The sequence below is a fragment of the Sylvia atricapilla genome, chromosome Z (assembly GCF_009819655.1).
Source record: "Sylvia atricapilla isolate bSylAtr1 chromosome Z, bSylAtr1.pri, whole genome shotgun sequence".
In the NCBI taxonomy this organism is placed as follows: Eukaryota; Metazoa; Chordata; class Aves; order Passeriformes; family Sylviidae; genus Sylvia; species Sylvia atricapilla.
In genome coordinates, this window is record NC_089174.1 from 36148293 (window position 1) to 36252475 (window position 104183).

The 104183-nt window shown below is 40.2% G+C and overlaps 2 protein-coding genes across 7 annotated transcripts; one reads left to right on the forward strand and one right to left on the reverse strand.

The window, feature by feature from the left end:
• The first annotated feature begins 15095 nt into the window (after positions 1-15095).
• On the forward strand, positions 15096-43128 carry NAA35 (N-alpha-acetyltransferase 35, NatC auxiliary subunit). 5 transcript variants are annotated; one of them, XM_066338774.1, is made up of 23 exons: positions 15096-15113; positions 16510-16653; positions 19473-19506; positions 20913-21027; positions 22131-22205; positions 23350-23517; positions 24966-25032; positions 25759-25802; positions 26373-26423; positions 27179-27262; positions 28126-28240; positions 28738-28916; positions 29945-30004; positions 31056-31162; positions 31392-31458; positions 32731-32829; positions 34114-34292; positions 35909-36045; positions 37025-37092; positions 37332-37472; positions 39074-39196; positions 40261-40341; positions 40839-43128. In XM_066338774.1, the coding sequence occupies exons 2-23, from the start codon at positions 16530-16532 to the stop codon at positions 40896-40898; spliced, it is 2178 nt and encodes a 725-aa protein (XP_066194871.1). In that variant the 5' UTR covers positions 15096-15113; positions 16510-16529; the 3' UTR covers positions 40899-43128. The 5 variants fall into 5 exon arrangements, with proteins under 5 accessions (XP_066194871.1, XP_066194869.1, XP_066194873.1 ...); XM_066338772.1 differs by lacking the exon at positions 15096-15113 and adding an exon at positions 15121-15300; XM_066338773.1 differs by lacking the exon at positions 15096-15113 and adding an exon at positions 15648-15721.
• Positions 43129-44296: 1168 nt separating this feature from the next.
• Positions 44297-80756, reverse strand: GOLM1 (golgi membrane protein 1). Of its 2 annotated transcripts, XM_066338778.1 has the most exons (10): positions 80699-80756; positions 74968-75089; positions 71102-71281; positions 61057-61111; positions 59965-60067; positions 54547-54673; positions 48996-49119; positions 47452-47739; positions 45328-45441; positions 44297-44996 (listed from the first exon to the last, which is right to left on the reverse strand). In XM_066338778.1, the coding sequence occupies exons 2-10, from the start codon at positions 75064-75066 to the stop codon at positions 44932-44934; spliced, it is 1155 nt and encodes a 384-aa protein (XP_066194875.1). In that variant the 5' UTR covers positions 75067-75089; positions 80699-80756; the 3' UTR covers positions 44297-44931. The 2 variants fall into 2 exon arrangements, with proteins under 2 accessions (XP_066194875.1, XP_066194874.1); XM_066338777.1 differs by lacking the exon at positions 80699-80756 and having other exon boundaries at positions 74968-76098.
• Between the last annotated feature and the right edge of the window lie 23427 nt (positions 80757-104183).

Consider the following 104183-nt stretch of genomic DNA (forward strand, 5'->3'; position numbering starts at 1 on the left):
GGGAATACACTCATTGAAGTGCTAATTTTCTAATGCCAGAAAAACTAATACACAAAAATCAACATTCGCACCAAGCTACAGAAAAGTTTCGTGGTGCTTTTGCACCGTACAGGTACAAAGGAATTCACTTTCCGCCTATACATCCTATAGAAAGCTTACTGCTCTAAGTAACCACAACGGTTCGTCCAGCTGAGGATTTCTAAACATCTCACACAAAGCTCAGTGCCTGAAACCAGTTTACAGTGAAGAAAAACACCACCCTACCCCGATGCACGACCTATTTCTCAAATCTCCGTCGAGCATTTGAACCAATATCTACAAAGAAATAGTTGCTGTGCTAGATTTCCACCACTGCAAGAAAACACAGGAAAGGGGAAAAAAATAAAAAAGAAAAGAAAGGAATGGAAGAAAAAGGAAAACCAAACCCCAAACGTTAACAAACTCCTACCCACGGATCGTTAAGTGTAACAGACGCTGGGCAGGCCAAGCCGCACAGCACATGAGGCAAATGTCACCCCAACCGCCGTACTTCCCACCCCATGCCCACGCCGCGCTACCCCTCGGGCGGGGCCGCGGGGGCCCGCAGCGCTCGGGCCGGCAGGGCAGGGCTCACCGCAGGGCAGGGCTCACCGCAGCCCCGGCCGCTGCAGGGCGGCCCGGCGGAGCGGGAACCGCGCACGGGCCGGCTGCGCGCCGCGCGGAGCGCCAGGACAAGATCGTCCCGCGCCCGGCGCGGGGCTCCGTGCCGCCGGCGGCCCCACCCCGTGCCGCGGGCTGACCGGACCGCCGACAGGCCCGGAAAACAGGCACCGCTCCTACCGTAGGGCCTGCGACCATATCCGCGGGAGAGAGCGCGCAGGGCGCGGCTCCCGCAGAGACCCGCCGTGTCGGAGCGGCCCCGCACGCATCCACCGGCGCGCACAGAGACGCGCTCGGCAGCCCCGGAGAGCCCGGCACACGGAAACCCCGCCCAGCCCCTCCCCGCCCCAGTCCCGACCGCGGCCCTGCGCCGGGCGCGGCCCGCTCCGGCCGGCCCGAGGCGATGCCCGCTGGCGGGGCTTCACCTTGGCGGCAGGCGGGGAGCCCTCCACTCACCCCGCGGCGCTCAGGCGGGGGTGCCGGGCGCCGACTCCGCGCTGCGCCCCCGCCGTGCTCATGCGGCGTCGGCAGGACCTGCCCGCACCGCAGCGCGTCACCGGCCCCGCCGCGCCCCGCCCGCGCGCAAGCGCCGCCGCCGCCGGGGCCGCGGTGCCCGTCCCGGCCCGCCGTGCGAACCGCACCGATGGAGCAGCAGCCGCAGCGGTCGAGTGGCTCTCCCTGGCTCGGCACCCCCCGCGCCAGCCACTCGCGCCTAAGCAGTCCATACTTCGGTGAGATACACAAGTATCTCTAATAGGGAGACGGCGGGGAGGAAGAGGATGGAAGCAAGCTTTTCTCCGTGGTTCGGGAGCAGGTGGTTCGGGAGGACAAGAGGCAGCGGGCACAAACGGATGCACAGGATGTTCCACCTGAACACGGGAACTAACTTTTTGCTGTGCAGGTGACCAAGGACTGGCACAGACTGTTCAGAGAGGTTGTGGAGTCTCCCTCACTGGAGATACTCAAGAACCCTCTGGACACTATCCTGTGCCGTGTGCTCTGGGATAACCTGGCTTGAGCAGGGAGGTTGGACCAGATAACCCACTGTCGTCCCTTCCAACCTGACCGATTCTGTGATTCTGCAATACCTTCGTGAGGTGCTTCCCCCCAGTCCGACCTTTATACACAGTTGGTTGTGGCAGGTAAGTACATGAACCCAAAGAATCCTACTGCCCCGGGCACTGAGGTACCACAGAAGCAAGTAAGAAAATTCATAGTGATTCATTAGTCAAAGACTTTGTATGCCTCCTTACAGGCCTCCCACCCCTTTCCTCCGAGGATCTTTGCAAAAGAAAATTATTACCTCATACGCTTCACAAAACATTTTATGGCAAATTAACCTCCATGTGCCTAGCACCATGTTTTGAACCACGCATCAGTATTGCTGATGACTTGTATTAGTGTAAAAGTATTTAATTTCCTTCTCTGACACTTGTTAAAATGGACAGCGAGGTATTTCCTTTTTAATGAAGTTCCTCAAATGCAGAAACTACTAAGAATCTGTGGCCAAATCTTTACACTGTATTTACAAATCCGACATGGGAAAAGCAGCCCTTTCAGTTGAAGTCCAGCAAACTGAAATCAAGTTCAAATCCCGCTTACTCCTGCAATAAAGGCACAATCCTTACTAGAACTATACGAAGTTAATTTCCCAATAACACTCTGTATACATGGAGTTACCCATTCTAATTCTTGTTCAGTAAAAAACAGATTTCAGATCCTTTAAATTTACACTTTTATTCATCTTTCCTTTCAAAGTACAGATATCTGGCTACAGCACTTGCAACTCCTGCCCTACACACATCATTCAATCTATTCACAAAGGGAAGAGCAGAGATAGCCAAGACTTTTCTATTGTCTAGGAGGTAGCTGTGCATTTTGTGTGACAGTTTGCAGCTCTTCTATAGGGTTGATTTACAGTTGCTGTTTGTTAGTCCTTTAGCTCAGGTTACAGTGTTAGAAAGGTAAATTCTGCTTATTATCCATGCAATGGTACATAGATGATCTGCACAGTGAGCATACACATCCATCATACCTTATGGACACTGAACAAAGCTGTTTTACCGGCAAGTCAGCAGAAACAATCCAAGTGAGGAGCATTGAACTAATTTTGTCAAGGTATGATAGGTGGGAGATCCTCATCCTCCTATCTCCTATTTATGAATAACTGCTTATATATATTTTAAGTCCTCAACCCACCATGTTAACAGAAATGGATAGTCGGATGTCCATTTATTCAGTTACTCACATGGTCTTTTCCCCAGCAAATAATTCAACATTAATTACAGTTCCTAGAACTTGTAAACCCATGGGCTATGACCACAACACATACATGTATTGTGAAGGAACTTCCTCCCTCTCTTACAAGTTTCTCCAGTTATCTAACATGAATGAGAAGAGCATGTTGAGAGAATGCAGAACTTTGCCAGTGCATTGGCAACAGAGAGGAAGAGTCTCACTTGTTCTGTAACAGTGGTCACATTGGGAAATGGGTAAGAGAACACTTAAAACAGAATTCAGTACAGCTACAAGTTGTCTGTGAATTCTATTAATGGAATTATTTTAAATGCATAGCTCTGTCTAAAGCAAAGCAGAAGACATGGAATAAACTCAAGTATGACTCAGACAAAGACAAAAATAGTATCAGGCAGGCTCTGGCAAGTAAAGGACAAATAAAGGGGGTGTAGATAATCTCTCAAATATTTTGAAGTTGAAGTCAGAGTCAGTATTTAATTTAGTTATGAAAATAGTGCTTTAAAACAGCTCTGTATGTGTCCTGGCACATGATAAAAATAAATAAATTAAATATATGAGAATTTTCTATGGAAGAAAGAGAACCCAACAGTAGCTCCAATTAATTTAAGACTGGCAAAAAGTGTGATTTCATTTAAGAAAAAAATGATTTATGGTAATGGGCCTAATTAAAATACTCGTATCAGTTATGAAATCTATTAATACTTTTCACTCAGTGTAAACAAAAAATGCAGAACATAATTGAATATTCCTCTTGATTATTTCACCCAAAAGGCTGTTCTCTGCAGAACTCGTATTTTTACTAGCTAAACATTTTTTATGGAAAGTTAAAAGATCACTGAATGATTGAACCTGGAATTGGTTTTTTGGCAGGTAAACTGGTTCCAGGTTTAGGATTTATTTCTGGAGAACAACTTTGCCTTTAGAAAACATGACTCTGGTGTACAAAGGGAGTTAGACCATTGTTGATCTTATTTACATAACAATTCTCACCAGTTCAGATGCATTTTACTTACATTTAATTTAACCAGAGCAAATAATAAATTTGAAAATAGGGTGATGGCAAATTATAGAGCCATCAAGTAAAAGTTTGATGGGGAGCCAAGCACACATCTCTGAAAACTGCAGCAACAATAATATTGTCTTGTGGAACAGAATGGCTTCCACCAAAATTAAGTCTCTAGGTTTGACTGAGTGACCCACCTAGAAGATGACAGAAAGGCTGTGGATGTTGTCTACCTGGACTTCAGTAAAGCCTTTGATTCAAACAGCTTCTTCCTGGAGAAACCTCTCCCTCTTCTGTTTGCACCAAAAAGACCTCTTTAGCAGCTTTGTTAATGAGCCGTCGCATAAACTGAAACAAACACAGCACAGCCATGAGAAGAATTACAAACCCCAACAAGATACATAAACCTGTTTTTAAAATTTTCTTCCACAATGGTGAAAGGTCAAAAAAATTTAACATGCTATCCAGCCATGACCCGGTTATTTCTCCAAGTTTGTTCACACTCTCTCGCAATTGTTTGAGGTTTTCATGAATTGATTTAGAATGATCTGACAAGTTCATGCAGCACATTCCTTCAAATTCTTCACACCCATGCCCATGTGACAGCAAAAGATAATCAATTCCTGCCCTGTTTTGGACAGTTGCTCGTCTTACACTGTCAATGTCTATTAATATATCACCCAGTGTAAGAGAAATGGCTCAGGCATGCTTGCTCAGCCAGCAAGCCATGTGGTCCAATTGTGTCAAGGCTGCTCCTGATGCTGCCTGTGGTGAAAAAACTGCAACCACAATTCTCTGCGCCTTGGTCCATGTGTGAACATTGTCATCACATTTTGAATCATATTGTTGGATAGATCTTTTATCTTTTTGTTTTTGTTCTCTCAGCAATGTTATGTTGGGTGTTAACAATGAGAGTCTTCCAATGCTGCATGGACAGCCTTTGACATTTGCGGGCCAAACTCTATCCCCACAGGTAAAAAAGATTCCTCTTGGCAATTGCACTGGAATATGGTTGGATGGTCTGTTTGCCATCTTAGTGTAATTACACCAAGACGATGCTTTTCTGTAAATTATGTGATTAGAAGCGACATCTATTGTTTTGTTTCCCACCACTCCAGAGTGATTAAATCTCACACAAAATTTCATTCTGACCAATCCAAGAATTTCCAATTCCTGAGGTTCAAAAGGAAGGAAGGGACAGGAAGGAACTTTGTCCAAACATCCCATTTGTCCACTGGATTTAAAATTACCTTTGAGATTGCTGGAGGGATGATTTCTGGAATCAGCCATTTGCTGACTGGCAACCCCACTAAACCTGTTGAAAAAGGCTTCCCTGGTCTTGAGTGTGTCAAACAAATGGTGTTCAGCCCTGACGCATTGGCCAGAATTTCCCAAACATTTTCCTTCGGCTGAGCCATGGGCCAAACTTCCACATTGCTCAAAGCAACCATCTTGAAGTGCCCCTGTTTGCTGCACTTGTAACATTGTGCTTTTGTATGTTTTGCTGTCATTGCTGTTGTGGAGTCATTTTGTCGAAGAGCTGCAAAAGCTTCTTTGAGGTCTTCAGTCTGGGGTTTGATAATTCTTTCTATATGTTCTCCCCAGATGTCTGCTTGAATGGATGTCACATGCTGTGGTGTTCCTACTTTGCTGCATGGTTCTAACATTTCTGCCATGGAAGGCTGACCTGGCATTGCACTGATGATGCGTTTGCATTCTGTGTTGGCATTTTCAAATGCAAGACTTCAAAGCAGATGTGGCTTCGCTGCCTCATTATTGACTTGCCTGTCTATTGCTTGTGTGAGACAATCAATGAATGAGGAGAATGATTCTGATGAGCTTTGCTTTCTTTCTGTATAAATACTTTCTGGAACTCCTGCTGGTGGAATTTACACAACTGCTTTTCTTGCTGCTGCTTTTATATCTGCTAACACCTCTCGTGGTAGAGCTCTCTCTTGACAACGTGGCTCATCATCTGGTGGATCACCTACCGTTTGCGCTACAGTGATGCCTGCATTTGGTCCTCCTTGATACTTTCTCCTGAGGTCTTCAAGATCTCTTCCCCATTTCACTTCCCAGGTAAGGACTTGCGAATCTGTAAGAATCATTGAAGCGATAGATCTGAGATCAAAAGGCGTTAGGTCATACATATTAAGTGTTGCCTTCAAAAGCTGCTTGAAGTATGGGGATCCCAGTCCATTATCACGGATGGCTTTCACCAACTCTTTGATCATATCATGATCCAGTCGCTCCCATCTTGCGTTTTGGCCTTGTGCATCATATGTCACTGGCCATACTAAACTTCTTGTGCCTGTTAAATTGAATTCTTTTAATGCTTTTTTCTTTATCTCAGTCCAGTCTGTTGCACTGGATACATGTGCATCAGATATCTGTCTGGAATTTATTGCTGTGATTTCCATGCTGATGCTGCTCCTCCTATTCCATAGTCTGCTTGTATTTGTTGTTTGTCCACATCTTCTTGAGATGTGATCCCTTCATCCCTGAGGGATATTTCTCTTTTTGACATTTCTCTACCTCCTAGTTGATGAGTAGGAAGCTGGGATTTTTGTGCAGCACGTGATCCCTGTGCAGCACTACCAAAGGAGAGGGTTGATCCATCGGGTAGCTGGAGGTAAACAAAGAAGGCATCCGTGCAGTTGACTGAAGAGAAGCTTGATTGCCTTTTGATGAAAGCAGCACTTGAGGGAATTGAGTGTTTGAATCTGGGTTGAGTTCCAAAGCTGTTTCTTTAAATTGTAGAAGAAATTGTTTCATAAAATCTTTGGATAATAAAATTGAAAGAGCTGAAGGACATGCAGTTGTTGTTGTTGATCTGAAAGGAATGCCTTGTAAAGCAGTAATATGAATCATGCTGTCATCTGTAGTAAATGCTAGTTGTTGCGGTTGAGTTGCTGCGTGGTCTTCTAAAGTTGACAAAGGCTCCATTTGTTCTTGTTGAAATCGCTGCTTTGGGGAATAAACCTGGTTTTTATATTTAACGGAAAAAATGATGCAATGTGGGTGTTCCGCCACTAGGCGGCGCTGTTGCTCTCATGGCCGGGTATGGAAGGCGCTGCGGCTGCTGGAATTGTGCAGTCCCGCCACTAGGTGGCGCGGGCATTGCGACAACTGGACCCTGTCGACCGGCAGGTATTATGTCCGGGATCTCTTATATTATTTCTGACAAAAGACGCTGTGCTTGTAAAAATTTTTACGTTTCTGGATCTTTGGGAAACACTGCAGTGATGTTTGGATGGGCGCCCATGTGCCTGAACAAGCTAGCTGATTCTGAATCACCGAGTGGCCGCCGTGTTGGTATCAAGTCGCCGCTCGTTGGCGGGGTCCTGCTCTGCGACCTCTGCTGTGAGGAGAGAGAGAGAAATTTCACCTTGGAGAAATTCCTCGCCCTGGCCACACACCCCCACTGCTTGCTCCGCCCCCGCCTGCTCCGATCCTGCTTGCATCGTCCCGCACCGCCCTGGGAGGCGTTCCCCCTCGACCCGCCCCCGGGGGCCGCCCCGTCCCGCTCGCCATCGGGGTTTACCCCGCCCGCAGCGAGACTGCGGTTTGGGATACATCCCATCCCCACTGCGCCTGCGCCAACGTGAGCCGCGGGCGTCTCTGGGGTTTGCAGTGCACGGCTCTGCGCCTGCGTCTGCGCCGCACCTCCTGGCTCTCTGCCCACGCTTTGCGATGCGGACACAATTTAGTCTACTTCACTTCCCGTAGCTTACATCATCACCCTGCGCCGAGCTACCGGTGTGGGCTTTTCCTCCCCTTTTGTCCCGGTTTCGCGGTCCGCGAAATCCCGACGGTCGCCCGCGAGTTGTTTTTCCCCGCGATCCGCGCCCCCCTGACATGATGTGTCTTCCCGCCGCCCCCCCGTGTGATTGTTCCCGGCGCAATTGACTCGCATCGCCTTGGCGTCCTTGCGCCGCCGTGTTATCTCCCGGCGCTGACGCGATTTGGCGTTAGTTTTCCCTGCTGCTCTGGTGTTTGGCACACTCCCCCTCCCCCCTGTTGTGTCTGTCCTTGCTCGAGTGGAGGAAGGAGGTGGCGAAGGGGTTTGACGCGGTGGACAAAGGGAGGTGAGGGAGAGAGGTGAACGGACTTCTAGGTGGAATCTGTTCTAAATCTCCCTGTTCTCCCCTCTGGGGCAATTGTCCCATGTCCAGGGGACATGCTTCAAAAGAAAGCATGTCTCTATCCTGATCGCTGGGAAGTACAAGGTTTTTTTCTTTCTCGGGACCGGTATCGGGGAATCTGGTTTCGGAATTTGAGGCACCGAGACAAGCTGTTGCGGTTCATGTGCCTCATCTCGGGGAAGCTGCTGGCTCTCCCCTGCTGCTATAACCTGGGGCAGCTGCTGGCTCTCCCCTCCCACATCCCCACTAGGAGGTACGGGACGTGCCTGCTGCTGGGAAGCAGCTGGCTGCTGTCCAACAGACGAAACCTTGCTCTGTCTCCTGCGCAGCCCTCCGTTGCTGTAAGGAAGGAGGAACCGCATTACGTGAAATGGCCTCTAGCATGTTTCTCCCTGCGAACAACAGCCTTGCAGCCGTTTTGTCCTTTTTAGTTGCCCTGGGGTACAGTTCCCTATTTGCCTCTTGCCAAAATGCCGGCTCAAATAGGACGTGGGATTCGCAATGTGGAAAATTACACCCAACCCACGAAAGAAGAGCTTGAAGCTCCTTCTCAGAAAGGCCTGGAGGATGTGCAGAGATAACTACTCGTAAAGCAGATAGGATCCTGAGTTGTTCCTGGGAGACTCCCACCCCCATGTGTTCTGGATTCGACCGACCAAAACTGAAGAACAGGGTGCAGATGTTCTCAAATTCGTCACAGGGCTGCTCTGATCACCGACCAGCAGATCTCAGGGTGATGAGTCCAGGGCCCTTGGAGTTTGTCTGTCTCAGGCGAAGTTGAAGTCAGCTGCTTTGGCCAAAAATCTTCCCCTGTCTTCTCTGGCTGTTTTCCTGGCTTTAGAGGGTTTTGTGTGTCCACTGGAAAGCACCCAGGGACACCAGTTCTGGGGGAGGGTTTCCTCACCTGAGATTTAGATTGTTTAAAGTCCTTGGCCCTCTAAAAGCCCCAAGTCATGTTGGTATAAAAGAGCAGAGTCTCAAGGTTTGTTTTCAGGTTTCTTGTGATGTTTATTATACGATATCTCAGAATTTCCACTGCTCCCAGCCGAGGTCCGGACAGCGGCGGGGACATGAGGTGATGGGATGTTTCCTTACATTTATACAGATAACTACAGGTCGGTTATTTGCTATTTTGTACCAATACCTAGTGCCCACACTAAAAGTGTCATTTCTACTTTGACCCAATCCACTCTAACTACTTTGTGCCATCACCACCCCAAAAGATGAAGGATGAGGAAGAAGGAGAAGTACATGAGGAACCACCCTAAATCCTCCATCTTGTCCCCATTTACCTCTGTTCCATGAACTGTAAAATTACTGTATTTTTTATTTTCTACTGTGCTAAACTACTGTTTTCACATCCTGGTGGTTTGCAATTCCTCTCTCTGTGTCGGAAGCCCCTCCCACGGACTAAAATCAAACCCAGTGTTTTCCTGGGCTCTGTGCCAAGGTCTCCGAGCCCCCTGGACTGGCTCCACACCCCCCTGTCCAGGGCTCAAATTCCCTTCCTCAGATCCCAGTCATCCAAGGGGATGTCCTGGACTCCAACAAAACCGGCTGCTAATGACTTACACAGGAGCAGTTTGCTGGGTTAAAAACTGGATGGATGGTTGGGGGTGTTGGTGAATTAAGTTATCTGGTTGACAATACACAGTCAGTCACTACTGCATTTTGCTAAGGCGCACTGCTGGGGCTGGTCGTGTTTGATGTCTTTGTCAATTATTTGGATAAGGGGATCGAGCAGCAGCTCAGTTTGCAGACCACACCAAGTCAGGTGAGAGAGTTGGTCTGCTGGAAGGCAGGAAGGCTCTGCAGAGGGATCTGGACAGGCTGGATCAATGAGCTGAGGCCAGTGGTATGAGGTTCAATAAGGTGCTGAGTCCTGCCCTTGGGTCACAACAACCCCGTTCACTCCTACAGGCTTGGGGCAGAGAGACTGGAAAGCCAAAAAAGACCTAGGAGTCAACAGCAGATCCTGACCTGAAACATTGAGGAGTGTGGAGTGTGTCCACAGAAGGGCAGTGTAGTTGATGAAAAGCCTGGAGCACAAGTCATGAGAAGCAGCTGAGGGAGCTGGAGGTGTTTAGCCTGGAGAAAAAGGAGAAAAGAGTGTTCAGGAATGACCTTTCTTACAACTACCTGAGAGTGTAGCAGGCAGGGGTCAGCCTCTTCTCCCAGGCAACTAGCAACTGAAGAAGAACACGTAGTGTTCCTCAAGATGTGCTAGGGCAGGTTCAGGTTGGACATGAGAAAAAAATTGTCACTGAAAGAGTGGTTAAGCATTGGAACAAGCTAACCAGAGAGGTGGTGGTGTCACCATCCCAGAAAGTGTTCAGTAAACTACTAGACATTCAACTTAGAGCTATGGTTTAGTTGACGTGATGGTGTTTAGTCAAAGGTTGGACTTTGAGGTCTTTTCCCTTCGCTGTGGGAATGAATCACTGTGCAGATCATCTGTGTACCGTTGCATGGATAATAAGCAGAATTTACCTAACACTGTAACCTAAGTTAAAGGACTAACAAACTGTAAATCATTCTTCAGGTGAATCAACCCTATAGTAGAGCTGCAAACTGTCACACAAAATGCACAGCTGCCTTCTAGATAGTAGAAAAGTCTTGGTTATCTCTGCTCTTGCCTTTGTGAATAGATTGAATGATGTGTGTAGGGCAGGAGTTGCAAGTGCTGTAGCCAGATATCTGTACTTTGATAACTTTATGATTTGTAGGAAATTCAATCTTAGGAATAAGCCTTTTAATGGGACAATCCATGGACTTAGAGAAGGTAACAAATATATACCAAAGTACACACTGTGTGGAAAGGCAAGGACATCAAAGGTGTCGTAAGTTAAATAAAGAAGCTTTTAAGTTTACATAAATCATGTTGTGTTCATTTAGTTTTGTTGACAAGGCAATACAAGCAATGAATTGAGTCACAGATTACTGACATTTATACAGAGACACAAGTCTTCAAAGATAGGCTCCTCAGTCCTGCATTTTTACAGGCTACTAAAGAAGCATTTACTGCTAAGTAAGCTGTACAGCATGACTTCCAGGATCAGATCATACAGCTAAAATAATCACAGAAAAATTTAAAAGGTAATGGTTAGCCCTCTAAAGGCAGGTAACGGTTGTAAAGCATTAAAACAGACTGCCCAAGAAACTGGTAGAGTCACCCTCTCTGGAAGTGTTTATAAAAGTGTGTGGGTATGGCACTTGAGGATGTGGTGTAATGGTGAACATGGTGGTGCTGAGCTGATGGCTGGACTTGAAGGACTTTTCCAATCTTAAAAATTCTCTGATTCTATAATAAAAGCAATGAGAATAAGAAAAAGCTCTTCAAAATAACTTAGTGGGTAGCAATGTGTAAGCATGTCTAGATCGTATCCTGTTCCCTGTAATTATCAACCAGATAATCATTGTTACCTGTTAAAATTGAACCTCTACTAGTTAGATCTGCTTTGCTATACTCTATTACTGAACAGATCCAGTCAGTTCCAGATAACAAACAGTTCCAGATAATGAAGCTTACAGCTCTCCAACACTTTAAAAAACAATCACTCCTACATTTGGAAGCCAATGCTTGCCTACACACATGTTGGAGAATTTGACTCTAATGTATCTTATCAGAGCACTTGGGTACTTCACCAATGTTGCCCTTCTGTGGTCTGTATGCATGTATTTCATTGCATAAAAAAGCATTTTAGTTCAACTTCACATCTGTGCTTCCTTTAAGCTACTTTAGCCTTTGTAATACTACAATGTAATAACTTATCAATATTCTTCACAGAATTCAGAATGTATAGATTTTGGTGGATATTTTCATCTGAGTTTCTGGGGACTGAGGGCGGGAAGGAGTGGGCACTGTTTTTCAGAGCAGGAAGAGGACAAGTTTCTAAAGTGATACACTGTTTCACAGGTTCACACCAAGTCAGCCACTTTTTTTCATATGCTTACTGACAATCACATTTAATTTAGACATACGGAATATTAACATAATCCCCCCTCCATGCCCCAGTCAAAACCAAGAGTGAATCTCATTTGTCTCAGTCTAACAAGAACCTCCATACCTACAATGTAAAAAAAAAAAAAAAAAAAAAAAAAAATCTACCTGAAGGTCATCTTCTTTCTATTTATGAGGGTATTTGCATACTTTGAGATCTCTCACTTTCCCTTTTCTCCCTACACCAATTACTTCCATTAAAAAGGACATCCAAAGCAATGGTAAGTTCTTGAAAATTCAGCAGTACTTTAAGCAAGGTAAAAGGTAAAGAATAATCTTCAGAAACAAATATGAGATACCTCCTTCTTGGGGCTATGAAGATATCCTGCAGCAGATGACCATTTCCACAATGAACTTTAGGACACCTTTTGAGTGAGAGGACAAATCTCTGTTATTTAAATGATAAAAAATTGTAATTTTGTACAAACAGGTCAATAAGTACTTCTATACACTTCAAATTCTTTAGAGCAAACAAAACAGACTTTATTTTTTTAATTTGATTTTTATTTCACACAGTACTTGAAAGACTGGAGATGCCTTTTTGTTAATGCCAGTCAAAATTTATTTTACAGGATATTTTAAGCCAAATAGTAGGCAACAAGTTTACTTACTTCTTTATAAAGTATTGCTAAAAATTCATAATGCTTTAATATGAGTTTCTGCAGTGTAAAAATAGACATCCTGTATTACAAACTCATACAAAATACATCAGTACTTTCAAAATTAATGTAGCATCATTTTGGAAAGACAAAAATAGCAGTCAATCAAATGACTAAACCCTAAACTGTCACATGGTTAGCTGAAGTTTTCTTAAACAAAGCAGCCTATTTAAGTCAAGATTATGATGACATGTTCTAACTGTATTGCAGGAACAAAGGTACTCCATAATTAATACTGAAGCAAGTTCCTCATAAGCCTTCCCACTACTTAGTGGGATCTGCTCCCACTTCACCAAGACAGATGCACAAAACATGCATAGGACATAACCAGAAAATATTATATAAAGGTTGCTATTTTCTTTTGTCTTGCTTAACATTGAGGACTATTACTTTGTGGTGTACTAGACTAAGGAAACAAGGGATAGTTTTGTAATAAACTCCAAAGCATTTTAAATACTAGTGATTTTTGTAAACTATCCGATCAAAAAAATAATAATTGTGTGCACAATCTAAAAATAAATTAAACCCAATTTAATTCTCTGGATTTTTCCATGTGCACATGACATATACCAGAAGTCAGATCATTCCTTTACAGCATTTTGTCAAGGCACTTCATTGTCTCATTTCAGGTTGAAGTGCTTTGATGTTCGCAAGCATCTTGTCTTTAGAGGTTATTGCAGTGAACATGTATTTTTAAACTGCTATGGTTATTTCACACACACATAACCTTCATTTTTGATGCTTGGTATTTTTTGTGAAGGGAAGTGGTTACATTTATTTAGGATGAATCCATTGCCATGATTACTTTGTAAAAGTCAGCTTAAAATTGCAACCATAAATTCTGCGCAAAACCACAAACAGGTATTTGCTCATGGAACAGTCTGTGACAAACTTAAAACCTTTCAGAAAATAATTTTTGTTAAATATTGCAGTTTTTAAAAAAGAATTTTTTGTGAAATTATTATATGGACTACAGCCCTTCTGTCCTGACTAAAAATAGAATTCCCCTGAAAATTAGCAACAGAAGAGAGTGCTGGTCAAGCTGTCACTGTCTTCTGTATTAAAGACAGCTAGGTTTCATATAGAGATGTTTTAACCACCATCAGGTTCAACAATAATGATCTCTGCACCGTAACACTGGGATCATTACAAGATGTCTGCTATATTGTTGTACGTCAGCCCTGGAATTCTGTGTAAGTACAGCACAGCTGTGAGTCATCGGACATTTCAACAGCCATTAAACTAAAGATAATTTATTCTTTCAGATAAAGTACGTTGCTGACATTGGTTTAACAGGAGCTCTCACTGAAATTTCTCTTCTTGCTTCCCACCAAGCACAAATGCTCTGTACTTTGCACGTTGAATAGAAAGGATAATGGATAGAGTTAGTGCTTTTGTTTTAATCTCTAACTTGCTTCCCAAAACCTTGGCGACAAGAATCTACTTAAGATAGCCTCTACCACGTCAGTAAAGCACATTAGCCACCGTCTTTTACACTGGTGATCTTGGCCTGAAACTGAAAGTATTCAGTCTGTGCTCTAAAACCGTAGTTCCCCAAGACATCATCTCACGTCACCTGGCTTCCCTCTCATCAGAAACAATCAGCACATCTCCGTAGACCCTATACAGAACACGGAGTTACGTAAGCTCTAGCTCATGACGTTCATTAAAACGGAGTGCAAAAGGAAAAAAAAAAAAAAAAAAAGGCAAGCCTGCTTCGAATTGGTTTTCAGTTGAGCCGCTCCCCGCTCAGCCCACGGTGCCAGCGCCGCCCCTGCACCGCGCCCCGGACAGGCAGCGGCAGCACCGGCCTGCGGGCTGCGCTGGGGACCCAAGGCCGCGCCGGGACCTCGCTGGCAGCGATTCAGAGGGTCACAGAATGGGTCAGGCTAGAAGACACGAGGTCATTTGTTCCAACCTGTCCGCTCAAGCAGAATCATCCAGGAGGACGTGGCACAGCTTGTGCCTGGACAGTTCTTAGGTATCTCCGTGAGGGAGACTGTACAACCTCTCAGGGCAGTCTGTTCCAGTGCCCGGTCACCTGCACGGTTAAGAAGTTCTTCCTCGTGTTCAGGTGGAACTTCCTGTGCATCCGTTTGCCCCCTCTGCCTTTTGCCTTTTGTTGCTCGGCACCACTAACAAAAATCCACCTCCGTCCTGTTGACACACGCTTTTTAGACATTTACACAGCCTTCGCCACAGACCCGAAGCCAGAGTCTGTTCCCGTGTGCAGCACCTCCCCGCCGCCCGCGGCTCCCGCATTGTCCGCCCGCGCAGCCCCCACCAGGCTCGAGGGCCTCACGGTGCCCGGGCCCGCACCGCGCTGGGCGGAGCCGCCGCAGCCCCGCCCCGCCCAGCTCCATGTTCCTCGCGGCCGCGGCGGCCGCGCTCGCCCTGCCTCGCCTCTCTCGGTAAGCGGCGGCCGCGCAGGGGCGACCGGGGACAGGGCGGGGCGGCGGAGCGCCGCGTGTGCGGTAGGGCTGGGGCGCTCCGGCCGGGACCGCGGGCTGGTGACCGCGGCAGCAGCAGTGCGTCTGCGCCTGTGCGGCGGGGGCCCAGCCAGGAGCGACGAGCGGGCGGCGGCGTGGGACGTAGCCGGTGAGGCCCGAGGAGGGCGAGGGGCGCAGGGGCACCCAGGAAGGGATGGAGGAAGGGGGAGCCCGCGGTGGCGGTGCCGTTGCCCGCGGCGGGGCGGGCGGCGCGGTGGCCCCTCCTCTGCGGTGCGGCGGAGGAGCCGTGCGGGCCGGTGGGCGCCGCCGGGGGGCTGCGCGAGGCCTCGGCAGCGCCGGCGTTGAAGTGACCTGTGGGGTGAGGAGGAGAACCCGAGGGGCCTGATTGTCCCGAATGCAAGAGGGAATATAATTTATTTCAGTTGATTTCCCACGTATTTCCTTATCCCAGCCCGCTGAGCCTACCAGTCCCTGCGGTTCTCTCCCTTGAGAACTGGTGACAGCCTGACGGCCCTGACGGGGACCGAGCCTGGCTGAGACGAGGGCACCCCGGGGCTGCTGTTCAAAAGGTTTTTGATCCTCCCTTTTGCTTTTGGTAATTCCTGATGCCTGGGAGGTCTTCTGCCGCTGGGGCCTTTGTTTGAAGCTTCCTTGGCGGCTGTGGTTAAGCCGCTCAGAGCTTGCCGAGCTCGCAGCTGTCTCTTGCGAGAGCTCCGTCAGCATAAGCGGGGTTCAGCACTGCTCATACCTCACAGGCAGGCTGACGGGGAAAGAGCGTGGAAGTCCTCAGGGCTGCCCGCGTTGGGTGGTTGCGAAAGAACAAAACCAGTTCGAAATAACTGGTCGGTGGAGTTTAAAACTTATATTCCAGTCTGAACTTGCTTAACTTCTGTGCCGCAATCTTGATACTGCTTTCTGCTGAAGAAATCAGAAGAAATAAGCCCGTTTTTCAGTTTTACATTGCCCTCTTTTTATGTTTCAGAGCAGTAGGAGGACGAATAGTCTAATAGTATAAAAGAACAAAAAATTGCGATGTCTGCATCTGTTCTTATGCTTCTGTTTTTATTTTTTATTTGACAGTAGACGCTTTAGTTTGGGCCTGAACAGCTGATGTTTTGATGTCCTTAGTTTTTGAGGTTTCACAGCCTACAAGCTACTTGTAAAGAAATTACACATAAGAAAAGCTTTTTCTTTAAGAGTTTTTATTAATAAGAGTTTTTCTCTTGGTCCTAAGTACCAGTAGGTGTTTAAATAAAATGTCAGTTCATTTCCCATTCTCACCTGATTCTTGAAAAGAAAAGAAAGATTCCCATGAAGCACTTTCTCTGATTTGTCAAATATATGGTGTCTCTGACAGGAATCTAAAGGCGCAGCATCATGGTTATGAAAGCTACACTAGAAGATGATGATTCAGGATGGGAACTTGGTATGCCTGACAAGATGGAAAAGAGTAATACCAGTTGGATAGATATAACTCAGGATTTTGAAGAAGCTTGTAGAGGTGAGTTGTTGTCCTTTCATTCTGAGAAAACTTGGAATCCTTTGGAAGCCTAAACATAGTTCTTTAAGCTCTTTTGAGCTATAGTTTGACCCAGGTTCAAGCTTCAGATGGATGACCACTGATGGATGACCTACAGAGTGTTAACTCTGAGGTTAGAATTATCATGAATTACCTCACTTTGCTTCGTCTTCTAAATTACATAAGTACCTCTTTAATTAAAGTTTTTCCGTCTTAGGCATTTTCTTATCTGCCTTTTTTTTCCTTTGCAAAGATTTCTTCCTGTCTCTTCTGCCAAGTGGAAATGTCATTGCTGCATGCAGGGTCAATGCTCTGTTTCCTTCTTGTATATTTTTTTTGGATTCTCAGGGTCCAGTAATTCATTTAATTCATTAGTGCATCATTTTGTGTTGAAGCATGTCTAAGTTTTTGAACTGATGCAACAAATGGGGAAGCACTTGCTTCCATTTAATCAGTGCCTTTATTATTGTTATATGCTACTGCTAGTTTACAGTTTTTTCACTGGTTTTATGATGACACTAGGAAAAATAAATATAAAAACTGCATCTTACCACACAGAATATTACATAATGATAAACACAATTTCTGTACATTATTTCTCTGTATTACTGTAAATTACTTACGCATAATTATCGCTGTATTACTTACACCTGTGTGCTGAACATACCTAAAGACTCCTTTAAAAGTTATGAGGAAAAGCAAGCCTTTCAGTAGTCTCCCCTAGAAAAGACTAAGGCACCTGAGGAAGGGAGCAGAGGAAACAGCTATATTCCAGGCTATTCACATGCTACTATTTCACAGAATAATCATCACAGAATGATTTGGGTTGGAAGGGACATTAAAGACCATCTCATTCCAACTCTCTTGCTGTGAACAGGGGCCCCTTTCACTAGACTGTGTTGCTCAAAGCCCCATCCAGCCTGGCCTTGAGCAGTGCCAGGAATGGGAGATCCACAACTTCTCTGGGCAGTCTGTTCCAGTGACTCACCACCCTCACAGTAAAGAATTTCCCAATATCAAATCTAAATCTCTCTTCTAGTTAGTTTAACAGCATTTCCCCTTGTACTGAATATGCCCTTGTAAGAAGTCCCTCTCCAGCTCTTTTGTAGCCTTCCTTTATGAACTGGAAGGATGCTCGATGGTCTCCACACACCCTCCTTTTCTTCTCCAGGCTGAGCAGCCCCCACTCTTTCAGCCTGTCTTTGTAGGAAAGGTACTTTAGAATTTTTCCTTTTTTTTTTTTTTTTTTTTTTTCTTTTCTTTTTTTTTTTTAGCCTCTTTTGAACTTGGACCAACAGATCCATGTCCTTCCTGTGCTGGGACCCCAGAGCTGGATGCAGGGTTCCAGGTGGGGTCTCACCAGGGCAGGGCAGAAGGGCAGAATCCGCTCCCTTCACCTGCTGTCTAAGCTGCTTTGGATGCAGCCCAGGCCATCAGCTTTTAGGGCTGGGAGTGCACCGTGTGCTTACTAATTCTAAAACTTCTTTAACTACTAGAATAACAGAGGGAGGAGGGCACACTGTGAATCACTGTTTTTTTAGTGTTTCAGTCTTGAAAGTGCTTTGTAAGTAAAAGCAGTAGTGTCATGGGATGACCTGGGCCAGATGTCAGGCACCCACCAAAGCTACTCACTCCCCTCCTTCTGCAGGTGGACAGAGGAGAGAAGATCTAATGAAATTTCATGGGTTGCAAAAAGGACTGGGAGAGATCACTCACCAAATACTGTTAGGGGAAATCAGGCTCAGCTTAGAGATACAAAGTGAAATTACTACTGGCAAAATCAGAGCAGGATAATGAGAAGTAAAAGAATCCCTTAAAAACAGCTTCCTGCCACCCCTGTCTCCTTCCAGCTCTGCCTCCTACCCCAGCAGCACAGGGAGACAGGCAGTGGGGTAATGGTCAGCTCATCAACCAAGGCTTCTCCCACTGCTCAGGGAGGGTGCGTTTCCCTGCTGCACTGTGGGGTCCCTCCCACAGGAGAAAGTTCTCCATGAACTTCTCCAGTGTGGGTCCATCTCACTGGAACAGCTCTCAGTGACCTGCTGCAGTGTGAGTCCATCCCACAGGCAGCAGTCCTCCCAAAACTGCTGCAGCCTGGGTCACTGCTCCACAGGGTGCAGTCCTTCAAGGACAGGCTGCTCCAGCATGGGAGCAGGGCCCCTCTCTCCCCAGCTCTCGTATAGATTCACAACCCTTCCTCAGGCATCTACCTTCTGTGGTGTGAGCCTCCTCCATGGGTTGCAGGTGGATCTCTGCATCTCTGTGATCCTCCAGGGTCTGCAGGGGCACAGCTGCCTCACCATGGTTTGTACCATGGGCTGCAGGGGAATCTCAGCTCCAGTGCCTGGAGCATCTCCTTTCCTCTCCTTCTGCACTGACCTTGATGTCTGCAGGGCTCTTCTTCTCCTGTGTGCCCACTTGGCAAGTAAAGCTGTTGTTCATCTGCAAGTAAAACTCTGCAACTTTTTTTGTTGTTTTTATTTCTTCTTAAATCTGTTACCAAGAGGTATTAGTGTTTCTAATTGGCCAGCAGCACATCCATCTCTAGAACCAGGGATTGGCTCTGCTGGACATGGAAGAAGCTTCTGGCAGCTTCTCACAAAAGCCATCCCTGATAGCCACCCCCCCACAAGCTACCAAACCCAGGACATGCAAACACAATGCAAATAGAAATGCCTGATCTGCTTCCTGCAGCTTGTTCTCTCTTGGCATGAAGCAGTTTCATGTGTGACAAAATTACCCTGGAAAAGGTGTGCATGTAGGATGATAGTAATTGTTTGTTTTGTCCTGTTCCTTTGTAGAACTGAAGTTAGGAGAACTGCTTCATGACAAGCTGTAAGTATGTGTTTGGGATGATTCTGGCTTTTAGATATTACTGCAAACATGTTAATGTTACCTAATAACTAAGCTTTTTTTAGACTTTTATTTTAAATAATATTCTACATCTTAGCGCTGCATATATGCTGCACATGTATGAATGCTGAACATACCTGATGTTCTAAGTGTAACATGACATTTTTCAGTGTGATTGAAATTGTATTTCAGAAGTTCATAGCACATCTTCTGGTCTGTGGTAATTACACTGCTATTTTATGGTACATGCTTTTATGAAAAAAGGCCAGAAAGATTTTAAACTTGGTTGCCTGAAATGTCATAATCAAGTATTTTTAAAACAATTGGTATGATTTAATGCAACTTCAATAACATGTTAAAGCACAAAGTGAGAAGTCAACATTGAAAGAATATTTCAAAGAGAAGGATGTGGTAAAGACTTGCTGAATTTATTAAAGAATGATGAATTTAAATAATTTAAATATTTTAACGAATAAATTCTTTTTAGTGAAGGTGTTCACTTGAGTAAAGAAAAGTTATATTTGTAACTAATAGTTCAGAAAACAGGAGCACAGTATGAAATGAAAACTTGCTTAAAAGTGTGTGCAAGGATGTGCAGCTAGTTACTTAGTTGAGTCAAAGCACATTTTCAGCTGTAGTTTTAACATAAGAGCATTTCAGAGCATATACAGCAAATTCACTTTTCAGAATTTAAATATGCCACGTGCAATAAACTTTTTGTGTTACAAAGACTGTTGCAGGAGTTCTGATGAATGTCGTGGTAAAGTGAAGCACTGTATCTCTTCATATGTAGGCAAGTCTTCTTTTGATGTGGCTCTTCTGCAAGCTTTTATGCCCTGACTACAAGTGATAGGTTGTCACATGCTGAGGGAGTTTTTTCAGTATCAGTTTTCTTAACATGCCCATTTTAAACAAAGCCATTATATTCAGTATGTATTAGTCTATGTCATGTATATTGTCATTAGTGTGGAAGAGGGGGACATATCTTCCTTGGTTTTTTGGGTGTGGTGTAATAGCGAGCAGCTTGTTCAGTTAATATCAATTTATGATTTTACATGATGTTTATGAAGATGCTGTGAAGTTCATAGAAACAAGTGCAAAGAGATAGTAGTGGATTATTTCATTCAGGAGTGTTCTTCGTCCTTAGAGAAAGGCTAATGATTTTATTTTACTTTTAGCCATCTCTTTTCCTATGAACTTGAGAGATCCTTGACTTCCTGAAAACCATGAACTCTGAAGATCAGTACTAATGTTTACATATCTTATTGTCTGTGGTCAGAATACAGTGTACTTGGTTTGTCTTTCTGTGTTCTTTTTCATTAGTTTGTGAAGACTGTTTTGTATAAAATAACTATATTCAGCACCTTTTTTTTAATTTGTGTTCTTAGTTTTGGTCTTTTTGAAGCCATGTCGGCCATTGAAATGATGGATCCCAAGATGGATGCTGGTATGATTGGAAATCAAGTTAACAGGAAGGTTCTTAACTTCGAGCAAGCTATTAAGGTTTGTGTGAATTTACTGGGTTTATCTATACTGTAGAAATACACAGTTTTGTCAAATTACAGTTAAGCACAATACACCATAATTAGTATTTTCAGTCTTCTCTTGAAATTTATGTTTTTCCTTTTTTCTTTTGGATAAGTAAAAAATAACTTGTGATGTTTACCTTTCTTCTTAACTGCATTATCATAATGATGCTGACTCTTCCAGTGAAAAGTACTGTGAAATTATTTGGTATTGCTACCTCAAGTTAATATATTTCCAACATTGTTTTCCAAGTCAGTCTGTGCTTCCCCTAAATGTGTCTTTTATATGAAGATGTATTGGTTAGCTTCTGTTTAACCTGAATGGAAACCAGCTTCCTTAAACAAACTGGAAATTAACATTTTATCATTCTTTGAGTTTATCAGCATTGAACAGAAGCTGGATAATTTACTAACAGTGACAGAAATGATTAACTTTTGTTTTATGATCAAGGTAGATTTGAGGACAGAGGTTGAAAGATTTGCTGTTGTTTTGGAAAAAAAGTAATGCACTCAGAGAGAAGAGTCTTTTTTTTATGGTGAACACTTGAAATACAGTCAGAGAACTCTGTAAAACACTGGCTAAGTCATGTAAAATGTATGCAGGATTGCATATATTGGGCAAATTAAATAGTCAAAGTTGCAACCTTTTGCGTGTTGACCTCTAAGGCAGTAAAACACTACAAGTATTTCCAGTTTAAAAAGCATTCTTCAAAGAATTGGTCCTGCATGTTATTCCTTGTTCAATCTTTATTATGATTATACTGTCTTGTGATTTTAATGTTAGCAGTTAACTGTTTTTTAACTTTTCTTGGCTAGTAGTAACTAGGAATTGTTACTTTAGCATTCTCTTTGGGTAGTTTTACATTTGGTCAGTGTTAACTGATGGGAATGCAAAGTTCTTAAGAACTGAGACATGTTGTGAAGCTGGTCAGTAAAGCTAGTGGTGTACAATTACTCTGAACTGTCAAACGAATTTTAATTTCCTTTTTGGCTTTGGTATAAATAAGTTGTATTTTGTCTGTGTTCTTCCATAGTATTTAGCGTTTTGGTTGGGGTTTTTCTGTTTGTTTCTTTTCTAAGGATGGCACCATTAAAATAAAGGATCTCACTTCACCTGAGCTAGTAGGAATAATGGACACGTGTTTTTGTTGTTTGGTAAGCATTTTTCTATTCTTTAGGTGGGATGTTTTTTCTTTCAAAATATAATCCTTTAATCCATCTTAAAAAAAAAAAAAAGTGTAAAAAACCCAGCAGAACTGAGATAATGATTGACCAAGCAGAAAATACATACCTATATTTTAATTTCCATTTAGTTATTTGCATCGTCTGTTATGAAAGGCTTAATTTTGATTTTTAATTTTTTTTTCTATAAGAAATATGGAAGATTGCTGTTAACACCTTAAAACCTTTAAAAGGTGTTACAGTTTCTGGTTTTATAAATGTATGTTATCTGATTACCTGCTATGTATTGATATTTGACGGTGTTGGAAGCTGAGTATGTAGTAAGTGGTAGCACTGTGTTGCTCCTTTCTGTACAGCCAGAATTGACTGAGTGTACAGAAGCATTTTGAAGAAGGAAAATAAATATATTTAGGGAAAAAAAAAAGTCGAATATCAGTTGCTTATTAATTGCAGAGTTTTTTTGTGTATATGCTTCAATTTCCTTAGTAAATTATACTCATTATTTTCAGTTAATGTTTAAAATTACATCAATAATACTATTTTTTAAAACATTTGCAATCAGTTTAGTCAGAAAGACATAAAGATCTTAGTATATCTGATACAGTGTAACATCATTTGTTTTCTACTCCTGGTCCCCAAAAGGGACAGTGCTGATATTAAAAATACGGTTCTAGTTTAGTTTTTGGCTATTTCAAGATAGAAATGTGAGTTACTGAATCTTTCCTTGTAGCTTAAAGAAACATGGAAGTGGTGGAGGGGATTGTGACAAGAAGCTCTATGTTGTAAAAAGAGAGAACATGAAGAACATTAGTGACTTGTCTCATAGTCATTTTCCATTCACTCTTTATGCAGAAGAAGTTTATAAAGATGAAGGTCTCATAACGTAATGTCATGTCCAACTCACAGTATTTGACCTGAACTTTATAGAAGAGGCTTATCAACACCAGAATTCTAGGCTTGAAACACCTTCACCAAGTACCTTTTTGGTACTTGGAAGGTTGCCTTGGTAAGGAGTTTCTTAATGAGTGTTTGAAGCACAATAAAATGGAAAAAAATGCATCTATAAAAATGAGGACTTGGCTGTCATGAGTAAAATACTTACTTTCCTTTTTTCTAGATAACATGGTTAGAAGGACATTCCTTGGCACAGACAGTATTCACTTGCCTTTATATTCATAATCCAGACTTCATAGAAGATCCTGCTATGAAGGCTTTTGCTCTTGGAATCCTAAAAATCTGTGATATTGCCAGAGAAAAGGTTAACAAAGCAGCTGTTTTTGAGGAGGTATGTGTTTCCCATCTCCTGTGGAGTTAAATATACATTATACCATAATGCAAGTAAAACAAGGTATTAGTGACATTTATTAGTGTTTGATTTGAGAATACAGTGGGAATAGGAGTTCATCATCCTCAAAGTATTAAACTGGGTGTCTTTAAAATGCTTTTTTTTCCAATTTTTTGAACCCTGGAGGCTGAAATTTTCAGGCTTTTTGCGCTAAAAGGTGCTGACCCTCAAGCAAGCACCATATTTGACATGAGGCCTTGGAACAGGCTTCTGAGATTGAGTGATAGCACTGGGGTTGTGGATGTGTATTTCAAATAGTATTGTGTCATCTCACAGGGGGAAAAGCTTGAATTTCGGATTTTAATATATAGCAATACATGTGAGTCAAGAAAGAGGACTTTGGGCCTTGTCTGAGTCCTTCTTCTTCAATATCTTCTTCCTTCTTCTTCATGGGTTTAGGTGGTTTTCTGTAATTGGTGGATGGAGTCCGCGTTGCAGACTTCAAGTAGTTAGTTACTGGGGTTAAAATAAAAATAATTAAGGTGATATTTCATAATTGGACAGATTGTCCTTGAAAAGACCTGGTAGAGATAGAGAAGTACTCCGTTTTACCTCATTTCTTTAACTTGCTAGGTAGAGCTCATGGCTCGTGAGTCTGTAAATAGGTAAAAAATAATAAGCAACCAAGTCCAAACACAAACTGCGACTCCTGTGTATTAATCGTGATCCTGGCAGAGAAAGAGAAGCCAGAACCATCGCACCCAATGAAGGCGTTTCATTCTCTCTTCTGTATTTTCCTTGAATACTGGAGCCACATAAATATTTTACTGAAGAAGAAGTGCAAGTCTTGTGGTTAACCATTTGAAATCCATTTCGGTTGTGGTTTTCTTCCAATTTAATTTTTTTCATTTTTCTGTGTTAGATAGTCATGATTGTCTCTTGTCTAAAATATCCATCTGGCAATGGGCTCAGAACAATCTCTATTTCCTTTGAGCTTGAACAAGTCACTCTTGCTGACCATATCTAAAATGGATCAAATACTACTTTGCAGCTATACCTCTTGTAACAGTTTGGTAGGGTGTCACTTGATGAAAATAGGAAGGGCATATTGGTATTAAGGATTTATGCAGAAAATAATTACCTCAAGCTGGATTTGGGTGGGAAAGTCATTCGGTGTATTCATTCTTAGTGTCTTTAGCTATGTAGAATAAATCTGTACTTTTATGCTTGATGGAATTAAACAAAAGCACACCTGATGCACACCCACAACCACTCCACTAAAAGAGAAAAACCAAAAAGACCTATTAAGAAAACAAAACCTATTAAGAAAACAACTCCCAAAAAACCCAAACCAAAAAGAAAACTCAGACCCCAATCTGAAAATGTAACTAGAGCTTTTATATTTCACTACATATTGCTCCCTTGATTATTTTTTATTCTTTTTTTAGGAAGATTTTCAGTCAATGACTTACGGTTTTAAAATGGCCAACAGTGTGACAGACCTTAGAGTTACAGGTACAGTTTGTTCTTTCTTGGTATCTGTCCAGCAGCCTCTTTATCTTTTGAGTGTGTGATTACTTTCAGACAGATTTGATTAACTGCTAGGAGTCTCAGCTGTTAAGTTTTTGGGTTTTTTTTTGTCTTGTGAAAATTACTGACTTGGTAAAAAGAGAGATCAAATTACTTTTCCTTGAAGAAAAGGTTTAGTTGTCTTGTTAAGTCCCTGAGAAGCAGAAGTGCTTTTAGATGTGCCAACAAAATGGCTAGGCATGAGTTCATCATGGTATAGATACAAAACCACTGGAAAATGCATTGCTTGAATTCTGCTTTCTTGCCTCACAGTTTGATGTCCTCTTAATAGGCTGCTTTAGGGAGAAAAACAATCTAATAGTTCTATAGCTGTGAATACATATGTTATTAGGTACATACAAGTACATTTGTTAATCTTTTGATGCCCGATTTTTTAGTATGTATTTGAGCTTTCCATTGATTGATTTCTGAAAAGTTTGTGCACACTTCAACTTTGCATCAGTTGGTCTATATTCTGATTTTTGATTGTTCCAAGACATCTCCACCATTCCTCACAAGTTTATTTTTTGTCTAGTATTTGGCTAATGGGTATGTAAAGCACTTACAGGTTTGATTTTTTTCGCCCCCCAAAACTTCTTTTCCCCTGAGTGGTGTGGGTGTGTGTGCCTAGGAATGCTTCTCAGCTTTTAGCCATGCTGTGATTTTTTCCAGGTATGCTGAAAGATGTAGAAGATGACATGCAAAGACGAGTGAAGGTATTTTTTTCATGTTTGTCTTGTCAATTATATTTCAGGTGTACTTAACATAGGTTTGGGGAAGGGAGTTGGAGAAACGAAGGAGGTTTGTGTCATTATAGTGGGGTTTTTGAAGAACTGCCATAATGGTTTCTGTAACATGCTTTTAGTTTGCCTTCTAGCTAAATTTTCAGACTTTATTTGTAAACTCTTTAGTAGTTGCTTCACTGGTAGTAGTAGCTGGAATCATGATATACAAGATAACACTGGGCTGGGACACAGAAAGTAGGTATATAACTTTCAGGTTTTAGGCAGAGATAGTATCTAACATTAAAGAAGTTACTTAATTTTCCTTTACCACAGCTTACAATGTGTAAAGTGTTTGTGCTTTGCCCATTTGCGGAATTTACTGACATAGATCTTATAGGAGAATCACTCAAATACCTGGATTATATATTAAGAAATTTTGAATTTGAAAACTGACTTTTTGGGTTATTTAACAGGTGGATATTTTAGAGAAGGCAAAGAGATTTTATCAGTAGCTTTCTTTGCAATTTTTAGGAAATTATTTGACATTTCTTCACGTTGCAGAGCACTCGAAGTCGTCAAGGAGAAGAGAGGGATCCAGAAGTTGAACTCGAAGTAATGAATTGTTTGCTTTTTTCCTGGATTTTGTGGGTGTAAATGGGAGATTTAAATACGGTATAACAACGCCCATGCATATAAGAAGCAGCCAGAAAGTGTAACCACCCAGGTGCATGGGGAAGAGCTGGCAAACAGCAAGACAGGCTAGTTAGGGCATACTGAGGCATTTTGTGTGGCAGTTTGGTGCAGGGAGGGCAGGAGTCCTGTGCAGGCACCACAATACAAGAAAGCCATTAAGGTATTAGAGAGTGTCCAAAGAAGGGCCATGAAGATGATGAAGGGCCTTGAGGGGAAGTTGTATGAGGAGCAGGTGAGGTCACTTGGGTCTGTTCAGGCTGCAGATGAGGAGACTGAGGGGATATCCCATTGCAGTTACAACTTCCTCATGAGAGGAAGAGGAGGGACAGGCACCAATGATTCTTCGTTGGTGGTGACCAGGGACAAGACTTGAGGGAAAGACCTGAAGTTGTGTTGGGGAGGTTTAGGTTGGATGTTAGAAAAAGGGTTTTACCCAGAGAGTGGTTGGGCACTACAGCAGGCTCCCCAGGGAGGTGGTCACAGCACCAAAACACGCTTGAGTCCAGGAAAATGTGGACAACACTCAAGCACGTGGTGTGACACTTGGGGTGGTCCTGTTCAAGGCCAGGAGTTGGGCTGGCTGTTCCTTCTGTGTCCCTTCCAACACAGGATGTTCTGTGATTCCATGATCTAATATCTATTGCTTAGTAATTAGCAGTATAATTTTATTACAGCATCAACAATGTTTAGCTGTCTTCAGCAGAGTCAAGTTTACCCGCATCTTACTAACTGTCCTAATAGCATTTACAAAAAAAGAGGTACGTTCATTTGTCGTCTCTATGTTTGCGTTGGAATCCTTGAAATGCCCATTTTTTTGTTCTTTAAGATCAGGCACAGTAATCTCTGTAGATTTCAGGAGATTTGAATTGGTGTGGATGCAGGTAAATCTTTGAATACAGCCTTACAGTGGCAAATACTCAGTTTTTGTTCAGTGGGAAACACAGGAAAGACTAGTAGCTGACATTATTATGGTCTTGCAGGAGGACAGAATATTCATTACAAAACATTTAAAAATATTTCACACACATGAGCAAAATGTCTTGTTTGAATTTGTTCCCTCCTGTCGAGTTACCTGACACTGGGCAGCGTTTTGTCTCTATCAGAAGTGCTAGGTTTTCCTTCCACATGATACTGAATGTATATCTAGACATCTTTGGTCTGAGAAGAGGAATTTAATAGCATTCCGTACTATTTACCTGTTTTTTGAATATAAGATTTCCTAATTGCTGAGAGAGAAAGGAATGTCGCGTTTTAAGGCAAAGAAATAGAAGTGCCCCCAAGCAGATTCTTACATATTGTATACAAGACTTTCAGTTGTAATTATCATAAAGTCTTACATAGCAAAATGTACAGCACTGAATTTTTGTACAGATACATAAAATACAAAGAGTGCTACCACACAAAAATGTTGGATTGTTTGGTTTTCTTATCAGAACTGGTTGTGTAAGAATATCAGAATATTAATGCTATTTTTTTTCATAAACTAACATTAATTAGATAGTCAAAATGTATAGGTTTGTAATAGTTATTAATAATTAATAATAGTTAAGACCACATTCTTAATTATTGATAATTTATAATAATTGTAATTAACAATTAGTAATTGTTTCCTGCCCTTCAGACGAGTGCAGTTGCAGAAGCTCAAAAACAAATGACTCAGGCAGCTGACTTGCTCTCTGCTATACACAATTCACTGCATCACGGTATGCAGGCACAGAATGATACCACTAAAGGAGGTATGTATCAAATTGCACCATTTCTTTCTTTCCTGGATATGGTCCCTTCATAAATGTAAATATCTTTGTATATTTAAAGAAAAGTTTAAATCACTACTTACTTTGAAATAAAATACTTGTTATGCAAGTTGTTACAGATTTGCATAGTTTGATTTGATTTTACCAGGTGGTGATTCTCCAGAAAGCAATACTGTTATTTTAAAGGCAGAGATAATGTGAACTTTTGATTAGATGCATTGCACTTATAATCTGTGTATATGCCATTTTTACATAGGGAACAGTACTTCACTGTTTGTACAGGTGTATGTTGAGGTGTTGAGGACTCAGGTTTTTTGAAGAGTAATCATTGTCTTAGTTGGGTTGTTGGAGTCTCAGGAAGTTAACTGTCACTTAAAGAATTCATTTTGGCTAATAGAATAATTTCTATTATTGAAGAGGGTTCTGAAAACAACTTACATGCAACTTCTCTCTGTCTCTCTCACTTCCTCCTTCTTTAGATCATCCTATTATGATGGGGTTTGAGCCACTTGTTAATCAGAGATTGCTGCCACCAACTTTCCCTCGATACGCAAAAATTATTAAAAGGGAAGAAATGGTCAATTATTTTTCCAAACTAATAGACCGAATAAAAACTGTATGTGAAGTAGTCAACTTAACTAATTTGCACTGTATACTGGTAAGCATGATGAATATTTCTTATTTATTGCCAAAAATAAGATCTGAAAATGTGACTTGCAAAAAAAATCATTCCATATGTGCATGCTGTTGCATGTATTTGGTGTTATTCACTGTTAGGTACAATTTCAAAGTTTACTAGCCTTCCTGATAATTACTACTTTTTTTCTTTTGACAAATGACCTTTCCTCTTCTCAAACCTCTCACTTTTCCCGTAATTCATTAAATAATTACGCATCTTAGTGGCAAAGGCCAAGCAAATTTCTTTGTTTGAAGAGCTGTGTCTACAGCATCAGAACATAATTCTTTGCTATATGCCTGACTTTTTACAAAATTCATTAAGCAGCATTCTGCACGTGCGTCTAAAACACAAGAGAGCACGAAAATAGGTGTTTAAACATGCAGTTCCCTAAATAGGCATAAAGTTAAGCACCTGCCTATATTCTTTCCTGAGTAACTGATGTTACTCTTAGTTACTGCCTGCATTTATTAGAAGACATTTAAATGTTTGAAATATTTCTAGGTATCCATGCATTCACTGACTGGTAAAAGAGATACAGTTACATCAAATTTCTTGTCTTCCTATTTCCTATTGTTTGCGTGAAGAATCTGGCACCAGTTAAACCTTACCTGGTTTCAGTCAATTTCTTTAAATAAATTCTCAGTTTTGTTCAATACCTGGTGTAGTTACATCATGATCTTAACAATCTCATAGTATTTTTTTCCATACTATCATCTTTCTAGTTGTTGTATTTGAAAGTTCAGAAACATTTTGTTAGGTAATGAGTAATTGCAGAAAATCTTCGTAATATATTCTGTTCTGTTCAAGCTATTCATGGTCTTACAAGTTGTATAAGATATGCTATGTTTGTGTGTGCTTCTAAACAAAATATAGGTGTATTTACACAGTTGTAGGTATTTGTTTAGAAAAGAGTGTGTGTGTAAATATGATTTGGTGTATATTTATACCTACCTAAATTAGCATATTAAGCTGATTTGTCTTTTTTTCTTTTCCTACATATACGTTAGGACTTTTTCTGTGAGTTTAGTGAGCAATCACCATGTGTTCTTTCAAGATCTCTGTTACAGGCAAGTCCTGATTATGTCTATTAATAAAATACTTCAGTATTCTTTATACATTTCAGTTATTGTTTTAAATATTTCAGTAATTTGCATATGAATTAATAATATTTAAGTGGTAAACATGTTTTGGTTGATATTTAAGTATTATGGAAGAAATGTTTTGCTGTGTGGATGATGAAGCATTGAACAAGTTTCCCAGAGAAGTTGTAGATGCTCCATCAAATGTTCAAGCCAGGACAGAACTGTTCTCCCTGTTTGGACAGAACTTAATGTATAGACTGCTCCTATTGTTACAACTGTAAAACTGATGGTTGGTGCAGAACAGGCTATTTCTTCTCACAGCTTCTCTTACCTCTTACCTTGAAAGTGCATTATACATTCCTTAATTCTGAATGAATAATTCCTTCTAGGAGTTTTTGATTTTAATAGTGTTCCCCTAGATGTCAGAACTTCTTTATATTTGATCCCTATTAAACCATGTGTAGAGCCGATGGACTATAACTATGGGAAAGAAAAATGTGTTCATAGAGTGTGTTTTCTCACTTTCTGCTGCATGTGTTTGTGTAATCCCTGGGTGCCTGACAGCTGAGTTTTTTCTTCAACTGCTGAAGAACTGTGTAAGAAAGAGACACATCACTCATGTAGGGAAGTTAAATGAGCATCAGACATGAACTCATGTAAGCAGTAACATCAGAGGGATTGAAAAACATTGGCAGTAATCTGGAGATACACCCTTACTACCTCCAGAGAAGGCACATATTTTACACTAATCTTCAGAAATGTCTGATTTATCATCTTCAAAGTCCAAGAAATAAAGTTTTGCATGCACTCTATTATGTAAGTAATAGAGCTGTATTTGGTGTCCTGGGAATACCACAGAAGTGTCAGATCTCAGTATTTGAGTCTTTAACCTCAGACTCAGTTGAACCATTTTAATTCTTAAAGTAATTTTACAAGTTTCTTATATATAAAAGGTACTGCCAGAGCTTTCTATTAGTAATCTAAAGCGTTACTTTTAACTTAAACCATGCTTCTAAAAACACATCTTTACTTTTAGACAACTTTCCTAGTAGATAACAAGAAGGTGTTTGGCACTCACCTCATGCAAGACATGGTGAAAGACGCCTTAAGGTCTTTCGTCAGTCCTCCAGTACTTTCTCCAAAGTAAGTGAATCTTGAGTATACTTGTATGTGTTTACATGCCTAATGAAAAAAATATTTCTGCTCACAAAAGCAATGACAAATGTACAAAAAAACATACATTTTGTACTTACTACTTATGTATGAAGGAGTCAGTTGCTGTTGCTCCACTCATGTTTCTTTTTTTGTTTTGTGCTGCATGGACCGTGGCATTTATAAAAAATACATAAGTATATGGATATTTCCGTTTTAGGTGTTGTCTTTACAATAACCACCAGGCGAAAGACTACATTGATTCCTTTGTCACACATTGTGTTCGGGTAAGTGTTCACTCTAATTACAACATGTATGTGTGTGTGAGCACGTGGCAGATTTGCATACATTTGAAAATTAGACCAGTTACTTTACACGCTTGACATGAAGGCAAAATTGAAGTTGGCCGTCTTAAATTGGTATTGCCTTTTAAAAGGCTGGTGTAATTATTGCCGATTTTCTCTTGCTTCCGGAGTTTTATTTAGCAATTCATTTTATAAGAAATCTGCATCTACTACCTCTTTACAGAGTAGTTTCATGTCACAAATGCATAGCACTAATCAAAACAAAATTATTTACATTCTGTCCAGTTTCATTTTTTAAAAATTGATTTAGAAGATTCTGTTGTTGAATGTGGCACAGTGAAAATCTTAAGAAAATCAGAATTATTTAGGTTGGAAAAGACCTGCAAGCTCATTGAGTCCAAACCAGCACTGCCAAGTCCATCACAAATACCCCTAAGTGCCATGATTACACATCTTCTAACTACTTCCAGAGATGTTGACTCAACCACTTTCCTAAGAAGCTGGTTCCAATGCTTGACAAGCTTCTTTGTGAAGAAATTTTTCTTAATATTCAGTAGAAACCTCCCCTGGCACAACTTCAGGCCATTTCCTCTTGTCCTGTCATTTGACAGAAGAGATGACCCCCACCTGGCTGCACGCTCCTTTCAAGTGATTGTGGAGATAAGGTCTCCCCAGGGCTCCTTTTTTCTCTCCAGGCTAAACACCTCCAGCTCCCTCAGCTGCTCCTCACGGGACTTACACTCCAGACCCTTCACCAGCTCCATTGCTCTCCTGTGGACATGTCCAGCCCCTCAATGTCTTTCTGGTTGTGAGAGGCCCAGAAATGAAGACAATATTTGAGGCAAGGCCTCACCAGTATTGAGTACAGAGGGACACCACTGCCCTGGTCCTGCTGGACAGTGTTTCTGATAACAGACCAGAATGCTACTGGCCAGCTTAACCACTTGGGCTCATGGATTTAGGCATAAGAAAATGCCCAAAGCTTTTTCCCTCTTTTGCCCCAGGCATTTTGCTCTGGTAACCTTCCCAAAGCATGCTGACCTAATCTCACATCCACTTGTGGTGTATGGAGGAATTGCCTCTTGTATCATTCCAGAGTTTGCTTTCCTGCTGATTGGCACTTCGTAGGGAGTATTAAGGAACCCACATCCTAATACAGGTGTATAAATCAGGTGCCTAAATAGACATCATAGTATTTCTCCTCAAGTTTCAAAGTTGTACTGATAATTCAAAATTACACTTAACTTCTTTCAGCCATTCTGTAGTCTGATTCAAATCCATGGACACAACAGAGCTCGCCAGAGAGATAAACTGGGTCACATCCTTGAGGAATTTGCTACACTACAGGATGAGGTAATGTCCTAGGCAGCAAGCCAGCAAAGTTTTCCTGGTATATTTCTGCCAGAGTGAAGCATGGTACTAAATTCTAAATGAATGACACAAAATCCTTAAGACAAGTATACCTAAAATTTAGAACAAGAAGTTGTTAGGATGCATCCAAAAACTTTGTGCCCAGTGTGTTGAACCTTGTTACATACTACATTTTTTAAGATGAACTTTGTCTAATAAGTGTAATTCAGGAAAACCTGTTGTGATGTAATTTAATGGTAACTGCACAGCTTTTAGTCTCTGTTGTGCTTGATTGTCAGTCTGCAAGAGGTGGCCAGGGGGTGATAGACAAGGCATGCTTACAAGACATCTTTGAAAATTCAGCCTTATACCTACATAAGGTGTAAACTGCAAAATTTTATAATAATTAAAATGAAAGTAGAAAAACAACTCTTGAAAAAATATGCTTCAACTGACTTTGGACATCTCTTAAGAATGGGGAGAGATGAGAAGAAAAAATATATTTTCTCTTGCTGGAAATACATTTCTTCAGCAGTGAGAGTCATATAATGAACAAAATATTACCCAAAATGGATATAGCAAGGAGAACAACTGAGGGAGGGAAATTTTGCATGCTCCAGCTTTTTCCAAGATGGTTTGAGTTTGTTGGAGTATTGTATTTGAGGCATTGTTTTTTTCATTTTGTAGCAGGTTAAATGGGTTGTTCTGTTTAGGATTATTGATGATATTCCAACTGTGAGAGACTTTGTCTTCCATACAACTGGCTTCTTAAGACAAAATTTGTCTTAGCAATATTTTAATTACTCTTGTGGAACACAGTGTGTTTCTTGCATATAAAGCTTATAAATTTATTTTTTCAATGCAGTTAGTTTTTTTGTTTTAAAAAGAGAAGTAATTATTGCAAATACAAAACAGTGAACAACAGCATGTAATGAGTTCTGAGTTTGTGCTCATGTGACTGCTCATGTTTTATATACAAATACATTTAAAAATTACAAATTTTACCTATCTAATGTTCTTGATATATTATTTTATGGAATATTTTAATTCTGTGCAGCATAATTTACTTAGGTGAATATCTTTCCAGTTTTCTGACAGTTCTACACATACTTCCAATCTTGCAATCTGGAGCATAAATTTACCAACCCAATCTGTTAAGATGTGATTAAGATTTTATTTCTGGTGTGGGATGCTGTTTCAGTCATATTTTTCCTCCTCTGTCTTTGAGGTGTTTTGTTTTGGGTTGTTGTGTTTTGTTTTTGTTTTTATTTTTTTTTTCCTCCACAGGCAGAGAAAGTAGATGCAGCACTTCATAGCATGTTACTGAAGCAGGAACCACAAAGGCAACATTTGGCTTGCTTGGGCACCTGGGTCTTGTATCATAACCTCCGCATTATGATACAGTATCTTCTAAGTGGCTTCGAGTTAGAACTTTACAGTATGCATGAATATTACTACATCTATTGGTAAGAAGATGCTTTATTGACATCTCTTTGAGAAGGGATACTCTAATTATAGAGAGCTATAACTAGACATATTTGAAGGGAGGACCGCAAATATGATTTTAAGATCTCAAGCTTGATCAACACTGTTTGGTTTACCTATTTATAATATTAGAGCTGGAGAAAAAACTCCATTGGTCTCCAGTTTTTTATACTTACTAAACGGTGTACTTTTTTTTTTCTTGAAATAGCAGGTCTTACTCTGTTTAGCTTTTCGGCATAGGGTCTTCTATTGACAGTGAATGGAAAATGCGCTGATTTTGGTGGACAAGAGCATGCAGGAGAAAAGCAATTTCATTTATTCTTTTCTGCTTTTGTAGTATCAGAATGAATAGTTTTATTGATCTCTACTATTCTGGAAAAGCTCTGTGACTTTTTAAGTTCCTTAACTGCAATCTGAAAGTTGTCTAGCTAGTATTAACTTTTTATCTGGGGTATATTTGAAGAGACATCTTCCACTTTCACTGAAAATGATCACATTATTTGGAGACAGAATACTTCTATTTTTCCACTTTCATTCACATTAATTACTTTTCATCGTTAATGGCTTGTGCCAAAAGATAATTTTAAAAAACTCCAAACTATCAAGAGATTCCTATGTAAGCCATAAACCTTCCTACTGAAAGATTAAAACAATTCAAATGACACAAAGCTCAGTGCATTTCATTTCTATGTTTCAACTGTGGGTTTAGTATTAAATGAGGAAATTAACATTCCAGAAGTTATCAGAAGATGGCAATATTCTTGAAGTAGAAACTCAATAAGTAATACCAACTTTTCTAGGTATTTTTGGTTTTTTTACCTGCCCATATTTACCTCCACCATTTGTATAAAACCACCCTTAGTTTAAATTGTCATGTCAACTGCTTTCTTACTTAAGGAAAAAAAAAAAGCAGTTTCTGAGAGGTAATGTGCAAATGAAAGTCAAAATTCTCTGTCACTTTTCTTCTGATTACAGCTTTTTATAACTATTGCTACATTTTTATTGTTCTCCAGATCTGTATTGTTTTCTATTTTTCCCCTATTCCTTTTGATTTTAAGTCAGTTAAAGTATTTATTGGACTTGCATCCACTTTCTAAAAAATGTCCTTAGAGTTGTCTGTTTAACTCTGAAAAAACTGCATATGGATGTTATGTGTTTGTGGGCTTGGCCCCTTTAGGTAATAATTCAGTTTTTTAGTTGTTGAGAAGGCCAGTAGTTATCTTGTTTCTCAGAATAACAATTCATAACAAAAGTAGAAAAGGTACTAACATAGTATCTTTTCAAAAAACCCACTTCATTTGCTGGGGCAAGAGTTCTAGAAAAATTTGATCTTACAGGAGTTTTGAAATAAGAAGCTTAGACTTCACTTAATCAGTGTAAGAAGCTTGCATACCTTGAGCTATTTGTGGTTGAATGTGTACCAGAACATAAACACAGACCACTGTGTTGATTCCAGCCATGCAAAACAAGAGTTTTCATGGCCCATACACATTGCCCTTTACTAGGACATGTCCTTTACCTCTTGGAGCAGGTGCCTTGACGCTCCAAGTGCGCGGTGCGCCTTAGCCTCTAACAGCTCTGTACCCCTTGTGTACAGGTATCTCTCTGAGTTTCTCTATGCCTGGCTGATGTCTACGCTGAGCCGCGCTGACAGCTCTCAGATGGCAGAGGAGAGGATCATGGAGGAACAACAGAAAGGCCGCAGTAGTAAGAAAACGAAGAAAAAGAAGAAAGGTACCTCGGTGTAGTGTTAATTCAAGACTTCTTTTTTTTCCCTTTCATGCTGCCATGTAGAATTATAATTAAAAATTTAAAGAACCAACACAGATATGGGTAGGAGGAATATCCTAATGTTTATGAAGGCTGAATTTGAAACTTTTAAAGAATTTTCTGTTTATTTATTTAGCTTTTTACTTTCATACAGGTCTTGTTGAAAAACACAAACTCATTTATATTCAGTTTCATCAGTTGTGTTGTGTGTCGGACCTGCTCCGATTTTGTAATTCATGTAGAATTATGCTTGTAGTGACTGTAACTAGATGGAAACACTAGACTTTCATCATATTTGTGTAATTTCTATTTGGCTTTAGAAGTTCTTAAAGCATGTTTCTTAATTTTACAATGGTGAGTTTGCCTTTCTTTTCCTTGCCACCTTTTCAAGCGTAACAAACAATTGCATATGAACAGCTCAGGATCACATCAACTAAACTCCCCTGTCTTTAGAAGTTCAGAAAATTATTAATGTACTTAAGGTGCCAAGAGTTGCGCAATTTAGCACTAATTAAACACTGGAAGCTAAAGGAAATCTTACAAAAATGCTGTTAGGAATATTAGGATAAAAATAACTTTTTAGCTTTAACTTTTTAGCCCTAGAAGTCAAAAAGGTCCCTAAAGTAGGCCCCTTGCATGCAGACTGTAAGTTAGAGGCTGTTGTTCAGTGGTTTATAATGTCATGGGAATACAACTGACCAGTTCATCCCATTGAGAGCAGAATTGTGTTCATGTGACCGGTAAGTATGTCCTGAGGTATTTTATCTAACCAGGAGCCAGGTGAGCAGAAATGCATGTTTAGGCTTTGTATACTTCAGTTATTTTTAAACTATAATTGAGAGTTATGTGACTTCGTGGGAATTTGGAAGAACTCCTTTGTTCTGAAATTAATACATGCATTTACACAGAATTAAAAAAATGTATTTTTATGTAAAATTTGCAGTTCGCCCTCTTAGCAGAGAGATCACCATGAGTCAAGCATACCAAAATATGTGCGCTGGGATGTACAAGGTAATTCATTTGTGTTCTATTCGTTTCAATTTTTTTTGTAACATATATATCCTGCATACATTGCATGCCTTCTTTCTTTGTAGTGGTGTTGGAAGTTAAGTTCGAATTTATAGTTTTCTGTGGTAAATTCTCTAGTTTTTTCTGTCCTTCCAGTTATAGCTAAATCACAATTCTGATCTTCTCACAACAAAATATGACATAAAGTAATACTTTTAAATATATTTATTCTTTTCTTTTAGACAATGATCGCATTTGACATGGATGGCAAAGTAAGAAAACCTAAGTTTGAACTTGACAGTGAACAAGTTCGATATGAGCACAGATTTGCTCCATTCAACAGTGTTATAACACCACCTCCAGTGCACTATTTGCAATTTAAAGTGAGTAATCTTCAACTGTGGTGCAGCCCATGCTTTTATAGAAGTAATTTACTTTCCTGCTTTAAATATCATTGTTACAGTAAAAAGAGCCTTGAAGTTCACATTGAAGCTACATCACAATGGCAAGGACTTCTAATTTTATTTTTGTGGGAGAAAGATAAATTGCACTGATGCCTTTATAAACTTGGATGCTTAGATGTTTAGAAATTGGTCTGATATGGCAGTTTAAGATGCTTCTGTTGATTTGCATGAAAATAAAATGTTTTGGAAATCTATCAACAGAATTCTTGGCTGTGGTTAATTACAGCAGCATGTTTTTATTAGTGCAGCAAGCAAATGGAAAAGTAAAGTAAATTTAGAGTGGTCTTTAGAAGGGACCAGTGGAGGCTTGTCCCGTCCAGTCTCCTTCTTGAAGCATCATTATAAATCAGATTGCCTGTGTCTTTGGCCAAATCTGAAAAAATCAAGGTTGGAGATTTTCCAACCTCTTTGGTTAAACCTGAACCAGTTACTTTTTTTCCGGTCCTTTAAGTCATAGGATAACTGATTGAGGGCTGCACTACTCTTTTTTCCCTAATGTCCAGTCTGAATTACCAAGCCACAACCTGTGGCTTCTCACGTTTGCCATTATGAACAAGGAGTATTTCTGACAGCTTTGCAACTGTCTTTCAAGTAGTTGTATGCTGCTGTTAAAATTACCCACTAGCATCCTTCCTGTCTAACTGAAAATTTCAGGTCCACTGACCTCTTCTTGTGGCTTATATGCTCTAGGGCCCATTTCCATCAGCCATTTCCACATCTCACCATTTTTCTTGAACTGAGTGGTTCCAGCCCTGGATGCAGTATTTCAGATAAGAAATACTAAGTTCAGGATGATAACCTTCATTGATATGCTGACCATACTCGTGCTTGTGCAGTCTTGTATGAGGCTTGTCTGATTCATAGTAAGAGTACCTTGTTGGCTTATATTCAGCCAGATGTTTGCAGTACCCCTGGCTACTCACCCATCTGGTTATTAGTCTCACATGTGGGGTTAGTCTGAACTGAAACAGTGCTATTTTCTATTCTAGTTACTCTTCCTAGTTTAATGTTATGAACTGTTGTAGTGGAAATTAAGAAGTTGTCATGGTTTTTTCCTTGTCATTAACGGGTTATTTTTAAATCTCTAATCAAGAACAAAAAAGTTGGAAGAATCAAAGTATATAAAATGAAGTTGTGTAGTTTCACCATCTGACTTGCTGTAGCTTTGAGTAAACAATATACCTACTTTTTTCTATTTTCTTTTTCTGTAATTTCATTCCCTGTTGCGTGCCACTATTAAAGCAAATGAAGGGCAACATGTTCAAGAGAGACCGTTTTATAAAGATTATGAGAATTTCATTATGTTTTGTGGCACTGTAATGGTTGTGCATCGTGTTGTTGCTTGGGATTTGCCATTTTAAAGAAATATTTTCAGCTTCAATTTTGATTTTTGAAATAGTATCTAGCTGACATAACTCTTCTCTTGAATATAGAAATGTGATAAAAACAATCTCCTGGCAATTTTTAATTTCAGTTTTATATATTGTAACATGAATTTATGTATTCCTGTATCACACTAGGAAATGTCTGATTTAAATAAGTACAGCCCACCTCCTCAGTCATCAGATCTCTACATGGCAGCTAGCAAGCACTATCAGCAAGCTAAAATGATTCTTGAGAATATTCCTAATCCAGACAATGAGGTAAGACTGAAATACTAGGAAAAAGAGTATTTGCTTAAAACATTGTTTCTTTTCAGCTGGATCTCCTTGAGATCCAAAATGTACTTCATCAAAATGCTGAGCAAAGCTGATTAATTTGACTAAGAAGTAGACAGTGGAGGGTGGTGGCATCTTGCACAGCAAGATGTTTCAGTACAGCAGCCAGCATAAAGTTGTGCTGTTTAAAAAAAGCTCTCTCTGCTGAGGACCCCAGATTCTGGATAGCAGCTTATCTCCTTGCATGTTGCCATCTAGTCCTTCTAAAAGCACAGCACTTTAAACCAGACATGCCTGCTGCACTTAGCATCTTGTAACTCAGGTGCACTCCTGAGAGGCGGGGAAAATAGGTTTGAATATCGTTAGGATGAAACATGCATTGAGTCTTGCACTTTTTCCCTGCAGCAGTTTTCTCAGCACTGACTTGTAAACATTTCTCCCTCTTTGTCCATAGCCTAAAACCTTAAGTGTCTGTATTTTGGAGCAAGGAGGATGCTTTTTCTGTCACATCTACACCTGTTAAGAATAGTTACATGATTAGGTCCTCCTGAGAATTTAGGAATCACTTTCTCCTCTCTGGATCCTGGTGATACTCACATGAGCTATCTATTTAGGTCAAGATAGTTAAGAGGTAGTTTTGAGCACAGCTAAAGCACTTCATGCAAAAAAGCCACCAGTTTCATACATGGGTTCCTCTTACCATTGTGTTGCAGTGTTGAAGATTAGACACCCATAGTCTATCTATACCTTCATTTGCATGAGCGCCACAGAACTTGCCATGGTTCCCATGTCTTTGTTCAAGAATTGTTATAGCTGTGGTTTCTATGAACTGTTGAATTTTTTTAAAAAATTACTATTAAAATAAATGCACCCTTCATGAAATTTAATTCATCTGTTGTACTTAAAAGCTAATCCAAAACAGTCTGATCTCTGTTAAACTGATCTTGTAAGAAAACTTCTGTATTGCTCATATGTCAACAGTACAGTATTTGAAATAATTGCGAAGTCAAATGCTTTGACGTGAAGACTTCTTTCTGTTTTGTGTTTAGGTCAATCGAATTCTAAAAGTTGCAAAACCCAATATTGTGGTCATGAAGCTGCTGGCAGGAGGCCACAAGAAAGACTCTAAGGTAATAGAAATGCCAGCCCAACTGAACATAAAATGTAGTAATACATACATTAAGGTTGGATTCAATGATGTGGAGATTTCCCAACATGAATGGTCTATGTAATTCTATGTAAAGCCACCACAGATCTCTTAAGAGACAAATGAGCACATTCAAGCCATAGTTACTCTTAAGAACAGGGAGAGTAACTGAATTTATTTTTCCCCTTGAAATAGTTTGCTGTAGTTACCTAAATATGGAAAATTCTAGCCTATAGATGTTTTGAGGAAAAAAAAGTGGGAAATGCATCTGGGACAACATAGACTTATAAGGGTATTCTTGAACAACAGCAAGTGTTACAGGAGCTTGTGTGAACGAAGTCATGAGAGTGCTGGCTGCCACAAGGGCTATTGGTTTTCAGTTGTTGCTGTGTAATTTTTTTTCTGTCTGCAGGTTGTTCTCATTATGAGTATTAAATGCAGCAGTACTGTTGTCTAATGTTTTAAATCTTTCCTTTATAGGTTCCTCCAGAATTTGACTTCTCTCCTCATAAATACTTCCCAGTTGTGAAGCTTGTTTGAAGGACAAGAGATTTTTTTTACAATACCTGAAGAATATCTGTGTAGGGAGATACCAGCTCTAGGAGTGAATGACTAGTGCTGCACTTGGACTACAGGGGATGTCCAGGATAAAAGTACTGTTATGTGAAGTATCTGTAGTCCGCTGCCTTTATGTGATTTGAATGACAACTGCTGTTTTAAAGTGGTTTGTAGAAATTTTATTGGATTCAATGCATGAAGCAGATATTAATTTTCATTTTAATTTTGATTTTAATTTTGTATTATTAAAATGCAGTAGAGCCTCATATCTGACATGCACAGGTGACCTACTGCAATTTGGCATTTAACAAAGTCACTTGAAGAGATTTTGGGTTTCTGTATTTTTGCTTAATTGTATGAGAATTACTTTGCAAGTAGAGAAATCTTGGGGGTTTTTTCTGACCACATCCTCCAAGCTAAAACAGTCTTTATTGAGATCAAGAGCAGATAAAAATTAGTCATTTAACTATTGAGTGAGTAATTCCTAGTTGGAAGTTGTTCCTTTGTCTTTGTTCTCACAGTGTGGGAGAATCTGCACAGCAGACACTGCAGTTAGTCACTAGCAATAGCACCAGACACTGAGGATTCCATTTTACCAATTCTGCAACTTTGTTACAATCCTAGTATTTGCTAGTGCAAACAAGGGATTGCTCCACTAGCATGATCTTTATCCTTCATTTCTGACTGCAGTGAGGCCACTGGATCCTACTGTATTCTGTAGTAATTTACTGGTAGATACCTAAAACAAGAAAAGCCCCAAACCTATCCTTGCCTTTCTGGAATTGTTCTGCCTCCCATGCTTTCAGATGTGAAATAATAGAGGTAAGCCAGTTGTGTTGTAGCAGAAGAGCAACCTTTTGCTACAGGAAAGGAAAAAAGTTCAAAAAACATGTCCCTGGCTAAGTCATACCTAGGCCATACTAGCAAATCCTTTGGTGGACAGGAAAATTCTTCATTTTGGTGTACAATGACTTTGACTGTAGGAATGGGCTTGTAACTCCATATTGACCATACAAGACATTTTTTGGTGTTAATCCTATCAGCTAATTTTACTGTGGATTAGTATCACTTCAGCTCCATCCTCTGAGCATCAGTACTGCAAGCTAGAGCTTGAAAAGAATGAGTAACAAATAGAGCACACATTGGTCTTCCAGCAATTTGCAGCTTCCTGAAATAAGCAGTACTGTCCTGAAGACATGTTTTCTCAAAATTCTGTGCTAAGGACATAGGATATCATGTTACATGTTTGCTTATCATCATGATTAATATACTTGAATGCTTTCGCATAGCTGCCAAAGGAATAAAAAAGCTTGGCATACGTAGATGTAAAATGGCACGGAGCATTCCTTTGACTTGTAAATAATCACAAAATTGTTCCCATCTTAAAAATCCTGAACTATATGACAGTAGCTCAAGGACAGCCTTTGTATTTCTCCAAATAACAGTATTTTTAAAAGCAGCACTTCAAAGAGAAAGCAAATTACATGTGATATGCATAACCAAAATAGCAATAATATTATTTCCCTTTTTCACTGCAATTAGAACTGGATGAATTGTACAGAATAACATGAATTCAGTGGAGAAGATAACTTTTAGTTACGTACCTAAATTGCATCAGGTTTAGTTGTAAAGAAAACCAAACCAAAGTGCTAATATAACACCAAGATGATTAGAGAAAAGTAGTAATGCCTCACACAACTAAAAACTTCAGTGAGAGACAACACTATGTATACCACAGTTCCAAATTCATCTTTTGTTCAACTCAAGGTCTTTTAATTTTAAAATTCTATACAGTACACATACAGGCCTCTAACCTACTAGAATCTACCACCCAAGTTAGACTGAAGCACTTGGAAGTCATTGTGAATAAAACTGTAATCCTTCATGCTTTTGAACATTGTTCTCATGCAGGTATTCAGACCCTTTGCCCTCAGAGGTTCAGAAGTGTGCTTTGTACAGAGGTGGTCATTTTTATGGAGGACAACATCCAGTTGGCTAGGAAAAGCCCAAAAATGTACAGAAGCATAGCCAAAATAATTAGTTTTAATAATTTTGTGGCAATACATTAATTACCCTAAAGTGTTTGATTTTTTGGAATTTTTAACTTGATAAAGCTATTCATTCAACTTGAATGCAATGTTTCATTGTCTATTTTTTACTGTTAGGATATATGCTTTTTAACAATCAATATTAAATTCCTGATCAACTTAAATGTCAGCTGTGTAATTATTTACAGATTAAGTCCTAGGAAACGCTCAGTTGATGGGTAAATATTTTTGTCCAAATATGGGTAAACACTTTGGTGTTAAAACATGTCATTATTTGCAAAAAAAAAAGTCCCAATAACCCTAGTTTCCCAATACTTGTCAGAACAGATGCTTACAAGCATTTGTTCTCCCTGCTATGTTGACTGTTGTAGCCCAGACCAGTTAGGTCTTACCTAAAGGGTGAAAAACTGTTAGTAAACTATTTTTGTGTTTAGGCTTAACAGGCAGCATTTGACTTAAATTAAACTCTGACCTTTACTTGATGACAACTCTTGTCATAACATAAAAGAGCCAGCCTTCCGCCTGCATATTTAGATATCTTAAGGTATAGCAGCTATAAACTAGGACACTGAAAAATGACACACCAGAAAAGGAGTTGTGAAGTGACAGAAAGCAAAGAAAAATTTGTGTTTCCTTAAATGGAATGCTGGTTGGCAAGCTTGTCACAGCTGTCTGCTGCTGTGACAAGCTGTCTTGACAGAGGTTCCTTCACACTCACAAAGAATGTTCCAAACACAGGTATACACAAATATAAAAATTTCTTCAAACCAGCTGGCTGTACATGGTGGCTGGACTGCAGTTAAGGGCACCTTAGTGGTTAGTAGAGGATATTTCTAGCTTACCACAAATAAACTGATTTTTAGTTTACATTTAACACGTTACAGAAAAGACTGTAGAACATAATGTATCATCTTGTTTGTGATGAACATACAACTTTGCAACTAAAGCTTCACTGTGGGAGACACTGCCATGTCTTCTAAATGCATAGTCTGGTTACCTCCGTCAGAAGTCCAGCAGAGATTAGTCATGTTGAAAAGCTGAGATTGTTGTTGTACAAGGCAAGCATTTGCATTCGTCTGTTTTTGCAGAAGATAGTGGCTGGGTGGAGTAAAGGGTAGTTGTAGTACACCATTTTAGAGGGCTTCTGTCATGAAAACTTTATGAGTTTGAATTTTTACACTAAACTTGTGCAAGGTAGTGGTAACCAACCAAACTGTAGTGCTGACCTTGTAGAAGCCAACAAAGCCTTCAGAAAAATCTTCCTGCCTAATCTCTTAATAAGAAGCTGCTATCATCAGAATCCTTTTTGGGGGTTTTTTTGGGTTTTGTTAGTTTTAACTTTGAAGCTAAGAACACATCTCAACAGTGTAATCCAGGAATTTAGTTTAGAGGCCTGGGTACATACACCATTCTGCATAGTATCTGAGGACTACAGTTGTATTTTCTCAGTTTGTGCTGCAGTAAAAAAGTGCCAGAACAGGCACAAGGGTAGATTGCAGCAGTATAGACTGGTTTTCATCCTTCCTGTCTTTTGTTACAGTAACACTGCTCCTTCTTAAATTCTTAGAACTAAGCTAGGGATTTTTCTACTGTGCATTGCTCAGGGGAGAGATCCATTCTTGGCAAAGGACTGCTCATCATGTACCACCAATCCACACATGCTTACTGCAGTATGGATATACAAGGTAGCCAACTTTAAGTACCTTTATTGGTACCTGACAAATTGCAATTTTGTAATTGATAGGAGAAAGTCATTGCAGAATCCAAACTGCTTTGAAACAAGCCTCCAGAGATTGACCTCTTTTCCCCACTGCAACAGTATTGAAACTTCACAAGAAAATGATACTTTGCTTGAGCCCTTAGTCAGGCCTTTAGAAGATAATCAAAACCTTCTAAGATCAGTTTGCTTGGCTCATTGCTGCATTTGGATGAAAAGGTGACTCAGTTGCATCAGGAGCTTCCTTCGTTCACAACTTCTGTCGTCCTTCACCATGGTCAGGTAAGTGGCTCTTCATACCTTCAGGGTTTTGAACTAATGAGGGAGGGAAAAAAAGGTACAGAAATCTCTTTAAGAGGCTCAAGTTCTTCAAATAGAAACTTTTATCTAGAAAACAACATAAGGAATTTTGTAAGGACTGTTAAATACTGTGTAGTATAGTAAAATTATAGATACTACATCCCCCACTAAAGCGTGGTGCTATACAGAAAACAGGTCACACAGGTCCTTCCTTTCACTGAGGGAAAGTTCAAAAAACCAACAGTAATTAGCTAGGTATAGCTTGCTACAGGATAGCATGCAAGATACGATCTTAACATTTTCAGCATGTGATATTTAGGTTAAAACTGGGTTTTTTCTTTTTTACCATTTTCAATCCCTGCAAGTTCTGCTTGCTTGTCTGTTTCTGATTCAGCTTCATTCACATCTAAATTGTAATCAACATCCTTGTCCTGGTTCACTGCTTCATGTTCCTGTTTGTCTGGAAGCAGATTAAGTAGTTAAGTAGTTTTATGCTATGCCGTAAGGTCATGTGCACACAAAAAGATCGACTGTAAACATTTTCCACAGAATTACTTTGCTGCTGAATGAATTACTGTTCTGAGTAGGTTTTTGTATTATTTTTCCTTTGAAGTGTTAATTTTCAAAGCAACTTTGGCTGTAAATTCTGTCAAAAGAACTAGATAGAAGACAGTCTTTTGGGATTTGGAAAGCATAGCAAAACCACTAGCACTCTGATGAACATAAAAAAAACAGTGTTACACAATTACAGAATACACTAAAGGATAGCCTATGGAAGGGCAAAACCTGAAGCCACTGCTGAAAACCTCTTCTTGTTTCAGCTTGTCCAGCAAGCAGAATGCTATATCTATAGTGTAAAGTGTTTTATGATGTGCCAAGTTGTCACAGAAATACTTTTCTCCTAGAAGAGAATTTGTTCACCTAGTCATTAACTCCTCTCAAGCAACACTTATTGACTATTGTACGATTTCTTTAGATAGAGGACTCAGACATAAATGGAAACATTTCTGGCTGGCAAACTACTATCCTTGTTTTTCAAATAATCAACGAGAAAAAAGGTAACAGCAGAGAGGTGTAAGCAAACTTCACTTAAGATGGATCACAGCCTCTGTTCTAAATGTTCTTAATATAAGCCTTCCAGTTAGTAAGTGGCTAAGAGGCTTGAAAATTATAAGCCTTATGTCATTCAGGTTCAGACCACCAAATCAAATAGATTTTTACAGTTATAGACCTAAAGGTCTGAAAATTTCAGAAGCAACTTTTCTTGAAATAGGATGCCCACAGACTATTGAAGAATTCTTTCTACCTTAAGCTCCTTTGGCTACAAGGAAACTGTGCAGTAAGGTTGAAAAATAAAGCCTGAAGAACATCCCCCTAGCCTTTTTAGCTCACAGAAATGCAGATCTTTGAAACTGAGTTTTCATGGGCTGCACGGCAGAGATTTTTCCTTGCACTAATTGTTGGATGATTTTTTAAAATCTAAGCTAATGTTTAATCTCACTGGTATTTATTTCTATTAAATGAAAGCAGTTTAGATAATTTGTAATTACATCTCTTTTGTGTATAGCCTGCTCTGGCCAGCATCTTTTTGGATCAGTTGGAAAAATACTGCCTTAGCAATGCAGATGAGATTATTTATCCCTGCCAAGTTAGCAATAATGTTAACACTGATACTTATAATTCTAAGGAGGTGTTTACTAGAAAAGCATAAACAGCATTTTGGGTAAGGATCGACTCCTGCTCTGACCGCCATAAGGCTTCCTTTTTGATTACTTTGGGCTACTGAGACCAAACCCATCAAGACAAAGGAATGCCTAGACATTGGTCAGGTTTAGACATGGCATCAATACTCGGCTGCTCAGTGCTGTTGAAATGTGTAGTTCAGGGTCACTTGATAGATGCCAGAAACTGGCATATTTACAGTATCTGATCCATGTTTTCGAAAACTCACAATAAACTTCAGATACCTGAAGTCTGAGCTATCAGTTTTACTCATGGTAGCTTATTTTGAATTAGGAATAGCTAGTGTTCACACAATGACATTGTAAAAAGACTAACTGCAAAACATCCATGCATTAGTAACCCTCTGCTCCTCAGTGCTTTGGATGATTAATATCTCATCCTTTTCAGATGCATCATATTCTTTTAAAGCTCCAATACGAAAAAGTTTTGGAGTGAATTTCCCTAAACACTTGTAGGGCCAATGGTGAGGCAGTAGGGCTGTTACGGTGATGCAGAGGAACTCAGGCTGGCAGCTTCATGTTGCAGTCAGAGGCCTCTATCTTAACTCATGGACTGCAGGTGATTGCTCAGGACTGACACCTTCCACATCACACTGACTTTTATGAAAACATATACTAAGTTTGGCCAGCTTCTACCACTGTTGTAGAAATCATGCCCTATTCCACACTTTCATTTCTTTATTTTTCATTTTGTTAGTGTTTTTAACAATACATGACATGCTACAAACCAGCCTCTCCAGGGAGCAAGTCATCCTGTTTATCATCATAATTTAGGAACTGTTCCCTCTCAACTTCCTCACTGGCAGCCGGCTCTGCTGCTGGGTCTAACATATCTTGCCCAGCTACATGTTTCTCATCCTGAAGTGGATTTGGCTCCTTCTCTGACTCAGGCAGCATTTCCTTGGAATCTGCAGCAACTTTGAGTGACTCTTGAGGTTTTTCCAACTGACTAGAAAGCTGCTCCTCTTCTGCCTTAGGCTCCTGTTTTCTGATGTCAGTTAGGCTGTCTTTTCTTTCTGAAAACAACAAAAATTATTCTGAGTGAAAAAAATAATGCCTTCCAGTGTGGCACAAGTTAAAAACCTTTACTAAAAAAGCTTTATATTTCTCACTAAATTGGTAATTTACCTCTGAAAGAATATCTTCTAACCACATCCATTCCAGAGATAAAAGGAAGATAACTCATGTTTTTACTACTGGGAACAGCTAAAGAAGGGAACTCTATTTACTGTCAACAGATTCATGCTTCTACATCCTTAAAATTTTGGTATGTGTGGTTAGTAAATTTGGCAAGTGAAACACAGACGTTTAAATAAGAATTGTGGTGTCCTATATAGCATCAGGTTTCTGTGTGTTACATCTTATTACCAACAATAAAATTGATTTGGTGTTCAAAAGTAGCTCAGGACAAGGCATCACACAGGCAGATTTGCAAGGATTCAAGTCTGTTCTTATTTTTAAACATGAAGAGGGAAGTGCAAGAGTGCTGTAATTTTTAGTTGACATTAGCATATATCTTTTTTCTCATGTACCTGCATTTTTAATTAAAAAAAAACAGTAAAATTTTCACAAACTATACATACACATAGTCTTCCACTGCTAGCTCTCTAAAATGAGAGCTGCATGCTCACAAGATTGTTATTTAAGGCAGTACCTAAGAATAATTAAATTTAAGAATTGAATTTATATCACACACACTGCTGTGCAAAACAGACACACATTTGAACATCCAAATTAATAGTTTCTGAAGTTCAGTGCCAAAAGGAACCATTAGGCTAACTAACCTAAACCTATGTGTATTATTTCTCTTCCATTTTGCTCAATGACAACACATGGGAAGTACAGATGTGTGTCTGTTGTAAGCCTAACGTTTAGCTTATTCCACAGGGAGTAGAAGTACCAGTCAAACTTACTAAGACAGCAAATTTTACGTATGCTTGAAAATTATTCCTTCCAAAAGTTGGGTATTTTCTCCATATTAAATGAAGAACATGACCTATGAATTGTAAATATTTCTGTTTTCCTTTATGTGCAATATAACTACTACAACAGAACTGAACCAACAGAAATCCTGGCACGTTTTCCTTCAGCTGGAAACCTGATTGATGCTCAGACTGTTGGTGTCACATTTTTCATCTTAATCTGGTGTACAAAAACAGATGTATGTTTTTGTACACCAGATTTTGTACACAGATGTTCTAGATGTTCAGTTGAATTACAACCATTCTTAACCCATTGTTAGTGAGACATTTTTTCAGGATTTTCATCTCACCTTTAGCCTGCTCCAGGTCAGTCTTTCTTACTGTAGGTACTGCCTTAGGAATATCTTCACTATTTTTCTGCTGTTCCAAGTCAGCCTGCTTGAACCCTGTTTGTTTCAAGGCTGGTGTATCGACCTACAAAGTGAATGTGTACAGATAAGCACTGGTCTATATAGACTTGGATTTGGAAAGGGAAGTAGAATTTAGATAATAATTCTGCATGAGAAAAAATCCTAACACACTTGGAAATATTTGGACTGAAATTTTTATTGGTGATGGAAGTACCATACAATTCTGAATATGCAGTAATGTTTCTATGTAACAGCATAGCACATCAGGAGAATTTTAACACACTTTATTTAACTGCAGCTAATGATAAGATTACTGTCCTTGGTTATTCTCAGAATGTTACAGAACAGTAGCACCACACATTTATTCACTGTTGTTCTGCTACTGTGTCAGAGTCAACAGAGCAAATAAAAAGATGCCATTTAATATTAATAGTCTGCAGGACAGGAAAACCAACTTTGGCCATCATTAGGCTTCAGCTGAGTAAGGCTTGTATAGAACTGGTCTGTAACTATGTTAAATGCAGGATTAAGAAAAGAAAAGTGTGAATTAACCAAAGAGAAAATAATACCTGTTTAACATGATGGAGCTTGCTCAAGAATGTATTAAATTCTGGTACTAGACTGCTATAAGCATCTGACCCATTTAGATATTAAGCCTAATATGTATACCATCCTTAAGATCTTCCAATTGGGCAATTAAAATTCTCTGTTTGGTCTTCCTGTGTGTCAGCGTTGGCATGTTTGCCTACCCGAGGTCCCCTTCCATCTCCTTCCCATCTCTGGATCTAGTGGCTGGCAGTCTTGTGCTTGATGCTGTCCCTGTCAGTGAATCCCCTTAACTATAGCATGGGGAACAGGGAGCTCAGGAACGCCATATCACCATCTCTCCATAAGTGACTCCCAGACTATATGAATTAAGAATTTGGGGGTCTAGGTTTGTACTAGACCTCTTGAGAGACATTGGACTCAACTCATGATCCATCATTAGTTCCAGGTAAAAATGAAAGATGGTCAGTGAACTGAGGGATGTACCCAGGGGCTTTCACATGGGTGAAATTGAGAACACCCCTCCTCTAGGAGGTGAATCTGGAGCTGCCTGTAGAGAATGGTGATTCTCCAGCTACAGCATGTTTCTGAAATTGAGTGGAGGTACAAGAAGTTTGAAAAGATGGGGTGGTCATGCTTCACGTAACATAGCCTTATGGCTCATATGGTACCCCTTGTAGCACCCAGGCTCTTCTCTTCATGGTCATTGCTCAAGCAGTCAAGACCCTGCTTTCCCTGATATATGGAGTTGTTCTTTCTCCACTGTTATCCTAGAAACACGAAATGAGGGTGCAAAGCCAGGGCCAGCAGGGAAAGAGCAACAGTGAGCTGTTAGCAGATGAATTTATGAGAACAATCGAAGAGAAAGACTTGAGAAGGAAAAAAAAAAAAAACCCAAACAAAAAAGATAAGCTCAGATATATGGGTTTGCCTGCCTGGCCACCCTGCATCAGTGACCTCAGTAGGACAATGAAGCTACAGTTGATGGCTCCAAAAAAATGTCTGCTGACTTAGATGGTCACTGGAAACCAGAATGCTCTCCCAGTCATCATCAACTCACAGCATTACCATCACTGCTCTCCAGAGCCAACCCAAAGGAGGTAGTTGTATCAAAGTGGGGGTCAGTTTCTCCTAGGTAACAAGAGACAGGACAATGGGAAATGGGCCCAAGTTGCACCAGAAGAGATTTAAACTGGATATTAGGAATTTTTTTTTTTCACGGAAAGGGTGGTCAGGCATTGGAACAGGTTGTCCAAGCAGAGGAATCACCATTCCTGGAAGTTTTCAAAAGGTGTGCCACAAAAATCTGGCACCCAGCAATGCTGCGTTAATGGGTGGACTTAGAGGATCTTAGAGGTCTTTAATGACCTTCATGATGTTATGATTCTGTAACTGGCAGAGAGCTATGTCAATTCAATTCATGCAAACATTGAACACTGAACATGAAATACACATGAAGCCCGTTTTGCTTTGTACCAGTTTGGTGAAAAAAAACCCAGAGTGTAACAAAACCATTTGTTCTATGGGGATTTTTTTTTTGTTGCACTTTTATTTTTGTTTCATTTACCAAAAAATTAAAGCCAAATATGCAGAGAAAGCACAAGCATATGCACATTTAGGGATATAAATCTCTTTGTGTCTGGTACCATACAAATGAATGGGTAATCCTATGGTATTGAAAGTCTCACAGTTAATAAAAATTGTTTTATGTTACCAGTTGTCATTGGTACTGTCAAGACTGTAGCTTCCCATTTATCTAAAGAAGGCAGTAAAACACTATGTTGTCAAATGTTCATTCAGTCATTTAGAAATATGACCACAGAAAGAAGTAGCTAAGTCACCAAGAAGCCAGAGTTGTAGCATGACTACTTGGCTGTTTTGAAGACTATTTCATTTTCACCAAAGCCAAGCAGAACAGGATCTTTTTGTGTAAACACTGTCCTGGTTTGGAATAAATTAGGGAAGAACCTCTAAAAGGAGTCCCCTAAACCGAAACCTCCATCACCCCTCCCCCCCCCCTCCAGCCCTGGGTTCAGGAAGGAAAATGCCTTGGAGGAAAAGTGGAAAAAAACGGTTTATTGACAGTGAAAAAGAACACTCCCCAACACCAAAGTAGGAAAAAAATGGGGGAGGGTACGCAGCTTCTTTGCAGGCCCAGGAATTCTCCGACTTCTCAGGTCAGGTCAGGTCCGGCGCCGGTTCAAAACCTTGTGGGGGGCAGGGGTGGGAAAGAAAAGGAAGGAGAAAAAAAAAACCAAACAGAAGCGGCGAAAGCCAGGGGCAGGCAGCAGGCAGGCAGAGAGAGAGAGAGAGGGAGAGAGAAGCAGCAGCAAAAACAGCAGGCCCCACCAGAGAGGGAAGGGGCAGCTGCCAGACACAACAGTGTAGTCCAGGATATGGGATATATGGGATAGGAGACAGGTCAACCCAGAACAAACACCATGAAGTCCAGTATCAGCAACTAACCTAGCATTAACTTTTACCAGTGCTTGATAAGCAAATTTTACTCCAGAATATTTGGTTATTGCAGTAAAGCTATTCAGAAGAACTCCATCCTCCTTCAATCAATAAAACAAAAATGCTGTATTTAAAAATGGTTCTGTTTTATAAATAATTCAGCTCCTTGAGATCACTCTCTACAGTAGAAATCATCCGAAACTGAACATAAGACCATTTTTTAACTTTTTGCTGGGCATGAATTTTTCTGCAAAAATACTGACCCTGGGCTTAATAGCAAGAAGTTACCTCTAAATCACACATGCAAAATCCCTTTACTTATCTTACATTTCTGTCTAAATAATTCCTAATGTCAAATAGATTCAAAGGGTATATGCTGATTTTTTTAAAGATGAAGTAGCTGGATAAAAAGACAATAATTGACCATGGTGTATTTTCTTTAGCGAAGAAGTATACATACTTCTTCAAATAACAGAGTTCTAAGAAAAGCTGTTTAGTTATTAACCAACCAACACTCCATTTTCTTTCTGTTTTAAGACAGACTTTTCTATTACATAAGCACATGCATCTTAAAAATAAGTATTATTCCAGATTAAAACACTGGACAAAAACATACATAGACCTTGTCAGGGTCATCTTGCACTAACCATAACTAAGTATGCTTTTATAAAAGGAAAAGGCTGAAATTCTTATGCAAGGAAACAACTGAGAAAGTTACACCCTGGCCAAAGAAACACTGCCATAAATACTAGGCAACACAAGCAGACCAAAATTATTTAGGCAGTAGCTATATTATCAGTTAGCTCATCTGAGACCATCCCATTTACACATTAAAAAAACATAAGAGAGAACCTGCCCTGTCTTACAGATTAACTGCTTTGGGTAAAAATTGCCTCCAACTATGCACCTTCCTGCAGGAGACCGAAATTGTCCTGCAGAGGGGCTTCTCCTCAGGTTCCTTCTAAGATGATTTATTTTCCAAACTGGAAATGGAAGTTAAAAAAAGCAACAAACAAACAAACAAACACATACAAACAAATAAACAGAGAAAAGGAATCTAGCAGAAGTAATTGTAATTAAAATCTGTTGCAAAGCCACACTAAAAATTAAGTCGACCACCTTTATATTAGAGTCTTCCCTTGATCAACGTTCTTAAACAAGATACATCTCCAAATGATGCAGGTTCTATTTACTTGTGATCATATACTTATTATTTACTTTTTATCTACTTATGCAATACTGTTGATAGAAAATATTGACAAGAACTCTAACTTTTATTTTAAAGCATAACTGGATAGCACTTCCTGTTTCTAATTCTTCATTCATGTTGCAGTTCTCACATTAGTGCAGGTTCCCAGGATAATCGGTCACACACTTGAGTAGTTCTGTTTCCCCCGTTTTACATAAAGGACTGGACACAGACTGAAACCATTACCTATGGGAATTTCTGGGCAGATGTTTTAGCTATTTTCTCACACACTTTTTCACCTCTTTATAAAACCAAGATTCATTCCTTTCCACCTCTGAAGTCATCCAATTTAGCCTTCTCCTACCCAAAGAGAAAAGGCTAGATTCCACCAAACACCCACTGCCTTTGTAATGAAAGTAGGCCACCCAGGAAGAGGGAAAGGCCCCTCTGCAGCCACATGTATAAAGTCTAACTTCCAAAATTTCTGTTTCTTCAGTTATCCTGAAGAAAGGGCTATTTTGGTACAGAAATAAGAGAGCTTGATTGCCTCTTTCCAGGGCCATCCCTATCAAGTTTAACCAATCAAATCCTATCCCTGACCACATCCATGAAGAAGCATCAATAAATCACACACCAAGACAACAGGATGAACTGGAATTTCCTTTTCTCAGGATTTTCTGCCACCCTCTGCAGCCCAGGAGAAAAAGCCAGCTGACACACAGCCAACATATTTGCCAAGCCTGCCCTACCCTAGTGAGCTTTCAATAGGTGCAATGATCAATTTGTGGTTCTTCACCTCAGATTATCCAACAGCAAACAGTTAAGACATTTGATTATCCCTTTATTTCTATGGTAAAATGCTGACATAAAGGACTTCTGTGAAAACTCATAGCTCATGAACCTTGGACTACAATAGTCAGGGTTTGCTACTTCTCTGAAGTAATTCACAATTTATCCTTATCCTTAAGACACAAAGCAACTAAGTACTTTAACAAAGTCAAAAGGTATTGCTAACTGAAGTTCAGTCATGAAAATACTCCTTAATGGACCCCACACGACTTCCAGCATCACCTCTCAAATTCTGCCCATCTCAGAGACACAGTGATTTGGAGCGTCCTACAAGACATCTCCTTGTTCTGTTCTTGAAATCATCCCATTTCCCATAGATCAGAAACAACAAATGCTGAAGGAGTGAAAAATTTAATGAAATGGGGTAATGCTAATAGGAGACAACAGAAAGGTGAAAAAACACTTAAGAATTACAAAGAAAGTATTTTCAAGAAATTATCCAAACCATACCTGGCTATCTTCTTTGAAGTCTTTGTTTTCTTTGATTTGTGGAACACCACTACTCTTTTTTGTAAGCTCGTCTATCCTTTCTTCACATTGTTCTTTTAATTCTTTCATCTGATTGATACACTGAGACCTGAAAAAAACCAGGAACAAGAGGATTAACTCTCATCTGGACTCTTCTATAATGTGCTTTCGTAAAATTATCTAATTTTTTTTCAATACATCTATCTTTTCGTTACATTTTATTATTTCTTTAATTCTACTACCTGGCTTTACATTTGAGAAGTCACTGGGAAAAAATGAGGCATTGACCTAAGTCCTAAGGACAAATTCATAGTGCAAGCAAGTTCTATTGAAAGATATTAATTTAAACTACTTTTGTTTCACCAGCTGAACAAGCTACATTTTTTCTTTGCGTCTTCTTTGCTAACCAGTTGAGTTAAGTTAAAATCAATTTTGATCCTTGAAGCATTTCTAGTATGATTACAGAAATTCATACTTTGATTTTACCCAGAAAGAGGAAATAGAAAAGTACCAGTGGAAATAGTAAAACAGATGTAATCTACTGCTAGCAAACTGAACACCCTAACTCAGTATTTCAGCAAAGTACAGTGCTGCAAGATGTAACAAAACATATGTTACAGAAATGGAGTTCATTAGTAGCTACTGTAAGTTCCAGAAGGAATATATCCTAAAGGTGCAAGCACTGTATATCTTTTACATACTTTTAATTGTTACACAGCACCATTAGCACCTTAACCTTTGTGATAGCAGTCTTCTATCTCCATCTTTGCAGCCTGCCTTTTCCTCACAGCTCCCTAACTCCTAGGTAAGGTCTGCTGCTGGCAACAGTGTTTTTCCTAAAGCTGCCAGGGCAGTGTTCTCCCTTCTGTGGATGTTCTGGGAATCCTGTGCAATGCCCTGTCATTGTCAACTCTCAGTTTCTCAGGGCAAGTGGCCGCTGTCAGGGCAAGATCATCCTTTCTCCCACTCTCTTCATAAGTCATTTTATAGATTTCAGTTTATATCAGAGGAAGAACAAGACCTGGTGAATAACAAATCAAAATAAGCATTACCCCATAATACACACACTGAAACCTTAGAAACTAGTCACCATATGACCCTAAGTATGCTTTGACCCCACTATGAACTGGAACAGCAGTTTGTTTTGCGTGGCTCCTAATGGCAAGTGTATCATACAAGGAGAAAATGTGGTGAAAAATTACTGTCACTGTCAGTACCCACTGCCCTGGAGAGCCTACCCAAGTAGGGTAGTGCAGGCTGGGGACCACATTTTCTTTTCCATGCTGGTCTAGCAGCAAAGAACTTTGATGGGATTTTACAACCTTTTTTCCTTTCTCTCTCTCCTTTGTCTTTTTCCACTCAAAGGTAATTTCCAGTTTTTACAAATACAATCAGCTACAGACCTTGCAAACATCCTTCTGCATTCAAAATCTTTTCCAGCAACCTTTGTACACCAGCATGGTCAACATACTGCAAGTTTCTTGTCCCCATCACTAAGACTAAGAAGGGACATGAATTTCTCTTGATTCTGGCTCTGACCAGTGTTATTCTGAGTGTAAATACCCTCCATGCAACAGCAGCTGTTTCAGACAGGCATGCTGCAGTTTCTCAAGCGGCAAATAAGTACATAACCCAAAGGAGGTCTTGGGCTGTGTGCACTCTACCACACCAAGTGGCTAATTTTTATCGCACTTACACTCTTCTCCCACCCTGCTTTTCAAAAGCAAAAAATCCTTTCTGTAGTTCACACCTAGAAAGGAAGAAGAGTAGCAGACAGATATGCTAACTGACTAATTACCTTTATTATGATTTCTTGTAGACCAGTCTAAAGTCTGATTTGACAATGCTAATACATGGAAGAGTCATGAAAATAAGCCATGCTTCAAACTGGTGAACATCAGAGACAACATATTAATTGTCTAATACTTTGTAAGTTTGAAAAAGATGTAATAATACCCAAATAATACCCTCCCCAGCTGCTCCCAGGCCCATCAAAGGAGCCACCATCCAAGCCCAAGCCTTCCAGACCCATCCAAAGATCCATGAGCCTAAAGGAGCACAGAGGCACAAAGGTGGAGAAGAGCCCAAACTACAAACTTAGAAAGAGGGACATCCCAACTAGACCACCCCTCCAGCACATTTTGCAGTAGCAGACACACACTCTCAGGAGAGAGGGATGAGACTACCCGTGTTGTGAGCATTCATGCTTCATGTGTTCTGCATACCTGGCCATGTACAGATGTACTCTGCATGCATAGGAACAGATGTGCAGCCTCTCCTCTCCTTCTGGATTTGCCTATCCCTAGCATGAGAAAGAGAGTATCTTTGTTCTCCAGGAGCATCTATCACCTTCTCCTTTCAACCCTACCAAAAAAGATTACTTCTGCACTCACACTCTTGCACTTCTCAAGTCTGAAAATATCACACTAATTATCAGACCTTTTACACATACCAAGATTTCTAAAGATGCTAGATTTTAGGGATTTCTAAAATCTTTCTGAAGGTTTCTAAAGATGCAACAAAGCTCTTGGGAACAGTAATGTGTTGGAATATTGGAATATATCCAATAATGATTTTAAAAGATGAATCTAAAGGCTTCTGTTTCACTCTGGCTGCTGCAGGAGAGATGGGTCAGTGTACCAGTCAGCCTTTGCTGAATAAGCTCTAACCATGACCATATCACATATCACATGCACAGCACATATCAAGGGTATGTTGTGAAGTCAGCTGCTGAGGAACACGCGCTCCTTTTGCACACAACGCCAGTAAGGCCAGAGAGCTCCTGCTGACTTCTGCATGGAAAACACTAAGCTTGCTCTAAAAAATGCTAAGATGAAACTTCAAGACTTGGGTACAAGAAGCAATAATGATTTTTTTTTTCTTCTAAGTTCACAAATTTTGTTCTTATGCATTCCATATGCACAACTGCTTTTACCACTGTCTAGTACAGAATAGTAACTGAATGTCTAAAAAAATATTATTAACAGCATGTGCCAACTAAAAAAAGACATTTGACTTCTGTCATCTTTTTATAACATTTTCAATTATACAAATAATATGGACCTTCTATTTTTGCACAAGTTGTACTTGCAATATAAAGTGCAAATCCAGGTAAAAGGAAGGAAGACCTTATCAGGTCTAATGCCCCTTCCCAGCAAGGCAGAAGAACAGAGAGGCAACTCAATGGTTTATTTCTAATGTGAAAGGGAGGAGAAAGACAGATTAAAAAGAACATGTCGAGTCTTTCTAATAATTCTTATTTTTCTAAGCTCACAGTCACATTGTGAAAAGGTTGTTTGTAAGCATTTAAAGTGGCAATATTAAGTGAGCATACAGCAAAGAGGAACACCATCAAACATCCATTTCCACAATTATCTAAACACAAGGTAAAGTTAGTTGTGCAAAATACTACATGAGAGATATATTAACATTCCAGCATCCTCCCTAAAGGTACACAACAAGCAATGTTTTAAAAATACATGTTCCTGCTAGAACTGTGTGAATGCTGCAACATACTGAAGCTATAAATTATTTTATGAAAATTCGAGTCCAAAGTTTGTTTTTTTCACTTGTACTCTCAGGAAAAATGTCTAGAAATAGAAAACGAACATTTAAGTATGATGCAGCAAAGCTAGTGAAGACAGCATAGCTCCTTGGCTGAAATAATTGCCTTTACAGACTCCCATGGAGTCTCTGCAGGAAATGGTGCACCTGCCTCAAGACCAACCAGAAGCAGATTAGCTAACGGAGTCCCTGTTCAGCTACCACATGGCTGATTTATCATGCCTGTCTCTACATTTAACCTCATAAAAGTAAACTCATCTTTACCACTGTATCATGCTTCACTCTTAACCTTGAGCTAGCCCAGACCTTGGAGCCACGCTGTCTGAATACAACTTTCCCCTCTTAAACAAAAAGGGATTCTTTATGGGTACACTACCACAAGCAGGGGTGCTCTGTCAGTGATTTCCTCAACAGACCCATGCTTGTAAACACTTCACCAGACATGGGTGATAAATCTTCAAGTTTTCCCAAGTCTATGTTTCCTAATGTAGACTAACTACATTTGCTTTGTATCACTTCCCTGCATGTGTGTATCAATCCAGTGCTTCACAGGTGTACCTCTCATGTGGAACATGACAGTTCAGCAAATAGATACATTTGTGCTATATACAGATCTATTTGTTCCTGCTGATCTCAGACTTAAAAGGAAGACACTGGCAAACAGATTCACTGAACTACCAACAGAGGTCCATCAGTCTCAGATCTATCATTTAACTACACAGCAAACAGAGAGTGCTTAACAACCACAGTACACAACAAACATAGAGGTGGAAAAGGCCTCTTAACAGACACATAAACAACACAGCTTATGGAAAGGCAGGTACAAACTAAAGTTTCCAACTTCCTTCTACTTTTCTGTTAGAAGCCTTAAATTACAGCTCCACTAATATAATCTGTCTAGGTCATCTTTTTTACATGAGTCATAATCCAAAAAAAGGTTACAACCTACTGGTAGTCAGTAAGCATCACAGAAGGACTAAGATCAATCCTTAATTCTAAAATGAGAGGAAAACAAAAAGAAGAAAATACTTACTTCAAGCATAGCCTGCAGAATTCAAGTTCTTTTGAGCGTTGTGTTCCACTTTTAATCATAATTCCTACAAAACCTGGCTAAGCAATGGCTGCTGAAAAAACACCTATGACTACAACAATTACATTCTTGATGCAACATCATTATAAGAATATGCAAACAGCAAATTCTATTGCTTTTTCATATCTATGCACAAGGGAGAAGATACTACAGATTGTGAAGGCAGGTAGAGGAGACAAGAATACTACTAAGCAGAAAGAACCAAGGAGAAATTCCTAGAAATACCAGAAATGTGCATTTAGTGTAAGGATACTGATAAGTACTTTTGTTCAGTTATCCATGCTTTACAATTCAGTGGAAAATCTCAAGAAAAAGCCATGACTAAGTATGCCATGTAAAGCAAAGCACGTGAGTCTGATGGTACCAGAAATTCCCAAGACCTCTGTCAGCTCAATAAGGTACAGCTTCTCATCAGATAATCCACTACTGCAATTCTGATTTATTCACAGTTTAGCCTCTCCATGTGTGAATTTTCCCCCACAATTCTTAATTGATAATATTGCTACCTTTATCCCCCTGCAATAGAAGGAACATTAAGAAGTGTCTGGGCACAGAGATGAAAACACTGGAGAGTTTACGCTCTTCTCCAAGATCAACTCTGAGAAATTTTAGAAGATGTGTCAGATGTTACTTTCTCCTTAAAAACCTGTATTGACTAACAGAGTTATAGCAAACACAAGAGTATTCTGGGTTATGACCAAGTCATTATAATTCGGGAAGTCATCTTTCCTAAAGAGCATACTTACAAGTCATATGAGAATTTCCTCTGAAGGTTAGTCTGGTTCCTCTGAAACCAGTAAACATCCAGCTGTAGCTTTCCATATTCTGTCTGTAAATCTTTCAAGTGTTCTGGTCAAAGCAGGATTAAAATATCCATCAAAATACACATATACATACATATTCTACAACAGAAACATCAATAAACAAATCTATAATAAGAATGATAAATTAATTTCATCTGTCATGCAAACTACATTTTGTACACAAATGCATAGATAATTGCTGAATTTTTTCAACAAGGGTGCACAGGATCTGGAAAGAACAACCTTTCAGCGTAATATATTAGCAAAAACAGTATAATGCATACTTTTACCTACTTTTCCTCTTAAGGAATACGCAGAACTGATCTGCAAACCCTGCTAAGTTGCAGTATGGAAAATCTTTAAGTCTATGAAATCATAATCAGAACGCAGTATGAAACAGCATTCACATTTATCAGTCATATACAGACAAGCTTGCAATGCTTCCCTGAATAATATGCAATTTATAGCCATGTTCCTTAGCATCAAAGATATCTATGATTTAGAATTTCCTTCCTGACAGAAACCTTTGTGAGAGGACACCAGAAGACAATACCACAACATACATACTTCTTTATAGGATTCCTTCCCAAGAACCTCCAGAGGAATACATTGCTAAGGAAAATTTTGAAGCTCTACCATGGATAAAAATTAATTAGACTGACTTTTCTTATTTAATATAGGATTTGTGAATTCCTCTGGTGCTAAAATGCATGACCCCACACCTAAGGGAACAATGCAAGAATATGCTGCCAAGTAAAACAAAGAAAAAATGTATTAACTTAGTTCTATTCCTTAATATATCATAAGAGTTAGGAGTATTATATCAAGGACTACATGGATAAATCTCACTATTGAGACAGATTAGTCTGACATTTAACTGGAGCTATGCAGATGAAGTATCTAAGTCATGGCAGCTCCTGTACCACCCCCATGACTTGAAGAAGTCAGTTCTCAAAAGACCACTGAAAAATGCAAGTCTTAAAAACAGGAGGCCTAAAAAGTCAATATGAGATTCACAGGGGTTATACAACATACCTCGTAAACTTTGAATCAGTCGATCATTTACTGTGATGTTACTCATCAGCATTGCCTGAAAGAAGCAAGACAAAAAACAGTGTTTTAATTGTGAAGGACCTGTAGTACCATTACAAACAGCACCTGTCAAAGCACTTGAAATAACATATACCTTTTGTGAGTCAAAATTGTGGCAGTATCACAGCAAAACAAAACCTTTTAGATGCTTTACAGATCTCCTATTGTAAACAACAAACATTCATTTTAACCCAGATTTTCCAGTTAAGAGGAGCGGGGGAACATATCACTGCACAAATGAAAAAAGGAAGAATTTAAAGGAATTTAAAGATACAAAATTGCTTGCCACTTTATTCTAATTTAATCTCACAACTGGAACCACAGTCAGACTTATCTGACTGTGTTTATCTCTTGAAGGAAGAACACAACATCACACCTCACTATCAATTACCCTCTTACTGAGGAATCAATATACCTGCATTCAGGCATGCAAAGATGAGCTATGAAAGCATTAATCATTCAGCATAAAGCAACTCCATGAAAGCAATGTGAAGCCCTTGCATTGTATCCCTTTTCTACCTACCTTCTCAATTGCTTTCATATTGGAGTGGCTTTCTTCCACTCCCTCACTTTGCTCTCCCTCTCATTCTGAAGAGGTAGTCAACATAGGAACTTGTTTTGTCTGTTCTTTCATCAATCTCCATCTACCATATCATATACACCCATATGCCAAAACACCTGAAATCAAGTCACAGCTAGGTGACATGATTCCTGTGAGCCAGATGCTAGGACAACTCAGATTCATATTCAACATTTACCAAGTTTGATGTAGAAGAGTTCCTAAGAATACAAAAAAAGAGATCCACTGACTCTTCAGAAACAAACCAGTCTAATCTTAGGAAGGTATTTCTCAAGCTTCTTTGTCAGTTCCCCTATTAGCCTTGTCCTGGAAAACTTCAGAACTCTTCAAGGATCCCAGAAAATCAACTCTCCTGTTTCCCCAAAGTTTCTGCTCTAGTACTGTTGTGTGTGTCCACACCTGAAAAGAAGTAACATCATCCACTCCACCTGCCCAAGTCACCCTGAAACACTGACAGCACTGTTAGTGCCTTTCTTCCCAAAGGCTACAGTAATAAGAGCCAGTTGATTAGGTGAAGTGCAGTGTTCAATAAATGTGAATGGGCTAGCACCCAGCAGAATAGTAGATTTGTCTTTGGATAACCTTTTAAAGAGTCCCACTTCACAGAGGTGCTCATTGAACTGTTGCTAAGTATTTCTACAGCATTCTATATTCTTTGAACACCACTGTGAAACCTCAAGAAAAAAACATAATGCTCCTTTATTAAAAAGCAAAAAGGAACTCAAAAACTAGTAACAACTCATATGTAGGGTTGTTAAATATCTCTCCCTCTCTTTTCTCATAGGACAGGTAAATACAAAATTCATTTGTTTTCACCGGTTTATTGGGGAAAGGAAGTTAATGTTTCAGCAGAAATTCCAAATTTTGTTGCTGTGTAGACAATGTAGTCAGGTTGTTCCAGGATTATAATTTTCTGGATAATACAACATTAGACATTACCAGAAACTGTCAGTGGACTAGAAAAATCAGTATGATAGAGAAATTTTATAATTTTATGTTCTTACAGCTTTTTGTAGGGCATTGTTGGTTTTGGTTCTTTTTATTTGAGGGGAGGGGAGAAGAAGTGGGTGGGAATGGGGGATTTGGGGAGGTTCCTCAGAATGAAACCTCTAAATGCCAGGATCACTTATGTGATAGTAAAACATATAAGTATTACATGTTTTGTACATTATGACAATGATAACTGGGATTAGCTGAAGTAAAAAAAAATTACTTTGCATTAAAAAATGTCTCTTTGAATCATGACAGGGAGACAAAGAAGTCTGCCTTGGTCTTCCTGGACTGCAAATAAAACTTCCTTCTTACAATGTCACACCCAGCTCCTTGAACGTGTGGGCAGAAGTCCAGGCAAAAACCTATTAAATTCTAGTTAGCTGTTTAACTTGAGCAGGAAATACTGTTTAATAATTTACAGCACAGTACTGCAACTGCCAGCCTCCAATCTGACTAAGTCAATAATCAGGACTTACACTCTTCCTCCTGCCATTCAAGTGCTAACTGATTTTCACCTTGTGACTGTAAATCAAGCAACCATTACTTACTTTTTGGGTTTTATGGAGGCCAAGAATGAAAACTGCTGGGAAGCACCCAGCAGACACATGCCAATACTCAGTTCTAGAAAGAAACTCACATTTTAAACTTTATCCAGGCCACAAAATAATAGCTATAATCCCCAGGAGCGAAATATCCAGCTTTTGGAAAATCATCCTATCACTACATCAAAATGTGATATTCTATGGCACAGTAACTCTGTAATATCGAACCAGCTTATTCTATTTGTAAACATGTTTGCACAAAGGTCTTTATGACTATCAAAGAGGATAAAATCCAGTCTTTTGATTGAAGACAATGTTGTGGACAGCAGGGTCTCAGACAACAAAACTCAAAAGTCACACTTCCACCAGCAGTGTGGGAAACAAATTGCTCTGGCTGTACCACAAATTTTTTAATGACAGCTCCCAAAGACTTGTTACTCACCACAGAACATGTCTACATAAGTCTTATTCCACTTACGAAACATAAAGTTATTGTTCAAAAATAATAAAACATAACCCAGAAATATGCATGAGGAAATTGAGATAAATTATTTGAAGTTTTTGTTTTCAGCACATACTGTGAACTATATAAATGCATTTGATCTGAATAGTGCCAAACAGTATATTCTTTACACACACACTCCCTAGAGGAATTACTACAATAACTCCTCCAGCATTTGTTACTATGAAGAATTAAGCTAAACTGAGCACACTCAACTGACATAGGTGCTTTCTAACACTGACTGTATGCGGTGTATGTAAAAGCATAACAAGATACTGCAAGAGAAAAAAAGAAAGGAAATAGTCTGATAAGCATAAACACTTAAAACTCTAGAAAAAATGGGCTTTGCATTCACAAATATAGCACAAAGGAGACAAAGATAAGCCACAGGATCAGTAACTCAGCTGGTAACAACAAAGCTGTGAATAAAGCAAGACAGGAAGGTAAGATCTATACATGCAGAATCAGCCATTTATAATTAATCAGGGGAAAGCAGGGCACTTATTTAATGATTGACTCATAATTTAAGTCCTTCCAGCAAAGAAAAAGAGCAGCTCTGCCTTGCACGCTCCCACAACTCCCCACCACTATGGGGACATTAGCATGATAATAATGCTGGCAACACACTGATGTTTTAGTTATTGCTCAGTAGTGCTTACACTAAGGCAAGGATTTTTCTGTTTCCCATGCTCTGCCAGCCAGCAGGTGCAGAAGAAACCAGGAGAATGCTCTGTCAGGTGTCTCAAACTGGCCAAAGGGACATTCCATACCACAGAACATTAGGACACAAAGTAGGGGAGCTGGCTAGGAGGCAGCAATAGCTGCTGCGGGGAAAGTCAGGCATCATTCAGCAGATGCTGAGCAACCGGATTGTGTATGTCTTGTTTCTGTTGGGTTTTATTCCTCTCAGTTATCACACTATTCTTATCTCAACAGAGTTCTCTTCAAAAATCTAGAGGGAGATGTGGGGAGTAAGTGGCTACATGGTATTTAGTTGCCAGCTGATGTTAAAATATGACAACCAGCCACAAAAAGCTTTTTGGTTCCAGGACAAGAGACTAACAGCTAAACTGCATATTAGTGTGGGGGGGAAAGTTCATAAATAAGATTTTTAAGGAAATATTTCTCTTTAAGGTTAATCATTGTACTACATATTTCAGTGGAGGCACATCAATTGAAGCAAGCCTTACAAAAAAATTCAAGCTCAAAATGGAGGAGATATTGTTCCTTTAAATCTATTTCTCAATAAACTGAATTCCATGCAGGAATTGCACTTTTCCTCAATAAACATAAAACAACCTCACCCAATCAAAAAAATAACCCCAAACAAAAACGAACCAACCAAACAAACAAACCACCCACACACCCAACAAAACCCAAGCCCAAAACAACTACCTCTGTCTCTACAGAGTGGTTCCACCAAAGATCTGAGACTCAACCTTGTTTCACAGCCTGTGCTAAAAGCAATCTAGATTCTGCTCTGTCACAGAGGACACAAGGGCATGCACACCATGACATGTGCAGTTCTGCCTTCAAAACTACCAAAACTGCAAAGTTAGTTTCTTAAAATTTCACTACAGGAGGGTGGTATTTGACACACATGGATACAAAATTACTTTTATGTGTACTGGACAACAGCAAGCAGATTGGAGAAAAAAAGCCTGTGAAACAACAGGACTTTTACTTGACTGTTACGTTTAACGAAAACCCCAATATTAGGCAATGCAAGCAAAGCTAAATTATATGATATGAGAATATTAATATAAAACTTCCAAAGGTATATCTAATGCACCTTCTGACTTTCTGTCCATTCACTTAGCTGTGAGGAGGTAGCAAGAGTCCAAAAATTAACTTTAAACAACATATACTCTGAATTTCTTCTGTCTAGTTCAGCTAGCTGCACACCATCCTTTTTTTTTCTTCTTCCCACCATGTGAAGATGTATTTTGAACAAAAGTGATCTTCTAGACTTCTGCTGTACCTGTTATGAGGAAGTATACTGATTTCTCTTGCTAACTTAGTAACATTGTGCTATGGCAAACATGGGACATGAGGCAGTGCTTCCTTACCTCAGTGCTTTTCCAAAACTAGATGACACAGCTCTGTTTGGGTTAAAAAAAAAAAAAAAAAAAAAAAAAAAGAAAAAAAAAAACCACAACCAAAAACACATACAGCCTTCAGTGAAAGGGAAAAGGTACCTTTCTACTCTCTCCTACAGACTACTGTAATTCCTTCTGAGTGGAGTCGACTCTCTGCATACCAATAGGTACTTTGCGTCAGAAGAATGTGCTGGTAATTGAAATTTTCCCAGAGGGAGGGGTCCAGAGAGCATCTGTGGCCAGTGTTAAAAGATACTGAGCAACAGGACAGTAATATGCTTCACACAGAATGCACAAATCTTGGCCTTTCTCAGTAAAACAAGATTTAGGTTGGAGATGATTTATGCAAATCCAAAGAAAATTACCAACTGCAAAAATCATACTCATGCAGTTAAGAGATATTAAACATACTGTTGTCCTGTTTAGCTCTTCAAAGAGACTCATGTGGGTCTGGACATCCCAGAAGTTACAAGTCCTGAATAACAACCACAGAGAATATTGTTCTTTACAAAATTGCTTACAGATTAGAAACAGCCCTTTTGCACTCCTGCACTGTTGTTATCAAGTGTTCATGTAAGACTGTAAGATTACTTTATCTTGTCATTCTATTTCTGTATGGATTTCCAGAAGCCATTTCCTAAATCTACACTAATCCTTAAAAATTCAAGCAGGTTTTTTAAAAGTAGACTGGTGACAGTAGTGTTTCATACATACTCAGACCTAAGAAAATAATTACAGGAGCAATTTTTGAGAACTACACTGCCACAGTGAATGGTGACCCCGCACAGTGTATCAGGCTCAGACTACCTACCTTCTATGCCCTCATCCTTCAAGTAGCACGGAGAGGGTTGCACTACAAAAGAAGGCAGATTTTCACTCAAAGTGATTACTGCACTGCTAGTGACAATGACTTTAACTGGGCAAATACCTTACTGGTGCTTTGGTCTGGTATGAAAGTAAATCAGTATTACAATTATTCTGTATTTTATCAGCAGAGTAATAAGACAGTGAGCAGAGATGAACTGCAACAATGATGGGTCTCAAACATTGCTTGTGAATTGGTTTTGGTTAGAAGTCCAGATTGTGTAAGCATGCCTCAGATATAAGTTTCTTCTACAGCCAGAAGAACCATAATTTCTTCCTGAAAAAGTGGGAAGTTTGAGATGGACCAATCATTCCTATACAACTGCTGAATGCATTTTAATTTTTAAGAACAGCAAGAACTACGCAAAAACTTGTTTATGACTTGAAGATCTCTAGTTAGTTGCAGAGTTTGTAAAATGCTTGTAAAACGAGTTGCGAGTCTCAGGATTTGCATTCATTATTCCTGACTAGGTAAATACTAGCTACTAATCCTCAAAGAGTAAATAAAGTTCAGCTCAAGGAGGAAGCTTCCCATAACCAGAAAGGGTGAATTCATCACTTGCCTCCCAGGAATCCAAGATTTGACTGCAATCCATAAAGCCAAAAAACAAGGACATGTGTGTGTATACAAGATATGAACATATAAAACACATTTATACATGGATATAGATACACACAAACAAAAAAGCACTCAAGAACTGTCTTTTCTTATATTCCACACGCCTCTGTAGAATAATCTCTGATGCTAGACAACTTCTTCCAATAAAGGTCATTAGTGTGGAGAATTAAGCTTTCCCCTCTCTTTCTTACCACTGCATCAGAGGCATTCCTGAATTACAGTGGATGAATCCATGCCTTCTTTTGTCAAATGCACAGCTTTCCAGCAACACAGCTCTCCCTACTCTTAAAACAGAGTTGGAAACCAAGCAGCATCTCTGCAGGATATTAGTTTGTGTGTCATAAGAAAAGCAAATTTTGAATTTGATGCAAAATGATGCACAGGCACATACATGTGCACCCTACCACTTCAGGCTCCCAAATGAGACACATGCTCTTCTCCAGTCACAAAATGCAGAAGACAGGAAATCAGTCCAGTGCACCACTTTCCTAGGGCATCACTCCCTGGGGTTTCAAAGCAAGCTTCATAGACTACTTCATTACTGAACAACTGTATTTTAGGGTGATTGAGGAAAAAGCAGTTAAGAGGAAGGAATTGCTACTAGATTGGCCTCAAAATCCACCTTTCCCAGCATCCCACCTCAAACACTGAAAAGCCAAATGAATTCCAAAGCAGCCATAAGGCACAGTGTTTTCCTAGCAGCAGCTTCTTCTGCCTGAGGAACACTTGGAGACAGAACAAACACCTTGGTACTGGTGGGTTAGGTGTTTGTCCAAGGTCATCCAGTTGCTTTTTAACCTACACATACCCACTGCAATTGGGTATTATGGATGCCACACACTTGCAGCTTCACCACCTATGACATGAAGAGCACTACCTTCTGCTTCAGTCTCAACTACGACTTGATGATGGCGTTTGAAGCACAACAGTGAATGCAGGACAACCCTGCCTTGTCTCTCCCAGCCACAAACATTTTCTGTACCCTTTGGAATCCTGGAGATGACTATGATGGCTCTCCTCTGCTGACTCTTGTCCAGCCTGTAAACCACACTCTGATTCCTGTAGAAAAATTACTGCACAGCTTTGGTGAATTTTGCTCTCCTTTCTGTGCCTTTCACAGCACGCCAAAACTCCATTGGGGACCTCCCCACAGTAGAACAATTTAACCAGTGTATTTCTGTTTTGTAACTTTTGCCTTGTCACTCACCCTTGCAATACTATCTCTACAAGCCATTGCAACTCCAGGTGTGAATGTGTGCGCTTGTCTCCCTCACCTTTATCATAGACTCTTTCAGGGGAAAACTCCAAGATACTTCAGAAGAAAGACTTTCTTTTCCAGAAGCCACTTTGTTCCTCAGACACCACATTTCATCTCATGTCCAACAGTAGTTCTATTTCTGTAAAATACTTTTCACTACTTCTCCTGGTATGGATGCCACATTTTATGAATAGTTCCTGTATGTCCTCTAGACTCAAAAATACCACAAGGAAGGAGGATTGTGTGGTGCCACCTACCATTCATGTGATGCCACAAATTTGAAGCAAGAAGGTGGTACATCATGCTTGGCAGAAGTAATATTTCATTCACTAAACTTCCTTAAACACTTGGATGAGGTCCTGTCACCATCTCTCAACATCAGCCCATTTTCCTAGTCTATGCTGTAAACTCTTTGGCCAGCCCTTACAGTGTAAGGGCATTCGTGGAGGGCAGGGACAAGGAACTCTGCAGACCTGAGATATTCTAAAACACGTGGTTTTATTGCAAGGGCCGTGGGTAAAGAGGGCTGGCTTCCAGCCACCAGCCTTGGCTGAAGCAAAACCCCAAAGAGAGAGGGAGAGAGGGGGTATGAGGTAAGGGAGGAAAGAAGAGTGCCAGGGTCAGGGCAGTAGGAAAGAGGGAGAGCGGGCAAGAGAAGGGGTGAAGCAGCAAGAGAGCTAACAGAACACAGGGAAAAGAGTAGGGAAAAAGGAGAGCAGCAAGAGGGGAAGGAGCAAGAGAGCGAGGAGGACCTTGTTCCAACACATTTTATCTCCTTTTGTGTTGAATATTTTAATTTACAGTGACCAACCGGGGCAAGATACAAAACCTACAAACTTTGCATGCAGCCTATGAGAACTAAATTACCATATCATCTTATATTCTAAACTCTAAAGACTACTCTTCTTATCTACTTTTTCCTTGATGCCTTGGCAGGGTGGAGACGGGCTTGCATTCTTCGGTCCGTTTGTTTTCTGTCCTTCAGCCTATCTCTAGGTAATCACCCTCTTCCTGCCTGCCATGCCTACATCTCAAAGCTATTTCATTTCTATTTCACTCACAGATTTTATATCTCCAGTATTTCTTACCAGACAATCATATCAATAAGACCTTCCTGTCCCATCTTTCCCAACATTACAGTTTCCATGTCTTTTAGTAACTCTGGTGATATCTACTTATGGAAAGGAAGAATAATACTCAATTACCTTTGCCCTTTTCTTACCTTTAAATATTTTTTTTTACTCATGTGTTTTCACTCTCTGTAGGACTGAAGCAGAATGCAAGAAAATGCCATAGCCTTCAGTAGCAATACCCAGTAATAGGGGGAAGAAGTGACAAAATTGATTACTCACTTGAATCCTGTCTGAATATTCTGAGACATCTTTTTAAAAATGCAACCATTAAAAAGATAAATAGACAAACTATATTTCAAATTTTTTAAAGTATATGCAAAGACTGAACACAAAGAGAAGAGAGAAATTATCAAGGAAACTATTTGTCTCAAAAGAGGTAAAAAGAATTGGTTTATTATTTGCTTTAAGACTTGGGGTAAAGATTATTTCAAAATAAATTAATGATATATGATGCATTGATGTGCACATTCTACCTTCCATTTATTATTCAATTTTTGTTCCGCTAAGTTCTTCAAAGATTAATCTGATGATATTTTGCTCAGGCAGCACGTTTTGAGGAACAAACCATCCCGTCACAGTGAACCTGCTACTTGAAGAGTACCTATTACCATCATGAGATGCTGTCTGTTCAGCCTGCTGAACTTAATAGTCCTGGAAAGCTGATCTGTAAACTTCAGTCAAGAGACTCCATGGGAGAAGCAATCGAATACTCCCAACTACATACCTCTGCTAATAGGGAGAAAAGTGATATTATTGACTAACTAACAACTGCAATCAAAGCAGTACCAGCAACACAAGGAAAATACACAACAAACCAGTTTGCAAGATACTACACAGCTGGAATTACACACACTGGTATTTACGTAGCTTTGTTCACATTCTTCACAAAGGAATACTATGACCCTGGCAAAGCTGAACTATCAGGAGCATTGCTGTGGAAGGCTTACCTTCTCATATCTTCCCAATACTGAGTTTTGGAGGCAGAAAGCCAAGATGCCACAAAATTTGTAATGCACTTAGAAATTAACATCAACCATTTATGCTTACAAATATATTTGGGAATGTATCTCTTGGTGTGTCCTTCTCTTTTTCTTAATTTTTAAAACATTAGTATACAGGAAAGAAAGTGAAGGGACAATCCAAGCATAGTAATGATTTATAGAGAAGATAACAATTTCATTCAGAACTGCTATTACTTGCAGCTTCTAGTATTTCAAAGTCATACAACAAATGCTAAAAGGTCCATTCAAGGTCCATTTTCTCAATATTATATCATCATAAAACATTTTGCCACACCAACATTGACTGTAACCTGTAACACATGAGCATCACTTTCTGTTGCATTATGTCTTGGTAAACCACCATTTCACAGAAAACTATGGCCAGAAAAAGCCCTACCTTCTCTTCCTGATGTACTCTGTTGGCATTTTCCATCTGAAAGTTGTGCAAGGACTGGATTTTGTCAATCTGCTGTCGCTGCTTCTCTAGCTCCCCTTGGAATTCATTCTTTTTTTGCTCCACAGCCCCCCTCTCGGCTGCTGCCCTGCGGACTTTGCCTTCCAGATCCATGACTCGACCCTGAGGAAGAGCAGATTAACCAAAGCAAACAGAAAGCTTCCCCCTAGCCAGAATATTCAATATATTCAAGGAATAGCAAGTTTAGCTGCTCTAACAATGCTGGTATCATAGAAGTCCTGTGTCAGCCACAGATACTAGACACACACAGAGACAAACACCTCCCTAGTTTTACATGTATTAAGAGGAGTGCGTACTTTGCAGAGACTGCCAAAATTTCAGTTAAAGGTAAGAAAAATGAAAAGCTCAGTACTTGAGCTTAAAAAAACCACAAAACATAAATATACAAAATATTAGAGTCTACAATCTTTCTGAATACAAGGTCAATTTTTAAATTTAGCCCATCCAATTCTGATGGCTCTACACTTCCCAGTGTTGACCTTAAACTAATTCAGTATGAAAACTCAGCTCTCAAATCAATCTGATTTCCTCTACTCAAAAGAGTAGAGGGAGTACCACACACTGCTCAACTTTTACATGAACAATTCACATACAGCTATTACACAAAGACATATATGAGAAAAAGTCATTCATAAACAAAAAATCATCATTCTTCTTGACTGCTTCAAGAGCAGCTACAGTCAAAAGAAAATTCAACACCATCATATCCTGTACATACAAAGATAGAGAAATAAACTAAGGAATCAAGCCTGACGTTTTCACATTCTTTCCTCTAGCCTCCCACTTCTTTTTTGTAACTACCAATTTAGTTTTGCAGGATGTTGTTTCTAAACATTTTAGATTAAAATTGTTCTTCAGCAGCAACTAGGAATACAAGAACTTGCAGAATCTACCCATATGACAAAAGATCTGGTGATTCCAGGTGGATTAAAAATTAGATATAATAAAAACTGCGCATGGTCCAAGACTCCAAGAAAATGTATCAAATCTTCTTATACCACAGTATGTAGTATATCATGACCCACCTACCTTGCACAGAAAGCAAGAAAAGGGAGAGGAGGCAAAGAAAAAAAAGGAAAATGACTTGCAGTTTAGCTGGAATAGCAAGGAAAAGCACTCACTGCATTTCAGTCATAATTGCAAAGTCTTAGTTGCAAAGTCTTGCCAACAAACAAATGGGCCTACAGAGTGCTTTAGAAGCTCCATCCATGTTCAGCTATGTTTTTATTTCATTCAGAGTGTGTGACCATGCAGAAGAGAAGTAATTTACAGGCTAACTTTAGGAGGTATGTAGAAGATGGAACAGTGTATCAGTAATATCAGAGGACCTTGTGTCTCTAGGTTATTGAAACCAAGAAAAACTATGATGGTGGCATATTCTTCTCACTATCAGCTGCTTCATGGCTGTGCAGCAAAACTTCAGCAGTATTGACACAGTTACTACCCACTGGTAGCCACCATCCTGAGGCCACTGCCTAAAGGGAAAGCAAGGGATGTCCAGAGTCTCAGAAGTCATAGGACACAAACTTAACTGCATGGCGAGATGCAAGTGCCCTGTTTGAATAGTGCCTGTTCTGAGGTGAAACAGGTGTTCAGCTCCTTCAGCTGTCCACTCAGTACTACTATTTGGCTCAGATAAAAAGGGCATACAAATTAACTGGATAAAGTGGGAAGGAGCTCTCATGAGCATGTTTAATCAACATGTTGTTAGTTTTTACATTAACGTGTTAGAAACAAGAACAAAAAAAAAAAAAAAAGAAAAAGAAAAAAAAAGGAGGAAATAAAGAAAAAGACAAGACACAAGACAAGACACAAGACAAGACACAAGACAAGACACAAGACAAGACACAAGACAAGACACAAGACAAGACACAAGACAAGACACAAGACAAGACACAAGACAAGACACAAGACAAGACACAAGACAAGACACAAGACAAGACACAAGACAAGACACAAGACAAGACACAAGACAAGACACAAGACAAGACACAAGACAAGACACAAGACAAGACACAAGACAAGACACAAGACAAGACACAAGACAAGACACAAGACAAGACACAAGACAAGACACAAGACAAGACACAAGACAAGACACAAGACAAGACACAAGACAAGACACAAGACAAGACACAAGACAAGACACAAGACAAGACACAAGACAAGACACAAGACAAGACACAAGACAAGACACAAGACAAGACACAAGACAAGACACAAGACAAGACACAAGACAAGACACAAGACAAGACACAAGACAAGACACAAGACAAGACACAAGACAAGACACAAGACAAGACACAAGACAAGACACAAGACAAGACACAAGACAAGACACAAGACAAGACACAAGACAAGACACAAGACAAGACACAAGACAAGACACAAGACAAGACACAAGACAAGACACAAGACAAGACACAAGACAAGACACAAGACAAGACACAAGACAAGACACAAGACAAGACACAAGACAAGACACAAGACAAGACACAAGACAAGACACAAGACAAGACACAAGACAAGACACAAGACAAGACACAAGACAAGACACAAGACAAGACACAAGACAAGACACAAGACAAGACACAAGACAAGACACAAGACAAGACACAAGACAAGACACAAGACAAGACACAAGACAAGACACAAGACAAGACACAAGACAAGACACAAGACAAGACACAAGACAAGACACAAGACAAGACACAAGACAAGACACAAGACAAGACACAAGACAAGACACAAGACAAGACACAAGACAAGACACAAGACAAGACACAAGACAAGACACAAGACAAGACACAAGACAAGACACAAGACAAGACACAAGACAAGACACAAGACAAGACACAAGACAAGACACAAGACAAGACACAAGACAAGACACAAGACAAGACACAAGACAAGACACAAGACAAGACACAAGACAAGACACAAGACAAGACACAAGACAAGACACAAGACAAGACACAAAATGAACTGTCCTGCAGAGATTCTCACAAACCAGAAACTTGACTCACATGCCCTATATCAGACCAAATGCTCCAGAAAGGACTAAAACCCAAGTTCAGCAGCCACAAAAAATATAGTTATCATCAGACAAGCTAATTACTATATGTGACTTGCATGTCCTTCTTCAGAAAGACCACTAACAAACACAAATTCAGATTTAGTTTCTGAGCAACCCCTATTTCCTTGTACTGAGTATGTACACAATGTTATGGGTTACGTACAAAGACAAACCTAGGGATATGAGAGTGTTAGTTTTGACTGTGATAAAATTAGTTTTCTTCACAGTGAATGGTATGGGACTCTGTTTTGGATTTGTGATGAACACAGGGTTGATAATATAAAGATGTTTTTGTTATTGCTGAGCAGGGCTGGCAAAAGCCAAGGTCTTTTCTGCTTTGCCTACTGTCATGACGGCAAGGAAGCTGGGGGTGCTTGAGAGGTTGGGAGGGGACAAAAAAACAGAGGATGGCATTTGTCACATCTTTAATGTGAAACAGCACAAGACAGCTGAACGTTTTGTGAGAGCGGAAGTAACAAGTATCACACATGCAGGCATGTTCAAGTTTTGGGCTCCTCTCATGTATAAATAGGCATTCCTCCCATTCATCCAGTCTGTCACTACTGATAAGCAACAATCGTAAAATTTGCGAAAGTTCCTACAACAAGCTCAAGTCCCTGACTTGCCCCATGAAACAGGATCATCCTTCTTGTGAACTATGTTTATTACTCACACAGATACAAAGTGACATGCAGAGCAAAAGGAAACTTACCTGCAGATCCAGGCTGCGAGAACTTGCAATCCAGTAATTGAAACCCAAAACAATTATGCATGCCACCAGTGCAGCCATGAGGAGTGGTGGAGACTTCATCCCGCGACAGCTGTTTCCTAGTCCTACCATTTCAGGAAAAGAAGAAATCCAAAGAACCACAGCAAGTATGGAAACCTGCAAATGAAAAAGGGCACATTATACTGCATCCCCAACTACAGCTATTTTATACACACAATAAAACTTTCTTTGCAATAGTCCAACAGCTACCAGCTGACAGGCTTACAACCAGCAAGGAAGGTAAATGTATTAGTGTTGACCTGTTTAGATATTTCCATCTGAAAGACAAAGAAAGGTCATTGCAGGCTATCAGCTTGTACATAAAGCTTCACAAGATCTTGAGAGAGACGTCTTGAATACTCCTAACAATATAATGAAAATCTGCAATAAACAGAACCAGACATCCTTTTAGCATACATCTACCCAAAAATCTATTAGACAATACTGGGCTAGAGGACATACTGCTTTTTACCTAATTAACTCAGAAAATTAATTTAGTCTTGCTGTTTGAGGAGTAATTTGCACTTTACTTTCTAATACTGGACAGTTTCAACTCATTCCATCAGGTACTACTATTCTAACTTCTTGTTCCCAAGCTTATAAATAAATACATAAATCAGACTGAACCATATTATTTAAAAAAAGAATCTAAAAATAACAATTAACATAAATATGAGCAGACACTCCATTGATTTCAATGCTACATTGCATCAAGTGCTCTTCATTTTGATCCTCAGCTGCTTTCTCTGCTCCTACAGAACATAAATAATGAATTAGCAGTACCAGGGATACTCCTGGTTGTTATTGAGACTTGTATTATTCCTGTGAAACAGGCCATCTTAAAAGATAGGCAGGGGCAAAGGGTAGTTGCAATTCTCTTTGAAATAGGCTACACTGATTTTATGACATGGTAAAATCTGGTCTTAATAAGCCTAATGGCCTAGCTTTTTGAATCCTTAAACTCCACTGAGAATCTTGGCTGTAGTTTGTAGAAGATTGCTTCCTTGTAAACTGAGATTAACTTTTTTTCTTTCTCCACTCCTGCAGACTCTAGACAGCAAAAACAAGTACTGAAGACCAGGCAGACAGCAAATATATATGCATCACAAGTCACTAGTTAAATCTAAAATGGGTACATTTACTAGTAATATATTGTACAGGCTCTCAAGGTACATTCTCTTAAGCAAAGCAACCTCTTCTCTACTGTTGCAATGCACAGGTTGCAAGGCTTTAAAAGTTAATAAATGGTAGCAATTCCCAAAGGATTTACATTGGAACATACACTGTAAACACAGGTGGACATCCACAGGGCTACATACAGATGAGGTAAGGTCAGCACTAAGCAGCAAAGGCATGGAAAGGAACCATGCTCTCTTTTTTTGTTTTTCTTGTAAGGCAAAAAGTTTAGATACAGTACATTAAAACACACACAGAGACATGCACAAATTTCCAATAGAAAGTCATGAATTGCAGAAACACATCTTGCACAGATGATTTTCCTACTGTGTCATCCTAAAAGGAGCACCTGAGAAGTATGTCTTACACATAATCCCTGAAAACCAAGAAACCCAGATCACTAGAGTAGTAAAAATGGGAGCAGTGATTAGCCGTACCATCTCAGCAAAGAACAAAACAATTGATTTACTTTTTATTTATTCTGCATACCAGAATAAAATACTGTATTTCAAAAAAGGTCTGTCAGAATCCAACATGAAGTTATCTGCATCCTGTTCTTTGCTGTATTAGTAGGTACATGTGACACATGGAAAAACTACTATCAGCACAGCAAGATGCAGTGATTCATTCCGTGTGTGACTTGAATAAAATAACTGGTATTTTCTTCATAGCTGTCAAAAATAGAGAAAATGGTTCACATTATCAGCAGTAACAGCTTGCACTGCAATTTATCTACTAAATAAATATATGGGACTAGCTGTTAAACTCAAAAATTTTCAGAGGTAAAGCAACTATATTGCACAAAGAATGAATGACTAGTTCACCATGCAGCTCAAAGCACAGGCACAAAACCATGTTAAAAAATGCCAATACACCTAGATAGTAGACAAATCTGGCAGTATCAGCACCTTTTCTGCTATTTTCAGCTGTTAAAAACAAACAGGAAAATAGGCGTTGATTTCATTAAAGCATGTTTGACTTCAATACACTGCTCTTACTGGAAAAGCTAGTGCTGTTTGCACCTAAATAATTTATATTAATTAGGAACATATTTCTATACTGAACAGAAGGAAAAGCAAAAGGAAGACGAAAGGCATGAAAGACACAGAAGAATCTTCCATTCATATACTGAAGACCAAAAGCTTTACCTCAGTTGCAATATTGATATTACCTCTCTCATCAGTTTAAAAAATGAAAACTGTTTAACTTTCTGCCATGGATATATACACTCAAATATTTTGGAGGAGAGATAAGCAGATCAGCTCAATAAGCACATTTACATGAAAATCTGCTTGCACATGCTCTTTTCCAGGAAACATCTGGTCTAGCACAGTAATTTGAGTTGAATTTAAAATAAGTTTCTGATTTTATGAGTAAGAAAGTAATTTTACTGAAGATAAAATTCAACAATGTCCATGGCAGACATAAAAGTAATCATATTCGCAAAATTCCTGATTTCTGAACAGTAGATTTCATCCTTCTATTTTGTCAACCTAGCGGTGCTTCATTGAGAGATGTTTTAGACTCTGAGATACTCATGCAAATTAAGATACGGCATCACTTTTACTTCCCACAGTGAGCAATTCTTTTACTGTACTCAGCTGAAGTAGGGTATCTGGTATCCAGCAATCTTACACTACAGATGAGCAACAACATTGCCAACCAAGCCTCAAGACCAACACTTTACTAGGGGTAAAGACAGAACAAAATGGCACATTTCACTGCCAGAAGGAAAGCCAAGTCTCTCTGCTCAGAAGGTTCAGCACTGTGTACTTCCATACAACCATGTTTCTGCCCAGCAGAAACAATCAGGAGAGATAAAAAAATTCACGAAACACACAGTAGAGTAGCAAAAATGCTGCCTCATTCCCCACCAGCATACCTGCCTACATAGCACCTCAGGCAGACAGTGGTGCTATCCCCACCTCCTGCAGATTCTTTTCCAACTTCCCAGTGAGCTTCTGGAAGAAATCATTTGTTTATTTCAGATATTGTCATAAAACTCCTATGTGTGACCACTTGAATTCAAGCACATTGGATTAGATGTTAATCAAAACTTCTTCCATTGACAAGTTAATTACACCCAAATACAACTAAATCAGACTAGAAGGTAGTAGAACTTGGGTTTAATTAAAAAAAGAAATAAATGAAATTGGAAAAAAAAGTAATTCTTTAAAAAGTGAATCAGAGAGCAAACATTTGTGTGCCCAGTCTTCCAAAATCTTTTGGGTGGGTGGAAATGGAGTGCAGAAAAAAATGAGCCAAAACCTTTTGATTTTCATTTTATAAACAGTTAATACAGAGTAGTGATTATCTTCGAAAGATAAACCCTGTTGGTTCTTACTCACAGCAGGATCTTACTTACAAGTACCACTATTCACAGCCCCATAGTGAGAACCAGCTATAGCCAGCAGCATTCTTTCTGCTTTCAAAGCTGCCCAGACTGTACACAGGAGTCAAGGAACTGTACACTGTCACAAAACAGAGCATATAGATTTCTTATCAATCTCTGCAGCAGCACTGTCTGATCGTGGTTTTTTCTCTTCAAATTTGCAAGTCAAAAGAGGTCAAATGAACCCTTCATTTGACCCTCAAAAGAGGTCATTTTTCCAATGAAGATTTAAAGTTTGTGCACTGAACTCAAGCCTGCTGACCACAAACTTTCTATATGCCTTTCACGGGGATTTACAAACTGCAGGAAAAAAAGAAAAGGAAAAACACCCTGAAGCATTCAGCAACGGCCACTACTCAAACTTCTTTACTTCAGATGAATGTCACATTTACCCACTTATTTACCCAACTTATCAAGTTACACTTTTTACAGGAAGGGAAAGGCATTTTCACCACAACACATTCAGCAACTTCACTCTCATCCTGCTCAGGAATAATTCTTTGGCAGTCAATTCAGGTCTCAGGTCTTCCTTTTCTAATGCATTTTAAAATAGAAATAACAGATCAGAAGACTACGAAAACTCTAAAAATGCACTATCTCACCAAGGACAGGGTCAGTGTTACCACTTGTTTACTGATCGTATTTCAGCTCAAGAAGTCTATCTTCTTTCAAATGACAACTTTACAAGAAGCTAATAATCAAACACCCTCAATGCCCTTTATCTAGTTAAAGAGAATTCCCAAATAGGTATGTAGGACAACAGAAGCTAGAGGTTTACGGTGGGTATCTATCCCAATGACAGAAGTTGGCTATCCAAAAATAATAGGATAAAATGTTCTAGAATACCTGGACATCTTGTCTAGGTGTACTTTTAGATAATGGAATTATCACTGCAAATACTGTGTATGAAAACAAAATTAAACAAGTAAACTCATACACCTGAACTATCTCAAGAGTTAGTCAAACTGCTCACTTATTTTTATGACTTTATTTTCTGACTGATACTTTTCCCATACAACATGAACCAGCTTATTAAGATCACAATTAATAGGACACCCACTTATCTTAAATAAAGATTATGAAACAGAGTACAGTAAGTTTAGATATGTGATGAGAAACTCAGTAAATTGCTACCATTTCCCCATCACTGCAAAACTACACATATGGTTTGACTGTAAAACATGAAGACCTCCCAGTAGGAGAAAAAATCAGTATCCATTATAAATAGTTGTTTAAGAGCAAAGTGCTGTTAAGGTGTAAGATGGAAGGCCATTCAAATAACGTCAATTCAAGAGTCAGTTCAAGATTTTCCAGAAACCTGATCAACTCCTTCTATCTTCATGCTGACAAGGGAATCCAATGAAGTAAAACAAGGCAAACCTCCAGCGTGCAGGAGATAAACACAGCGCCCACTGTGTACCCAACCGTAATTTGGGTACAAAGCCGAACCAAAACTTCTGAAAAGGTGGAGGTATCACTTTTCCAAGCAGAGGCGGGAAGGCCTCTGGAGGCACAAACTTCTGAAAAGCCATCAGTCCCCTGAGCAGCGGCAGGGCCTCCGCAGCTCTGCCCACAGGGAGGGACGGAAAGCGGGGAGCAGGCTCCCACAGGGCTGGCTCGGAAGGAGGAGGAGGATGGTGAATAGGCTCAGGTCACCGCCCGGGCTGCGACAGACGACGGAAGGCCACCCAGTCCGACCCTTCCCAGGAAGGGTAGCCGGGAGGAGGTATCTCACACCTGCAGTGATTTCTAACATTATTATTCCTACCTCCGCTGCGGGTATTCAAAGATGCTTCCGGCTCAAGACGCTTAAGAGGGAAGGCTAGCTGAAGAAAGAAGAAATGCTACCAGTGTCCGGCAAGCACGCCACCTAAGCCCTGGCAAGCCGGCCCGGCACCTCTGCGAGCACCGCCGCCGGCGAGCGGGAAGCGCACGCGGGACGGAGCCAGCGCGGGGCCGCCCCTCGCCGCCCTCACCGCCCTCACGGCCCGCCGCCGCGCCGGGGCCGCCGCTCGTCTCCCGCCGCCGCCCACCGAGCCGAGCCCGGCGGGGCACAGCCGGCAGAGCTCGCCCCCGCCGCCCACGCGGCCCGCCCGGCGGCCTCACCTCGCCGTGCTGCCGGCCGCGGCCCCGCCGAGCTGAACGGCGAGGGCCGGCGCGTCGCCTCCCGCTGCCCCCGTCGCCCGGGGCAGAGAGCGGCGGCGGGAGACGGGCGGGGCACGGGGAAGCTCCCGCCTCGCCCAGCCCCGCCCCGCCCCGTCCCGCTGGCGCCTCGGGCCGAGAAGCGCGCTGGGCTGAAGGGATCCGTGTGCGCCCGCCCGCGAGAAAGCCGCGGACGGCAGCTCCGGCAGCGCGCACCGCCCTGCCCTGAGCCGCCCTGCGCCGCCCTGCACCCTCCGCCCGAGCGGCTCCGGCACGGTCCCTCCTTCACCAGCGCTTCTGCTGACTTCCAGATTTCCTGTCTTGACCACAGGCGCTTCAGTTTCTGGAAAGCGGCACGTAGGCGAAGCTGAGTGTCCGAAATCAGTAATGGAGCGACAGAAAACTCAGGAAGGTAGTTTCAATACCTGTTTTTGACTGCCAAATGGATGATGCTGGTTGAAATGAATAAAATGTAAGAGATTTCCATTTTTTTACACAGTCTGTCATTTGTTAAAAAAATTGTTCTGTTCAAATATTATGCCAGTTGTTACTTGTCTGTTAAGAAAATGATGCTGTTTGTACCAAAGTTTGTACCCTCAAAAATCGTATTCCAAGTTGTATACCCCCTCTAAAACCCCGGGTTCCCTTCCCCTTCCGTCGGGCTAGGCTGTCACCATTCCCGCCGGCTCCTCGAACTGCCGGCCCCGCCTAATAGGAAAATCCAAGGACTTCCATGGTGCACCGCTCCAAAACCGAAGTGCAGTTGCCGGCAAACGGACCCAAAAGCCGTGACCCAGCACAAAATCCAGATAAAAGGGAGACACTACAACACCGAGAGGACCCTCAGGTACCTAAGGACTGATTCTGCTTCTGCCGCCTCGCCATGACCACAAAGAGACTGAGAAAAGGTGACACCCCTAGACCACACGAGCCGAGTTGAGTTCCAGGGGATTCCTGCGAGGCTGGAACTCCCGACTCTGCGGCGAGAGCAGCAGATTCGACTGGCACCTCCTCAGCGGTGGCTGGAACGAGAACGGCGACAGGAGCGAGAACAACGACAGGAGCAGCGACGGTGCAGGCAACCCCTCGAGTTCCCCCTTGAAAGAGCTGACTAATAAAGGCTTTTCAAAGGAGCAGGTCTCCTGGCCCATTTATAACACTGGTATTTTCTTCATTTTAAAAGAAGAAAAATTAGTCAGCCTGTTTTTTCACCATCTAGATAGAATCATAGAATTGTTTTGTTTGGAAGGAATGTTAGAGACAATCTAGTTCTAGGCCATGGGTAGGGACATCTTCCATGAGGCCAGGTTGCGTGAAGCCATGTTCCAAACCAGCCTTGGACACTGGCAGGGGCGGGGCATCCAGAGCTGCTTTGGGCAGCCTGTTCCAGTGCCTCACCACTCTCACAGTAAATAATTCTTTCATGATTTTATAATTCGTAAGGATTTCCTTTCTAAATTCCCCCTCTTTCAGTTTGAAGCCATTCTTCTTTGTCACATCAATAGAGTTTCTAATTAATCCCTCTCCAGCTTCCCTGTAAGGGCTCCTTCAGATACTGGAAGGCTGCTGTGACGTCCACACAATCTTCTCTTTTCCAGGCTGAACAGTTCCAGCTTTCTCAGCCCAGTCTGCATGTTGTTCCTGCATTTTAGCTTTTTGAAGTGGAAGTCTAAAAAACAGAATTAAAGCAGAATAGAAAAATCAGTGAATCAGCAATTGTAGGCTCTGAAAAAAACAAAATAATTTCTTCACATATATATATGTAAATTTCTAACTAACTAAAGACCACAAACTTAACAAAAGTGACCTTCTGCATGTCAGAACATAATGGTAAATATAAGGCTTTCTTCCCGTCCTTGAAGACTATTTAAAGGTTGAACAGTGTAACACCTGCACTTTAAGCTTTTCATGGGAGAGAACATACATTTGTTATTATATATTTATTTTTAAGAAACAACTCATACAATAGCTTTGTCTAGACCAGAATCAGATAACTTTCTTACAAACACACATTGGATCACATCCCACTAATTAGAAAATTAATTGATTCCCAAGTGGGATTTGCAATATTAATAAAAAAAGCTATCCCTATTTTTAAAAATAAATACCTATGTATTTTAACAAAGAGCTAACAAAAACATAGGGCACATCTACATGTGTTACACTGCAGAAAAATTAAGGATCTTAGCATGATCTCTTGGGACCAGTACTAGAAGCAATGTACTACTGTGCTTGAAAAGTCTAGAAGTAAAGCAATTTGCAGGTCTTCTGGAGGTGTATTGCCTGAATAATTTGTATCTGAAAGAGCAAGGGCAACACTCAAATTTTTGTGGAAAAAAAAGTTTACCTTGAACTATTTCTTATTTAATGGGTTGTTTCTTTTGGTTTGGTCTGGTTTTTGGGTTGTTGTGGTTTTTGGCTTGTTTGTTTGTTTGTTTGCTGCTAAATGGTAAGCTAAACAAATCCAATTCTTGTTACTCTCATCGAAAAGCATATCTAACTAGAAAATGCAGTGCATCTTCTTTTTTTCCCTCAGAACTACTGACATCTTTCTGGTAGAATATGATTGTCAAGCCAGTTCACCGAACCACATAATCGTGGGAGCTCTGGAGATGATCCAGTTCAACCCAAACTGCACAACGCAGGGTCACCTGGAGCAGGTTACAAGGGATTCATCCAGGTGAGTTTTGAATGTCTCCAGAGAGGAAGAATCCATAACATCCCTGGGCAGCCTGTTCCAGTGCTCTGCCACACTCAATGCAAAAGACGACGTTTCTCATGTTGAGGTGGAACTTCCTGTGTTTTAGTTTTTGGCCATTGCTTCTCCTCCTGTCTCTGGGCATCACTGAAAAGAGTCTGGCACCATCCTTCTGGGCACCTACCTTTAAGATATTTATAAGCATTTATGAGATCTTCTCTCTGTTTTCTTCCAGCTAAACAGGCCAAGCTCCTGTAGTGTTTCTTCAGCAGAGAAATCGCTGAAGACCCCTGATTATCCTTGTGGCCTTCCACTGGATCCTCTTCAGTAACTCCTTTAACTGAGAAGCCCAAAACTGGACACAGCACTCCAGATGTGACCTCACTAGGGACACGTAGTGAGGAGCACACATCTTAACCTGCTGGCCGTACTCTTCCCAATGCACCCCAAGCCCTTCTGGCCACAAGGGCTGTGCCAGCTCATGGACAGCCTGTGATCCACCAAGAGTCCCAGGTCCCTTTCCACAGAGCTGCCCTGTAGGAGCAACCCCTGACCTGTCCTGGCACTTGGGGTTGTTCCTCCCCAGGTGCAGGACCTGACACCTGCCCTTGTTGAACTCATTAAGCTTCTCTCTGCCCAACTCTCCAGCCTATCTAGGTCCCACAGAATGGCAGCAGAACCTTCAGGTGGATCAGCCACTCCCTCAGTTCAGTGAGGTGGCTGATTTTCTGAGGGTACATTCTATCCCTTCATCTGGGCCATTGATAAACAAATTGAACAAGACTGGTTCCAGTGTTGATCCCAGAGAATGCCACTGGCTGTTGGTGTCCAGGTGGATTCTGCTCTGCTGATCACGACCCTCTGAGCTGCCATTCAGCCAATTCCTGATCCACCTCACTGTCCAGTCCTCTAACCCACATTTCCTGAGCTTACCTGTGAGGATGTTACGGGAGATAGTATCAAAAGCCTTGCTGAAGTCAAGGCAGACAACATCCCCTGCTCTCTCCTCACGGCCCTATCCTGCCAATGCCACCACAGAAATTTACCAGATCAGTCAAGCATGAGTTCCTCTTGGTGAATCCATGGTGACTTCTTCCAATGACCTTATTATCCTCTACATGCCTGGGCATGACCTCCAGAATGAGCTGTTCCATTCCCTTTGCAGGTATGGAGGTGAGGCTGACAGGACACACCTTCCCAGATTCTCCTTCTTGTCCTTTTTAGAGATGGCAGTAATGTTGACTTTCCTTCAGTCATCAAGCACTTCTCCTGTTCTCCATGATTTTGCACAGATAATAGAGGTTGTCTTAGCAACATCTGCCAGCTTCCTGGGCAGCCATGGATGCCTCCCATCAGAGCCCATGGGTTCATGGGTGTTAAGTCTCTCTAGCTCATCTCTAACCTAACCCTCTATGACCAGGGCCAAGTTTCCTTTCTCCAGCCTTCCTCTCTTGCCTCCAAGGTCTGGGACTCCTGACGGCTGGCCTCACCAGTAAAGATTGAGACAAAGAATGCATTCAGTAATTCTGCCTTCTCTGTGTCTTCCATCACCAGGACACCCATCTGATTCAGCAGTGGGGCCACATTTTGCCTAATCTTCCTTTTGCTGCTGATGTACTTGTAGAAGCCCTTTCCGTTGCCCTCACCAGATTCAATGCCAAGTGGGCCTTGGTCTTCCTCGTCTCATCCCTGCATACTCTGGTGATGTTCCTATAGTCTTCCCACAAGGCCTGCCTCTTTTTTCAGATCCCAGAAATGTCTTCCTAGAAACACTCTGCTCATCCATGCAGATCTGCTGCTGTCCCCTTTGCCTGATTTCCTGCTCATAGGGCTACACTGGTCTTGAGCTTGAAAGAAGTGATGTTTGAATACTGACCAACTCTCTTGGACCTTCTTATCTTCTAGAGCTTTATCCCATGTGATTCTTATAAGTAGGTCTTTCAAGAGGCCAGAGTTAGCTCTCAGGAAATCCCAGATTCTTGTCCTGCTTATTGCTTTCCTACCTTCACATGGGATCCTGAATTCCACCATCTCATGGTCACTGCAGCCAAGGTGGCCTCCAACCTTCACGTGTTCAACCAGTGCCTCCTAGTTTGTTGGTAGGAGACACAGCAACACACCTTTCCTCATTGGCTCCTCCACCACTTGCATCAAAATGTTATCATCAGTGATCTGCAGGAGCTTCATGGACTGTCTGTGCTGGGTTGTGTTGTCTATCCAACAAATATCAAGGTAACTGAAGTCCGCCAGAGAACCAGGGTCTGTGATTATGAGGCTACTTCCAGCTGTCCATAGAAAGACTCCCAAATGTCCTCCTGCTGATCAGGTGGTCTGTAGTAAGCACCCATAGCACTATCATCCATTTTAGCTTGTCCCTTAAATCTTACCCTTAAGCTCTCAAATCGTTTGTCTGTCCCTGAGTGGAGCTCAAAACATTCCAGTTTCTCTCTCAGACAAAGAACAACTCCACCAGCTCATCTTGTTGACCTCACCTTTCTGAAAAGTACACAGGCATCCAAGACAACATTCCAGTCACATGAGCTATCCCACCGTATCTCTGTAAATACAATGAGATAATGGCCCTACGTTGGCACATGCCTGAAGATTTCTAGTTCTTGTTTATTCCCCATGCTCTCTGCATTTGTGTACAAGCATATCAGGGAGGTAATCAAGCATCCAGGTTCCCCAGAAGAGGTGTAACAGGATTCCCAATAGCAATTTCTTGATGTGGTTAGCCCTATGATTCTCATCTTGAGAGAAGGTCAAGGTTAGCATGGCCCACCCTCCAGGGAGAAGCAAAGGCATGAGCATTGCCACTTTGGTCCCAACAAGCACTTTAGTGTAAAGCTCATCTCACCAAATTGGCCAGTCTGCTGCCAAAGATTTTCTCTCCCTTTTTAGACAAACAGATCCCGTCTCTCCCTACCAGGCTGCAGTCGTTGAAGTGCAATCCATGGCCAAAAAAGCCAAAGCCTTCTTCTTGGCACCAGTCATGAAGCTAGACAGTGATTAGCACTATGCCTCTGCTTCTGCTTTCTTCATTTGTGAGATTACCCTCTGGATGCCCATGTAAAAATTAAATTCAGAAAATAATTTTTGGATAGCAGAGGAACAAAAATTCAAATTATTCAAGAAAGACATTAGTAATGTGTTGATGAGAGTAAGGTCAACTGCTTTACTATACTATGACTTTTAAAGATTCCATGAAACAGGAGTCTATCTTCCCATAGTGCAAAATGAAGTTCAATGTTTAACACATTTTCTCTTTCTACATACCATTAACTTAGATTCCCGGACATCTTTGTCTACTGTTTACATGCTTTTTCCATGCAATGTCATGCATTGTAGAGTTCGAGGATCTGACCTTTGAATTATCATGGAAGCACAACAGTGGAGATTTTTTTGTTGTTTTTTTTCAAATTTTAGTTAGTCAGAGCTAAATGCCAAAACCAAAGAGGGGTGAGATGCTGAAGACAACACGTGAAAGATGGATGATGTCCTCTGCCTCCTGTCTTCTGGTTTCAAGGGTGGACATCTTAAATTCATGTTACGTGCTGCAAAGGTACTGAGCGTATAACAGGATCTGAAAGATCACATTTGCAACAACTTTCTCAATAGCAGGCAAAAAGCAGCATGTGTGATTTTTTTTCTTCTGCAGAACATGTGTGCATACATATTTTTAGTAATAGTTTGGTGACTTCTGTGCACATTCAAGGTCTGACCTATCATCAAATGAAACTTTACAGGCTACCCACCTACTGGATGTCAAACTATGGCCTATATTTTTCAGGGTGTACACCTGCTTTGTAATTTGCCTTGAATATATATATCAAAAAAATCTTCAAGTAAAATGGGTGCAGGCTGAAACACTGAATAAAAACAAACTCTTTCATGAACTAATGAATCTACATAAGTTTTGAAATACACCTATGAAGTAAGAAAATTCAAGTGTATGTATTGCAAAAATTGACATCACTATTCACTAGGTCAAGCAGCATGCCTAGTATTGTACAAATTTTAAAGCTCTTACTCCTTAGAACTTGATTTATGTACTGTGCTTTGTTTTGAGATGTAATTTCACTGCTAGTTGGAAACTGGAGTAAGTATTTGCTTATATACAAAACAATATTAGGTGGTATTTTCTACTTCCATATTAAAAGAAAACCTTCTGAGAGTTTTATCTGGATTCCAGCTGATCTGTGCATTTGCAGACATAGAAAGTTCTTACTTAGGTAATCATTTTGTCATATTACATTGAAACAAGCCGTTTACAAACAAAAAAGAAATAAGTAGGAAATGAAGCAATTTGTTTGTGTCCAATGGGATCTTACTGCAGTCTTGTGTTACTGAAGCACAGACGATGATAAGAGATTGATATACTGATACACTGATAACTGATTTCATTTCCTTTCACAGATTTTGTGTGCTCTCTCTGAGCAATTCTGAATGTTTTCCCTGGGCTTAACTCCTGCCAATGACAACGTTTTTCTAGCTTCTTCAAGTCGGCAGAAGTTTCCTCTAAGTGTTAATTCTCTTGCTTAATTGCACTGCCTCATTCAGAGAAAATGCCCAATGTGCTCTGATATGTGAACAAAGAGCTTCATGGAAAATCCAGACGAGTTGTAGGAGTTACAGTTAGGCAGTCTGGTCTTGCTAGGACAAAATCAACATCTACTGTAAGGACAGTAAAACACCACCTTAGAAAAGAATATGTTGACTTGGAAAGCTGGATCTTTACCAGTTGAACTGTCAGCTTCACTGATTGACTTCTTTTTCTTCATATTACCTCTGTGTCATTGCATTTTGGCAGCTAACTTGTCCTGTTCTGGGAAATAGGTTTTTAATTCATGAGATTCCTCTAAATGTTGCTTTATGGGGTTTATTGATTGATGTTAATCTTCCTTATTGGTTGTCATTTGCTTAGGAAAAGTATTACCTGCAGGCGATGGTTGTATTCAGTCTTGATGGTTCACCTTGGATGCCTATTAAGTCAGAATTAAGTCATTCTTTTTTCTCCAAAAATGATAAATAACAGACTAACATCCTTATCTTCAAACTCTTTTGGCTTCCATATGTGTAAGCCAGTAAGAGGAATGGAGCACATTATTTTCTCTGGTTGTTATATTGATGGACAGCTTTCAGTGATATCAGTTGCATATGCAGTGAAGGATGCCAGATTTGCAAGTGTTTGCTACAACCTTGTGCATGTTTGTACAGTCCCATGCACAGGTTACAGGCTAAACCTGGTTTTCCTAGAACATGAGCTGATACTTGTTAAACTTAGGACTATTTGACTGGAATTCATAAGGTGAAGGATATAGCCTGACATCTGCTGTACAATTGCAGAGCAAATCAGTCTTTTCTGTTCTTCAGTGAGTCAGAACAATAATGCTGTTTTCACCTAATGAGAGCACTGAGAGGCTTAACTTATTAGGGGTAGCACATGGCTAGTCCAATGCATAAAACAGGGTTTAAAAGGTTGAAAAATCTCTCTGGGTCTTGAATGTCTAACCAGAAAACAGTGGCATTTTCTAGAAAAACTGTCACTAAAACAAAACTGCAATTTTGCAGCAAAGGGTGGTGTTAGCTGACATGGTTCATTCAAACTGAATGCAGTTTTGCTAACTTGCCTCACTTAGCTTATAGGAAGATAAAACATATAAGGATCATTTTTTCACTTCTTAGTGCCTGAGGTCACGTTACATAAGAGGATATGGTAATGTAATGATAGACTGTATGTGAAGTTACTTGAGAGCCGCAGTATTCTAGATCCAGTGGTGCACCTCAGTACAGGGCTCTCGTGTCATTACAAACGGCTGTTTGAGATCACTTAAAAATTATCGGTGAGAGTATCAGCAAAAGCCAGATTTATTATTAAGTGACGTCATGACAAAATTCATTGACAAGATTCACTCTATTACCTACATGACAGTTAAGACACAGTGTCCTGGTTTGGAGTAAATTAGGGAAGAACCTCCAAAAGGAGTCCCCTAAACCAAACCTCCACCACCCCTTCCCCCCCCCAGCCCTGGGTTCGGTAAGGAAAATACCTCGGAGGAAAAGTGGAAAAACCGGTTTATTGACAAAAATACACTCCCCAACACCAAATAGTGGGAAAAGACGGGTTACTGTGATGAAGAGGGTGCTGACGTGTCTCTGGCAGGCCCGGGACTTCTCCAACTTCTCAGGTCAGGTCAGGTCTGGAGCCGGTTCAAACCTTGGGGGGGGGGGGGGGGGGGGGGGGGGGGGGGGGGGGGAGGAAGGAGGGAAAAAACCAAACAGAAACAGCGGGGGGAAAGAAATGGCGGCCGGGGCAGCCGGAGAGCAGAGCGAAGCAAAGCGAAGCAAAGAAGGCAAAAGCAGCCGAGCTAGCTGAAGCAAGAGCCGAAAACAGCCAAGCAAGAAAAAGAGAGAAGGAACTGCAGGCTCCCGCCCAAGAGGGCGGGATTCAGCTGCGAGACATAACAATATATCCAAGATATGGGATGGATATATGGGATAGGAGGCAGCTCAACCCAGAACACACAGCAAGGAAAAACAAGCAACAACAAAATCCAAAATCAAAAGAGAAATTAACGGAGAACTATCTAAGGGTGTGTATGTGGGAGGGGGGTGTGTGGGGTGTGGGTGTGTTTAGGTCTGTGTGACAAAGGACAGTGAGGGCAAGGATAAAAAGGAACACAGCCTAAAACCTTAACTTTAAGTACTTAAAGTACTTAACTTATACCTTAAACCTAATAATTTAACAAAGAAGCAACAGTTAACTTATAACCAACTTAAATGATACAGTAAACTTGATTTATAACACAACCTTAACAATTTAACAGAGGAATACCTCTTAGCAGAGAGTAGCTTAATTTAATGTAATTTTGAAGTTACACTTAGCAACTTTGCAAAAGAACAACACTTAGCAGCAATTAAGTAAGGTTATGTCATAAGTCACAAGGTTACTTATAGGCCTAACTTCCAAGATACTTAAATATCTAAGAAAGCAGATTTCTATGAGATTTGCTATATGTGTGCATATGTGTCCTGGTTTGGAGTAAATTAGGGAAGAACCTCCAAAAGGAGTCCCCTAAACCAAACCTCCCCCTTTCCCCCCCCCCCAGCCCTGGGTTCAGGAAGGAAAATACCTTGGAGGAAAGTGGAAAAACTGGTTTATTGACAAAAAACCACTCCCCAACACCGAATAGTGGGAAAAGACGGGTTACTGTGATGATGGGGAGAGTGCTGACGCATCTCTGTCTGGCCCGGGTCTTCTCCAACTTCTCAGGTCAGGTCAGGTCCGGAGCCGGTTCAAACCTTGGGGGCGGGGGGGGAGAAAGGAAGGAGGGAAAAAAACCAAACAGAAGCAGCGGGGGGAAGAAAAAACGGCAGCAGAGGCAGCCGGAGAGCAGAGCGAAGCAAAGCGAAGTGAGGAAGGCAAAAGCAGCCGAGCTAGCTGAAGCAAGAGCTGAAAGCAGCCAAGAAGGAAAAAGTAGGCAGGAACTGCAGGCTCCCGCCCAAGAGGGCAGGATTCAGCTGCGAGACATAACAATATATCCAAGATATGGGATGGATATATGGGATAGGAGGCAGCTCAACCCAGAACAATATGCATACATGCATGCAACACAGACATAAAGAGTCAGTGCAAGCAAAGTACGTGTGAAAAATTCCCCTTGGAGCTCAGTGAAAAACTCACTCTGGATGCTTTTGCATGTCCCAGCAGGTGAAGGGTTAGACCTCGAGGAGTGGGGTTATGCTCCCAAGACTTGACACTGTTTGGGGATCCTCCAAGTACAGCAAACTTGTGAGTTCACTGGTGCAGAGAGGCATCCTTCTCAGAGGCAGACTGCTGGTCACAGCCCACTGAGGTCCAGGAGAACTCAAAGAAGGGGTCTCATTTGGATCGCTGTTTACAGGGTCTCAAGACAGTGAGCCTTAGTCATAATTTTTGTCCTGGCCACAGTTTGGATTGGCTCTCTCTTTGAATGTGTGAGAACAGGAACATTGTGCCATTGAGGCAAGAAAAGTACTTTCCAAGTCTGTTCGTAAGGAAAACAGGAGTTCCTTAGACAGCAGTTCCCAGGAGCAGACCATCTTTCTGATAAGTTTAGGAAGAGCTGGGCACAGGTGCTGTTTCCAAGGCTGGGGATTAACAAGTATTTCTTAGATCGCAGTGCAGCCTGGAAGCGGGGAGAGGGGGAATGCACGACCACAGGTGTCTGTAAAGCACAGGCTGATTTACAGCTCTTTACATGAATTCTGCACTACCTTGTAAACGATACATATTGTGCTACATATGCAGGAACAGTGCAAAAAGGAACATTATAAAGGTTATGTGGGAATTGCTAGAAGTACTTTGGAAATGCAGGTGGGAAACTGAGAAGTATCCAGCAAGGCAGTCTACCTATAAATTCAGTAGTAGTAAGACAAATGAAAAAGTATATTCTGTTGAATTTACAGAGACTCAAAGTATAAGTTTCATACAGTAGTATTTGTTTATGGGAAGGTAATTCTGTATTTTCTGGGACTGGTGTCTGAGAGGCACAAGTATCTGTGTGTGAAATAGATTTGTCACCTGATGGGTCACAACAGGGAGCTACTAGTGATTTAGCACCAAGAAAAAGTAAAGTATTTCTTCTCAGGCTGCTAGCTAATTGTCTACTCTTGGGTTGAGACTCCTGCCAGCTTTAACTCCCTGAGTTTGCCTATGTCAAATCTCCTTTTGTCAGCAGTTCAAAGATGGTATGTCCAGAATGCCACTGAAATTGAAAAACTGGTGTTTCTACACTTCCAACATAGCAGGAGAAATAAAAATACATCAACAGCATTTGCACCTTTTGCACCCCAAAGTTATGGGTACCACGGCAAATCCTGAAGTTTCAGATTAGACACAGCCTCTATGACAGTCTTTTGCTTCTGCAAACCTGCAAGTATTACTGTACAAAAGGCACATTAAAAATAAATTTTGCATCACTGTTACCCGAAGAGACAGAAATAATTAGCAAATAAAAATACAGTGTGTGGAATAGCCACCAGATGGTAGCAAACACGTAGTATAGATGTCTGTCAGATTTTCTCAGTTATACTGGATTTCTTGAGAGAACACTCATGTACGTATTTAAACATGTGAGCTCAACAAGCTGGTCTATAAACATACTTACAAAATTTTGAGCAAGCACTCAAAATTTTCTGCATCAAAACTCACCATTGAGTCATATCCTTCATGGTTACTTTGCTACTCTTAGCAGAACATATCCTGCATGTTCCTTCTGACAAACAGGTGGGGCAAAATTAAGATGAGTGCAAAATTCAGTAAAATTATTGACAGTATTCTTGAGACAGCTAGTTGTTGAATTGTCAAATTTTATCCTCAGTCTGAAGTCAAGAAGGCTTCAGTGCTTCGTAAACTGTCTGACAGCTTCTGCATAAAGATTGTAGAAGTGAATAATGTACAGCGAAAAAAAACTTTTCAGGATCTTCAAACATGACTCTATGCTAATACCATCTGTTCACCAAAGCAGCAGTAAGACCCTGGGCTCTAGACTGTTCTAGACAAATATAAAAATTTACTCTTTCTCACAGAGAAATAAATACTGACCTCCTAATCAAAAACAGTAGTTCATTACATTTCTGGTGACCCTGATTCAGACAACTACAGGGACTACACAATGCATATGTGGTCACAATCTCCTTAGACATTAAAACAACGTAACATTTGGGAAACAAGGCTTTCCAAAACTGAGTGTGTAAGGGAGAGTGTATGTGTAAGGAAGAGTGCATCAGGTCTTTTGGGAGCTTCCTTTGACCTTTGTTCCTGGATGAAGTGCCAAACCTTACATCTGCAAAGGTTATTACCACCAGCTGGGAACAAACAAACACACAAGCAAACCACGGCAAAAAACCCAAACCAACAAACAAAAACTAAAACAAACAAGAAAACCCAAACTCAACCCAAAAGCCAGGGCCCCAATCTATGCCATCACCACCACAAAATTACTGCTATTTTGTTTGTAGAACTCTGATTCAAGAACGGAGATATTGACAAGAAAGAGAACCATAGCGTTTGGAAACCTCACAATGTCATTGCCATCTCTGCACAAAGGGTGTTAATGTTATTTTACTTTCCAGGTGTCTCAGGCTTCTAAAAATCTTTGTATCAGAATCTTCAGATACAATTTGGGATCCTTTGCTTTTAAAACATGTGAAAACTACAGTTTGGGCTTCTCTGTATGTGGATAAACTGTTGCAAATTGACAGTCTCCATGTTCTTTTTGGTCCTCATGCATTTTTGGATCTCTTTTTTGTACCTCCTCCCTTGATACTCCAGAGGCAGCCAGCAGAGCTGTTGGATAAATATGCGTCCACCATGACAAGATCCCATCAAAGCCTGTGCGTTAAATAATGCTCTGTCTGGATTGCCTTGTTCTTTTCTGACAGCTGGAAAAATGCAGACTATTATAGATAATCTCTTGCTCCTGATTCTACCACCTTCCTTGTGATGAGAGAAATTAACATGTATCTGCATCTGTCCTCTTCACCAGTGGCTGCAGTTTTCCTTGAGAAGAGCTACTGTTTAATATTATGTTTCATCATGTCTTTAGAAGATTAAATTATTTAATGGGTACTAATGATACAGACAGTAGCAGTAGTAAAAAGTGTAATGCTAGCAATACTAATCCCATTATTGAATTTGTATAGGAAACAGATAGCAAAAGACTATTTGGAGCAGCAGTGATAAATTTATCAGCTGTGGCACGGTAATGTAATCCTGCTGCTGTATCTTGGAAGAGAAATCTGTGCAACCTTTGAAACGTAACTATGTGTACAAGAGCTGTTACCTTTTGCCTGTTTATGGCATGCCAAGACTATTTCTTGAAGTAAATTCACAGCCATGGACTGCCTTATGTCCAGCAATAAACAAGCACCTTTCATGAGCTAGCAGCTCTGCAGCACCTAAAAGTACAGCTGGCCCAAAATAGATTAGAGCTGCATCAGATCTGCATGTCACCCACTGCACTACCTTGAATAGTTCTTTGTGGATACCACTTTTAGAAATGCAGTCAGACTTGGCTCTGAGACAACATCTGTAGGCCTTTATAGACTTGAAGGGTCTATAAATAATGTGTTTGAAATAATATACTTCAACTAAGACTGTGACAACCCACTGGAGCATAGCTCAGTACAGACTGTTTCTTTTGCTGCTTGAGGAGCAGTAAGCAGGAACTAATTGCCTTGACTGTTTCTCTTCTTTAATTGTGTGAATTTGATTTTTAAGACCCTGGTAAAAGCTGCATGTACAAGCAATTACAGACTTAAGAACCATTTCCCAAACTGCTGCTGCCAACAAAATTTTGCCTGTTCCAATATACTCCAAGACAAAGGGAGAGCACAAATAGGTTCTCACCGTTTTTCCCCCCACAATAGCTGCTCAGCAGTACTCCAAGCCTGCAGTCTTACTGCTGAGCACGATCTGTGTGCTATTCATGATCTTAATACTACACTGCCATGACAGAAAGAAGGAAATTTTCACAATCTTCTCTTATAGCAAAACCACCCTATCAGAAAAACAAAACACCAAAACTCAAACTTTAAAGAAAAGAGGGGTTTCCTAGGCAGACCTGTAACACTTTTCTCTGTCTGCTTTCTGAGAGATTGCCATTTGATGTGGGAAGGAAAATCTGGATTGTCTTGAGGTGTTTTGATGCAAATTTAGTCATTCTCCTCTAGATAAATCCCATGAAGCAATTTGAAGCACCTAACAATTGTACTTTCTCACATCTCAGTGTATCTGCTGTGGTTTATGCCATATCTCCAACTCTCGACTTCTGCTTCATGCATTTTTCAGCTGGCTGCACCCTCTGAGTCTATTCTCTGCAATGCCTTGGGAAACCACAGCCAGGTCTTGCACCTGCATTACACAGAATTTACAACTGTGAATTCTGACAGTCATTTACATGTAGTTCTGCTCATGCTGCTTTGGCAATGCACAGGGACTTCACAGTTGAGAATGCAAGAGAAGGAAAAACGATACTTGCTTTGGAACTATGCATGATTTACAAGGCTCAAATAAAGAGACGAAACCCAATGGCTCTTGAATGTTATCTCCAGCTGTGTTACTTCATCTGTGTGACCTTGTGAGAGCAATATCTATATCTGAGCTTCCACGCATGTATTTCTTCCTTACAATGGCTCTAATACTTATGAGCTGGTAGTTGACCAGTGTGTGTATGTGCACCAAATATATAACACAACAGAAACATCAAGCTACATCATAGCAAAAACCCCAAATTTACTTAGCTTAAAATAACAGGACAGGAATATTGACTGGCACAGTAGGAAAATAACAACAATAACAACAATAAAAACAACAACAACAAAACAATATTACCTTGTAAAAGTTTTTTAAACTTTCTCTTACTCTGCCGTTTTCATGATCACAGCTTGAGTCACTAAGTGTCTGTTTTCAAGAGCTTAGGGACAGCCAGTGAACCCCCCATTCAGATTTCTAAATCCATGCATGAATGTACGGGAACACTGTGAGGCACTGCCACAGCCAAGCCTTAGCTTAGAACCAGGCACGTAAATTAACAAACGGTAGAAATTTGTTATCTGTTAGGATAAATCGTTGAATACTGTAACTTGATAGACATTGTAGCAAATCTGTACTAAGCAAATAATTACCACATAAAAATCACAGAATCACAGAATCTTTTAAGTTGGAAAAGGCTTCTGAGATCATCACACCCAGTCTTTGACTGATCAGTGCCTTATCGACTAGACCGTGTGCCGTGCAAACTAAGTGCCAAGTCCAGTAATTTCTTGTGCATCTCCAGAGATAAAGACTCCACCACCTCACTGAGCAGTCCATTCCAATGTTTAACAATCTTGTTTATGAAGAAATTCCTCCTGATGTCCACCCTGAACCTCTTCTGGCGCAGCTTGAGGCTATTTCCTCAAGTCCTGTCACTTGCTGCTTGGGAAAAGATGCCAATCCCCACTTGGCTACACTCTCCTTGAAGATGGTTGAAAAACGTTGTAAAGTCACCCTTGAGCATTCTTTTTTCCAGGCTAAACAACCACAGCTCCCTCACCTGCTTCTCAGACTGGTGCTCCCTTCACCAGCTTCATTGCTTTGCTCTGTGCAGAGTGAAACTCCAGCTACATCATACCACTGCTGCACCTTACTCTTAAAACATAACGATAAAGAAAAGTATCTGTGAGGATTATAAAATCCTGGTGGGAATGGACCACTTCTTGCCAATGAAAGAAATGCCTCTGGTTCTTTGTGTTTTATAAATAATTCACAAAAGAGCCTGGTCTTCTGTTCACTCCATGGTAATTTCACAGTGAAGCTGTGCTTCAGATGAGAGAAAAAACAATCCACTGAAACCCAGCAATTTCTAGTAACTCAAGCTGTTACTATATTGATCACAGAGCAAATAAAACTGAGGTGACTACATCGTTGGATCAAAGATAGTGGCAGCCATAAAAGGACAGACCCCTGCCCCCCCTTTTTAATGGATTCTCTTTGTTTCATGAGGATCCACACTTGTAAGTCTGAAATGTCAGAGAGCTAAAGAAAACCTGACTAGAGCTATTTGGGGGAGGAGAGGAAACAGAGGTGAGAGGTTTAAGATACAACTTTTAATCATCTTGCTGTGTAGCAGAATGACATTAGGCAGCAAGATTTCCCCTGCAGTGAACAGGCAGAATACCTTCAGTCAGCTCCAGCACACTGTGCAGAATAAAGCGCTTCAGAATTAAACATTGAACATCACAACCATCACTGAAAGTTAAACTCTCACATCTGTTTACAAATGTAGCTACAGGTGAGGAGTAATAATTCCAATTATTTCTCAATAATTGTAGTAGATACTGAAAATTTGAGAAAATAGACTATATTTCTCCTACAAAACTTTCAGTTACTCAGTTTCAGCAAAGATGTTAAAATAATTTGTATTCTCTACTGAAATAACTATTACATGAGTGAAAACATTCCTACAAAACACAGATAAGAGTGCATTCCTAAATCTCACTTGTTTTCCCTCCAGGAATTTCTCCAAAGGCTCTTGAAAGCTTTATTTGGTTGAGCTTGTCTGTGAATTTTAAACATAATTAACAAATACAGCTTTCAGCTGATGTCCTGGAAGTTACACAATCTGTTTTCTACTAGGAAGCCTTTCCTACAAATTACAGACTGTGGTCAAGTATGAGAGCGCTACTACTGAAACACAAGCACTGTTTTTTTTTTTTGTTTGGTTGTTTTTTTTTTTTTTTTTTTTTTAATAAGCACTTGCTCTAAGATCTACAGAAGCTTTAATTTGTGTTACATATTTCACTCCAGCAGTATAAACCCATCTAAAGAGATGTAAGACTCATGTTTTGAGTGTAGCTTTATGTATGGAAGGAATCGGATGTTTTTGCTTTATGATTTACTTAGCGAGGGGGTCATAAAGGGGAATTGTTTCCCCACTTTGCAAGGGAAGGACTCTCCCATGTTACAGCAATATCAGGAAGAGACATGAGACTGCAGGTGCTAAGCTAAGGCACAGCCTTGCCTTTGGGCAGCAGTAAAACACCTCCATCTTTAACATAAGTAATTTCTACAGCAAATGTATATAATTTTCTTGCAGCTGGAACTGTTTTGTACATTTTTTTTTTTGCAGGAAGCTGCTTCTCGTGTCTGGGGAGCACATTTGTCTGGGAAATCAAGCTATGTATCCTTTCAAACTATAATTCTAAAGCAGGAACAGCTATTATTAGAAAATAGCTGGAATACTCACTGAATAGTTATCTTTCCTAGGTCAAAAGGAATCCATTTCACACTTCATAATCCTAATTGGAAAGGTCACTGAAGCCTGGGGGCTTTCATTAACTTTGGGGGGTTTTGGATCTAATCATTAAAAAGAAGGAAAAAACAAAACCAAAAGAATCACTAAGCAACAGTTCACCACCTAGCTGCCAGCCTCTGTGTGGGGATACAAATAAAGTTGACCAAAGTAGAAACCAGCTGAGGTTTTCACTCTGCTTTATACCACACCACTTATGTATCTGAGAACAATGTTTTACAGCTTTAGAGTAATTCTCCAGAGAAATTCCTACACAGCTCTTACCCAGTACAATTTCTGAGAGAACAGCTAGTGATGGCAGCTAAGGCAGATCATTCTTTTCTCAGGTATCTCCATAAACACCATCCTGTGCAGCAGGACCATGCTTGCTGAAATAACTATTTTCATCACTGTGTTGAGCAGTCATATATGTCTCCAATAATTTTTTGTGTGAGAGGTAGAGAGATAAAGAGCACAATTGTCAGGAAGCTCCCAGCAATGGATCAACCTCCCAGTAGCCCGAAGTTGTTTCTGGGTAGCTAGCAAGAAGAGAGTCTCTGCTGAGGCAACATCACAGTACAAATTGGTTAGCCAGGAAAACCAAAGGTGTTCCTAAACACTTGGAGACATATTGTGGATCAGGGAGAGATCTCCTTTTTAATCAGGACTGAGAGAATTCTGTCATAAAGCAGAAGAGTTGGATGAGTTAAAGGTGAATTGAAGAGAAAGGAGGAATACAGCTGGGATATGTATTCCTGAAAAAAAGAGGACTGTTTCCTGGGCATTGAACACAAGGACTTCTTCATGACCAGTAAGAGTAGACTGAGAGGAAAAATGACCAAAGAAGATGAAGACGTTGTCTGTAAAGAAGGTAGAAGAGAATAGATAAATAAAAAGACATCTGAATATACAAAAATAAAAATAAGAAAGAAATCAAAATATGAGAGAAGAGGAAAGGCGGAGTTGAATTCTTTAATCTGGGCAAGGCACAACCTGGTTAGCTAAGAGGGATGATTATTGTAGAACATGCCTACTCTCAGGACCACATCTGACCCAGGGAGATCTCAGACAGCAGTTAACTGAGCTAGTCTTTCTTGACTAGGAATTACATTAAACAGAAAATACATACTACTTTTTATTTATACTATATTCCAGCAGAGATGAAGAAATATAACCATGTAGTTTTTCTGAAGGCTTATGTTTCCCTCCAGCTGCTCCACATCTGAGGAATACTAAAACACTTGGGAGAGTCATATTATTCTGCTGTGTTTGTACAGCATGAGAAGGTCATGCTTCCCACTCAATTTCCAGCTACTACTACAGCCTGAAGAATAATTAAAAATAATGGTAACTTTTAAAATTGCCTACAACACTTCAACTTTATTTGCTTTCTCTGCTGAACTGCAGTATTCTCCATTTAAATGTGTGATACAGAAGAGGAGATGAAGGATAAATAGAAAAAAGTATTGAATACTCAAAAACCAAAGGGTCAACATAGTATGTCTTCCGAGTTGTTCTTTCTAGTATCATGGAAATTGCTTCTCTCAAATTTTTTTTGAATGTCTCTTTTATCTTCACCGTGCTGTCAAATTTTCCTTTGCTATCACCTTAGACTGTGGAAGATCATGTAGGTATTTGGGACACTGGCAAAAACCCCATGCATTATTTTAACACTTACATATAATACAACATTTTCTCTAGAATAAGGAGGAGTACATTGTAATAAGGCAGAACACTGACCTCTGTATATTTTAATTTAAACTGGTGCTCAGGACCCAACATTTTCAGTGAGATATCTACACTTGATAAATGCCTACATTGTTTGTTGCTGTTATTTCTCAGAAAGAAAAGAAAAAAGGAAAAAAACCAAAACAGAAAAAAAGAAAAAGTAGTCCTACTTCTGCTTTCACAGGATGAATAGAGTGATTTTCACTGATTATAAAGTCATGAGGTAAAATAATTCATACATAATCACTGTTTGGCACTTACTCTTGCCAGTCACAAAGCCAATGGCTAGCTGTCAGCACTTGACAACTGCACACTCCTACAAGAGTGGTAGGTTTGAAGATAGGTTTGAACTGATGCTGTCTATGTTGCATCTGCTATTTGAAGCAAAAAAAATCTTATTTCAGCTTATTTCAGCCTGTCCCCATGTTAAAGCTTTCTTTGTCATCTAGGTATTGATTTTGTTGCTGTTGGCTTCTGAGGAATTTCTAGGCAGAGACAGTGTGAAAACCAACTGAAACCAGCTGCCTGAACAGTTGTCAGCTCCTTGGGGGATGTAAGGAAGTGGATGCTATGGCAGTCTTCAGGCGATGACTCACCTACCCAAACATATTGCAAAAGTGGAAAATATTCAGCTTCCACCAAATTATTCCTTGAAGACTTGACACTATATCTGAGAAACCAACAGCTAAAACAATTGGTTTAGTTTTTCCCAAGCTTTGCAGGAAGGCCACTCAGAGCCATGGTGTTTTGCTTAGACATGCATGCACATATGCAAACACACACAGAGTAATAGATGAAAAATCATATGTAACCCTGAAGTACTTAGTAGTAATGAAGGTGGGGAGGAGGAAGAAATATAGAAAGTACTGCTTTGGCACAGATTCTCCCTTTTTTGTTCAAGTGGAGCTAAAGATGCACTGGCATGGTAACCATTCCACACAAAATGGTAACAGTATATGCAAGCCATTAGCTACAGCAGATTCATAAAAACAGCCTGTTTATACATTTCAGAGCAGGTGTACTGTGTCATGATTTTAAAAGGAAAAAATTGTATATGTTAATCCAGATCCCATCAAAATCCAAAAACAAATTTCCCACTGAATTCAACATCAGAAGCAACTAGCGAGCTTGCAGGAATAAATGACTTCAATGTACATGGATCTGAAAGTGCTCCCAAATGCCTCTAGGGCTTCTATATGTCTTAATATTGGTCATGATTTTGTCATGATCTTGTTTTGTGTAAATAAATGTAGCAGATTGTTTGCCTACTTCTGCTTTGACAAATACAATTTTTCGTGTCCTGGATATTCATGCTTCTATTACTTAAAAATTTTTTCAGGGACTAATGTCTGAATTCCTATATCCACAAGCTGGGTATTGGAATTTACTTTTCCTCCTTTTAATTTTTATTCTGTGGCTCCTAAATAATTCCATTTGTAGTACTCTGAAACATCCATAAATAATTATCAGTACAGATTGCTCACCATCAGAATTGTGTAATGTAGACATGAATCAAGTCTTTAATGTTGACTGGAGTCTTTGCTTTTTCTGAAAGTGTTCTATTTTGCACCATATTTCTTTCCCCTCTCTCCCCCTGAAATAGTTGTCTTGGATCAAAGGATCAAAGAATCTGGCAATAACACATAAGGAAGTATAAATGTTTGCAATGGCTTGCAGACCAACTTCATGTCTTCCAGCAACAGGTAGTTTTCACTTTGATTTAGAGAACTATTTGACATCTTCAGATATGGAACCATGCAGGATCCTCATTCCTGTTCTTATTGACACAGCATTTTGCTTTTCAGCATCTATTTGTGAACAATTTCTAATAACAGGCTCATTAGAAAGCAAGCTGGTTTTGTTATATGCTGTAGCGTTCCGGTTGTTAGACCTTACTGCTAACTGCATAGTAGAGAGATATGCACTTGCTCCAGAAAGCATGGCTACCTTGCTCCTGATTTTTAGTATTTGTGAGGAATGACAAAAATTCTTGAAAAGCATAATGGAAAATCTCCACATTGATGGTGCAGGACTGTAAAAATATATTACTTGGATGACACTGAATTTTTCTGTGGTTGCTTAAATTTTTTGAAGACTAGAAGTTTTGATGAAAATTGCAGTTTGGTAGTAACTGATCATCAAACAATGCAAACATAATCTTTGAAAAAAGATGAAAAGATAAAAAAACTCCTTAATATCCAAACAGAGTATAAAAAATAATCACAGACTCAGTATGAAACTAAAAGCACAACCACAGAAGAGACAAAGAACCATGTTCCCAAACAGTCCACAACAATGACAAGTACATTTCCTTTGAACTCATTTGTAATATGCATACCTTAAAATGTTTGTAATAGACTGCAGATGTCAACAGCTCTGTGAAAAATAAATCTCTAATTTTCGCATTATGCCTTGATTAATACAATTGTCCAAAAGTAGTTTAAAAATGTGGTTTGTCTGGAGCAGTGTTATGGCACATTTGTAAAACAGATCACTAAGAAGAAGAAAGTGAACTTAAACTCAAGAGAGATATACACAGCTTATTTATGTCCAGAACCCAATATCAGCCAAATGCCAGCCTATCTCTTAGTAGCCAGTTGTGAAAATGAGCAGGAATGATGAAAAACCCCAATGGTTCAAAAGCTAAACTGGTCAGAAGGCTCCTCTGCTTTCTTTCCACCTTGGAAATGGTTTGGCAATTTGGACTTCTGTGATCATTTGCCAAGTGTCAGGAACAGATATAAAGCACAGAACAGAACGTAGGAAAAACAAACAGCAGAGCTGGGCAATGCTTTTCACCTGTATAGGCAAAAGTACTCTGGTATTTGGGAAAATCCAATAGGAAACTTGGAACACGGATATGAGGAAAAGAGGCGATTTGCCTTTTCAAACGTGTAGACTTGGAAATTTGCTGCCACCCAGTGTCAGTAGGTGTCTCTCCCCATGAACTAGCCCTTGGAATTCAGTCTGTGTGAGGCCTGCTAGCTACCCTGTCCCTAGACAGACAGGGTCTGGGGCCCCTGGGTTCTCTTGTGAGGAGCTTGGGGTGCACAGCAGCCACCTAAGGCATGCACAGGCTGAGGCACAGAGCACTGAAAGGGAGCATGAAGGGTAAAGACCCTGCTAAAATTGAGTGGTTAACCCTCCCTTGCTGTTCCTCTCTTTAAGAAAAATGCCAGACATCGCATACAAATTTTGCTATTCAAATGCTGTTGATGACCAAATGCATGTGGAATTGCACTGAGTATGCACATTTTCCTCACCATGTTGAAGCAGGACATCTCTTAGGTGTTAAAAGGGGCAGTAATGTGCACAGCAGTCTGTCAGATCAGTCTTTGTCAGATCACAGACAAAAAGCTGAATTGGTAATGAGAAAAAGTAATTTCAAAGTATTCTTTTATTTTAAAATTTAGGTACTCTTTTGAGGGTTATTTTGGGATGAAGACAGAGGTGCATACTGCCACATCAGACAACTGTGGAATTCTTCTGTAAGAAGAAAGTGCAAAATTTTAGCACCATAAAAAAAAATGTGTTATGAACAGCCAGGCAGCCAGTGTTAAGCACAACAGTGGTATAGGTGGAGATTTTTTCCACTGGTGAAGGTTCTGATTTAAAGAAACAAGGGCAATAATAATTACAGCTCCCCCCCCCCCACCCCAACCCCAAAAAACCAAACTCTCGACAAAACAAATCGAAGCAAAATACAGGATAAAGGAATTAAGTTTTAAAAAAAAAATTGCTTTTGCATGAAAACGTTGGTCCCTGAATCTTTTTTATTTGGTGGCTCCTGTTCATTTTGGTCCATCACCTGATATCTGGTTGACTTGCACATTGAGCTACTCAATTTTTTCCTGAACAAATTTTCCTTCCTGAGCCATCCAAAAAGAGCTATAAAACTTGGTTGAACAGGGATACCAACTTGGTTGAGCAAGCATTTTTACAAGGTCCGTAAGAACTCCCAACAGAAAGCCTTTCCAGGCTCCTGACTGTATGAAGGATTTCTCTCTCTCTCTAGTATCATGAATATGCAATCGTATCAACAACATCTCATGTTCTTCCACAATTCATTACTTCACCATCTATCATCCAGAATCTTCACCTAACAGCAAAAGGTGTATCTAAGAGAAAACTATAAATGTGTCATGGATGTAGTACACTGTAGAATATGAGTGCCATGATACAGCACTGAAGTGGAATGATGAAGAAT

Coding starts and splice junctions, on each gene's coding strand:
- NAA35 (XM_066338774.1), top strand. CDS start 16,530: ATGGTTATGAAAGCTACACTAGAAGATGATGATTCAGGATGGGAACTT. Junction 27,263..28,125: donor TAGCATTTACAAAAAAAGAG/GTACGTTCATTT, acceptor CCTGCCCTTCAG/ACGAGTGCAGTTGCAGAAGC. Junction 37,093..37,331: donor TGTGCGCTGGGATGTACAAG/GTAATTCATTTG, acceptor CTTTTCTTTTAG/ACAATGATCGCATTTGACAT.
- GOLM1 (XM_066338777.1), bottom strand. CDS start 75,096: ATGGTAGGACTAGGAAACAGCTGTCGCGGGATGAAGTCTCCACCACTC. Junction 49,120..54,546: donor ACTTCAAAGAAGATAGCCAG/GTATGGTTTGGA, acceptor TTCACTTTGTAG/GTCGATACACCAGCCTTGAA. Junction 45,442..47,451: donor CTTGCTCCCTGGAGAGGCTG/GTTTGTAGCATG, acceptor ATCTGCTTCCAG/ACAAACAGGAACATGAAGCA.